General features: G+C 46.3%; 3 protein-coding genes and 1 long non-coding RNA gene across 5 annotated transcripts; 2 read left to right on the top strand and 2 right to left on the bottom strand.

Annotated features, from left to right (window-relative positions):
- Positions 1 to 12,503: 12,503 nt before the first annotated feature.
- Positions 12,504 to 38,966, top strand: LOC104336111 (ovostatin). The gene is made up of 35 exons (XM_009941925.2): positions 12,504 to 12,625; positions 13,150 to 13,333; positions 13,677 to 13,833; positions 15,283 to 15,335; positions 16,231 to 16,251; positions 17,303 to 17,471; positions 17,848 to 17,932; positions 18,677 to 18,788; positions 19,179 to 19,293; positions 19,506 to 19,615; positions 21,310 to 21,468; positions 21,805 to 22,032; positions 22,553 to 22,610; positions 23,114 to 23,259; positions 24,327 to 24,476; positions 25,324 to 25,494; positions 25,799 to 25,931; positions 26,541 to 26,640; positions 27,130 to 27,358; positions 28,695 to 28,818; positions 29,163 to 29,281; positions 29,734 to 29,785; positions 30,575 to 30,658; positions 31,581 to 31,757; positions 32,274 to 32,355; positions 32,833 to 32,989; positions 33,403 to 33,477; positions 34,548 to 34,713; positions 34,977 to 35,197; positions 35,816 to 36,031; positions 36,429 to 36,553; positions 36,912 to 37,002; positions 37,585 to 37,653; positions 38,477 to 38,582; positions 38,905 to 38,966. Exons 1-35 carry the CDS (start codon positions 12,504 to 12,506, stop codon positions 38,964 to 38,966), a joined length of 4,428 nt encoding a protein of 1,475 aa, XP_009940227.2.
- A 7,154-nt stretch (positions 38,967 to 46,120) lies between these two features.
- LOC142363937 (uncharacterized) lies at positions 46,121 to 52,480 on the bottom strand. Its single transcript, XR_012766044.1, has 3 exons — positions 52,289 to 52,480; positions 48,931 to 48,963; positions 46,121 to 48,819 (listed from the first exon to the last, which is right to left on the bottom strand). It is a non-coding gene; the product is annotated as an uncharacterized LOC142363937 (long non-coding RNA).
- Positions 51,710 to 93,676, top strand: LOC104336122 (alpha-2-macroglobulin). Of its 2 annotated transcripts, none has more exons than XM_075441342.1 (36): positions 51,710 to 51,929; positions 56,916 to 57,099; positions 57,960 to 58,116; positions 58,677 to 58,729; positions 59,451 to 59,471; positions 61,625 to 61,793; positions 63,724 to 63,808; positions 64,518 to 64,641; positions 65,560 to 65,674; positions 65,811 to 65,920; positions 66,784 to 66,945; positions 67,216 to 67,443; positions 69,085 to 69,148; positions 70,383 to 70,525; positions 70,884 to 71,033; positions 71,241 to 71,411; positions 72,134 to 72,224; positions 73,672 to 73,798; positions 74,083 to 74,311; positions 75,455 to 75,581; positions 76,183 to 76,304; positions 78,884 to 78,935; positions 79,577 to 79,660; positions 79,791 to 79,967; positions 80,863 to 80,947; positions 81,485 to 81,641; positions 81,927 to 82,001; positions 84,212 to 84,377; positions 85,384 to 85,607; positions 86,182 to 86,400; positions 86,705 to 86,832; positions 87,011 to 87,101; positions 87,690 to 87,764; positions 90,011 to 90,113; positions 90,208 to 90,249; positions 92,514 to 93,676. In XM_075441342.1, exons 1-36 carry the CDS (start codon positions 51,841 to 51,843, stop codon positions 92,537 to 92,539), a joined length of 4,425 nt encoding a protein of 1,474 aa, XP_075297457.1. In that variant the 5' UTR covers positions 51,710 to 51,840; the 3' UTR covers positions 92,540 to 93,676. The 2 variants fall into 2 exon arrangements, with proteins under 2 accessions (XP_075297457.1, XP_075297448.1); XM_075441333.1 differs by having other exon boundaries at positions 51,711 to 51,929; positions 72,134 to 72,233.
- A 2,071-nt stretch (positions 93,677 to 95,747) lies between these two features.
- On the bottom strand, positions 95,748 to 125,349 carry A2M (alpha-2-macroglobulin). The gene is made up of 36 exons (XM_075441318.1): positions 125,177 to 125,349; positions 123,338 to 123,521; positions 122,106 to 122,265; positions 121,180 to 121,232; positions 120,628 to 120,648; positions 120,095 to 120,263; positions 118,759 to 118,843; positions 117,809 to 117,932; positions 116,410 to 116,524; positions 116,061 to 116,170; positions 115,385 to 115,543; positions 113,772 to 113,999; positions 113,369 to 113,432; positions 112,727 to 112,869; positions 110,795 to 110,944; positions 109,955 to 110,125; positions 109,179 to 109,317; positions 107,465 to 107,573; positions 106,918 to 107,146; positions 106,521 to 106,647; positions 105,737 to 105,858; positions 104,368 to 104,419; positions 103,760 to 103,843; positions 103,210 to 103,386; positions 102,617 to 102,701; positions 101,311 to 101,467; positions 100,893 to 100,967; positions 100,440 to 100,605; positions 99,209 to 99,432; positions 98,416 to 98,634; positions 97,983 to 98,110; positions 97,522 to 97,612; positions 96,739 to 96,807; positions 96,361 to 96,463; positions 96,223 to 96,264; positions 95,748 to 95,926 (listed from the first exon to the last, which is right to left on the bottom strand). The coding sequence occupies exons 1-36, from the start codon at positions 125,263 to 125,265 to the stop codon at positions 95,901 to 95,903; spliced, it is 4,449 nt and encodes a 1,482-aa protein (XP_075297433.1). The 5' UTR covers positions 125,266 to 125,349; the 3' UTR covers positions 95,748 to 95,900.
- Positions 125,350 to 128,415: the final 3,066 nt, after the last annotated feature.

Genomic DNA, 128,415 nt, shown 5'->3' with positions numbered 1-128,415 from the left:
GTTAAGCCAGCCTAACACATAGGTGTTGCTGAACAGTGTATTCTTGGTCCCGGTCGCCTTTTCTGCCTTTGCTCCCATCCATGATTTCCTGGCCCTTAAGGTGGTGCTCAGCTTGACCTCACAGAGACCAGGTCAGAGATAGAGACCTAACTCAAGCCTGACAAGATTTAGAGGGAAAAAGTGTGTTTCTTCCTTCCACCTGTTTGAATAAGCTTAACATGGGGTCAGAGAAGAAGTAGGACACAGGCAGGAAAAAACGCACCGTCCCTTTCAGCAGGGCAAGGACACAGCTCAGCTACATCAGAGACCGGTTCTGCAAATCTTGGGAGCTTTTGCAGAAAGCTGAGCAGGCAACGTGTCAGTACTCCACCTCCTACCTCTACTTACCTTCTTACAGCACAGCCCTGCCTCTGTGTGTGCTCAGTGGCTCCTGCTTAGGGTCACAGCTGTGGTCTCCAGCTTGACTTCTCTCCCTTTCTCCATCCAAACTCCTAGAAAGAGGGTAAGTCTTCCTTTCCATTGCTGTAATTTGCCTGCTTGTGTTTATGGACCTAAAGACAACATCCTGACACAACTTAACAAAGCCAGAGTGCTCTGGTCTCTGCTCAGATCACAAAAGTGGTAATAGGAGTGTGTCTTATCTAACCTGTGATAGCCTTGGTTCCCAAACACTAGGTACTATCTAGAATGAGAAATAGTTTGAACTGAGGCATTACTAGTCACATGGAAGTCCATCCTTTTCTTCTCCCTGGAAATCCATTTCTGTTTCCTCACGTGTCCTATGAAGATGTAGTTGTATGCAATTTGAGCTATGCTCTGAAGACTTGAAGCACATAAAAATAAACCAGTGTAACAAACAATTAAACATCTCTCCCCACAAGGTCCCAGTATCTGCTCAGTCTCAGATTTCAGCTATTTGCACAATCTTTGTGAAGATGGTTTCATACACTGAGGTCAAATAATAGCTCTGGGCATGTCTTAGCTGTGTCTACTTGGTCATACATCAACAGATGCAGACAAATCCAAATCCTTCTCCCCAAATCTGGGTGGGAAAGAAATGAACAAGCTGAAATCTGGAGGTTAACTGGCCCTGTTTAGACATGTCCGTGGTCTGCTTCAGCACCCACTACTCTGACTCTCATGTCAAGTCACCCACAAACTTGGGTCTTCTGTCCAAAATGGCAGGGGACTTCACAAATAATTTCCATCAATCACAGACAAACACCCTTACCACTGGATAGCTAGCCTGGTGGAGGAACAAGCACATATAACAACCTCCAGAAGTCTCTTCCTGGGTGCCTTTCATGTGCATTTGGAGAAGGCCTGAGATAGGCAAAGAGTTTCTGCAGATCAGCTAGCAGGAGGATGTTCAACTTCAGAGTAGCACTGGGGTCCAGGCAAAAAAGCAGACTTCAGCAATTCAGCAACACCAGGACCTAGGAAACCTTAGGAAGCAGCTGGACAGTTGCTCTAAACAGCTGAGGAACTGGCCACAGGACTGTAAGGCTTTGTGAATTTAGATCCTGGCTGTTGTGGGCTAAGTACCTTAACACACTCAAGAACCTGCCCCTACACTCTGACATCTCTCTCAGCTTTCTAAATACACCAGCTGGCATTTGAAAGCGTCCAGCACATAGCAGCTTTTCATGTGGCAGCACTGTGCATGCAGGCGAGCCTGAAGGGGCACTTTGATGCATAGAAACAGCACTTCTGAGCACACATCATGCCATCAGTATTTTTGGGTACTCTCCTTAGGAGGGACAGAAATACAGGAATGGGAGACTCTTCTTTTCGTTGGGATGAATTTAAGGTTTGTTTTATTGAGGGACAGGAGTAGTTGCTTCCCCGAGAATTCTGGTGGAATTCCATGCAGTGCAACTGATGAGAGTTTCTACCTTTTGAAGAACGAGTGACATTTTGAGAAAAGGACGTAATGAGGTGGGTGGTTTTCACCTCTTCCAGTTCTGCTGAAACTGTTTTATCCCCAGCATTTCTGCTCCCATCAGAAGCACCCCCTGAGCACAATGCTTGACCCAAAACGTCACACTGAAAGCATTGTTATCGTGTTTGCATGAGACCTGTGAGTGACTTCTGCTACAAAGAGACACGTGCTGAGGAATCAGCTATGATTCTGAAGATGTTAAGGTGCCAAGCTGCTTTTCAATGACCCCAAACTTCCTCTTACTGTCCCATCCCTGTCAGCAGAAAAGATTGTGCGAGCTTGAAGAGAGGTCAGTGAGGCTAGTTCAATCCACCTTCTTCAGCTGTGTACACTCAGCCTGCTGCTAAACAAAAGCTTTTGTTTAATGCCATTCCAGTGAATGGCCAACTGCAAGCCTGGTCAGATGGAAACTGATATGAAAGGCAGATTCTTTCAAAAGCACAGCATTTAAATTTTGCTACAAATTTCTAAAACTCTAGGCTGAGAGGGAGTGGCTGGGACAATGCCAGTGCTATTTAGCAAAATCTGCATTTTATAGCCTTCTTTTATCTCTATAACTCTTTTACCTCCAGCACAACTAGTGACACAAATTTTTTCTCACGGAGCTTGCATCACGCGAAGTTGCTGATGCAGGAACTCGGGAGTTTGCTTAACCTCAATGCAAGTGAGACGAGTTGAACTATGTCCTACACTCACTGCATTGAGATTTTAATTTTGCTTTTTTGCCAGGGGTAAAAATAGAGCTTTGAGGCTGTTCGGCCTGTGTTCACTGTGATATACCTATATCTATGTCTATGTCTATATCTGTCTACTTCCATATTATGCTGTTTTAACGTTCTTTCTTCTTACATGTCACTACCTAAGAAATTTTACTTAGAATTGACGTATGAGCACTAAAAGGGAATCTTGATTTTGAAATGCCGCAAAAAATGAGATGTTGCACAACAAACTACAGCAGAAACCTACCATGCGCAGTAACAAGGACGATACCTTGCTATTGCCCAGTCAGTTGTGCACTACAATTTCTTTCCTTATGTGTTTCACCTCTTCTCCACACTGCTGAGCCACCCAACCCTTAGTATTGCCTTACCAAAGGGGAACTCCTTCCTATGGCAAGAAGTCACGAAAGTCTTAACTGAAGTGGTGAAGTAACAACTAGACAAAAGATGCAGAGTAGGTACAGAAGAAATCTCTAGAAATCCCACATAAGCGCGAGAGATGAATTTGGGAGTGTGGGAGGGTTCTCACTCTTGATGTTTCAGACAAGTGAGTAGAAGCCATGTTAATGTCATCCTTTTCCACAAGCAGAGGATGCAACTTTTGGGTCCTATCTCAGTCAGTTGATAAAAAGGCTCATTTCTTTGCAGTTGGTGCCCTGCAATGATGCCTGTGAAGACCTTTTTACCACCTAAAGCACTGTGAAGGTGCACTGATCCTCACTGCTCTTTGAGACTGCAATAAGTACATGAAAACCTGAGCCAAAGGATTTTCTTGTTAAAATTCCAGATGAAAAGATATAAAAATTGACAAGGAACTTCAGATACTGGGTTTTTAGGATCATGTGAATCAAATAGATAAAATGGTAAGGGTTGCCTCCCATCTCCAAAAATGCCAAATATTTTCTTATTAGGTGCCAAATACAACATGTTTGCACTCAACTCTTTGGTTTGAACACAGGCACTAGTCTTCTGTGTATGTGTATTTTGCTATAAAAGCCAGTCCTTGCAATTGTCTGCCTGTTTAGAAGCCTAAATGACAGTCTGATCCTTTCAGCAGCAACATCTGGTTGCCAGGTAAGACTTTAAGAAATGCCTCCAACTCAGTGACCAGCAGCCTGAAACCTTCAGCATCTTGTGGAAGCCCTTGATCAGTGCCGGAGGTTCTGCTGAACTCATGGCCAGTAGATTTGCCCTGCTCAATAGCCTGTCCCAGAGCAAACATATGCAGAATTTCTTGCTCTGATTCACTCTTCTTGCTTTCTGGAACTTGTCTCAAACAATTCAGTTGCAGTTTTTCTTTCCTTTAACCTTTATTGCGCTTGCTGTATTCATCCATCATGACTTTTTTCATTGTTGTCTCATGATCTTTTTCATTTTTGTTGACACTTCGTTTGGTTGAATGTGAATGCTGGGAGGGGATTCAGTGACTTAGCATTGTTTGAGTTACGCTCCTACTGTTTTTACCTCAAACAAACAGGGATGACACGGACTAGCATGATCTGAGAGGAGATCCTGTAAACACTGGGACTAGTGAAACCATACATGCCCCTAGCTTTCATATTCATGGAGCCCAGGAAGACTAGGTGAAACTTAGGGAGAAGACATAAAGCACTGAAACTAGATAAAAAGATCTGGGGTAGATTCTTGCTTATTTCTTGGATGTAGATGACTCTTACCTTCGATTATCAGAAGAGGCCAGCCCCTACATAAAGCAATGGAATGAATTGCCAAAGGTATTCAGAAAAACCTCAATTTTTTCAACCATTTCAGTAACAAGCTGGTCACTCTGTTCTGACCTTCGGTGCATTTCTGAAAGCATGCTTCATGATGTCAGTCTTGGACTCAAGTTATGAACAGTGGGCTTGCGAAATAATTTTTTTCAAAATAATTACAGACTTTTTCTGGTGTGATGGTGTTAGCCAGACCTTTTCTGTTCATTCCAGAACTATAAAGTCCTGCCAGTGTCAGTGGAGAGCTCACAAAATAGCTTAAAGAACTATAAGCCTGTTGGTATATACTGCAAGAAAATAGAATGACTGAAAGCTAGCGCAAAGAGGAGCCAGAAGAATCAAGAAGCCAGCAAAGCATCCAGGAAGCCGGCAAAGTGTTCTGTTGAGGCTAAGGCCTATATAAAGTGAGCACAAATAGGGAATCCTACCGTGCCTAGCTGTTCCTGCATTTAATTCTTGTCAGATAAAGCAAGATTTACCATGAGTTTACTTTTTTATCCTCATTGTATCTTTAACGAAGCAATGTTAGAGCACTCCGAACTGAGAGCAGCTCCTGGGGTACAGCTGCCGATGCAGCCAGAGTGCAAATCACACAGACTCTGTTTGTTCAGCACAGCTCCAGGGAGCTGCCCCTCATGGGCTTCAGTGTCGCTGTGCCCATTCATTGGTAGAGTCTGGATCCTACCAAAGCCAGTGTGAATCTTCCTTTCCACCTCCCTGGGGTCTGGCAGGATTCAGAGTCTGCTGAGCCCCAACACAGGACTTGTAGGACCTGTGGCTCTGCTGTCATGGCCAAACATGCCATCACATTTTGTTCCCAACTGACATGCTCTGTCTTAAAAAGAAGTCAGCTGAGTCTTGTTTTCTTAGTCTGATTGCTATAGTCAGAAGGATGTTTGAGAACCTTAAAACTACCATGAATCAATCTTCCCTTTAACTTTCAGGGTGAGAAAAGGTCACCCAACTGCTTCCACTTCTCCCAGCGGTTCCTATGGGATCCATCTGCTGCAGTCCATGGGAACATAACAGGAGAGACTTCGGAGACTTTCCTCAGAGGTGGGAACAGCCAGGATTCTGCCACTGCTTTGCATAATAGCAAAGCGTTTGTTCTCCCCTCAGGCTAGCAACTAGGGGTGACATTAGACATGGACTCCAGTCACTCCCTCATCTCCACTCAGTGCTCTCCAGGAGACAGTTTTGCCTAGCACTGGTCATTTATGAAGCAGTAGCCTTAAAAAACACCTAGTTCTTTAAAAAGAAAACCTATGCAATGAGGACATTCTCTGACTCCCTGTTTGCCTGAGGCTGGCTTGTTTGACCTGAGCTGACTCGGAAGCCTCAACTGTTTAGAAAGATAATAGAAGATAATAAAGAATGACAAGCGCTTCATCAATGACACATCCTCCACCTTGTTCTGTACAGTGCTCAGCAGTTCAATATACAGCTGCAGAATACATTATCACTGGAGACATAGCAGAAATAGCCTTTCTGTGTGGAGAATGAATCCACAAAACTTTTCAGGCATAAGGTCAGGGGTTGAAGGCATAAACAGGCTCTCCCTGGGAGGCATCCTTAAAGTAGAGCAATTAATATACTGGGTAACACAAGAGTATTGTTGTGCTGCCAAGTAGATAATAATAACAGATAAAGGGAGAAAAAGCTGCAGGCTCTGAATAGCATTTGCATGCCTACGATAATGTGTCTGGAACAAGTTCAAATTCTGGTATGTCATGGTGGAAAGAGAAAGCCTTTGCAACAACAAAAAAATGTATTTAGAAGCTAGATGTTGGTCAATGGCAAAATGCTCAAAGTGATGGCCTCATACTCACAAAGGGACTGTAGCCTCCAACATCTGGTGTTATCGACCAGTTGTGAGAGACTCTTAAGTCCATGCTCCTTTTCACATTTGAGCCCTAGCAATATCATGCCTACACAGTAGACAGACTCAAAAGAAATGAGAATAGATAGCACCTGCTCTTAAAGATGTGAGACTCATTTCTTGGTTTCATCTTCTTTGAGCTCTTGGTTCTGAAAACATCATTTTAATACCTTGAAGTGACTGCCCCAATATCCACACTTCCCTTCTCCAAGCCACTGGAACAGCCATACAACAATTCTCCCCAAAATATGTCTGGGAAATGAAGTGGAAAGCCTGGCAAAGTGATATTTCATTTGACTCAGGTCCATACCACAAAGCTGCATTCATGTAGCCACATCCGAAGAAGCATAGGAGGACACTACTTCTCCACAATTCCCTTCTCACAGACAGCCCAGCCCGCTGTTCAGAGAGACGGTCCAGATCTCTTCTGTCAATAGTGCCTGCAACTCCACGAAAGGAATTGAAGCATACAATTATTTCAGTAAAGCTCTTGTAGGCTCAGCAGTTTAATGGCTGAGATCTCCAGGGCAAGCAATACTCCTGGATGGCCCCTCTCAAATCACTGCAGAGAAGAAGGGCAATCTGCCAGGGAAGGCTACTCCACTGGAAACTAGTAGAGGGAAGGAGAGGAAAACAAGAGGGACTAAGGGAGTCTTGAACACTTATAAATCTGTTGTTACAACATGTCTGTGAGGCATTTCTGCAGAATGGAATTGAAAAGCAGGCTTTCCATCAAGCAGAGAAAAAGCCATTGCAATATGAAAGCCTCAGATAGCTACTTCTTTCTACATATGACTGGCACAAGATGTCACCCGAGGCAAATGCTTCTACCTAGAGAGTGCAGAAGTTACAGCTCAGAACAGAGGAGAGTTGTGCATAGCTGTGAAATCGAAATAAAAGATTAGGATTTTCCTCAGAGGTTGAAAGGTCAGAGAATGCGTTTGGCAGTCTTCAGCATGCTAGAGATGGCTGTTTTAGCCTCAAGGACCTTTCTGGTAGACAGGAGAGCAAATACATGGAGACATTATGTGCAGCTTGTGTCAGCTTTTGGTAGACAAGATGATTTCTCAATACCAGCCACAAGCTGATTGCTAGCATGGGAGGTTTAGGAAGGGAGCATGCAGACAGCCTAGTTGTCTCACCAGAGGAGAGGGCTTAGCTAACTGTATTTTTGGAATTACATGTCAAATGTTCCCCTCTTGATACCTCTTGTTAAGTACTTTCTTTTCCCCCTCCAATAAAAACTTGATTTACATTTGTAAGTATGAAGAATGAACTTACTAAGCACCAGCGACTTTTCTGTGGGGCTTGTTCAGGTGTTTCATCAGTGGCCTCTTTGCATTTGAAGTCAATCCTTGCTGCTGCCTACAAAGACCAAGCAGGAAGGAGGGCTGAATAACCCTTGGTCCTGTCCATAAAAGGGCAGTGAAACAGCAAAGCACGCCCAAAAGTGCAGACTAACTCCATAGCCTAACTGTACTGCTGCATTTATAGTTTAGCTCGACCTCTGCCAGGTAAACTGTGTACAGCTAGGAAAGACAGTTTCACTAGTATGCCCGTATCCACTCCCAGGCTTAAGCAGGCACAGTGGCAGTAGTCAGACTCCAGCTCCACTCACCTTTGACTGGCACATTTGCCACCAAAACTGCATAGCAAGGACAGTCTTAATACTTCAGCTCAAACAGAGCTATTCCCGCTCAGATCCCAAACTATTGGCATAGCAGGATAAAGGTCTCAGTTTTGAAAAGAGGTTCTGGATCACCCTTCCACACTCACATGAGTCACTGGCGTAACAGAATCCTTGCAACTGGCTGACCTTTGCATACCATCTTTTACACTACTGAATTCTCCAGGAGTGAAAATCTCATAAACCACTGAAATAAATTGCAGTCATTGCCTCCCCCCACCCCCTCCCACCCCCCATTTTGTTGAAAGACATTCCATCACTCATCAAAATCACTGCAAGCTGTGTCTATTCCTCTAGAGAGACACTTCTCTTCTTTAATGAGCTCACCATCCTCTTAGCTTGCAGGGTTGCTAGAGAGCTTTGCCAGGGCCCGCATGTCCTAGAACAATGAAAGAAATCTTTCATGCTTGACTGGAGACCCTATTGACCAAGCAGGACTTTACCTGCAGATGCCATGTTTCAGCATTGTTCCCAAACCACCTGGGCCAAACCAAGCATTTCGACCTTTACTATGCCTAAACAAATTGTTACAATCTAATCTTCTTACAGAAGGTTTTATAGGAATTAGACATAGTCAAAGTCACAGATCGCTTCAGTGCTTTCCAATTAATTTTTGTAATGACCAAGTTTCTTTGCGTTGATCCTTCTTTGAATGCAGCAATTAACCCATTTACAAGCAAGGTGTCAGTGTCTACACCAGAAAGTGCTACAGCTCTTGCAGACATGTCTAAGTTGGCTTCAGACTGCCACCCAGGGTGCTGCTAGCAAGGCAGTCATGGAACTCCTCAAATGGGCTTTGCCAGAGGTCATGCCACTACCTGCTGCAGTGCTCAGCTAGCTCGTTCAAAGTTGCTCTGCTAGGCTGTGTAAACTCCCACAGACTTACCATTCTCCTCTCCTCCACCGCTCCAGTCAAGCACAAAGAATGGCTGGATGATGACAATAAACTGCAAGAGTTAGGAGTACCATAATGAAATGAAATGTGAGCAGCTACAAATACCGCAAAAAGAGGAGAAATCATGGAGCTCCGGAGACTACTGAAATTTTCCTAGAGCCATTTTATTACTTGCTTAGGAAAGAAATAGGACTTTTAGCAATAATAGTGAGTGAAATCTGAGGTCAGGTTATTTCTTGACACAGAAATCACTGGGACCAGTTCTCTATGAACAAAATTTTGCAGTTGAGTAGTATTACTATAGTCTGTCATAATAAGACATCTTTTATTCGTAAAGATCAGCTTTTACTGATAGAACATATCCAATGCCTCAAATAAACCAAACCACAACCATAAAGGCACGATTTTTACAGTCTAACTACACCTGCAGCAGGCCTGTTTAAGTGGCAGAAAGCTATCTATACCCAGCTGGTGGGTGGTTTCTTCACAAAGTAACTAAATCAATCAGCTTATTCTACCATTGCCAAGGGTTCCTCTCATTGCTCTCCATCTACAAACACACAGATCTAGCTGAGTGTGGTGCTACTGCTAAACAGGACTAGCTGAAGTCTGAAGTTATGGCTTAGGTAGCATTCAAAATTAGGCTGGGAAACAACACATTTTGAGTTAAGCAGACAAGATAATACATCTCTACACAGATATTTCTCCAACATTACTTCACAGTTCCTCATATATGCCTAGAAAGATCACCGAGTTCCTCCAAAATCTCCTGGGAAGGAATCATCATGTTGTTACAATGCACAGCAGCCTTGAGACCTATCTCCAAGAAATCTCAATCACAGCAGACTAAGACGACCATCGTTTACACCTTCTATATGAGCATGTGTGGGGAGCAGTTTTAGGTTAACTTCGGTGCCAGTCATCTGAATTAATTCTTCTATGAGGAAAGAACAGAATCCCAAACACTCTCTTGACCTGGTGATGAAGTAGCAGCTCTAATTTTCCTATAGAGCAATATCTACAAGCTTCTTGCACATATACAGATGAGTTAAATGCCATGGGTAGGATATGAAGAGCAAGGAGAAGCAGTCAGCAAAAAAAAAATCACAAAAAACAAGTGTTGAACATTTTGTAAATATCTGTCCTGAAAAACAACCCTTCTGTGGTATCAAGTGGAATGTTGATGGGCTGTCCTCTATTTCCTTTATTGTGATAAGGTGTAGTGACTTTTTATCATCCAGGATATTTGTTTGAGTGCAAACAGTCCAATAACTTCTCTATCCCAGATAATTGCATTTCTTGTTTGCTTATTTCATTACTAGATGTACCTTCTCCATTCTGGTTAGTAGGAAGTTCAAACCAGTGCAGTGATATAGGATGCATTTTTGCTCTGCATTTTGTTACGATATAGAAGGCATATATGCACAGAAGAGATCGTGACTATTGATGGTTCTTGGAGATATGAGTGTGGACTTTCTAACCAAAGCCAAAATCCAAACTGTATTTGGGCCAAAAAAACCCACTCATTATAGCAACAAGCTATACACAGTTACCCTCCTCTATCTATACAAGCTTTGATGTCACCCAACCTCTTGACCTTTTGATTAAGCTTTCAAAGGTGGCCTCAGAAACCTTCTCACTGCATAAGAATGGGGACTGTGATAATTATCAAATTGGCTTGTTTGCGATGAATACTTTATTATGTTGCACTGAATTCATAACTACCTGAGAAACCCAGGAAGAGTAAGAACATGCAATACTGATAATTTACTTTTTTTACAATGTCAACTCAAGTTCAAGCTGATAGAGATCCTTTTTAGTAGAAATGACAGGGAGCTGAGCTTTCATAGCAGAACATCAGCCTGTTGTCTGTGACCTAAGCAATAACAGCATGCCACAGAGTGACCTCTGGGGGACCACCTGTTTGCGCTACTCTGCTCCAGTTTTGTATGGTTCAATACTTCTGTGAAAATCTGAAAACATAAGCAAAGAAATTTTCAAAGCTGCCCTGTGTGGCAGGTGCTACCATTCCCTGCATTACACACTATCAAGAAACAAGAGGAGACAGTCATATAACCTACCAATCAAGAGAGTAGAGAAAAGCATGCTCTGGCTTCAGGTGTACAAAATTTGTTGATAACTCACAATGGTGGGTTGACCCCAGTCAGCAGCCAAGCACCTACCCTACCTTTCACTCACTGCCCTTTTCCAGGAGATGGGGAGAGAGGAGGAAGGCAAAAACACTCATGGGTTGAGATAAAAACAGTTTGATAAGGAAAGCAAAAGGTGCATGTGAAAGAGAAGCAAAAGGAGGAATTTATTCACTACTTTCCATTGGCAAGCAGATGTCCAGCCACTTACTGAGAAGCAGGGCCTCAGTAGGTGTAGTGATTACTTCAGAAAACAAAGGCCACAGCCTTGAATGTCCCCCCTCCTCCTCTTTTCCCCCACCTTTTATGGCTGAGCATGATGTCATATGGTGTGGAACATCCCTTTGGTCCGTTTGGGTCAGCTGTCCCAGCTGTGTCCCCTCCCAATCTCTTGCCCACCCCAAGCCTTCTGGCTTTTAAAAGGGAAGCTGAAGAGGGAGAAAGATTTGACATCATACAAGCACTGTTCAGCAACAGCCACAACACTGGTGTGTTATGAACACTGTTCTAGCCACACATGCAAAGCACAGCACATACAGGCTATTCTGAAGAAAGTCAACTTCATAACTTCACCTCAGCCAGACCCAGTATCAAAATGAATGGAAAAAAATTAATTACAGTTATCAAACAACTGCTTTCCAGCTTTGCTTTTCGTCGGAGGAGAAGAACAAGAGTGCTTTATTCTCTCCTGAGAGCACAAGAGAACAAAAGAAAAAGGTAATACTTTTTTATGCAAAAATAATATTTTTGACTGAAACCAGATCCCCCCCCCCCCCTAAAAAAAAAACATTTAGCTTCCACGCATGTGTAAAAAACTATAAACCTAGGGCAATAACAAATATATATGGACCCACTGACGGGTTAATTTCAAGCTGAAACGAATCAAACTTCAACACCACTATGAAGTGCTCAATGGCCAAGGTAGAAATAACTAGGACTTTTTATATCTCTTTCTGTGTCTGGCTTCTTTATTATTCCATCTCACCAACACTCAGAACATCTATGCAGCAAGAGAGAAGGGAGGCCAATACATTATTTCAGTCAGAATCGGATGTCAAACTATAAAAAGTTAGTCTATGTCATCCAGACTGTGAATTCAGATGGTAAATTCCAAGAATCATGGGAAAAACCCTCAAATTTTAATCTGATTCAACACACTTTTTCTGGTTTAGGTCATTTTGTGCTTTCCTGTGCTGTGCCAACCATCAGTGTAAAAAGCAAAGCCCCTTACCTTGAAAACAAGACCACTAAAGACATTTTGCACAGACATTCAGACAACTGCAGCAAAGCACTACAGTCTGAAGACAGTGGGTTGGTTTAGGTTGCAGTAGGGTCAGGGGAGGTTCTTGCAAGCAGTAGGATAGACTGGGATCTCCACCCCTTGCTGCAATTATAAAGGCACTAACACTTGAGGAAGGAGCCAGGGAGGAGCTGGAGGGCCAAATCCTTTCTTCTGGAGTGCTTGGTGAGGAATGTTGCAGAGTTGTTAAAAGAGTAGGCAATGAATTGTTTCTTGGGAAGGGGGCTTATCTATTTCTTCTGTCTCACAGTGAGAACAATGTGGCTGAAGTTTATTTTGACTATTCTTCTCCTGCATGTAACAGCTGCAAAGCAACCTGAGCCGTAAGAACTACCATATTATTGCTAATAGTATTCATGATAAGGCTTTAAAGACAGTGCTAATTAGTGCCACTACATTTACTTTAAATATTAAATACTGCCATGTCTCATCTTTTCTATCTGGAGAGCTAAGTTAAACTGGAATGTGGATAGCAAGTGAATGGTTCTCATTTAATACAAAGCAGACCTTCTGCCTGTTGCAGAACTTCCATAGAAGTTGACATGTGTGTTCAGAAAAGACAATAGCAGCAGTAACAGCAGTGTGCTTTGCTAAAAGCAGGTGGGTCCAGGACTCAGATAATGGGCAAAAGGGCAAGGGTGAGGGGTGCTAGCAGAGCTATGTGGGGAACCCAGGGCTGGGCTAGTTGGGAGCTGCAGGGCAGGAGTAAGGGGCGCTGGCAGAGTGTCTGATGTTTAAACTAATCAGTAGGTACTGAATAATAACAATACTTTGTATTTGTTTTGTCCTGTTGAGGTTGTTTTTCCTTTCTCTATGATGTGATCACTTTGATGTTTGGATCTCACAGGCAATATGTCCTGATGGTGCCTGCTGTCCTCCAAACTGACTCTCCAGGTCAGGTTTGCCTGCAGTTCCTTAACCTCAACGAGACCATATCTGTCAGAGTCATCCTAGAATATGGTGCTGTTAACACTACTATTTTTGAGAAAACCATGACAGCAAGCAATGGTCTACAGTGCTTCAACTTCACGGTAAATTAATTTTAATTTATGCCCCAGTGGAAAAGAAATGTAAGGAGGGACAAGAAAATTAGAGCAGAGAGCACAGGAGAGGAATAAGCAATGGAAGAAATAAGACTTGTTAAAGGAAAAAGGAAGCAGAGGAGTGATATATAGTAATAGACAAGAAGGCATTTTTAATAGACGTAAGAAATCAGAAAGGTCCAAGAAAGGTGATGGAAGATCATGAAGGTGATGGAAGTGAGATGGGTGTCTCTTTGAAGGAGCCCAGGCCACAGGTATATCTGTTCGACAGATTCTGGATCAAACAACTTCTAGACTAGCAATCTCCCTTTGTTTTTCTGTTTCCTCACAGATTCCTCCTGTCGGTTCTGCCCCATTGGCTTTCATTTCCTTCTCTGCCAAGGGCACTAAAGTCAGCCTAGAAGAGCGGCGGTCAGTAATGATATGGAACACCGAGAGCATTGTTTTTGTGCAGACAGACAAACCCATCTACAAACCAGCACAGAATGGTGAATATCTATTTTATGACATGTCCCTTAGAAAGCAGTTTCTTCAGACAGAATTCCTCTGCTTAGTGTTTTTCAGATTGTGCTACAGCCTAGGCAGTTTCTTCAGAGTTTCTGTTTAAACCATTAGAAGTATTTGCTGTGGAGCTCAGAGAGAGTCATCTTCATGATGGCAGGAGACCATCATCCCATGGTCTGTATTATTTTCTCCCCTCCTCCCAGCTGAAAAAAAGGGGAGCGTTTATTGTTGCTGTTTCATTACTGGTGACTGGCCAAGATAGTGGAAAGAGGTGATTAGATCACTACTTACATGCTCCCACAGTCTTCTGTCTGTGATGCTGGTCACCGTCAAAGACAGTCTAAAGACCAAGACTCAAATCCATTCTTTTAAAATGACTTGTAAATTCAAAAGACAAAATCCTACTATTTACATTCTGGGTTCTGAGGTTTTGGACTTTATATTTTCATGTTGTAGTTATACCTGCACTTATGCTACTCCCCTATCCATACTTCTCATCTGGCCATTGAACAGAGCTTCATGTATGCAAAGAATCATTTACCCAGACCTATTCCTTAATTCACTTCTAGGCTTTAAGACTTCTAGCACACAGCTAGAACCCTGCAGAAAACACTGTGAGAATACTTCTTTCCAGACGTCAGCCAAATAACAGAGCAATTAGACTGGATCAGCTATACTTTAATTAGGGATGAGTTCTATCTACATATGTACATAGCATGAAGGAAAGCTTACCAAACAGAATTTGGTACCACCAAAGCGTCCCACAAACATGGCTTGATTATTTGTCACATTGCTTGGTTTTGAGGTGGGGAAGCAGTAGACAAAATCAAATGATGTAAAGGTAATGCTTTGAAAGGACATTTTTGAAATTTGTTTTTATGCTTTTCCTTGTGCAGTAATTCATTGTTCTCCTTTCAGTTTTTCTCTTGCAAAGAAAAAAGAAAGTAAGGCAAAAACATGTACAAGATGGGAACAAACTGAAAAACAAGAATTACGCTGCATTAAGAAAAACTAGCACTTCACCTAGTTCTGTTAATATCTGTAACATTCATATGTTCAAAGCACCAAACCCTGCTTTAGAGATGGGGAAATGAAGAGGAACAAATTTGCCTACATCATGCAGACAGCCACTGAAAGAGTTATGGCTGTCACTTCAGAATGCCTGACCCACACAGCAGTTCTTATTCATCCGGTCATCCCCTTTCTCTAAGGTTAAGCAAACTTTCATGAAAGAGTGTGAGAACTTGATGCTGGGGAAAAGTCCCCTCGGCAAAGTCTGTGTAGGATTCTTTTACCTTCAGATGCATTTTATTACGGGCATCCTCTGCAAGTGGGACTGTTAGAAGATGCAATGAAACTGGATGAATGCAAAACATCATGCTCAGCCAAATAAACTGCAGTTAATGCTAACACCCTGTTCCTTGTCTTTCCAGTGATGTTTCGTGTTGTTGCCCTGGATTTCAATTTTAAACCTGTTCAAGAGATGGTGAGTGACCAGTAATATTCCCCTGTATTTAAAATTGCTGGGAGGCAAACTCTTCTCAAATTTTAAATGAACAGTTTCTGCAGATAAAATGAGATATTGCAGAGATCAAACGCCAAAGAATTAATGTGATTTCCTAACCACGTGCTCTAATCCACCCTCACTTTAGAGTCACAGGGAAGAGTGCGAGTGTGCAGCAGGTTGGATTCCCGACACAACCACTCGTGCCGTTGCTGGGAGAGAGGGTCAGAAAACCCTCCACTGGGTTGCTGCAGGCATCACTTTAGCTCTGACTAGAGACCCTGCTGTTCAGTCTCCCGCTATTACTGTTTAGCAATTGTTGCTACAAAAACTGGGAAGTCATCCACCTAGTACTTTACTTTGCTCATTTTAGAAATGGGGAAATGAAAATGAAAATTTTTAACCACAATTGTTCATCTCACCAGAGGCACTCTGTTCATTATCAGCAAGCTGTCTTCGTGTTCATAGTACATAAGCCAAGAGACAGAAGGGTCTTTACTGTCCTCCTTTCGCGGGGTTGTAATGCAGAAGACAGCACAGTGTTACTGAAAGAGCCGGTGCTAATAAGCAGAGTGAGGACGTAAGAACCCCAAATCATGGCTTACATGCACCTCTACAATTTACTCAGCTGCTCTGGGGCTGCACTAAATCCAGTATGATCAGAAACTGCCTCAACATTCTTATTTCATCTCCTCCCTTTATATACTCTTCTTGAAGTAAAATTGCTATTAGACTGATTAAAATAAGGGATGAGGATCTCTGATTACTGGTATTATATTGATTATTGGTTAAACATTTCTCACAGTCCTGGGAGAAATTAATTTGTGTTTGTTCAGCCACATAATTTCTTGTCCCACTTTGTTTTTTCCTCTTTCAGTACCCCTTGATTGCAGTTCAGGTAAGAGATTTTTTTCTCTTTGTGCTGTTTTATGCATATAAAAATAAAATGTAAGGCACATGTGCTTACATCTGTTTGCATGTGTCCACACACTGCCAAATCCTGCTCCTGAGTACACTGGCAACAATTAACAGAAACTTCATATAATCCCAGGACGCTGTTCAAGCTTTACTAACACAGAAAGCATACCTATATTCACCTCAGCAGTCAAAAGTTGTACTGTTCTTATGCCTGCCTTTGACTGCCCTCCACCTCTTCCAGTTTGCTAAACTTATTTTGGGGTGTGTCTTTTCCTAACTCAAGCGCTGCTGAAAACTATGAGCAAGCATAGGCTGTGGGTATAATTACTAGCAATGTTAGTGCTTCCATGGCATTTTGTGGCGGTTTTCAAAATAGCAATTGCAGTTCATGTCTAGACAGCATTCTTGCAAGTTTTCGTGCTACACTGTGAAGCTGGGTGACTTGACTTTGTTTGCAGTGAAGCATACATATTTGGAGATCTACATGCATTTTTCTGCAGTTAGTGCTTTAAACAGTTCAATGAAATGTTGTGAATGAGTTTTCTTCTAGCATAAAATATACCCAGAGGCAAATCACACCTCAACGAATGCAGAAGAAATGCTTCCTTCCTCCTGCCAGAAGCTGAGAAACGCTGGGTTTGCTAAAGACCAAGATTTGTGTGGGATAAGCTCAGCTGAAGGGGAAGCACACAGAAGGAGGGATTTTTCCTTCTCTCCCTCCTTGACACAAAACTAGAGCAACATATACTAAAGAGCAGGGAAGAGTAGTATCGTGCAACTTCCCCTGACGACTGAGACTAACCCATAGTCTGGCTGAGGATGCCTAAATCTGAGATCAACAGATGAGGACCTAGCAACATTAATAATCATCGTACTATGGCATAATTTATCTCAATGCACAAACATTAAGCGACTTCCCCAAAGAGCTAAAGCAACTGGCCCTATTTTCTTCTTTGTTTCTAGTTTTGTGTGCTAGTAGCAGAAGATTTCCAAGGTAAACAAACTGTGAGTCCATATTCTTTTTTCTTCAGGATCCACGGGGTAACAGGATCTTTCAGTGGCAAAATGTGACATCGGAGACGAACATTATCCAGATTGAATTCCCACTAACTGAAGAGCCAATCCTGGGGAATTACAAAATTATCGTAACAAAGAAGTCAGGAGATAAAACCAATCACTCATTCCTGCTGGAGGAATACGGTAAATGCTACCTATTGTATTTATTTGGAGTAGAAAACTTTATTAGAGATGAACACCTATCGATCAACCCTTTTGATTGCTAAAACTTCAAACAGCTTCAATTAGGTGTCATTAAGAACTGGGCCAAGGCTCTGCAAGGCATCTAGATGTCACAGGACTCACCTTAGAAGTCCTTACTTCTCTTCAAAGCTTCGCAGAAATACTTTAGCGAGCCTTCAAAGGTCAGACCACTTCTTGACCATTTTGGCACCCCATCTCTACAATCCAGTTCCATCTGTGACTAACACTGATAATATCCTCATTTTCTCTTTCATCTTAGGAGGGCCTGCCATTTGATAATGTGCCAGTATTGTTTTCTTTCTATTCTTTGTGCTAGTGTTGCCAAAATTTGATGTCACAGTCACTGCACCGGAAAGCCTTACAGTCCTGGATTCGGAGTTCACAGTGAAAGTCTGTGCAGTGTAAGTATCAGGTGCAGAGTGGTTAGGAAATACGCTGAAGAGCAAGAACTTCCCAAGCACTGGGGAAAGAGACAGGGCTGAGCTTTCATTTACTTGTGTGTTCATCTCATTTTATTGTATGACTGTTCTCTTCTAACTGGTGTTTAGTGGGTTGAATAAATCTTTAGAGAGGTCCCTTGCTGAGGTAGGATGTGTCCACTCCCCATAACCCACTTCAGAGAGAGATCTTCATACAGCAGAGCACCATTAAATTCTAGAAGGGGTCTTAGGGTTCCAGCTGTCTTTAACTCCACCTCCAAGCTTAGCCCCTAAGAAGGACCTTTCTTACTCTATTACCAAGATTTCATAATTTAGAATCCAGGGTTGAAATTGTGATCCCCTTGCAGGTATGAGGAGTTTTGATTTGATTTCAGTGAGTCTAGAACTCCAGTCTAAGCTGAAGAGCGAAGACAACAGTCATAATTTGTTTGGTAGCCATATCTGTCCATCATGATTAGAGGTATTTATTTTTACATTCAAGGTGTGGTTTTGCTTCATGGGTTTAGGGGTGAAATAGAACTCATTAATATTTCAGCTTCTGAGTTGTATTATCTTTTTTAACAGCAGGAGAATCAGGAAAAAGCCTGTGAAACTATTCCATTCTCTGGCTTCCCAGGTCACTGTTCATCCTGGGTCTCTTCCTGCATATGTTAGCATGTCAATTTTTCAAGCATCAGCTCATGGACCTATTTCATCTTCCCCCAGGTACACTTATGGCCAGCCTGTTGAAGCAAAAGTCCAGCTCAGCGTGTGCAGGGATTTTGATTCTTATGGGAAGTGCAAGAGAAGCCCAGTTTGTCAATCATTTACCAAAGATGTATGATACATAATTATTATTCCTCTTTGTGCTTGCCCTCTCTCCTGTGTTCTTGCTTCTCTCCCTTTGCTCGTCACACTTTGCTTTCTCTCCTTGATGCTTCACTTCACTCTACTCATCTATTTGCTTAGATAACTAGCTAGGAAATCATGGGACCTCATTTCTCTTCTTGGTTTCCTACAGGCCTGAAGAAGGACTGACATGTTGATTCTTCATGACTGAGTTTCCCATATGAAAAGTACAGAAAGTGATGTCTCCACCAGTCCTTTATAAATCATGTTAAAAATAGTGGGAAAAGACTTCACTCACTAAAGGAGGGTCCTGTGTATTGCCAGCATCCTTTGAAAGCTGTGATCCTCCGTAACAGGATTTGTTTTCTTCCTTTTCCAGCTGGAGACAGAGGGTTGTCTCTCCCAGATTTTCAGCTCCAACATCTTCGAGCTAAATCGCACTGGTTACGTGAGAAATCTTGATGTGAAAGCCATAGTCACAGAGAAAGGAACAGGTAATCCCTTCTAGACAGTCAGAAACAGCAGCAGTGGTGTGGTCAAAAAAGAGTAGGAGATATTCAGCCTCTGCCTGCTGAGTACAAGGTTGTCTTCCTGAAGAAGATCCATTTTTATAAGTACAGCGACCATCTCTAGGCAAACACTAACTCTGGTGAAGCTATATCCAAGACAAAGTATATCCTCCTTTGACCCTGGACATGTCTTACAGGCCTGCAACTTACAGCTACTCAGTCTATTTTCATAACTCGAGTGATGAGCAGTATACTGTTTGAGAACATGGATCGCCACTACAGAAGAGGAATTCCTTACTTTGGACAGGTAAGCAAGGGCATAGAGAGCTTGTATTGAAGACGATTGACAGGCAATCACATGATAACAGTGATGAGAACATTTAGGGCACGGTTTGGGGTGAGGGGTGATCTCCCTAATCTTCTTTTTTTACATAGAGAGTTCTACTGGTAATTCTGAATACCGAAGAGTATTCGTTTATTCTGCATTTGATTCTGCCAGAAATACTTTGAATCAACAGTCCATTAACTAGCATTTTTCTAACTTGCATTTTAAGCTTGATGTGAATCACTGTCTCTCCCATCAGAATTTACCATCATATGCCAGCCAGAGATGAATAAAAACACAGGATGATGAAGGAAGAAAGAGTGAAAGGAATTTAAGAAAAAAATCAAGGAAATAACAACAGTTTCTGTCTCAAAAAGATTTCTTATGACTTTGTTTCATGACAAATCTCATATAACTCTGTCAGTGGTTTAAAGGGTAGGGTTAAATCTCTCTCTTTCCGTCAGCTTTTTTCAGTGAGGAAAGGATGAGGGGAAGTCTTAGCAGTAGCACTGAAAGGAGAGAATAGATTGCCTTACAAGGATTTCTTTTCCCCTCTGGAAGATGTCTATACAACTTTCTTACTTGCTTCCTGCTCCTGCTCTGTTCTTCAGATTGCTGTGCACCTTACCACCTCTTACTAGAGGATGGGGGTCAACAGGCTCCCTGGGGTTATGTGCCACAGTCAGTTCCTCAAACATACACATTCTCTCACACATTAGAGTTAAACATGCTGAAAGACACGTGGTAGGAGGCTGCGATGTCACATCTCAGAGACAAAGCTGCTGGTGATGGCTTCAGGCAGCTTCTTTGCTTCTGTGCGAAGAAAAAAAAAAACATTGAAGATCATATCAGGGGAACTATTATCTGGAAGCCACTGATATTCACCGTTTCTCAAAATGCAGCAGATCCCAGTCCCTGTCCGGGTGCCATCACACGCCATTCACGGTCCTTCCCTGCACTGTGAAACATCTGTTGCTGGCCATATGTTGTACACCTTTACTTCTGTTGCATTTAGTCCTGCTGAAGTCAACATTTCCCTGAATACTTTAAGTTCTGTATCATTATTTTTGTTTCAGAAGCCTTATGTCTCCATGCTGTTTCTGGACAGTGAGGACAGTCAGTCTCTTAAGCTCATATTTAATACATTATTATTTCTACCATCCTTTTCTGAAAAAAACTCAAAATGAATGCTCAGCTCTAGCAACCTAGAATTCACCTAATGATTCATTATTTTTTATGCATTTGTTTAACATATAAACAGCAGAGACAGTGTCAACAGAATCAGAAAAGTGTTCAAAACAAAGATCTGGAGAAAAGGCCTTCCGACACTGAAAGTATCGGCAGCAACTCTCAAGACTAAGAAAGTTAAACTATATCTTTAAACTGGAAATGTGTAGTCAGTCAGAAGGGACTGCCCAGGAAATAGATGAGACATAAGAAATTCTTGCTCCACAGAAGGACGTTATCAATGATATAGCAGATGCTGAGGAAGCTCCTGTTCCAGACCTCATAAGATAGCTGAGATAGCTGCAGAGATGAAGAGAGACGTTTCATATCTTAAGTATTGCTTTGAAGGGAGAAGAATTCTGCTGTGTGGAGAGCAAAGAAGTGCAAAACATTAGTATCTACATACAGAAGGATAACTTGCTGAGCATGTCTTGCATTCTCTTCTACAGATCAAGCTGGTAGACAAAGACAACTCTCCTATTTCCAATGAGGTTATTCAGCTATTTGTCAATAACAAGAACACAGACAACTTCACCACTGATGAAAATGGCATTGCAGAGTTTAGTATTGACACATCTGAAATGTTTGATCCTGAGATCAGTCTGAAAGTGAGTACGAAACCAAGCTAAACAGAGACAGAGAGGTGGCTGCTCTGAAACTGAAGCCGAAAAGGATGGGGTTTGAATTTTGGTAATAAAAATGTGCTTGCTCTGCTCTAGAGCTCTCAAAAATTACTAAAAAAGAAGTGAGGAAAACATTTCAGTTGTTACAGTGCAATGGTTTGCTGCAAGGCTGCTGCTTTTTCCTTACCAGTTTGGCTTTAGATGCAGTTCTTCAATGTATGCATTGTGTGAACCAGTCATTCTGATGTCAGTATGTGATAATGATTTCCATAGTGACATATGTTTATTTTCCTTTTCTTCCCTACTACCTCTCCTGATCAGGCAACTTATAAAACCAGTCACCAGTGCCACACTGAAGGTTGGATAGAGCCTTCCTACCCCGATGCAACTCTCTCCATCCAGCGTTTCTACTCCTGGACTAACAGTTTTGTGAGGATTGAGCCTTTGTGGAAAGATCTAAGCTGTGGGCAGAAGAGGGTGATCACTGTGCACTATGTTTTGAACACAGAAGGATACAAGAGCATCAACACCCTGAATTTCTACTATGTGGTGAGTGTGCGGTTCTTGCATGGTTTGCTGAAAGGATTTGACCGGGGAGCTATCTGGCAGTCCATCCACTGCAATTACAGCAGCGAGTGCTCTTCTAGCTTTTGGACTATCAGTCAGCACTATGGTAAACAACCCATGAACAGAAACAGCACTGAGGTGGTTTGGCAAAGCTACCCACTCAAGGAAAAACGACACCCATTTCTGGCCACGTTACCCTATTTCGTAGCAAGGAACCACCTTCATAACGTCTCAGGCCAGGGTTGTTGTCTGTTCCCTTCAAGAAACTCTTTATGGTATTCTCTGCCTCCCCTTCCTCTTCCTTCTGGTTCCTGACCAGTGAAAAGGGCCCCAGCAGGAGGAGCAGCAATGGCAGAATCCAGCATGCCCTAAGGCTGATGTTTAAGCATTTGAAGCCATCTCAATTTACATGCCTTGTCCTGTTGATGTGCATTGAACTTGATTGCTGCTTTCTCCCTCCAACCTCTGCCAACCCATAAATGTGTTGGTCTTTTCCGCACAGGGCATGGCAAAAGGCAAGATTGTCCTTACAGGGGAAATTGAAGTCAATATCCAAGCTGGTGAGTTAAGTTGCCAATCCTTGTTTCTGCATTAAAAAACAAAAAACAAAAAACAAAAAGGGGGGGGGGCAAAAAAACCCCCACAAGACGGATGATTGAACTGAGGACCAAGGCAAGACCTCCCGGATGTACACAGCAGCTGTTGGGAGGGCTGTATCTCTCTCCATCCATGCATGTGTGCATGATACTAGCACTACCACTGAGATCATTTGATATGAGTCATGAAGTAGTGTCCTGCAAAGATCTTCCCAAAGGGAATGCAGAGTGTCTGGCTTAGCAGCCTATCTGAATCTGGCCACATGTTCAAACCCACAATAAATCTGAGAGCATCTGGATGTAAACCCAGGCATGCCACCTCCTGGAAAAGCCAGGATTTTTCGGTTTATCCTCAAAGTACAGGTTGCTCCACTGCCTGATACAGCTACATGCCAGCTGAGGAAGGCTACTACTACAGCAGACCTATGTGCTTCTCTCCTTATTGGTCCCTTCCTCTCTTCTAACAGACCAAAATGGCACTTTCACCATCCCGCTTGTGGTCAATGAGAAAATGGCTCCAGCCCTTCGGTTGCTGGTATATACCTTACACCCCGCCAAGGAGCTGGTGGCAGACAGTGTCCGATTTCCAGTTGAGAAGTGTTTCAAAAACAAGGTGAGAGGCACTAAGATATGGCAAGTCTTACCTGCTCTCAGATAAATACAAATTCTTTGCGCATACATTCACAAAATATTTCCAGGTTGTTTGGTTTTTTTGGTTTTTTTTTTTTCCTTTTTTCCTTGTAACTCTCCTCTAACCAATGCCTCCTGGCATTACCGTCAAAAGGTAAATCCTCTTTCAACACTGAAAACTACTTTTCAGGAAGCCCACACTACCCCCTGATGCTTCCTGCCTCTCTTGAACTGTATTAGTGTCTTATTTAGATTAGACTGTCTGTTTTTTAGCATAGCAAACACACATTAGTCTTCTCCCACTTCATTATTTAATCTAATTTTTTACACTTTTTTGTTGAAAAACACAATTTGTGTTCACCAGAATGAAGTATATATAGGAAAGCAAGCAAAAATTACAGTCTGGGGTTTAAGTTTTCCCTCCATTCTTTTTGCACTGAAACATTTTGATTCATGATTTTAAAATCAGATTTCACCTTTAAGGTCTTTTTAATCTTCAGTTCTTCTGATTTTTCGAATTTTCAGCTGAAAATCATGAAACATTAGGAGAGGGCACAACAAATGATGTTAAGTAAACTGATGTGGTCTTCCCCTCCTACTTTCTCCCTCTTACCTAACACAAGTGTAAAACAGATTTTGCTCTGAATAGATTCAAAACAGAATCTGCTCTATATTTCTAAAGGTGAGCCATGGACTGAGCAAAAACATGATTTGCATGATTTGCAGTCTGTGTCACAATAAGATTTGATTTGATAACGGCAGCGACAAAATCACACTTTATTTTAAATCACTTGAGGTAGGCTTCATTTAAGCTATCACAGCACTAAATGTGCTTATTGCCTAAGCGGAGGCTTACAGTGCCTCGCACTACAGCAGAGGCCTGGTCATCAGAGGCAGCGAAGACCAGGCATCCTTCTCCAGGCAGACTATCTGTGCTTTAACAGAAAAGCCTTCTGCTTGCCTGCTTGCCCTCCATTCACACACACAAACCCAGGCGCGACCCCGAGAAGAAGGGATTAGCCATACCAACATCTGTTTGATAAATTTCAGGTCCAGTTGCAATTCTCTGAAAAGCAGATGCGCTCAGCTTCCAATGTCAGTTTAGTCATTGAAGCTGCTGCCAACTCCTTCTGTGCTGTGAGGGCAGTGGATCAGAGCGTGCTGCTCCTCAAGTCTGAGACAGAGCTGTCTGCAGAAACGGTAAGCTTCCTGAATCATAGAATCATCTCAGCTGGAAAAGACCTCTAAGATCATTAAGTCCAACCGTCAACCCATCACCACCATGCCTACTAAACTGTGTCCTGAAGAGCCATATCTACATGTTTTTTTTAACACCTCCAGGGATGGTGACTCCACCACTTCCCTGGGAAGCCTGTTTCAATGCTTTACAACTCTTTCAGTAAAGAATGTTTTCCTAATATCCAATCTAAACCTCCCCTGATGCAACTTGAGGCTGTAAATGTATAGACATGGCACTTCAGGACATAAATGCATTGCCTCCTTCCACTGCAGCACTGGTCCCTCCTCCTACGTTACAGTGTCTCTCCACCTGAGACTGTTAGACTGTGTTAAACTTCTACCGCTCTCTGCATGTGAGGGTCATAAACCACCTACAAGAGGCAATAGACAGCTCTTGTTTCGCAGTAGTTGGAAGCACTCTTTTGTGGGGGATTTATTTTAACTGGTGACTGGTCACTGGCAGCATGATTCTCTGGTGTGTCAGCCACTGTTCCCAGTTTTGTGTGATCAGCAAATGTACTGAGGGTACACTCTGCCTCATCACCCAGATCATAAATGAAGATATGTGAGAGCATTGGACCCAGTATTGATCCCTGGGATACACCACTAGTTGTTGGCCTCCAACTAGACTTTGTGTCACTGATCACAACCCTCTGGGTCCAGACATTCAGCCAGTTTTCAATCCAGGAAACAGAGCATTGTTTCAAACAGGCCAACATCTCAAGTCTGGCAATTTGCAGCACGGGACAGTGTAATCAGAATTGATCTCTACACACACACAGGTTTTGTATTTTCTTCCCCCTCACAGATATACAGCATGCATCCCCTGCAAGACTTTCAAGGCTACATCTTCAATGGACTCAATTTAGAAGATGACCCCCAAGACCCTTGTGTCTCATCTGACAACATCTTTCACAAAGGCTTGTATTACACACCTGTAACGTCCGGATTAGGCCCAGATGTATATCAATTCCTCAGGGTAAGTGTCTTGTACATTACTTCGATCTGTAGAAGTGAGTTTCCACTTAAGTAGCTTGAGATATTTCTACAAATGACACTGTTAGTAAAACTCATACACGACAAACTCTCCCCGTGGACATCTATTCTCAATTGACTCTGATGACTACTGTGATTTTCCAGTATGCACAAAGCTCCCAGAAGTCTCTGTGTAGATGTGTCTGGGCATCTGTATGGTGGAAAGACAGTAAGAGGAAAAAGGGAGGAATGAAATAAGCTTCAGCTGCAGTATAGTTGTGGCTAATACCAAAATGTGTTTTTTACAGGATATGGGCATGAAATTTTTTACCAACTCGAAGATTCGGCAACCAGTTGTCTGTACTAGTGAGATTGTAAGACCTCTGCCATATTTCTTCAATGCAGGATTCATGGCTTCTACACACCATGTCAAATCATCAGGTAATATAGGAGACAGGAAAGAGATTTTATTTTTCTCCTTAAATGAAGTGGTATTCATGTGACATGGACATGGACAGTACTCATGAATCACATTGGTATTGATATTGAATATCAGTTGGGCACAGAATGAGATGGCTTAGGATAACAGTCAATGCCCAGAAAAGTCTTTTAGGTCTACACTTCTGATTCATGTCCAGTTTCATCCTGGGAAGTGTTGGCAATCGATAGAGTGTCACACAAAGCTAACACTGTTGACACCAATTCCCTTCTGACCAGAGCTTGTTTGAAAAGACAGTGTGATAGGGTGGACAAGCAAACAGATCAAAGAGCCAAGTGACCGGAGTTCTAGTCCTAGGTCTTTGGCTCATATCTGCAGATGGAAACACTTCAAGTCATATTTTCTTTCTCTGTGATACCAGGTTATACATAACTCAGAGATACATTAGTAACACTAATTAATATTTGTGTGGCATTACCGATAGTCTCTGTTAGAAAGAAATGGGCGAACAGTAGTCATCCTTCATACTGGCCCATGCGTATTAAAACCTGTACTTTCTAGGAGTCTTCGTTATACTAACCAGGTCTGACTAAATTCCCATTATCTCTTAGCAACTGAAATTGCTAGAGAGGAACGTGGGAAAAGACTTATCCTTGAGACTATTCGGGAATTCTTCCCTGAAACTTGGATTTGGGATATAGTCCTAATTAAGTGAGTACTGCCTCTTCTCTCTCTTTGCCTTGCTTTGAAGAGTTACTGCATATGTCCCCTGATGTCCTGCAAGGTGGCAATTCCTTGCACCTTTCCTTTTGGCATAGCAGGCCTAGCTTTTTCAGTCATTACCTACCCTTCTCTTTTCCATAATAACATTACCCTGTCTCCAAAGACAACTATTCCCACAATGTGTGTAACATGAGTTATATTCCATCCCAAGAAGAGGGAAACCTCTGTTTAAAATTTGGTTCTGCAAAACAAGAATTCTGAATTTTCTTTCCAAACTCAGTGAAATGATGGGCAGAGGAACTTTCAAATGGGCTTTTCTCAAAAGGTTTGGGTGATAAGTTCTGGAGGGACTTGGATGTGGGATTTCTGCAGATAGAATATGGGTAGTGCTGATTTTCAAAAGCCATTGCTTCTACTGAGAAGGAAGGTATATGAAACTTCACCTTTCTAAACTCATCCTTTATCTATTCCCATCAGCTCTACTGGAAAAGCCAGCATCTCATACACCATCCCTGACACCATCACCGAATGGAAGGCCAGTGCCTTCTGTGTGGAAGAGTTGGCTGGATTTGGTATGTCTGTGCCTGCCACCCTGACAGCCTTCCAGCCTTTCTTTGTGGATTTGACCCTGCCTTATTCTGTCATCCGAGGAGAAGATTTCCTGCTTAGAGCCAATGTCTTCAACTACCTTGGCCACTGCATTAAGGTATGTGCTTTTGCCCACATCTACCCCACCTCCATAGAAGCTGCAGCCTTTGTAGTCTGAAAGAAAAAAAAAAAAAAGAAAAAAAAGATTGGTGTAGATGACTGGATCTGTCCCAGCTCTGCACTGATGTACTGCTCATTCTCTCTGAAGACAGCTTATCCAGGCTGGATTTGTCTTCCTAAGCCACTACAAAGCAGAGAGAGGTCTGTGTAAACCGTGACTAGTATGGGTGTATAAGCAACTGTCTAATCTAGAGGTCCATAAAGGAAGGAAACAAGTACTTTGCAGAGTATTATTTACCATCCACAGTCATGCAAGCCATCAATGGTTTTAGTGAGGTCTTTTCTTTAGGGATTTAGGGATATATGTGAAAATGTGAAGAAGTGAAGGGCTTGTGCTGGCCAAACAGAAGAAAGTGGGAAGACCAAGAAGTGGAAAGCAGACAACCCCTTCTTCTCTGAGGCAAAAGTTCCCAGAAGGACCAAGACAGGGAGCATATCAGTCCAGTACTTGTGCTGCAGAGTCTCTGTTCAGCCAGATGCTCTATTACTCCCAGACACTGGGGGACTATACTCCCAATATTCAGTACTTTCCAGGAAAAAATGCCTCAAAGACCACAGGTGCACTGCACCTCTGCATGGAATGAGCTTACATGGTGGCTAAATGATGCCTGAAGCAAGAAAACCACAGATCTTCTGTTTGGCTTCTTGTTTGTTACATTGTATCTAGGAAACCTGAAAAAAGAGGAAGGTGTAGAGTCTAGATTTCTTCTGATTGATTTGAATGCTGAAAATCACCTCTCCAGTCTCACAAGGAGATCACCACCAAAGGAAGAAAAACCAAGACAAAGATTAGAAATGTTTTTCTCCAAGCTCTGCTGATGGTTTGACCTAACAAAAAAAAAAAGGCCCAGGGTTTCAAACATCCTAGAAAAAATTATCTCCCTTATTGAGGCATTCATCTCTTCATTTTATTTTTCAAGTATTCCTACAACAACAGAAGAAGAAACACTGATCAGTGGTTTCCTCTGCAAGTCAGTTTAAAGCCATTAGCACCAGGTCAAATGAACATAACTCCATATCTTAATCAGGAATCAGATGTATGCATAGGATATTTAACATCGCAATGGATAGTGTCATGAGACACAAAAGGGAATACTGTTCAGCTTACATCTGATGGATGATTCATCTAACACCATCATCCCAGGCCTTAAATCTGTTCTACACTGTTAACACTGGGCATAAACAAAGACTACCTCATCCTCCTCTAACAATAAAGTATCATTTGCCTATGGTACAAAACCTTCATCCCACCACACTCTTCTTTCTGTTCTCAGATTAATGTTTTACTGTCAGATTCCACTGATTATCAGTCCAAACTCATCTCCCCAGAGGACGATGGATGTGTATGTGCCAAGCAAAGAAAGACCTATGTCTGGAATATTTTCCCCAAAGAAATCAGTAAGTGCCTTTGAATCTACCTGGTTTTCTGTCCTGAGACTGATACTAATAAATTTATACCTCATCTGAAAAAAATGTTCATCTTCCAACCTGAAGAACTTGGTCTACCACTGATCTCTCCAGCTGTCTGGGCTAAAGAGCTCCTCTACAGCTACAGTGTGTTTATCATTCCCATTTTCAGAGATCAGCTCTCTTCCCATATCTCACCTAGAGTGACTAACCATTCACTATGTTGCACTACTTAATAACTGTAGATATTCACTCTTAGGTGAAATTTCTTACTTTGACCATCACTCTGCATGATAGATGTCCATTTTTTTTCTCCTTTTCTCCTACTATTTCAGGTAATGTAGTATTCAGCATTACTGCAGAGACCGAGGATGATGGACCTTGTGGAGACAAAGCGCCTAGGAACGTCAGTATTGACTACAGGGACACTCAGATCAGAACACTGTTGGTTGAGGTACTGCTGATAGCTCTTACTGTTTACCCTGTGCTCCCTTCCATGAGAAAAGAAAAATGCAGCAAAAATACCAAAAGCAAGTAAAAGTTTTTCAGTATTCCTAAAGAACTCCTGATTTGGCTCCATCTTCATCTGGCTGGGACAGGGGCTGGCTGTTCAATTTAAGACCAAGTCCACTCCCATCTGATGTCCTCTTCCATGAGGATCAGTGGGTGTTGGTAAGTGCACATCTCCCTCATGCATAGGAGAAACTGGAAATGAGGGACTTCATCTGATGGGAACTCCCTTTTAGTAGCAGCCACATGAAGTATGAACTGGTACACTGTTGCTTCAATCCATCTGACTTATGATGCAGGAGGATGGGGCAGGGGCTGGCTCTTCTGTCATTGCATTTCTTCTGCATGCTTTGTTCTCATCCACTACGCTTGTCTTTTCTTTCCATCGCCATGCAGCCTGAAGGTGTCAGAAGGGAAAAGACCCAAAACTCCCTCATCTGTACAAAAGGTAAGGGTCTTACGTACTGCTATCCTGAGAGGAACTGAAAGGAAGGTTGGAGTTTACACCCTTTCCTGCAATGCTGGCTAATGCTGTCTCTCCCCCTTTCCTCAGAGGTGCCCAAAAGGCAGCTAGCGTGAGTGCTTACAGCTCAATTCCTTGTGCGATCTGGTACATGTCATTTTGGCAGTGTCTGTGCTGCAGTCCAAAGTGCTCCAAATGCTGAAGGACAGCTGCTATGGAGCTACCAAACAGAGATGGCCTTTTTGTGCAAAATTTATTCTGCATTTCATGCACTCGTGTTTGACTGCTGTCCTCTGTTCCAAAGATAACTGCAGCTTGCATCTTTCCACTCTTAGTGAGAATGGGAAAGAGAATGCAACGTTCCCTTCCACACCATCTCGGTGCTGATGGCAAACAGTTTCCAATGTTTCCTGGAAGCTCCCCCTAAAACAGGCACAAGCAGACCTGACCGTCACCAACCAGCTCTTCCCAGTGTCTCACCAAAGAAATCCCCAGGGTTCACAGACGCTACAGCCTGGAAGCACCAGCCTTACCCTGTGCAACTGATTTCTGTTGAGCAATGATATTTACTGCACACTTTGGTCTGTTTTTCACAATTTTGGTTTTGCTGTGCTCCTCCTCTCTTGATGATCTTAGAGACAGCTCTAAGTTTCTGTCTGTTGTTGTCTCTTGTGTGCAATTTTGCACTGTGCAGTTTCTACCAGGAGCATTTCACTGCTATAACCATTGTTCCTATACAAATGACCTCAACACACTTAATATTTTTCTCCACAGATGATGTTGTTACTCAAGATGTTGCTCTAGATCTACCTACAAATGTGGTGGAAGCATCAGCCAGAGCTTCCTTTTCTGTTGTTGGTAAATACAAAATTAATAAAATATAAAAAGAAAGAAAAAGTAAAAAAATATAATATGAAAGCTTTGTCAGGATTCAAGATATGAGTTTCCAGTCTTTGTGTGGCAAACTTCTAAGCAAAGAGACCGATTCTAATTTTCTCCAGCAATGCCCTTCGCTGCACCAGAGAAAGGAATTTTCTAAATATTGGTTCCATCCTTCTTCAGTTTTCTGATTAAATTTATTGCATTTGAAAGTTTTGCTCTGAAGTAGCACAGTTCTGAGTTATGCCCTCAGCCAGGCTCGTGTCAGTAAGACTTTTTTCCACTCGCCTGCAAATCAGAGATGCTATTGGAATCTTGCCAGTCTTTTTCTGGAAAGGACCTGGATTTGGTTACATGACTCCTGGTCATAGAATCTTTGCTTTGTAATGTTGGTGGTTGCAGGTCGTTCCAGAAATCCCTTTCTGGGTCTGTGCTATCTTTCCTAAAATAACAATTTAAAAGTGGTCCATGATACATCTGCATAAACAATGTTCCTTTTCAGCATTAGTTGTTAATTGTGCAATACATGGTTCACTGCAGCATATCTGGGCTGTTCCCCTTCCCTCCTCTAGAAACAGGAGTTTCCTAGAAGTTCTTCTTTTCATTTCTAATAAGAACTATCTGCTTGAAGGGGCACTAAAATAGGTAGTGTTTCCTGTGCTGGCAATTTAAACTATGTAGGGAGAGGCAGGGAAGGGATTTCTTTGTTGACTGCGAAGCAGAACAGAACAAATCAATCACTCAGCACTGAGAACTTCATGCTTGTTGGAAATCTCAGTGGTATCAGATAGGTTTGCAACCCCAGCTAGGCTCTCCCTGACTCTGCCTACTGAATGGAAATTATTGTTTATTTCGGTGGCTGTGAGTTGTACTAATCCCACCAGCATCTCCTCTCCCCCAGGTGACATCATGGGCACTGCCATGCAGAATGTGCACCAGCTCCTCCAGATGCCCTTCGGCTGCGGGGAGCAGAACATGGTCCTGTTTGCACCCAACATCTACGTCCTGGACTATCTGAACAAGACAGGGCAGCTGAGTGAGGAGGTCAAATCCAAGGCCGTCGGATATTTAGTGAGCGGTGAGAGTTTTGTACTTCCTTTACGATGCATGCTGAAATTCCCCTTGAGACCCAGAGAGCAGAAGCAGCAGCACGGCTATCCTAGCAGTGTGACACTGCTGCTGTAGTGCTACTCAGCGACCCAAGGGACTACCCTGATCAAGACATTTGCCGTCTTTGCTTTATCTTTTTCTTTCCTTATCCTATTTTGCTGAGACTCAACTGTCATGTTTCCTTTCAGGTTCTGTCTTTCAGTCCCTTTCTCCTCCTCCACCCAGACACAGCATGTATCCTAATCCTGTTAGCTTAGTTACAGCACAGAGCTGATACTGCTCTGCCTATTCTGTAACTCTGTTTCTGCAGAAAAAGATGTTCCATGCTTCCATCAAAGCTCCCTCGGGGCTCTCCCACTACCTGGTAGATATATCTTGCCTTTCCGTGCTTTCCCACTGTAGTTTCAGATAAATCAGATAATAAACAGAATAGGGTTTGTTTTTTTTTAAATTAGGGAACGTTTGCTCCTCCGTATTGTTGCAGGCTACCAGAAGCAGCTGTCATACAAACATCCCGACGGGTCCTACAGCATTTTTGGCACCAGAGATAAAGAAGGAAACACCTGGTGAGTGACTGGGAGCAGGAATGACTCAGAGATTAATCTGCATTTAGTTCATTCAGTGCAGGTAAAAGGCATCTTCACTAGCTGAATCAGATGTGTAGAGCTGGCTAGGACTGGGACTCTGTAGGTGCTATGAAAAATGGCTCTCCACTCCCTGCCAGGTGGAGTGCGCAGACAGAAGGTGATCCCTAAAGACCCAGGTGACTTTTTGATTTGAAGTCCTGCTGTGTCCCACTAAACCCCACCCACTGCAGTGGTCTGTAGCCAGGATCAGCCCCAGAGTGTGTTGGACACCTTTCCGGTGTCCCATCTAGCTACTGTTCCTTTAACTCCCATCTCCTGGAGTAGCACACAAAGAACAAGGAAGCCACCAATATGTTGGCTGTAACTCTTCATCATCATGCCTAGCACGAATGGAAAGGGTGACTTCTTCTGTTCCTGTTTCCAAGGCTCATCTCACAGCTTCATCTTTCCTTGCAGGCTCACTGCCTTTGTGTACAAATCATTTGCACAAGCTAGTCACTTCATTTATATTGATGACAATGTCCAGGCTCAAACTCTGATGTGGCTGGCAAGCAAACAGAAGCCGGATGGCTGCTTCCGAAGTGTTGGGAAACTCTTCAACAACGCCTTGAAGGTGGTAGAGAATTACTTCTTGGTCAAATTTACACTCTTATCAAGAACACGCTATCCCACTACTGTCAAAAACTATACTTCATTCCAAACGTCTGTCTTTTGCCAAGGGCTAACTCTCCACACCTTACAATGACTATTTTGAGCTCAGTCAGCTTCCCCACACTCTATTTTACATCTTATGAGCACCTGAGACAGGGTTAAAGGACTGTAATCTTGAGGGAGTGATGTTTTTTGAAGTGATAGCAGCAGGCTTTTCTTGATTTAAGAGCCATCCTTGCTATGTGCATGCTCTGCTTCTTTGTGGACTGCCTCCAGAGCTGGCTATGCTCTCACAGCTGCGATATGGCAGTTCATATTTAAACGCTTCTCACTCATGCCATTCACTGAAAATTCCTCTCTGCATGTTCTTTTCAGGGAGGAGTAGATGACGAGCTGTCACTTTCTGCCTACATCACCATTGCCATGCTAGAAGCTGGGCACTCTGGCTCGGTAAGGAGACCTTCCATTGCTGGTATTCAGCTGGTATTGGTCCTAAGTTGTTGACTTGGCTCCAGCATCTGCTACAAATTGTGTAGGTAGTAAGGACAGAGAAAGAGAGGGAGACCAAGCTCCCAGGGAATGTGACCCTTCTCTGTATATGCACTAGTTGCTGTGATAGAGAAGTTCACGATCTCTATACCTCTTAAACCACCAGTGTTCAAGCAGAAATTGTACAGACCTCAGTGGGATTAGATCTGCTATCTGAGAGACCCAAGACATTTAGTGACACATTTTATTTTCTGATGATAAAACTTAATAGGTAGTAACCCATACACTACAGCTTAGCCTTAAACATGGCTCAGTCAAGAAAGTAAATTATTGCAGGTAAATCCATGAAGTCTACAAATGGAACTAAAAGCTATGTTGGAAAAGCAAAGATCCGTCAGAGTGAAAAGCCGATGTGTGCTTTTTAAAAAGTGGCTAGTACAAAGGAGACTACAGAGGAGATGTTGGACTTCAGTGTAGGAGTTTCACTGCTTCTAATTCATCATATCCTTTCTGAGGACCTTCCTGATTACTGCATTAGTGAGCACACAGAGTCAAACTAGGAAACATTTTTTACTTGGTGTAAACCTACTCCAACTCCACAGAATTGAATTAAAATTACGCCAGAGTCACTGAGGATAGAGAATACTGGGTTGGTTTTGTTCAAGACAACAGACTCTTGACCATAGCAGTACAGAGTGAATTATTATCACACAGGTAAGCAGAAGAAATTAGCTGTGAAAGAAACAGAACAGTCTTCTGTTTATACACTGACGTCTTCAGGAATACACTGAAAATCTACTTGATTTGTCTGATGGCTCCTCTGAAATCCCTCCTTAAAGAATTCTGTATTCTCTCTCCTGAAGTTGCTATACAAACTGAAGTCCCATTCTCACTGCTGTGACAGCGACAGGATGAAGAAGGGGCTTAAAGAAAATAAATGTTCAGACAGGTGAAGAGTACTGTTCTGAATTAGACCCATATGGTTTTCTGATTTGTTTGTGGGGTTTTTTTTTTTGTTTTTTTTTTTTAAGTACCCTGTAGTCCGAAATGCCTTTTTTTGTCTGGAGACTGCATCTGAGAAGAATATCAGTGATGTTTACACTCAGGCACTCATGGCCTATGCTTTCTGCTTAGCTGGCAAGGCAGAAAAATGTGAATCATTCCTTGGAGAGCTACAAAAATCAGCAAAGGAAGCTGGTGAGTTTCAGCCATTTTGGGAACTGGGAAGAGGGAACGGCTCTTCCTGAAGGTGCACGGTCTAACCTTGACAATACTGAGAGTATGGGCACATGAACCAACCTCCACAAATAGTCTGTGGAGTTAATTTACAGCATATCTGTCACTCTGTAGAGAACACTTGTGAGAAAGAGGCCAGGACCCAGTATGTCTCTGAGGCAGCATAGGGCAGTGACACCCCTAATCCATCCTGGTTGCTACTCACCCTCTCTTTGTTCATTCAGATGGTTCACTGCACTGGGAGCAGGAGGAGAGGTCTCCATCAGAAAAATCTCCCTCCTTCCTTGACCATGCCCCATCAGCTGAAGTTGAGGTCACCAGTTACGTGCTGTGTGCATTGCTCTGCAAACCCAACCAGAATCAAAAGGATCTCACAAAGGCCTCGGGGATTGTGCAGTGGATCATCCGGCAACAGAATCCCTATGGAGGTTTCTCTTCCACCCAGGTGCCAAAACTCCCTTCCACTCCCCAGTCAGTCCTAGGAACTGGGACACTGGTTCAGGATGCCAGTGGGGCTTTGACTACCTAGTCCTATTTCTCTCTTGTATCTGCTGTCTCAAACACACAGAGACCAAGCCTTTCTCTTAGAGAAGCCAAAATACTTCTTTTTTTTTTCCCCCTCTTCTTGACTACGGAAAGGTTAAAGCCACATAAGAGTAATTTGACTAGCAACAAATTCAGATATTTGTGTCAGGGATGAGCCCGGAAAACACTAAGTCCCAGCTGTTATATGACCAAGAAGTGCTCTGTAGTTCCCTAGAAAACACGTGCGTCACCACCATGAAAAACTCTAGAAGTGTGCCCTAGTGCTCAGATTTTCTGTTCTGAGAGCTTCGTACGAGTAGAGAGATTTTTTCTACCATAAAACATACATGCCAGAAAGAAAACTGTGATTCTGTGAAATGGCTCCTTATATAGGAGAACCCTGAAATTATGCACAAATTCAGGGTTTCTTTAGCCAGGATGAAGTGACTGTGCTTCATATTGGAACTGTGACTTTGACCTCCTCTGCACCGGTCATGCTGTATAGCTAATGGTCTTTTATTATTTTCTTTTCCTTCAGGACACAGTCATTGCTCTTCAAGCCCTCGCTGCTTACGGTGAGGCCACCTACATTTCTGTTACACAAAATTTAGTCAAGATCACTTCCAAAAAGCCCTTCGAGAAGGTATTTATTGTCAACAATGAGAACAGGCTTCTGCTGCAACAGACTCCCCTTCCTGAGGTCCCTGGGAAATACAGCCTAACAGTGAACGGCAGCGGATGCGTACTTATGCAAGTAAGCGTCTGCTCTCCTCTTCACTGTGTCTTACATTCTTCATACAATACAGTAATGTTTTTGATGATTCTCCATCTGATTTCTCTTTATTTTTCCTCATTATTTGATTTCCCTAAACTATTTAAATATTCTTTTCCCCAGCCCACATTCTGGCTCCTGTGGAGTCACAGCATGGTAAAAAAGAGTCCTTTCTGATCAGCAACTTGTTTTTCTCTGGGAGGTGACTCTGGGTACAAGCACCTTCATTGTTACAGACCAAAAATCTGATGTGTTCGTCACTGACATAAAACCAAGAGCAACATTGCCAGGAAACTTCATGAAGTCTGACATTTGTTTTTTTACAATGCAAAGAAAAACCCTTGGCATGCTCAAACAAAAGGGTTTTTTCCTCTTCCAGACAGCACTGAGATACAACATTCACCTTCCAGAGGGGGCCTTTGGATTTTCGCTCTCAGTACGGATATCAAATGCTTCCTGTCCACTGGATCAACCAGCAAAATTTGATATTGTCCTTGTAAGCAGGTAACGTGCCATCAACAAACCAGCTGCACAGGGGACAAAACACACAGAGAAGAGTGCTGTGTGTTTTCAGTTCTGCTTACAAAGTCAAGAACCATGAGCTAATCAATGTGTTGATGATATTGGTAGGACACAATAGCCCGGAAGACCTTGTGATACAGGCAATAACTGACAGCGTTAGCACTTAGCACATATTTGGCCTCTCCATACTAGGGGCCTCCCCAGTGTCTCCCACCTGAGCCAGTCAGCAGGTGCATGTGATTCCCTCCAGGCTCCCAGCGCTGTACGAGGCCAGGAGCTGAGAGCTGAGGTTTGTTTCCCCAGGTACGGTCCAGGCTGATGGGGGCCCCTCTTGTTTCAGTTACATGGGGAAGCGCAGCAGCTCCAACATGGTCATCATCGATGTGAAGATGCTCTCTGGCTTTGTTCCTGTTAAGTCTTCCCTGGATAAGGTAAGCTATAAGAGCAAGATTAAATGAGTCACCCCAGGGACAGAGAACTGATCATGATGAAAAACAGAGGCCTGGTTAAGAAGCCTTCACCCACAAACCCTGCGAGGCATTTGCATGGCTGCACTGCCTGCATTACTGGGTGGAAGGAATGCCCTGCAGGGAGCTACAAGCACACAGACCTCCCCACATTAAAAACTAGGAGGGGTTCCCGTCAGAGCCTGACCAGCTGGCAGCTGCAACTGGGAGCTGGAACTGCCCAGGTAGGGGAAGGGTGGGAAATCTGCCAGACTGGTTCTGAAACCTGTACGCCATCGGAGGCAGGCAGTATCCCCAAAATGAACTGCAGAGCCTCTCACGCACTTGGGAAGTGCTCATACCCCCCACTAAGTCAAGTGGTAATTTTTGCCCACTCCCCTTCATCTATTCAGCAACATTTGGGCTCTAAAAATCAGCTGCCAGCCCTTGATACCTGGCTAGAAACAGAATTGATCCCATAGCCAGGCAGTGCTGGTGTCTAAGGTAGCACTTGCTTTTTAATTGTAAACATATATATCAGTTTATCTCCATTTCCTTGTTTTAAAGCTCATTGACGGCCATACAGTGATGCAAGTAGAAAACAAGAAAAACCATGTTCTTCTTTATCTGGAAAATGTAAGTTCTGATCACTGTCTATTCGATTTAGACAAAGGGCAAAACCAGGATGTAATAGATGCACCTACAGAGTGGTTACAGCTTCAAACTGATGCCTGCCCTACTAGGAACTAGAAATAAGTTAACCAAAAAAGCAGATAGAAATTAATCAAAATTCTGTCTTCTTTCAGTCAACAGCAGATAAACACCAGAAAAGCGATTCCCATGTTTGTGTCCCCCCTTGGCAGGCTTCTTGTAAACCTCAGTCCTTCCAACAGGACATGAAACATGCTCTGATCTCCTCCAGAAAGATATTCTTTCTCTTACACTAGTTCATTCCCAAGTGTAATCTAATCCCTGGATCAGGCTTTACATAGTAAAAGTACACTTGCTTAGGGCCCTGCAGAACTATCTACCAGCAGAAGCCAATATCCCAATGATGTACATTGATTCCCAGATTCTTGGTGGCATGTAATGTTCATGTCTGAAATGGGAGAGGTTGGAATGCCAGACTTTATCATCCTGATCATTGAGAGGTCCTGGAGAATTAAGCTCAGTCCTTTGCGACAGGTTTTCCCTCTCTGGCAATGGTATGCATAGTAACTACAGAATCCAGTCATACAAGTAGGATAGGAAACCTACAGTTCTTCACTGCATTTCACTTTGGACTCTCCAAGCATATTTCTGATCCCAGTTTGGCAGGCAGAAAATGGATATCTGACACCTGTATGCATGGCGTCAGTGACATGTGGAATATACAATTGACCACCTTCCCCCCTGGTCTGCTCCAGATGGTGTTATACAAATAAAAAGACTTATGTGATTCCCATTCTTCCATTCTCAGATCTCGCAGAAGAAAAGGAAAGAAATCACTTTCTCAGTTGAACAGGACTTTGTAGTGACTCATACCAAGCCAGCTCCTGTGCAGATCTATGATTACTATGAAACAGGTAGGTCTTTGATTTTAACCAGTATGAAGTTTGAGGGAGGGACAGGAACAGAAGAAACACTGCTTGCATTAAGGGAAACCCAGAACCAGCACTCCTGAAACAAACACTCCTCCGGACTCTATCAGGATCTGGATCTAGTGCCAGGGGAGAGACTCATTTCACTTTAGTGAGGTTGGTCTCATGCCCAAGGTGACAAGTGGGCATGACTGGAAAGTTACAAAAAATGCATGTGCCAGAAGAAAGGAGATTTCAAGGTCCTCCAGGGAAAGGCACGGGAAGTGGTCTCCAGGCTAACAGGAACATTTCTGTCCTTCTTTTCCAGAGGAGTATGCTGTTGCTCAGTATACGTCACCTTGCAAAGAGGCTGTTGCAGAAACAGACTAATGATTAGAAAACGTAAGTGAAAGCCGGAATAAAACGCAGGCAGGTGAGAAAGGGAAGTATAAAGCAGCACAAGCAGAGGGATTGGCAGGGTGAGTAGGGCAATAACCTTGCAGAAATGGAGTCTTCGGTCTCCACCAGGCTTCTCAGGGAGCAACCAGAGACAGTGGCCAGATCCTGCCTGTCCCATGACACATGCTCAGTGGAGACCACTTTGCTGTTCATGGGAAGAGCTCAGCCTCTAGGGTGATAACCAAAGTAATTACCCAGTAATAATGCACCTAGAGCTGTCCTTGAAAGCCTCCCCTCTGAAGCCTGTGCTTCATGGGCACAGGCAGGGTGCTTCCCATGGCCTTACAGAAACCCCTTCCTGCCCAGCTAGGACATTATCTAAGGAGAACATCTGAGGTGACACAAATCATGGAGGTGGTGTGTTGGCTAGTCAGAGGTATGATGCTGTTTTTCTGCAGGGACGTTCAGGTCTGTGTCCTGCCCAGCATAGCTGTCCTGCTGGCTGTTACCTGCTGAGCAGTTCCCGAGGGGTACAGGCACAGCTTGCTGCCAGCCCTTGCTCCAGCTCTTGTCTGTTTTGCACAGAAGGGGCTGACTGCCCAGTATCCTGAAACCGTATTTTGTATCCTGCAGCTGTTGGTTTTGTTCTCATTGAGGTTATTTTCTCTTGGATTTTTCCCTGCAGGACCATCATAAATGTTCAACAAGTGGTCAATCACCCTGTTTTCTTCTGTCATTAAGTCCTGGAAAAGCCCATTTCACCTTATTAATCACAGTGGGAATCCGTGACATCGTTTGAGCTAGTGTCTGATTCTGTATTTCCTTTCACAGCACATCTCTCCAGATCTGTATCATAATCATGTATCCCCTTCCATCAATAAACATCTCTTTTACATTGGACATTTGGTTTTTTCAGTCTCACAGAACAGACATTATAATGACAGTCTGGATATTATGGTTGCTGGCTGGGGGATGATGAAGAAAGGGATGTATCTGTCCTGCCTGCGGCACTCAGCCTCCTCTCCCAGCCGCAGCTGATCATAGAATCCTAAAATCATAGAATCATTAAGGTTGGAATCACAGAATCACAGAATGTTTGGGGTTGGAAGGGACCTCTGTGGGTCATCTAGTCCAACCCTCCCGCCGAAGCAGGGTCACCTACAGCAGGCTGCACAGGACCTTGTCCAGGCGGGTCTGGAATATCTCCAGAGAAGGAGACTCCACAACCTCCCTGGGCAGCCTGTGCCAGTGCTCCGTCACCCTCAGAGGGAAGAAGTTCTTCCTCATGTTCAGACGGAACTTCCTGTGCTGCAGTTTGTGCCCTTGTGTCCTGTCACTGGGCACAACTGAAAAGAGTCTGGCCCCATCCTCCTGACACCCACCCTGCAGATATTTATAAGCATTTATTAGGTCCCCTCTCAGCCTTCTCTTCTTCAGGCTGAACAAGCCCAGCTTCCTCAGCCTCTCCTCGTAGAAGAGATTCTCCAGTCCCCTCACCGTCCTCATAGCCCTCCACTGGACACTCTCCAGCAGCTCTTCATCTTTCTTGAACTGGGGAGCCCAGAACTGGACACAGTACTCCAGATGGGGCCTCACTAGGGTAGAGTAGAGGGGAAGGAGAACCTCCCTCGACCTGCTGGCCTCACTCCTCTTGATGCACCCCAGGATGCCATTGGCCTTCTTGGCAGCCAGGGCACACTGCTGGCTCATGGTTAACCTGTCGTCCACCAGGACACCCAGGTCCCTCTCCGCAGAGCTGCTCTCCAGCAGGTTCACCCCAAGCCTGTACTGGTGCATGGGGTTGTTCCTCCCCAGGTGCAGGACCCTGCATTTGGCTTTGTTGAACCTCACCAGGTTCCCCTCTGCCCAGCTTTCCAGCCTGTCCAGGTCACGCTGAATGGCAGCACAGCCTTCTGGTGTATCCACCACTCCTCCCAGATTATGTGTGGACATCACGGAGTGACTCTGCATCGCGCTTAGCAGAGGAGAGGGTGAAGCAAGGGGCAGGTTTCAGCCCAGACCCGGCGACTGCCCCGTCCCACACCCCTTATCTCCCCCCCCCAGGCCCACCAGAGTTTGTGCAGCAGAGGTGGCGAGCGTGGACCGCGTTGGCCTGCCCCAGCCACGGGCCACGAGCCTCCCCATTTCCCTCCTCCTCTCGGCACCCCCCGCTTCGCTGCGCTCGGGGCCCCGCCGCTCCCTGCGAACACGAACGCTCCCGGCCTCAGCGCGCCCGGGCCGGAGGGGGGGAAGGGCGTGACCCAGGCACCGCCCTGGCAGAGGGGCAAAGGCACCGGGAGGCGCGGCGGGAGACGGGGGAGCGCACGGCGGCACCGGGAGGGCTCGGGGAAGAGATACGGATGAGGCTGCTCCGGCTCAGCAGCAGCAACCGCGCCGGCAGCCCTCGCCCCCCCCGCACCCCCAGCGCCAGGCTTCCACGGTCGTCGGGGGGAGCGGGGCCGGGAACCGGCGGTTCCGCCCTCGCCCGCCGGGCGGCGCCCTTGCTCCGCGCCGGGCCGGGCGCTGGGGTCGGGCCGCAGCCCGCAGCCGGCGGGATCCAGCCGCTTGTTCCCGGTGAGTGTCGGGGCAGGGGGCTGAGCACCGGCCACGGGGGAGCGGGGAGGGACGGGCGGATCCGTCATGGAGGAGCGAGGCGGGGCGGGGGGGGGAAGGATCCGCCACGCAAGGGCGGGAACAAGAGTTCAAGCGAAGACGCGAACTGCGCCGAGGGCCAGGACGTGCTTGGGGGGGATCCGCCTCACCCGGCAATTCGCTGAAGTCCTGCGTGGACTTGAACTTTCTTTTTTCAGTGAAGATTAATGGTCATGGCAACACAAAATACACCTCTTCCCAAATCCTTAGGTTTTTTATTGTTGGTGTTTTTTTTGCAAAAGGTACTAAATAATTTGAGTCAGTGGGAAGTTCTGTCTGAACATGAGGAAGAACTTCTCCCCTCTGAGGGTGACGGAGCCCTGGCACAGGCTGCCCAGGGAGGCTGTGGAGTCTCCTTCTCTGGAGATATTCCAGACCCGCCTGGACAAGGTGCTGTGCAGCCTGCTGTAGGTGACCCTGCTTCGGCAGGGGGGTTGGGCTGGGTGACCCACAGAGGTCCCTTCCAACCCCCAACATTCTGTGATTCTGTGATTTGTGCCTCTGAGCTGCTTGGGCCCGGACCCTCAGCGAACCAGGTGCCTGCATCTCTGCGGGCACCCAGATGCTCACAGGGTCCACCGGCCGTAGAACTGCACAGGGCTGCCCATCCGGGGTACGCACGATATCGGTGTTATAAAAAGCCATTCCATCAAGTTTCACAGACGAGGAATTTGTGGGGCATGAAATTGCTTTGGGTAGAGCGCAGATTTCCATGCTAAGTTCCAAAATTAAAACTTCACTGGCAGTAGGAGGGGGAAGCAAGAAATGTGTTTAATTTTGCTTTCCTGACACACCCCGGACTGTGGCAACTGACTCGATCTACATGAGCATCAGCCTGGAATAAAGCAAGAGAAATCAATAGTTACAGTGACAAGGATGAAAAGGAGAGCGGGCTGAGTGGATGTGGACACAGGGTGTGCATCTTTCGGGGGGGATTTGAGGCCAGTTAAGCCAAGGCTTCAGCATCCCACGTGGAACTCATAAAAATACCCCTCAGGTCTGGCCAAATGTTACTCTGTTCAGTCAAACATCGTTTTCTGGGAAGAAACAAGGTCCTGAGGGGGGGGGGGGGGAAGCTGCATTTTTATCATTGTTTTGGAACCTTCTTTTCCTCTTAGGCTAAACCTGAACTATTAAAACATCAAGAGCATATTTCCCACTGCAGACTCTTCCTCAGCATGTCAAAAATGCAATGTTTATTACCTGTTTTTATCCTGTGAGTCAAACTGCCAGTTGCAGTCAGATCTAAGCACTATCCCATACTCATACTCTTCCTCCAGATATTTACATGTAGACCACGTTCTCCCTGGCTCCCGCTCCCACAGGGAACAGTGATATTCCTTAAAACGCATTCCAACGCCTCCCACATTTCTGGAACCTGGGTGTCTTGTTTCAGCTGTATGTTTTGTGGCACGCATCTGAAACTGAAGCAAGTTTATTGATTGTTGACTAAGCAAGACAGGGACACCCACTAGACTGAACATAATTTCTTCCTCTGTACTCTGATAATCCTGTCAGCATCATATCTTTCAATCCCAGAGACTCGAGGAGTGTTCTGCGTCTCAGAAGGTCAGAACTACTTTAATTTTGGCAAGACAGACAGGCTAAGCAAACTCTGTTTCCCCAAGCATGAGAAAATCAGGCTCACTGACCCAAGAGGTGCTCTGAACTACCATACTGCTGCCTCCTCAAAGGCACAGATGCTGGTTTGCTGAGCTTAGTATTGCACATCTCAGTTTAAAAAAGCTACCAGCGAACAGATACAGATACAAGTATCCACTGAAACTGTTGCGCAGGTCCTCGGACTGAGTCGGCAATGCTATGAGAAATGGGAAATTCAGAATTTAGCTACAGTGGTCTGCCAGTGCCCTCATGCCTGGTCTGCAGCTTCTGGATCTCCTGTGGTTCTGTGCATGCCTCTGTTAGAAGTACATTAAAAGCTATTATGAAATGCAGGTTTTTACGAGTAAAAAAGGGATAACAAAGAATATAATCACATGAGAATGCCTTTGACTAAAATGCCTTGTCAAGCTTCCTCCCCTTTGTGTTAAAGCCTTCTTTGTAGAGTTTATTTGTGTCATGGGAATTGCTTTGCCTCTCATGTGGAGTTCACACTGAAGGATCTGCTAAAGGCTGATGTCATGGCCTAGTTAAGAAGAAGAGGACTTGTAGCTACCACACTTGTTCTGGAAACTGAACATAAGCTTTTTTCCTGTAGGTGATGAGTCTCATCCACAATGTGGGCAGCAGGTTGCAAAATCAAGAGAAAAAAACAAATGGATCTCCCTGGAAAGATGAGGTCCAGCGTAGCAGCATTCTCTTGCTTAGGCCCCTCAGTTGCTTACCCAGCACTCTCATTAGACAAAGGAGCCCTTTGTCTAGGGAATTCAGTTGCTCCATCTTTTGGCTCAAATCCTTTGTCGTCCCTGCAGTGTCACAGGTAACAGTGCCAAGCTGTTAAACGATGGCACAGCAAGACCTCAGCTGTTATGACTTCTTTTATTTTCCAGATCTTGTTACCTACTTGTTGATGTTCAGGTCTTCTCCTCACCACCCTCTCTCTGTCAAATATGAAGTGCGACTGATGACCAACCAATTCAGTGATCAGAGAAGACCAGAAATGAGCCAGAGGAACCTTCAATCAAGAAATGATAGTGTGTCAGACTACTCTGAGGAAACAACTCAGCCTTGATCTCTGATCATTTCTTTGTTGAGTTCATTTGCCACCTACCTGGTGGGCAACTAGGGAGTCAGGGCCGTGTCTTCAGTCAAATGACCCTCAGCACCTGGTTCATCAAACAGGTGACATAGAAACATGGTCACATCTCTGGCATTACCGGCTGTGAAATGCGTAGCATCAGGGAAGGACTTCCTGAGTAACATCAGTCATGCATATTTTAATTTTTTGCTCAGAGTTACAATGAAAAGTTTTCTAAAAAAGTTTTCAAATAGAGAAGCAATATTGTGTCAGCTAGTCCCACAGTTTGACAGCAAGAGACAGCTTCCTTCTCCTTGACCTCCAAAGGAGTCGCCTTATGAGGGTCAATAAAATCCTAAAGGCAAGGCATTACACTGAATACAGGACATACAAGCCTCCTTCAAGGAGGCTTCCCACTCTTCCCCTTTCTGATCCTCTTGCAAGCTCAACACACTAATCTGATGCCTGTTGATCCTGCCCTGGAGTCCTCTGCTCCCCCCTCCTGCCACACCAGTGGTCCTGCTGGGCAAACCAGGACCTGCCTTAAGAATGTGATTTCAGCAGGGCTCCTGGACCCCACGTTGTCACACTGGGTATATAATCTGACAGCTGGGAGATTTAAAAGATCTTATTTGAGAATGAAGGGAGGGTAAATATGAACAAGGCAGGCAGAGGTGGAGGGAGCTAAAATCGCCGTGCTGCACATGGACAGGGCTCTGTGTGCACACTACTGGAGTGCTAATGTTGCATATTTTTTTTCAGCCTCCCACTCTTTGGCTTGGTACCCACCAGGAGGTGAAGGTTAGGTTATTACCCGAGGCAATTGCATAACCATGCCACATGTTTTCTGCTTCACTTTACTGGAAGTGACCAGCTCTAGGCTGTACCGGTTCTGCTTGCTGTCCCTCCTGACAAGTCAAGGTGTGTCCACACTACTCAGTGACCTGAGGTCTGTGCCATGGCAAAGCTCATCTCAGAAGTCCTGTGCCCTAAGTGTGGGATGCCCAGCTGGCTCTCTCCTCACAGCCTCCGGCTGCTTAGGTGAGGTCTTGTCCTGTTCCCTTCCAACCACTTGTGTCCAGTGCAGGGTATCCCGGAACAGGAGGGAGGTGCAGAGGTGTAATGCAGCCAGGGCAGGCCCTGTAGCAGGACACTGTGTTCCAAATGGCACGTTCAGCTGCCTTACAGCATCATGGCTCATCCCCCTTTTCCTGATCTGAATGGCCAAGCATGACCAGCTCTGCTCTGTCTAACAAGTTGCAACAGAACCAAGCAGAGGTGCAGGGGAAGAGTTAAACATGAGAATAACTGACTTCCTTGCCTCATACTCCATTAGGACTTCTTGTCCTGCTTCCCTGTAGCATCCTCCATCTCAAAAATCTGGACCAACACTTGTCAGCTGAATCCCAGCTCCTCTCTGCACTGGGGAAGGACCTGTGTCTTGAGCACCAAGTGACACCTGGCTGAGCTGTGGCACAGAGACAGGCCTGAACTTGCCCACTGTCACCCAGCAAGCCAGTGCCAGTAACTGGGCTGAGCATGAAGCCCTTCTCTCCTGCGCCAGCTGAGCTGGCAAGCTCTGGGCTGAGGCCCCCGTGGTGCAAGGCCAGGTCCCCCCTGGCGTGGCCAGAGCCCCCTTGCACAGACACCACAGCCGGTGCACGTTGCACCGGGCAGGCACGGCATGGTCCGTCTGGCAGGTGGCATTGGCACAGCCCTCTGCTGCCTTCTGCTAGCAAAGCCATTCAGAGAAGGGCAATGATTCGGGCTGCACTTTCTTGTAGCTGAAGGAACATCAAATCCATGATGCCTATGCCTATGCCATGTAAGTACGGTCCTGCTCATGGCCTTGTGCTGTGAATTTGGATGGTCTCTGGGATGGCTACCCTATGGCACCTCTGGGCACCCGTTCTGTTGTTGCATTGCCCTCAGGGGAAGCATTTTTTCCTCACGTCTGCTCAGCGTTTCTCTGTACGCAGCTTGGCCCATTGTCTCTGCTCCTGCCACTGTGCACCTCTGAGAATAGCCTGGTCCCAGCTTCATTCCACCTGCCTTGAACGTCAGCCTCGGGACCAGCTGAAGGACCTTCATGAGATGCCTCATCTGAGGAGAGAGGGAGCCCAGGTAATAGCATCACAGCTAAAGATAAACACAAAGTCTATATGGATTTTGTATCTGTTTTTATATGGTAAAGTTTTATCTGAAAAGAGGAGTCAAAGAGACTCAAAAAGAGTATAGTTAATTGTCCCAAGTGCTTTTTGCAGACACATTTGTAAATGTTTTGGCTTTTTCTCTCCTCTTCCTAGGCAATAGTCAGAGTAATACAAATGCATACATGAAAATAACTTTCCATTCTTCACTACATCAGGGATTATCTTCATTTCTCTATAATATCCAAAACATATCTGTGGACATGCAGACAGCTAGTTTCTTCCTTACATATTTTAAAATTATTAGATATCATTCACTAATTACCTTCAATGGATTTAATAGTGGGATTTCAACAAATGATCCTACTCTGTGTGTACTGTGCACTAGAAGTATCAGACAGACGCACTGCAGATTTCTCATGCCGGAGGGTTAACAACCTTGCCTGCAGGCTTTTTTGCAACATACAGTATAGGTCTCTTTTAAGGCAAGACAAAGTTTGTACACAGAGGTGACGTTTGTTACAGTATAGGTGGGAAAGCTGGATAAACCCTGCTTTGTATAGGGCTTATCCTACAAATGGGCTAGCCTTGCATAACACAAAATATCATCACAGGACTGTTTATAAAACCCAGCTACTGATACGGTTTGCAATTTAATCTACAAAGTGCATTCAAATGAAAGTAATTCATTGATGTCTTTGCCATGCCTGAATTTACTCATCTGTTCATATGACACCACAGAAATATGAGTTATATTTGGCAACGCAGCTGTCCGTGCCTGGGAAAGGCAATTAATCTGCCAACAGACCCTGCTCTCAGGTTAAGGTGTTCAACAGGCCACGAAAGTGGACAATCTTTATTCGCTCTGATATTTTCAGTTTAATTTGAAGTTTAGCTGATGAAACCTTTTTATGGTGTTTCATTTCATTGCGTGTCTTCCTTTATCTGCATGTTGCAACTTGTAGAATGTTCATGCTGTCTGAGGTTTTCTGATAGAGGACCTTCTCTTCACTGTGGCCTGTGAAGTATTTTGTCTCTCACACAATGGTAAACCCTTTTTTCTCTTTGGGTATTGCTGTTACTCCTGTTCATTTAAACTAGTACTTTCTCTTGTAATTCTTTTTTGTCGTTTGAACTAAATTGCTTTGGGTTTCTTTGCTTTACATACACTGGGGGAACCAATATCATTATTTGGAATTCCTTTAAAATAGAAATACTCTTTTCTTTTTTTTTTTTTCTGAACAATTTTTTTCAACCTTTAGCTGAACAGTCAACACAATCTTGTTAACCGGAGCTGTTAATATAAGTCTCAGGTTTTACAGTGGCTGTTTTCTCACCTTTCCCCATGCAAAGCTGATGTAGGTACAGAAGACAGACATTTCTTTGTCAAAGCTGCTGGTTTCACCAGCAGTTCTTATGTACGTGAAAGTGCATGGACCACTTTAGGCATGATACCAGTGTTGCCAAGAACTGTTTCCTCAGCTTTTTCTTTTAACATATGCCTCTTCTTGAAAGCCAAATTTCAGTTTACTGCTATGGTTTGGCTTTGAGGGCTGAGCATTGTGCTACAGTCCTTGAGGAGGCAGAACATGAACATAGTAAAGAAGCAGGTGTCTTCCTTGGGATTATTTACCTTTGGTGACAGTGGTTCCAAAATTGCTTAAGACCACAGACACCTTCCTGCAATTGCAGTGACCAGTGAGCACTCTGTTATTCATAGAATCCTAGAATCATAGAAAGTTTTGGGTCGGAAGGGACCCCTAGAGGTCATCTAGTCCAACCCCCCCGCAGCGAGCAGGGACACCGCTAACTAGATCAGGTTGCTCAGAGCCCTGTCCAACCTGGTCTTGAATGTTTCCAGGGATGGGGCCTCCACTACCTCTCTGGGCAACCCGTTCCAGTGTTTCACCACCCTCATTGTAAAGAATTTCTTCTTTATATCTAGCCTAAACCTACCCTGTTTTAGTTTAAAACCGTTACCCCTCATCCTGTTATTGGACTATCGGTAGTCGTCTACAAAGCTCAACAGAAACTGAAAAGAAGTCAGAGTAAAATAGACCAGAATTGGGTTAAGGTGATTAAAACAGCACAGTTCAGCACCTTGCTGTCTTGTCATGGGGAAATATGTTTTCTATAATGGTTATAAACTTGGAGGAGTAGGACACCACATTTTTCTGTCATCTTTGCCAGGCAATGTAGTGAAGACTTTATAGGAAACTTTGCAGAATAAGCTTTGCTGTGATTGGAATTTATCAATATTTATGATAGCCCATATTAATTTCATCTTTTGTGTCAGTCAGTTCAACTCAGAAGGATATATTTTAAACTGCTGGTGGAAAGGAACCTGCAAAGGAAATACAGTGGAGAATTAAATCTTCAAGAAAATAAAGAAATAGGCATAATGACACTTTCAGGCAAAGTAGAAGTACTCCCATGGCATCCATTTCTGACTGACCTGGTGTCTTGCTCCATTTCAATACGATAATACCTGGAAAGGAAATCCAGTGCATCAGCATGTGTAACTTTCATCACTGTGACTTGAAGTTCATCACCTCTTTAGAGGTTACAGTTAATCTAGAATTAAGCTAATTTTCCCAAGTGTTCTTCGGAACAAAATAAAATTTTAGAATAATGTTACAGTTTTAATTTTGCATTAGAAATAAATAAGTTTCAAACACCTTCTATGGAACAGCCAAAAGATGTGCTGCCTTTCAAAGTCAGAGTAAACATATGTAATTATTCATTTTCAAGCAGGATGAACCAAAATTAATTGCTATCGTTTAGGGTAGAAATCCACTCTGCTTGGAGGATTATAAGAAATGAGATGTAGGCACTTCAGCAATATCAACCATTTACTGCGATGTGGCTTAATTTAAATTCTTTGTGATCAACAGTTAGGTACAATCATTCACTTAGGTTTTATACCAGCTTAATGTGGGGACTAGTCACTGAAGGTATCAGATTGTACAGTTTGTCTCTTCATCTGCCAGGTGTGCAGTGACCTCAGACATGTATGAAGCATTATCATAAGAAGAAATATCTTTCCTGTGGTTAAAATCATGGCTGCCATTTCACTGAAGCCATCACCTTGTAAGGCAAAGATGTTGCATGCCTTTTTCAGCAATTATATTTTTATTAGACCAGCTAGCCTTGTTGGAAGATGTAGCCAGTCTTTCAGACACACAATCTCTCTTTCAGGTCTGAAAAAGCACCTAAAAGCCTTCAAGCTGAGTACAAGTTCAGACCACTTGTTCTGGGCTTTGTGAGAGAGGAAGAAGCTGAAGCACCAACAGCCTGAGCTGAAGGGCCGTTAGCCCTTAGGGAGCAAAGTGGGCATTAGGGTGTCAGAGAGCTGGTAAGCGGTTCCTGGGGGACTGAGAAGCAGGTGTTCTATAGCTTGTGGACAGTAAATTGGTTAGTAGAAGGAAGAAGACAATAGTGAATAGAATCTCCGTTGAATCGCTGAGTTTGATGGCCCCGTAGATCTATGAATTTTAGTTTTACATGCTCATCTTCAAAGCACACTTTGCATGTGTTTGTTAAGACTTCTTTCTGGTTTTAGTTTGCAGCAGCCTGGATGACAACAGGCAGCTTGGGATGAGTCATGTTTTCCAGCAAATGCCCAGGACACTATTGCTTTGAACACTGGTATTTTGCATGAGTTATTTACTGAAGAAGATGGGAGTGAGAGGACAGATGATAGGGGGCATTTCTGGAGAATGATCTGTATGGTTTTTATTACTTGGTAGTTACACAACCACTTTTTTATCAGTATTTCCATCTCTGACTGATAATCTGCTAAATCTCTTGGTTTGTGTGAGTATGTGTTCATTCCTTCTCCATATGACATTTATATAACACTTCCCCCCAGCAGATACTGGCTGCCTCCTGACTGTTTTCCTAACTTCCTAACTAAAAACTGTGGTTTTTAAAAGCTGTTAAATTTTATTCCATGGGAGACTGTGCCTGATTTTTGAACACCATTCTTAGACTTCCTTTCATCCCCAGACATTTCTCCTGGTCCTTTGCACCACTCTTCCCTGCGGTTTTCTGGCTACTACATCAGAGTCAAGACACACTGTATAGCTAACATTCAGTCTTAACAGTCATTCTTTTTCAAAGCTCAGTCTTCAGGCAAAGAGCAAATAGGGCTGCCTGTGCTGTTGTGGTTTAATAAGCTCTCTTGCACAGAACAGAGAACCTCTGCCATTGATGTGCCTCCACACAGACGCATTCAAGGTGGCTTGCGCTGAAGCAATTTTCTCTGCTGGGTTATTCATACACAACAGAAATCTTCACAGGGATCTTGAATCTCTATAAAGCGCGTTACCGAATCCTCTCACTGCACAGGCACTGGCGGGCATACTGACAGCCCTCCAGCTGCAAATTTGCAGTTTTCTGTGGACTGGTGCAAACACCCCACCTAGACAGGCGTCTCAGGGAGTGCTTGTAGTTTGCGCTGAACAGTTCTGTTCAATGATCTGCTGGCATTTAGCAAACTGTTTTTCTTACTAGGTTCAACTTCTGGATAAGCTGCTAGAACCAGAGGTTTGCAGAAGACCAAGTCAAGTGAGCAGCACTATTTATGACTGACTTTTGTTGCAAATGTGACTCACAGCAGCACAGATGTGAATCTGGCAAAGGGAAAGAGGAGCCACCTGGAACACCTGGAACATCTGTGCTCCAGGTGACACTGAATGACAGAAGATGATCACCATGCTGGGGAGGCAAGGATGTCTCCCAATGGCATTGTGTAATATTTGTGCATATTCACAGTGCGAACAGAACTTATTTCCATATCTAGACCAGTACCCCACACAGTAGCTCTGTCAGCAACTGTGTCAGCACACTACTGAAGTATTCTGTTGACATAATATGAGCAATGTTTCTGTCTGTGGGTTTCCTTTTGTTCTTAAAATACCTATAAACCTGGTTTGTGGCTTCAAAAGATCACAGTACCCCACATCAGAGTGCTGTGATTGCGTGCTGCCCACAGGAAATATTACCCTGTGTTGAACATAGTTCATTTCCCCAACACTGTGGATTTATGATGGGTTAAGGAAAGCAGGGTATGAATCATTCAAACATTTCTAATATAAGCACTATCCAATAACCCTTCCCCCACTTGGAAAGTCTCTGGCCAAATGCTGTCCCTCTGTTCCAGCTCCTCCTGACCGCCTCTCCCCATTTCCGGATGGGCCCTGGCCCCCAGCCCTTATCTCCTCCAGCCCCTGGGCTGTTTGCAGAGAGCAGTTATAAAGAGGCTGACCCAGCAGAGAGTGGAGGAGAATTATAAGGTGCGGGAAAACAGCAGCACCAGACCAGACCAGGCATCTGCTTGACTCACCACGACCTGCTCTGCACCATGGGGAAGGACGGGCTGCCCAGCAAACCAAACATCTTCCTCCTTCTCCTCTTCTTCCTTCCTGGAAACACCTCTCCCACCACAGAACCGTAAGCTACACATGTGGAGGGGGGAGGGAGGTCTTACTGCTCCTTTTTTGCCTTCAGTTTTCTTCCTTTATATCTAAGGGCTGTACCAGCTTCTTCCACTCCTGCCCTGCATCCCACAAGTAGCCAAGCCCTGAGCTTCCTCCACAGCTCTGCCAGTGCTCCCCACTCCCACTCTGCAACGCCCTGGTTGTCCAGCCCTGGACACCCCCCCAGCTCTGCCAATGCCCACACTCCTGCCCTTCAGCTGCCTCCTAGTCCAGCCCTGGATCCTCACAACATCTTTCCCTAAGTACATACCTGCCTAGAAAGCTCAGGTGCCTGGGGTTTTGCAGGCACGATGGCAGAATCTGCGTACTTACCTTTCTGGTAGTATCCTTGTTTGAATTGCTGAATTATTTCTCCCCATTCTCCTGTTGCTTTCAAGCCCGTTTTCTCCCCTTTCTCTTATTTCTTTCAAGCCAGTTTGTTTCCCTTGGCAGCATCAGATGTGCTTGTTCCCAAAGAGGATCTGTGACCTAGATTCTCTTCCTCTGGTGTGGAGCCTGGCGCTGGCACCCTCCCCTGGGGCACGCACCCCAGGGCTCCGCAGACCAGCAGCATGGCTGCAGCACCCACTCTGCCAAGGGCTCCAAGGAAAGGGGCAGCCCAGGATGGCACGGGCAGACTGGAGGCTGGCTTCCCCGCCCCAGCGTTGCCTACCAGAGAGGATTGCTCCAGAGCCTCTAGTCTGGATGGGAGCAGCCTCCCTCCTCAGACCCCAGCTGCTGTCGCACACTGTGCCTCTTGCTGTGCTGGCAGAAGCGCGGTGTTCACCACTGCGGGTCTCATCATGCTTGCTACAGAGATTTCATGCACATGAGCACTGCAGTAGTGGTAGTAGCTGCAGCAGAAGGTGCAGTGCTGCTGCTGCCGCTTACTGCGTGGTCTGAGGTGAACTGGTGACTGGCTCAGACTGAAGGACCCTTGACTCACACTGCACCGTCAACCTCCCATGAATCTGTCCTGTCTGGGTTCTTCTGGGGCAGATGAGCCAGCCAAGTCTGCTCTGGGGTCAGGCTGAGCTCTCTAGTCTCCCTACAGTAAGCTGATGTAACTAAATAATTGAGATCAAGTAATCTTAATTCATCCCTGCCCAAGATCAGGGGGAAAGGGAGCAAATCCATACTGCTCCTGTGAGCAACATGCTGTGCTTCATCGCTGACTTGAGCACCATTTGAGGAGTGGAGAAGAAGGAAGGGCTGAGAGAGTTGGGGAGAGAGGGGTGTAGCTGGGATCCACAGAATGAAGACAGGAGCCCAGTAAACAGCTGGGGAGCAGGGAGGCAGTGGAGTCTGAGCAGTGAATTGCTAGGCAGGTGCAAGGGTAGTGGTGTTGTTTTAAGTGTTGCAGGGTAGATCAGGTGCTGTGTATAACACAGAAGGGAAGCCGCCTTTGAGCTGAGGGGAAAATGAAGCTTCCAACCAAAGCTTGCTTCCTGTGGCTGGCCGGGGTAGGGCAATAGCTTCTTTGAGCGGCAGCAGTTGCTGCCGTTTCTGTTTCAGATGCAGCTGGCTGCACAGGAGACACAATTAAGGTTCAGACTATATATTAGAATAAAACTTGTTCACCAAGTTAGTGCAGCACTGGAACAGGTGATCCAGAGAGCTGATGGAATCTCCATCTATGGATTCCTTTGCAACAGTCCAGTTCCAGGAGAGAAGGTGGGCTTGAGACATCCAGGGATTCCTTGCAACCAAAAATGTTATGATTCTGTAACATACAGACAGCAAGATTTTTTTTCCTTGCTCTGGATCTTTTCTGGAAGAATTCAACAGGAGGTATCATTCTCCTATTCTGGTAGGTGGTTGTGTACACCAACTACTTTATAATGCGGTGTACATGCTTGGGGATACACTGCATAGAGCCAGAATGCAGGGTCGTGATGGCACATGAATTGGCAGGTGTGGGTTTGGACTGATGGAGCTGATGAAATTCACTGACTTCTTTGGTTGAGTGTTTGTTCCAGGAAGTAGCCAAGAGTCAATACACAGATGGTAGTCCATCTTAAGCTAGAGTATTACCTTCTATATAGAGACAAACTCACTGTTTTTGCCTCAGCCACTTTCTGCTATCCCTCCTTTGTGGCCTGCTTCTGCTGGAGTCACTGCATCTGTTTTCAGAACAGTTCGTTGCATGCAGGGAAGCTGCTGAGGTCTCTTTTGGCAGCCCAGATGCTTTTTGTCCTGGAAAGTCTATACATGGATGTTGTGACCCAAGTTATTTAAAGCCTCTTAGTACTTTAATTCATCTAGCTCTTTTCGCCAGCACATCCCAAAACAGCTAAATGGAGGTCTATAAACAGTGTATTTCTTATCCTTGTTTCAAAGGCAGGGAAGCCGGTGTAGGGGGAAGTTCTGCACATTGGCCAAAACTTCAGCAGAACAGTGAACAGGAAGAGAAATGATGCCAAATTCCCCGCGAACTAGGTCACGCTGTCCCTTCAGCAGGCTGGAGGTTACAGCCAGTGCCACTGATGGGGACAGGGGAAATAGCGTGAGGGGAAGCAGACACGGGGCGACGCCGTGGTGAGAAGGCTGTGGAGGAAGGGGAGCGCTGGAGCAAGCAGTCACAAGCTGCGAGTCACTCCCTGGGTGGCTGGAGCTCACTTCTTTCACTGCTTCTGCAGCAGCACGCGCTGGCCGGAGTTACCGGCTGGCTCCTCGTCATGCTTTATCCCGTTGCCTGGTGTTGAGGGAAATGGAGGTACTGCCTGGGTCCCACCACCTCCACAGTGGCTTTAGGTTTCCTCCTATGCACACAGTGGTTAATACACCCTGCAGATTGAATTGCCACCAGAACCTCCTGCTGCTGCATCGGGATAGCTTGAATATGCACAGGGATAAAGGAATACCAGGTCTGTAAAAATGGTCCAGCCTCAGACCATTAGCTCTGCATTCTGCCTGTGTTGGTGGCCAGTTGTAGGTGCTGAGGGACAGAGTAGAGGAGCAAGGCAAGTACTGTGGAAATGAGTTTCCCATCGGCTATAGCCTCATGGAGCTTCTGTCAGAGGTTCAAGGTCTTATTGCAGCAGGGATTACACATGTGCTACTACGTTTTCTAGCCATTTCTGGGCAACTGATTTACCCAGGACATTTTTTATAACCTTCATATCGGGAGCAGCTGATCTTCATGCCCTTATGAGCCTCATAGAAAATTTTATGTGGCTGGTGCCATGAGGCAGATACCATATGCCTTGGGGAGTTACTGGCAGGTGGGGAGTGACAGCTTCTTTTAAGGGCCTGCATGTGGCTGGACACGCAGGTAAGGCCCTGATTATCCAACTCAGTGGCTGCTGCTGGCTTATTTTGTTCCTCATCCAGGGAAGGACAGTTGACTGCTGTCTGTCACCTGATGCAGCCTGGGTGGTTGTGCCCTTCTTGGTCTGCTTGAGAGCACCAGAAGGCTCAAGAGCCACAAGCTGACCATACCAGAATTGAACATTTGGACTTTACAGCATCTGGTAGTATGAAGTTCCTCATTTTAATTTTGTACATTAGTGACAAAGTTTCTGCTTCCTTCTATTTTTTCTAAGCCATCTGCTTAATATTTTCACCTGGTGTGGTTTAGTACATGCGTCATCACAGGTGATGAACAAACCATACTGTCTGTCGTGCACATCGTGACTTTATAGCTTTCTGTCAAGCCTTTTTCCAGGCTGAAGAGTCCTAATCTATGTAGTGTCTTCTCCTATGGAAATCATTCCAGATTTCAGATCACCTCTGCCATCTTTCACTGAACCTTTCCTGCTAAATCCACTTTTTCAGTGGGAGCAAACCAACACATCATATGTGAGATATGGAAGTACTTTGCAATTATACAATAGCAAAACGATGCGTTCTGATTTGTCCTCTGTTCCTTTCAGAACACTTCCCTATAGTCCATTTGTTACTTATCACTGAATGAGAATTTTCCAAGAGTGATCAACAGTGCTCGTGTCCAAGTGGTAGTAGCCCACTTAGTGATACAGCATATACACAATAGTATATATACTGTTGGTGTAATTTTTTCTTCCTCTATTTATTGTTTTCCCTTTATGAACAGTTCATTTGCCATTTCTGCTATGCAGTCCCACCATATGACAAAAGTTTTCCACAAATATGTAAGTCAATTTTAAGAATTTTCTTACCCTGGGCAATTATCAGAAAATTGTGTTTCCCAGATCATTTAGAAGTGTAATGAACCACAGGGGTCCCAACACAGACTCTGGAGATTTTCATCGGTTCCTGCACTTTGTGTCCTATCTTTTAACCAATTAATCCAGGATTAATAAGTTGATTTATTAATAAAAAATCAGTAAAATTATCACTTTTATTGTATGGCAGCTTAGTTTAGGGGTCCTTTGTGAGGGACCTTTGTAAAAAGCTTTTTGAAGATGCAAGTACACTTGTGTTGCAACAAACCACTACTCTCTGAAATCCTTTGTGTTCTCATCTTAATAAGGTCCCAAACTGCAAGCACTCACATTTTTGCTCAGCATGAGAAGGATTTGGAAACCTGGATAGGCAAAGACAGGAGCAGCCAGACAAGTGGGTGGTTTTTTCAACCCTAAAACTACTGAATTTTCAACCTTTTTTTAGCTAATGCCTCTGAGTCTCAATAGGAGATTGTGGGATATACAAAAATCAATTAACAGCCTGGAACTTTTCACACCATCCTTACTCCCTACTGTGAAGCAGAACAAAACACCCTTTGTAAAGGACTCTCCATTAGCATAGAAATTGTTTCTTCCACTGCAAGCATTTTCCTGCTTTTAGGCTAATTAGTTAGGCAGTTTGGTATGTATAAACTCAAAATAAAATGAATGCTCATGTGTATGTACACTGCAATTCACAGGGGTAGTAATGGATTAGGCATGCTGATTTGTTAATTTCCTTTCACTCAGTACTGTTGCCTTAAAACTGTTTCACATTTCTGATCCTTCTGATTCTTGCTTCCCTCTCTTCCTAGGCAGTACATGGTGCTGCTGCCCTTTCTGATACACACGGATTCTCCTGAGAAAGTCTGCGTTCAGCTGACCCACCTGAATGAGTCTGTGACGCTGAGTGCCACACTCGAGTATCAAGGGGAAAACAGGAGCTTGATTGATGATGTGGTGTCAGAGAAGGACGTGTTCACCTGCATCCCTTTCTCTGTGAGTATCTCATCTGCGTGGGCTGGTCCCTTGTGTTTACTGACGTCACGCAGTAGATCTAAAGAGTTCAGAAATGAGAAAAAAGACACATTGCAATCAGAGAATTCTAAGCTAAGCCAAACAAAAAAAAGAATTTAATGTGGAAAATTGACTGTGGCAGCCTTATGAGGAATAATTTTCCACCATTATAAAATTCTGTGTCCCACATGATATTTGTGTGCATGCAGGGCTTAGACAACTCTTTTGGGATCCTTCATCCTAGAACTTTGACTGACAGAACACACCCCATGTTTGTTTGATTGGTGTAAGCCTCAGAGGAAAAATAGGGAAGTAGAATAAGAACTGTAGAAGCTGGGGAATGGTTAAAGACAGTGAGGTCCATGAGGTCATTTGTCTGCTTCTGGAGCTTATTCACGACTGTTTACTGCAGAAGGCTCGTTGATCAGTAATGTAAGCAACCAGTCCCACCCCCTAAATAATGAATCTGGATTGATTTCCATTTTGATAAATCATAGGATAGAACAAAATCAGATTCAATGTTTCTGTAAGGAAAGTATATAAATGAAGGAAGGGAAGAGACTTCCAGTATTGTAAGGAGAGGAAGAAGCAGCATGGAGAAAACTCAGGGAAATGGAGGTCTATCATTGCAACAATTCCTGAAGGAAAAAGAAAATTTTCTTGAGACAGAGGAGACAAGCCCTCCAAGTTCGCGTCAGAAAATCATGTTTTTCTCTTGCTTCCAGCACTGAGTCTTTGATGTCACTTTAGGAAACTTTCAGACCTAGCTAATACTCTGTCCTTCGAAGGCTCGGTGCAATGTGCTGAATCAGTAAAGCAGTTATCCTCTTCATTTTCCTTAGCTTCCAAAATCCAATAGCACATCAGTGGCATTTCTCACTGTGATGTTGAAGGGGGCAACACTGCAGTTCACGAGCCGCAAGTCGGTGCTGGTCAAGAATCCTGAGAGCTTGGTCTTCGTCCAGACAGACAAACCCATCTACAAGCCCGGACAGACAGGTACAGGGAATTGGGCTGGTGTTGACTCTGACAACAGAAAACCTTACGGGCTTCATTCCCCAGAGACCCATACTTTTATTAAAGTTTTCAGACTTCTTCATGGAGAGGAGTTAAAGCATTCAGTGAATCTTATTTCTGTCAGCTGAGATCTAAGGCATGTGGTACCTTGCCCATTCCTATTCTCCATCCTCCAGGCACAGCATCTCAGCCAGATGTAGGCACAGGCTCAGATTCATTCTCCTCAACTAGAGGCACGAATCTGGGGTGACTTCAAAGCATAGTCTCCCTTGGCTGCACCTGAATCAACAAAGCAGGACAGGCACTCCCAAGGGACAATTCAGTTCAGGCAAGACCTGATTATCCTTCTAAATTTATCGGCCTCTCACCATCTGCCAGAGAAAGAGCCTGAAGTAATTGCTTCCGTAACTTAGAGATCTCAGTTCAGAGCCTGTTGATCCGTGGAATGAATCTGAGTTATAAATTATTGAAACACTGACGTTTCCCGGTAATGGCTACAATTTTAACAGTGGAATTTCCTTCTTTTCCGTTACACCCTTCAGTTCTGTTTCGGATCGTCTCTCTGGACAAAGACTTCTACCCGCTGAATGAGAAGGTAGAGCCATACTTCTTTGTTGTTAACCGGAAGGCTTAATTCCCAATTAACACCATTACTGGCATCATCCAGAACCACTGAAGACAGCCTTTAAAGTATATGATCCTTTCTTACTCACACCATCCTTGACCTATTCTATATCCTGTCCGAGGACACACTCCACCTGTCTCTTAAGAAAAAGAAAAACAGATCCCCTTTTTCAAAGGGATGTAGGTGTTTAAAGCCAGACTTACAAAGGAATGTATGTGGCTAAGCATGCAGGCAGAGTTCTTACTATTTAAAAAAATGGATGGGACAGGTTTCCATGGAAAGTGACAGACGTGCAGATGTTTCTGACAGTGCTTAGAGGCACTAACCACATGCTCAGAGGCAGAGAGAGCAGCATGATGAGGACATGGTTTTAAGGAACTGGTCAGGAGTGTAAGTCTACCATTTAGCTTATTTGGCAGTCAGTTCCTCATGGAGACATGCTCTTTGAAAACTCTTACTTCATCACATTTTCATACTGTGGTAAGACAAAAAGTTGAGGCTCTAAAATACTATAGAAGAGATTCCCTTAAGCATCAAGAACTAAGGAAACAGAGCAAGCACAGAAAAGGAAGAACCCAAAGGACTTCTTAGAAGGTTGTTCTTCTACCCTTCAGTCCAAATTTGGAAAGTACTTCCATCCATATGTAACTAATATTTCTAACTCTGATTTTCCTTTGTTCTTTCCCCACAGTTTCCGTTTGTCTATGTTCAGGTGAGTGGATAACTAAATGTCTATTATTTCAGCAGAATGTGCAGGCATAGGGGTAGTAGTCTCCAGCAGTGGTGTTTTCAGGCTGAGGTGCAAGGGAAGAAACATGGACGTGCGACCTTCTTCCTTTGTGTAAAGGAAGGCTGGGTAGCTGGCCATCAAAATAAGTTCCAAGAATGGGTCTTTGATTGAGGAAAGTGATGTAGGACGAAATAGTTAACTAGTGCAAGCCATGCTGTGAACAGAATTCTACTTGCCTGACGGTCATATCAGAATGGCTTATTCCTCTTCCCAAGCAGAACTAAGATTTTCTGTCTGCCAACTGTGGTTGAAACCACAAACAGCATTAAACAAACTAGCAAAGCTAAAGAAGCAAAATTATGTAAGTAGAAGTCCCCTGTCTCCTCAAGCATGCCCTTTTTTGTCTCTTTTTTTAAAATGGTTGAACTTTAGTGACAGACAAAAGTTAATAGGAAGGATGCTTCTGTCAAAGGTTCAGTACTAACTTTTTCAGCTGAGAAACCAGAATTTACAATTATTATCTGGGACATCTTCTAGTGGAAAACTGATGGGAAGGACCCAGCTACAGACCCTGAAGCCATGATAGCAGCACAAACAGTGATGAAATTAGTGTGCACAGAAGTTCAGTTGGTTAGTGTGATTATGGTCCTACGTAGTCAGTCCTGTCATTGCTCCTTGCTGCTTGGGGTTGCTGTCTCCATTCTGCACTCTCTCTCTCTAGAGCTGGGGGCATTGTCATAACAGAGGAGGCAGAAGGTGGGCCAGAAACAGGCTATGCTCCTCTTTTCTACCCTCCCATCAGAGTACTGTCACTCTCTCTTGTCCTTAGCAAACAGAGCTGCAGAGCTGGTGGGCCACTGGCAGGCTGTGAATATTTTGAGAAAGAAGAGTGAGAGAGTGTGTGGTGTGGGATAGTAGGTGGAGGAGAGCATCTCAGAACTACCTTCTGCTGATGCTTTCCCATGGGGTTGTAGAGTAGGTCACTTCCCTTGCAATGAGATGATACTCTTGATATTCTTGAATTCCTCTTCCAAGGAAGTGGGGTGGTGTCCCTCACAGTAAGTGGTGAGCTTTTCAGCAGAGTTGAAACATGACCACGAAGAGGATTTCGCCAGAGCCATGGAATATGTTTTACTGACTGTGCCTTCCGCCCGGGGTGCTGCTTGGGATGAAGGCCCCCTGTTCTGCCCCCTGACTGGTGACCTCCAACTGGGAGTTGTCATTCACATCCCCTTTTCCCTAAGCCCTGAGATAAAATCTCAGTGAAGTAAATGCACACAGTCACATACCTATCTAGAGTAAATAGACTTTTGGTGACAGCCAAGGTACAATGCAAAGAGCAGGCAGAAGATGAAAGACTGTAAACATTAACCATCCTGCTGAGGAGCCCGGAACGGGTGCATCAAACTACGCAGCACCACTGTGTTGGTTCGGTGACTTCTACAAGACATTTGGGGCTGAGCGGATGAATTTGGAGCACAGCCGATTGACAGGCCGTTCATAATGAGCAATGCTCAGCTGTAGCAGTGCTGAGATTTCAGGTCCACCATTAGGAGCAGGAGGAGACAAGAAGAGAGAGCTCTCAGCTGGATGCAAATATATGTGATATCCTTTCCTCTGTTCCTGTCCCCACTCCCCCACCCCACCACAAGCTTTGGAATCTTACACAGGTACATTTCTCAGTCCTATAGATAGATCAGGTGTCACATTCCAGGTTATGCACTGGTACTCAGTCTCTGTTCCAGGCATGGAAAAAGAGACTTTTAGCAGGCTGTATAGCAAGTGAAGGAGACTGAAACTTCCCTCCTTTCTCCCTGTGCTCCTCTCACTCCTGCTGTCCATCTCTTCATCTTGTTGCCTTGCCAGTCTGTCCTCCCCAGCTTCCTGGCCCCATCCTTCATAAGCATGCAGGTAGAGCTGAGGGGGAGATCACACAGGACCTCCAGGGTTAAAAAGATTTCTTGCATGCTTGTTTTGCAGAATTGACATGTAAATGCTCACAGATCGTCACAGATTACTGAATAATGACAGCCAGGCATTTCCCACCCAGGATGTGTACATACTGGGCGCTCCACTGCTCTGTCCCTGGGAGCCTTCTGTACTGCCTTGTGACTCTGAGTTGTCCTCACCTGCAGGATCCCCAGAGAAACCGTGTGTACCAATGGCAAGGGGTGGAACTAGAGACCGGCCTTACGCAGCTCTCCTTCCCTCTCACCTCAGAGCCCATCCAAGGCACCTACAAAATAGTCGTGCAGAAGAGCTTCTCGTCCTATGTGAAGCACTCCTTCACAGTGAAGGAATATGGTAAGGTATGGGCTGCAAGTGGGACTGACAGCAGTGCCTTTTACTGTGACTTTGGGGTTTCCTAGGAATGGCATGGAGAAGGGAGGGACTGAAGAGATAGGCAATGGGGTTCAGAGGGGCTGACCCAGAAAGTGCTATCAGAGATGGTTGCTCACTTTAAGGTGTCTCTGCAACCTGCCTGAGATTGTATTTGCTCATAGTGCTCTCGGGAGTACAGGGTCTGACAGGCTTCCTGTGCATGGCTTGTGACACCAATTTCAGCTGACTTTGTTTTAGTTGCTTTCCAGTCCAGCAGCTTGTTGCAAGTAGCACTACATACAGAATAAAAGATGACAATATTTTGGTGACCCTGTTTTGCCTCTCTCATCATCTGCATCAGTTCCATTTCTCCACTTGTAGTCCTCTCTCTTTTCCATCTTCTTCCTTGTTTCTACAAAAGCTTAGAAAATATGTTTGGTAGAAAACTTCAGTTTGAAGAAGAACACCCCACAAATGTTACAAGCAGATGAAAACAATCTGGTAGCAGAGACTGAGTAAGGAGGAATGTGCTGCCCCAGGGAGCAGTCTAACCCCTAGTTCTGTAACGAACCTTCCCAGTTTGTAGACATGTACTCTGGCTAGGCTGTGTGTGCCTGAGGAGGCTGCTAGGCTGTGCTCCGTGCTCCTGGGCTCCCACCCGCTGTACATGGAGACAGAATGACCACAGCCCGTTGCTCAGAACCTGCTGTTTCTGGAAAACACAGGGTGCAGACCCAAAGAAGACTGTCACTGCAGTCCATGGGAGCTGGCCTATTTCACTCAGAGTAGGCACGGTGGCTAGTATGAACATGGTGAATAATTTCAACAGAAACCAGGTTATACACTTTGGCCTGCCATAATGACAGATGGGCTATGCCTCCTCCCACAAAGATCATCCTGAATGCCCCCCAAAATCAAAGATGTACGTCCCTTTCTTAGCCTCACACTAAACTCGGTTTTCTTTTATTTGTTCTTTAGTCTTATTCCCATGAATCTTCCTTGTTGCTAATTTTCTTACAGCCTTTTGAGGAAATGTGCCCTGGAGTTGAAACATTGAGCTCTACCTCCCATCCTAGCAGCAAATTTATGTCTAAACTGTATAACCTAGGGTTGCTTTCCAGTTCTCGGGTCTGGGTGTGCACCCTCCCCACTCTTCTTTCCTTGCACTGTGAAAAAGCCCTCAGGTGTACAGCCTGCAAGCAGGCCATGACAGGCTGCCGTCCAGTCCTGGGCTTGAGTAGTTGCGGGCTTAGGGTTGCAAGAGGCAATATGGGAAGAGGGATATAACTTAACACTCAGGAGCAAAATATACCATTTCCTTGCCACCCTTTATATCAGACGTTGTTGCTGCCTCGTCCACTTGAAAATACAGACCTGAGAGTCTGTGGCTAGATTCCCTAGAACTGTCTGGACATGCAGGACAGTTTCATATGTTACATGTTAGTGACCCTAACAGCAGCTTGGGATCTCCAGAGCAGTAAGAAACAGACCGAGAGTATCAATAATTCAAACCATTTCAATGTGGTAAATGACACATGTGGTGAATGTGCTACTCCAAGTCTTAGTTGCAAATTATGTATTGTGAAACATGGAACACAACACATAGGACCAGTGTGTCCTTCTGAATGGGCATATGTAAGGGATCTATACAGCTGTCTTGTGCCAATGGGATCCCATGAGCATGTGCTGCAAATGAGGGAAGGTAAGGGCTACAACCCTCCTCAAATTCCCTTTAAATCCAAAAAGGTGGTGAAGGCTGAGAAAACCTAGGGAAGGGGTTGCAAAGCTGTACTGCAGACCACAGAGAGCTAATGGTTCCTATTAAGATGATCCCAGCTCTGTGTTTGGGTTGCTGTGTAGTACACAGCTCTCCATCACTCTTCTCATATCAGGCTTTCTCTCTCCCATCTAGTGCTGCCCAAGTACGAGGTCCTGGTGAAGCTGCCCAAGGCGATCACTATCAAGGACACGGAGCTTCCAGTGTCCGTCTGCGGTCTGTGAGTCACAGAGCTGGAGTCAAATCTCTCTTGCTCATCCTTCACCCCTCCTTTCTGCTGAGGATGAAAAGAGCTGAGGAAGGCTTTTCATGCTTTTCTCAGACATCTAGTGCAGTCTTGTTCCACCCTATCAAACCCGAACCTGAACAAAGTAAAGGGTCTTCTCTGTGTTCTGTAGAAGATGATGCCAAACCAATCTGCAGCTCTCTCCTCCCAATTTACTGCACATTTTCCTTTTCTGTCTTTACATTTCTTCAGTTAGAGCTTCTCTGCCAATCCTGAATCCTCACATACTCAGAGATGTCAGATCAGACACTACTTAAACAGCTGGTGCAAACCCAGTGTTCTCATTTTAAACTCATAAATTGCTCCTCCTGAGCCCCTCGTTGCCTTTCTACTTCTTTATTGAACCCTCAGGAGTTTGTGATACAAGGATAGGCCTGGCTGAAACAATTTTCTGCAGACAGTCTTTTACTGCGTTCCTGCATAGGCCTCCCACCTAGAACAGATTCTAATGGATGATGGAAGAATCACACCATGGAAATGATGGAAACACAATCACTAGAATCATTAAAATATCATACGAGTCAGCCTTTAAGAAGAAGTACTAGGAAGTCATCCACAAAGGTCTTTAAGGAGATGTGTCTGAGTGTGACTCTGACTAATTGTCTCATCATCTAATATATTGTTTAACATTTTGTGATTGTAGGTACACCTACGGGAAACCTGTTCCTGGTTTGGTGAATGTCCAAGTGTGCCGGAATTTTTCCCATTCTGCTTCAAATTGTTATGGAAAAGAAGCAGAAGCTGTGTGTGAAGAATTCACTAGGCAGGTGAGTCCCAAGATTAAAATGTAGGGGTTTGTCTTATGGGTAATGGGCAATGTTGTCCAAAGGAGGCCAGACCTGTGACTGTTGTGAGAGAGTAGGACATCAGAGATAGCACTTTATCCAGGGAAAAGCAGATGTTCTCAGAGGAATGCATTCTTAAGAGGTGGGTCATTAAACTGGAAACCAAACTGATGAAGAAGACCCCACAGCTGAAATCCTGACCCCATTGAAACTAGTGACAAATTTCCAGTTAGCAGCTGCAATGTCCGTGATATTGATCCCCAAACTGAGAAAAGAATCTGTGAAGGAGTTTTGTAACTGTGGAACAGACTGGCAGGGAGCAGAGAGCAAAGAAGATGAGGAGATAACAAGAAGGAGGTATTGTATATGGGTCAAACACAGGAGAAAGGAGAAAGGGCAACAAGGAAAAGAGTGAAGACAACGGAAGAAACAGGAAGAAAACCAAAACTAAGGTAGGAGGGAGTTAACAAGGAAGCCAGTGCATGCCTTGGAGAAATGAGTGTCAGGTACCTCACAGAACACAGAAAATGTGTGGATGAAGCACTGGGAAACAGCCTATGAACAATTTCTGGTCTTGGAGACAACCCTAGAACATAAGGCTGTGATTTTGAGGGTGACAGAGCACTGGAACAGGCTGCCCGGAGGGGCTGTGGTGTCTCCTTCTCTGGAAATATTCAAATCCTGCCTGGACGAGGTCCTGTGCAGCCTGCTGCAGGTGACCCTGCTCCGGCAGGGGGGTTGGACTAGATGACCCACAGAGGTCCCTTCCAACCCCTACCGTTCTGTGATTCTATGACTTTGTGACAGACATGCATGTTGGGTTTGGGGTATCTATTCCTGTCCCACAAGGCACCAAATTTGTTCACAGAATTCCAATTTTCTCTCCAATTCCCTGCTTAGGCAGATGCCCGTGGGTGTGTTTCTGGTGTAGTAAGTACCAAGATATTTCAGCTCCAGCGCAGGGGATATGAGATGGGCATTGAAGTGCACGGCAAGATCACAGAAGATGGCACAGGTATGTATCACATGGAGACAGCAAAGTGAATGGCAGACCATAACAGGAGGGCCTGGAAAAGTTGAGGAAAGTGGAGTGACATGTCTAGAAATGCTGCTGTTCATTAATAATCCCTCTTTACTGTGCTCTCTCTCAGGAACAGAGATGACTGGAACAGGCTCCTGTGGAATCACATCTACCATGAGCAAAATCAGCTTTGACCTGCTGGACTCTCAGTACAGACCAGGGATCCCACTCTTTGGGAGGGTAGGGAACTTCTGAGACCCTGGACAATAAATGGCACAGCAACCTCACAAGTGCACAGTCCCATCAGTGTATGGATGACGTGGTCCACCTTCCTCTGCCTTTGCACAGGCAGATGAATTATTGTCAGTCAGGCCATTCTAACGGACACATGGCCCTGAACTCCTGGCAGTCAGCTCGGTAGAGAATAGGCTGCCTGTCGTTCAGACACCTGAGAATAACGTCAGGGAGCAGCAAGTGTGGGCTATTCCACAAGGGAACGCTATCCAGGTGCGAAGGGTGACCACAACACAGTTAGGCGTAGTAACCTCATCAACAAGGGCACAGTCCTACAGTACCCAACCAGAATGAGCAGAGCAGGGGTAGTGACATCAATAGGTTCTACCAACAGTCCAGCGATCGCCAGACAATGTGAGGTGATGATCAGGGCTGAGCTCAACCAAGGAAGTTCAGTTAACCAGATGGGAACAGCAGGAGAAAGAGCTGGGTGTAGGTCTACCTCCAACATAGCTTTAGTCAAGGACTGGGGCAAGGCACAAGCCTGAACTTAGAGCTTGAACCAAGAGGCAGATGATATGTGGCGGAGGTACCAGATGAAGGTGGCCAGGGGAATTAAAATCTGTTGAGGAACTTAGGGCTCTGACAGATAATTTCCCTGGGCCAGGCAGATTGTTTTGCTGAGAATTTTCTCAGTTGCAGCCTCAGACAACTCGGGACTCACCCCACACATTTCTACGTTCATGTCTTTTGTTCTTCTCTGTAAAAACATCCTGCCTGGCAAGGAGGAAAAGGAGGAAGGGTTTTAAGACTTGAGAATTGTTTTCTGTTTCTAGTCTAAAACCTGAAGTTTGTTTTTGCTCTGTTAGGTGAAGCTGGTAAATGGCACCAATGCTCCTATTGCCAATGAAACCATCATGATTTCTGTGGATGGAGACAGATACAAAGGGAATTACACTACAGATGAGCAGGGACAATCCTGGTTTTCCATAGACACTACCACCTTCACACAAGCTTCCCTGGAAATCCGAGTAAGTGGCAGAGACAGGGCAGGGGGACTGGGGTAAGCCTCTGTCTTGCTGATCATCGGGGAAAATACCTATCCATGGGTTATCAGTCCTTCTGCCAATCAGAACATAAAGCAAGTTTCTTGGCAGGTCTTCTCTGTATCTCCTGTGTGTGTTCTCTACCTTCTTCTAAGAGTGGGAAATGCAGAACATACCCAGAGCTTTTCTGTGAATTTTCATGTGACTTGTTACCTGGTTTTGGTCAGCTGTGAACTTTTTATTCTTCTTTATCAGGCTGATCATAAACCTGAACTGAACTGCTATGACAGCAGCTGGATCACACCTTCATATGAGCATGCCGTGCGTAGAATAAGTCGGTTTTACTCCGCCAGTAAGAGTTTCCTCAAAATTGAGCCAAAGCCTGAGACATTAAGTTGTGGCTTCCCCACGGAGATCCAGGTGCACTATATCTTCACACCAGAGGCCATAGGGGAGCAGAAGAAAATTGTCATTTACTATTTGGTAAGAATTATTTGTGGTTACTTTGATCTATGGCCACAGAGAGCACTGTGGCACATGTAGTTACCTTCCATGATGAGCAACCATAACACTGCTATATGGTCAGTCCTTAGCCAGTAATGGCAGCAAGAATTTGAAACTGAAAGAGTGGCCTATGGCAGCGGGATTTAAACGTATTTCCATAATGTTTCTTATGTTATCTTCTGTGTGCAGACATGGGTAAAGGGTACATGTTTATTAAGAAAAGAAGAGAGACAAAATGTTGATGGAGAGAGCATTGTCTTGAGTGCCGCATCCAAGACTCATTTCATAATACTCCACTCCCACTTTGCCCGATTCCAAATTGTCGTTCATATGTGGTCACAGCTCAGGACCCACCATCCTACAAGACGAAAGACAAGGAGGAAAGCAGTCTCCTACTGTTTTGTCCTTTAGTAGTCATCTGACCTCTGAAACTAAAGCAACACCTCTAACTACAGCACCAGAAAAGCCCAATAAGCTTAGAGCTTAGGTCGTATATCAGGCAATGATGAAAAGTTTGGGTTGCCACCAGTAACTGGAACAGACTATAACGCGCTGGCACTGAGAACCATGAATTGATTCATTTGGGAGGCAGAGAAGAGAGACTCCTTCAACTGTGACTGAACTGATCTGTCAGTTTTGCTTGGGAGAACAAGAAGAATCAGATGAATATTCAAATAGAACTTCTTTCCCCCTAAATTTGTTTTTCTGCTTTTCCCATTTAGTGACACTAGCAGAAGAGATGAGAGTAGCCTTGGATAACTAGAAGAAATCAGTGCAACAGACACTCCTGTTCTGATGAATTGTACAGAACATCAGGGACACTTAGACTGAGACTACAGAAAAGAGAACAGGAACCTGTGGTAGAGATGTCCATGTGCTTATTTTCAGGACTGCTAATAATAAATTGAAGCACAAGATTCCTGTTTATCACGATAGCCTGGAAAAGCTGGTCTTAAGTGTATACATACAGCATGTAACCAAACAGTGATGTTTTTCTAGGTCTGGATCCCAGATATTGAAATTAAAATATGGTGCTATGGAATAGATGTCCTACATGGCAAGTAATTATATAAAAAGTGGTTTTGATTATGAAAAAGGAAACTTTTTACAGAAATGAGGAAATTACAGTTAGCATTCAGGCTGTTGCTTAGGGCCTGACTTCAGGTACCTTATTCAAGCTCTTCTTATTTACAGCCTGTGCTCTTCTATTCTAACTCTGTGTGCGTTATGAAGCTAATCCTGATTAAATTTTTCTCCAAACTGTTTCACAATGCAACTGGGAGTGGAGTGAGGAGAACTTTTGATCATCAGTCTGATCCAAATTACTAGAAATGTGCATATGACCCCCAAACTTATGTGTGCTCAGAGGCAAAGCACATTTGAACAAAAGGGAAGCCAGGTCTGACCAACGAGGAAACACTGGTCTTCCTAGGATTGAATATTTCTGTCTCAAAAGACACAGTAAACTCCAGTCTGGCACTTGCCTAGTATCTTCTTGGTTTTGCTCACAGCTGGCAGTGCTATTCATACTCACACTCTACAGTTAACCCAGTGAACGTTCATTCTCCTTCCCTTCAACACCAGTAACAACAATTACAGAAAGGTCTCTCTGTCACACAGGTGATGGCCAAGGGAGGCATTATGTTAGCAGATACCCATGATCTGACTGTGAATCCTGGAGAGGGTAAGCAGAACTATGCACTTTCAGCATCTCTGATGATAATTTGGGGGCAGGAGGAATGTAGAGAAATTATTTCAATTTAAGCATTTAATGTTTGAATTGAAATGCATTCTGAAAATTAAATCTTTTTAAATGAAGTGGCTTGAGCTAGTTTTGTTTTCTCTGAGTTCTGTCAGGTGCTAATTTTTTGACCAGAAAATTTTATAAAATTCAGCAAAAAATCTGTCCTTTTTTCCTCAAACCAACACTTTCTGCTGACCACTCCATCCTATTCAGATTGTGGATGTTTACCAGTGTTGTGAGACTCACAGGTACAGTGAGCAAGAAGAAGAACTTGTCTTTTCTTTCTCTCTCTGATTTTCCTTCTTTTTTTTTAGTGTTGATTCTCCCTTATAAGCATGCAAACACATACATACTTATATTCTAACCAATACATTTAATTTTATTCATATAAATGTCCAAGGATTACACATTTTGGTAACTGAGGCTGGCTATGATACATCTTTAAAAGTCTTTCAACAATGAGACTAGGGAGACATTTTGGAAGTCTGTGAGAAGAAGTTGTGCTGCAGTGGATATAAACAGTATATGGAAGTAAAAGATCATGTGTGCTACATGTTCATAGAAAGTCCTGTATGCTCACTAGTAGTAGTGACTAAACTAACACCCTGGCTCATAACAAGAGATGTTCTATCACCTTTGTCCAGACTGTGACATGAAGCTTAGGCCCAGCTAGAAAGATTCTTTAAACAGAGGGGCATTTTCCACTGTGGTTGGAGCAACACTTTGGTGTTCCAGCTAAATGCTTGCTTAGCAATAACTTCTGAAAGTTGTTCTTTCAACCACTCTGCAATCTTGACTGCTGCCACCCATTACAACAGTCCCTTATTTCTTCATTTTTGTCCCTCATCTCTTTTTTGTAGACTGCAGAATATCTTGGAGCTTGAGGAAGAATGGGGTTGGGAACAGTAGGAAATTATGCCAGATGTTAACTGGAGAGAATCTAGAAGGCATGTTGAGGCCAACCGAACTCCTCCCATTTGGCTCTTATATGATCACTGTTTGAATGCAGGTGTCTTCAGCAGCAACAGCCATAGACTTTAGTCATGTATCAGTATTCCTGGCCCTGCTAACAAAAAGCATTCAGTATGAGTGAACTTGAGTTTTTTATCTGGGGAAAGCAAATGCATGTACTGGAACTTCTTGTATGTTGCTTAGCCTCTTTTCTCTCTGTTAGCTTATGGGACGTTTCAGTTGACCTTCCCTGTTGAGGCAGCAATTGCTCCCCTGGCACGGATGCTTGTGTACACCACTTCACCCAGTGGGGAAGTCATCGCCAGTTCAGCAGATTTCCAGGTTGAAAGTTGCCTCCCCAATAAAGTGAGTATATATTTATGCAAACCATGTTTGTCTCGTGGCCAGTAGTTCACTTATCAGTTCCAGAAGGGAAGCAGAATTCACAACAGGTTCATTAAATGGTCTGACCAGATGCTGACTGAGGATTGGTCACTGAAACTCCAGAAGAAGTTACAAAGCCATAACTGTAAGAAAGTGGAGCGGGACAGAGTAAGAAAGAGAACCACTGGTCATTATTAATGACACTGGTCAAAGCTGAATATATATTAGAAGAGCTGCAAGGCACAAGCAGAGCTCAGTTGACAAGGCTAGATGCTTCAGTATAATAGCATGTAACAGCACCTGGAAAAGGGGCTGCTTTAACTTCCTTTTGGGGTTGCAGGTCAGACTGAGTTTTGCACCCAAGGAAGGTCTTCCTGCCTCCAACACACGCCTGCAACTCCATACCACACCAAGGTCCCTGTGCGCCCTCCGTGCTGTGGACAAGAGCGTGCTCCTCATGAAGCCTGAAGATGAGCTCTCTCCCAGCTCTGTAAGTCTGCATTATTTCTGGTAATGAGAACTAGCTCTTCAACTACAATTAACACCACTGTGGACATGGGGCCATGTGTTTTTATAGCTGCATTCACTACACTTGTGTTTTAGAAGCTGGCTTTTAACAAAGGAGTGTTAAGTAGTGTCTGTGTCCCTGTAAGTGCTGACCTGCCACACTTTTGCCTGTTTGTTTGCATTTCCCCAGGTGTATGATCTTCTCCCACTGAAGGAAATCCGGGGCTATAGCTTCAAGGACTACTACCTGGAAGAAGACAATGTAAACCCTTGTGTGTCACTTGACAACAGGTTATTAAATGGATTCATCTACGTACCCATTTCTCCTGATGGCGAAGGTGATGCCTATGACATTCTCAAAGTAAGCTCCAGTCTTTTATTTTAATTTGTTATTCCTTTTCAGCATACAGTCTCCTCTCCTCTTCTCCCCTCTCCTGAAGGGCTTTTTAGTGAACTTTGCTTTGAGCTTGCTGACTTTGTGTGCAAGATAGTAAACAGTCTCAGGCCCTGCATCTGTGTAGCCCATCATTGGTACCCGAGTGCTTCTCTGAGCCATTAAAACTTTGAAGGGTCTCCTCATTGCTAGTAGAGATAGCTGTGAATGGGCTTAAGTAAAGAAACAGTGCTCAGAAGTGACTCCTGGTACAGTAATATTAGAAACTCTTCCCCAGTAGCGCATGTTCTCTCTCTATCGGGTGTAGATAGGTATTTAATAAAGTGTCAGTTACTTTGATAACCCACAAACTCACCTATACCCATCTAGAGAGTCCTCCACAAGACTTTTTGGGTACGCTCAGTCTAACACTTACCACACATGTCATTTTCACTCAGGCGGATGTCCTCAAGGTAGACCTGTGGCCTTAGCATTCCATCTGATCATGCCACGATTTAGCCTTAGGATGAGTATAACATGATAAAACCTCAACATGTGGGTTGAACCAATCTATCTGGCACTTATATACAGGCCTTTATTATTATGATTGATACCAGACATAAGTACATCTATTCTTGACATACTAAAAATAGTTTCTTTTCAAAACTGTATTTCCATATTTTTTGCTCTTCTTTTTCTTTGTTTACTAGGAATTGGGCTTAAAAGTCTTCACTAGCACCAAGATCCATAAGCCTGAAGTCTGCCAGCATTACCCAGGACACACGATGGAAAGGAGTTACGGTAGTTCTAGTATGAATATGTGCTTCATTTTACCTCCCACACAACTACCTAAAATTTACCGCCCTGCTTCTTTCCTTCCCTCTACTTCTTTGAATATTAATTACACCAGGCAGACCAGAGTTTCTTGTCAGATAATACTGACCTAATTCAGGATCACTCCCTTCCAGCCTCAGTCCTGAAATATGAAACTGATTCACCTCTGTCTGCTTATCCCCAGCTGGACAGATGTGCCTGGCTGGAACTGTGTGTGCTCTCTGACTCCAGTGACAGCCCCTACAGCAGGGATCCTGTAGGCACTGAGACGGTCTGCCTGCATTGGATGCACTGGGCCAGTACAAAGTAGTGGCTGTTTTCCATCAGATCCGAGCTATGGAAACCTAAAAAAGAAGTCTTTACTTCTACGTAGTCACATTCTAGCAATAACTAGAGGAACAGCTAGGGCAAAACTGGGCCAAGATAAACGAGAAGGTGGTACAGTTCTGTGGGTAGATATTTTACCACTGGGGGCTGAGAAATGTGGTTCTGTTCCCAGCTCTCCCACTCCCATGACTGTAAGAGGCTGGGTAGGTCACGTCACTTCTCTGCAACTTCAGTGATTATGAACATCGCATAGTGATATTAATTTTTTTTTTCTGAATAGTTCTGAGATTAGAAAGACTATATAAAACACTCTCACCTGTATCACTTCCAGTCATTGACTTTTCTGGTGCAGTATCCCAGCTTCTACTGAAAAATGACAGGTTTTGATCTGGTGATAGCTTCTAGCCCTCTATTCATAACAGATCAGGTCTTTGGTTTTGAAATGCAGGATTTGTCTTCGAAGCATAGCCTGAGACAACTGGCGGCTTTGGGAAGATATAACATCTTCTCAGGCTGATGGAAAACCTTTCATAAAGCAAGACACTATGCAACACTGTGAGAAAGCATCTCCCTGTTCTGGAACCATTTGCTTGCTAACGGCCAGAGATGTCAAGACCTATATTCATCTCAAAAGAATCTTAGAGGAGGGGAGGGCCAGGTGTAGCTTGTGTTTCTGGTCATGTATAAATACAATCAATTCTTCAAGTGAATTTAATAAACTGCGTGCAACAGTAATATCTGGAGGCAGTAAATTCCACATTTGACTCTGTGTTGCAATATAAATGTAGCCTCAATAACATCATCATCATTGGCTCTTTTGGCACTGCTGGCTTTGCTGGCAGTCGAGGACGAGTGCTCAACCACATCATATCTCTGTAAGAAGAGCAGCAACATCAGGAAAGATTAAATACTGAGATGGCAACAGAGAAACACATTTGTTTCCACTAGCCAAGGTTTCAAAGCTGTTCTTCCAATTTTAAAATTTTAGCTAAGAATAACCACTACCTGGAAGGAGAGTATCCTCCTGATTTAGAACAGAGTTTGACAGGTCTTTTCCTATCTTTCTGTCCTTGAACAAATTTTCTAGTCACTGCACTGAGTCTGCTTGAAAATTTGGACTATGAAATAACGGATCATATGGATGCTGGCAATCCTGTGGCGACCATCCGGAAGTACTTCCCTGAGACATGGATCTGGGACATAGTTTCAGTGAAGTAAGTGTTCATGGGAATGTAGAGTGTGGTCACTGGTTCAAAAACTTGGAAGATATTTAAGCCTCGATGGAATAATAGTATTTCAGTGACAGGGGTATTTCTAGTACACAGAGGGATTTTTCAGGGTCACTAAGTCTAGGATACTTTGGGAGAACATGCAAAAGCCAGTGCCCATATCCCAACTGGTCAGGAGTTTTCTGTCAGCTGGTGTTGTTCAGTAGGCTGAGAAAAACACAGATGATCACCAGAATATAACTGAAGTCTTGTTCTCCATGCCTCACCAGCTCTGAGGGAAATGCTGATCTAGATGTGACCATCCCTGACACCATCACCGAGTGGAAAGCCAACGCCTTCTGCACTTCGGCAGACACGGGCTTTGGCCTGTCCCCGACAGTGTCCCTCAGAGCCTTCCAGCCCTTCTTTGTAGAGCTCACATTGCCCTACTCTGTGGTGCGTGGGGAGGCCTTCACGCTGAAAGCCACCGTTTTCAACTACCTGACCGCCTGCATCAGGGTAAGAGACATTCATGACTTTGCTCAGTCTGACAGCTTAGGGAAAACTACAAATGGCCACTTACGGTTTCCTAAGCCAGATGACTGATATCTGACTATAATTTCGTATAGGTGTACGTAAGCAGGAGTTCTTGGTGTATTTAAGGAAGGGGGAATATGTTTTTCCGACAAAGTTTTGAAAGCTGCGTTTGATTCAGGACCTAAAGCTCTGCTGCTGAGGCGCCCAGCCTTGTCATTACAGATGTATATCATTGTCCTATAGAAATTTGAAACTTGAGTTATTCACAGACCACAGCATCATTGCATACCCACATGGAAACTCCAGGTTCACCAGGGTGGATATCTGTGTTCAGCCTTTAATCTCATCTCGTATAAACATCTCATAAAGTATCACACCAGATTTGCTGGAATATGCAGACTTCGTGTGATTTATTACATCTGCCCCGAAGACACAAGCAGAGCTATATAGCTTCACTATTCTTATCCAGATTCTTTCACCAACAAAAAGACAAGAGAGAATCTGGGAGGTGATTCGAACAAAATGTCACAAAAAGACAAGAGAGAATCTGGGAGGTGATTCGAACAAAATGTCAATCACCTGTGCTCAGTTTTTTTATAAATACCTATTTTTGTTCTAAAAGGAATGAAGCTGAAACAAGGAGGAGTGTTGATCCAGCCATTCCAATGCACTCTCATTCATTTCCCTGTCTTTCCTGTTTTGTTTGCTATTTTCAGGTTCCTTATTCCACTCTCTCTTGTTCCCTTACTAGCTCTCCCACTGCTAGTGTTTTACCTCTTCTCCTAACTAATGGTGAGAGGGGTCTTTAATTCATGGCTAAGTTTGTAGCCACTGCTTTGCCTTTACACACACAACTGGGTCATGCTCTCCATTTTCCCAGAATCGGTTTCCTTCCCAAAGACACACATCTTGTTCTCTACATTTACCTCCCTAATCTCTTACAGTTGTACACATCTCAGTCTTTTCCCACTTTATCACCCAGTCATTGCTCTGCAATACCCGTAAGTTTCTCAGTCCCACAGTATAGCCAGCTCCACTACCCATTTCCACGTAGTGTGCTGACTCCAGTAACCCCAGCTTCTCTGCAATTCCAAACTTCATGACGCCTCTTTGTACAACCGGCAGGTCAGCGTGTCTCTGGCTGAATCTACTCATTTCCTGGCTACACCAGTAGAGAAGCAGGAAGAATCCTACTGCGTCTGCACAAATGAAAGGAAAACTGTGGCTTGGGCAGTAACGCCAAGATCTCTAGGTAAGAGACTGGGCAAAACCAAAATGCTGGGATCAGATATCTGTGGGTGACATCAGACCTTTGGTGTGAGGAGCTGGGTGACTCCAAACCTGTCTGGAAGAACCTTGTCTATGCCAGAAGTGAGAAATCCAACACTGAGGTTGAGACGCTACGCTGGGATGCAGTTTCCAGGTCCTAAACAATTTCAGTGTTATGGGCCATTGTTTTCTTAACATCTGAAATCACAGATTCCTTTAAGGCATGCAAAGCACTCAGGCATTTTGGTTGCGGAGCTGAGAATGTCGTATCTTAATGTGGCTAAGTTTGAAATATTTTAATCAAAGCTTGCTTTCTCTGAAGCCTCTCAGAACAAGCCTGTTTGATTTACAAGACCTGCCCCTCCTCTACTCTTCTTGCTGATGGACCAACACCTGCTCAGGTGGCCATCATGAAGGAGGTGGCCTGGAAGGCTGCAGATGGATCAAGAGAAAACACTGTCTCGAGTTTAGTTCTCTTCTTGGAAAACCTTCTCTGTAATGCACCAGAGAGTGCCCAGCACAAACACAAACCCATGTTTCCCTGGCTCTGCCCAGCAGGGCTGGCTGACCCCTGTTTCCTCCAGGGCAGGTGGAGTTCTCAGTGAGCACTGAGGCCCTGCAGGACCAGCAGCCCTGCGGGAACACCATCGTGGAGACCCCTGAGAAAGGGCGGAAGGACACGGTCATCAGGCAGCTGCTGGTGGAGGTATGTGGGCTGCTGAGTTTGCTGGCACAGAAAAGTAATAATAATAATTTCATGCTCCACAGCAACAGTTGCTGTATGATAAAGGTTTTCCATTTTAGCCATGATAGTAGCAATAATGGCTTGTGTGACTGTAATTCTGCATGCTTTTATAGAAGAAGCATTGATAAATCTCACACAGGCCAAGAGAGCCCATAACTCATAAGGTTTCTGTCTCTTAGTAAAAACAGGGTATTACATTACACAGTGGGACAGAAATAATAAGGCAGGCAATAATGACAGGTTTGTCCCAGACACATCATTGGGGAGATAAATGAGAACTCCTTGGTTTTACCTGTAATAAATCACAGGGAAAGGTCGTAAATGGAAGACTTGCCAGAAACCTTCTGCGTCTCCTCCAGCACATGTCCAGTACTCTGGAATATGGAACAGTCACCACAATCTACAAATATTTCCAAACAAAACTAACATCATTGTTTTGAATTGTTCTTATTACACTTTTAAGAGTGTTTGAAACAGTATGAACTTTTTATTTTTGCATTCTTTTATACATTTTTTTTCTTAAGCAGTGTTTCACAATGATAAAACCACAGCTTTTCCCATGATAAATAGCCACTCATAAAATTAATCCACAGTATAAGACTCCCTGTGATATTAATAGCACAGATTACGAGCTTGTTGTATAGTGAAATTTATATAATATCACATGTCATAATATTGTCAATCTTACGCATGACAGGTAGGTATAATGATATTTAACAAAATTAAGTCAGGAGGAATATATATCATTGCAACTCCTCCTTACTTTGCAGACATTCCAATTTTCAGTAAGGCAGAGCTAGGATTCGTGTAATATGTAACTTCAGAAAATGTTTTGCTAACCTGAATGTAATGATGGAACAACAATCCATCATGTTAGGCTGCTCTTATTTTCCTATTTATTTCTCTTACTTATAAATTAAACTGATGTCATAGTGCATTTCATGTATCAGGGCACAAATAACTGTTTAATATTTCAGAAAAACTTCCTAATTTCATATATTCCTTCAAAAAAAGGGTGTTTATTTTGTTCTTTGAAGATACTGGAAGCTCAGAACTGTAAAGTCTTTTCTCCCTGGTGGCGGGGGAGTGAAAATAACTGAATGAGCATTAAAATTGCTTCTGTCAGGGTGTCTGGGAGATTACTGGTCTTATGCTGTTATTGTAATGAGGTAATTAATCTACAGCAAGCCCTGACTGGATAGAATCAGAGATTAGCGTCCAGGGCTGAACAATTAATTAGCGGGGGTGGATACCGTGTAACTTGCTTGGGGTGGAGCTGCCTTGTCCCAAACGCATGGAAGTCCGGATCCCGGGCACAGGCAGTGTGTCCCGGGGAGAGAGGAGGGGTGTGCCAGAGCCCCTGCGCGTCCTCTTGCCCCTCCGGAAACCCAGCCTTGCTCAGGGCTTGTTGGGAAACAGGATGTGTTTTTTCACCCAGGAATTTCTCAGCTGGAAGGGAAAATCTTTCAAATAGTTACAGTTCTAATTTCCTGTTGCAATGTTCAAAATCAAACAAACGAAACAATGGATTTCTCATGTAATTGCATTTCGGAATGACATACTGAAGCAAACAAGAAGGTGCCTTTTCAAACAGAAGCGTTTAGCTCTGTCGTAGCTTATCCTAAAAGCTTTTCCTTATTTCTTTTTTTTTTCCCCTACTCTTTTATTCTTTCTCTGTCTTTTCATACCGAAGAATGAGAGACAATGTATTTTAACTGTGTGAGAAAGTGAAGGTAATACCATTGTTTACATGCTGGAAAAAATTTTCAGCTGGCAGAAGTTGGGAACCAGTAATGAAGCAATGGGAGCTCTCCTATTAGGAGGTTAAAAAAAAATTGATGCAGGGATCTCACTGATATAATCTCTAGCAAAATATGTTTTCTATTTGATTCCCGCGTTTTATGCAGAATGTTTTCGACCAGCTCAACAGAAAACAGGACTGCTCTGCTTACTTCAAAAATTAGGCTAGAAATTTTTGAAACAGAGGGATACAATCACCCGTTCATGTATTTAAATTTTGGGTGTTCTAGTGTGTCACTTGTGGGTGCCTTGGAGTGCTCTAGTTGCCACCCGCCAAAGCTCTCGCACTCATACCCTACCGGTGTCCCAGACACTCAGCCGTCACCGCAGCCTGATGAGTTCTGCTCGACTGGGCCAAGGTGGGAAGCGCCTTGGAAGACAGAGCCTCAGGGCTTTATTAGCACTCTCGGTAACATCATCTCGCATGTTATCTGCATTGCAACCTGCGAGGCTGCAGGGCCTCTCTCAGGAATAAGAAGGGAAAGAACATGTATTACGTTTCGTGTTTGTAATTAGCCAGTATGTAATAGTCCTCAATTATTCTCAATTTAGCACACGGAGGAAAAAACTTTGTAAGCAATTTCTAAAGACTTTTCAGTATAATTAAGTTATTACCACAGGAGAATTTATAAGTGTTTAATTTTCTTAGACTCCCTTTCAGTTTCCCTCTTGATATTTATTGCTTTTCTTTTTTGTCGTTGTTTCTCATTTTTTGATTTTTTCTCGTTTTTTTCCCCAAGCCGGAAGGGACTGAGGTGGAAACCACCTACAACTCTGTGCTCTGTGCATCTGGTAAGAGTCTTTTGCTTTGTAAGACTTTCTTTGCTGAGGTAGAAACTAGAAACAAAGGGAGAAGACAAGATGTGCAAATGCTCTACTCGGAGAAGAGAGGCGTAGGGATCTGACAAAATTGAACAAACTAGATGTATCTCCAACTGGCAGCGAATCTAATACCCACTAAATGAGAAGAGCTGAGGCTGTAATAGTGCCTGCAATTGCAGAGGCAGAAGCGTATCTCTTAGGAACTGAGGCTGGCCAAGTCCCTGCAGGGAGAGCATATCTGGGATTTAATAGGGTTATCCCTAACATCTTTCATGCAATGGCTGTAAAATCACAAACCAGCCTCTGCAGTAAGCCATGTCTGATCACCGAAACAGAAGAGGCCAGCAGAATAGGCTGGAAAGTGCATTTGTCAGTCAAGGGCAGCTGATAAAGCCATGCAGAAGCCCATGACAGTCTGTGTGTGAGGGTATTGTAGGCCCCACACAAAATTTGCTGGATGGGAAGCTTCCACAACAAAATTACAGAGGAATGGGTTTGTTGAAGGCAGGAAACCCCTGTGCAGGGGATGGTGTCTCACCCTCTTAGCTGATACCCATGCACATAGTTATATTTGGAATTGTAACCAAACTGATCTGGTTTTTTTATCCCAGAAGAGTCAATGTCAGAGCCAGTTTCCCTGGTTCTCCCAGAGACTGTGGTGGATGGCTCAGCCAGGGCATATTTCTCAGTGCTAGGTAAGTGAAGCATTCTTAAAGTGTCACATGCTGTTTTGAGACACTACCAGGTTTCCTCAGGCTGTGCTCAGTCTACTGGAAAGCCGCCTGAACTGTGCTAATTTACACTGGAGATTGTCCTGTTCCCCAGGAGACATCATGGGCACTGCCATGCAGAACCTGCACCAGCTCCTCCAGATGCCCTTCGGCTGTGGGGAGCAGAACATGGTCCTGTTTGCACCCAACATCTACGTTCTGGACTATCTGAACAAGACAGGGCAGCTGAGTGAGGAGGTCAAATCCAAGGCCATCGGATACTTAGTGACCGGTGAGCTGGGACATGGCTTTTGCTTCTCTGTTCATTCCTTCTCTTGGCAACTGGATAAGGACACTACTGGCCACTGGCATGTATGATCTAGGGGAGGTTGCCCTGGTGCATTAAGGGACCATGTGGTAGGTCAGGTGCATATAATACAATACCTGTAAGAGGGAGAATCCTGCACTCACGTGGAGGTGGAGGATGAGAAAGGTTGGCACCCAAACAGGAACACAGGAAAAGTCCAGGACTGGCAATAACTCAGAGATCTTTCTGTAAGAAAAGGGATATATGAAATACATACATCGGGCTCCAACCATTAAACATGGCAGCTGCTTATGTAGATCTCAGTTCTTCCTTGGGATTAGGATTTAGAAAATGTCACTCACCTTTGTCTGGGCCAGAATTTTCACACACTAGCTAGGACATGTTGGCAGACATAACACCAGTACACACGGAAAGGGTGGGTATCTGCTGGCTATCAAGGGACTGTTTTTATTCAGTTGTTTCACCGAAAAATTGCACTTCCTCCAGTGAAAATTATCCTGTTTTCTGCATCCCTATCCTGAATGGGGCTCACCTTTGTATTCAATTCTCCTCTGGGAACGGTTTTTCCGTTTGTCTCAAGTCTGGGATACATTTACTTCTCCTCATCAAGTCCAGGGCAGAGAGCGGCAATGACCGCAGATATCCAGCCTGCAGGCGTTTTAGGAGAGAGGAAGAGCACAAGGATGGAGGTACTCGGAGCTGTGGGTTTGCCTGAACTTCCATCGTAACACTGAGCAGCGTAGCTCACACTCTTGCTCTTAGAAGGGGGACACTGTGTCCCATGTCTGCTACAGTTCCTTTGCATGGCTCCTTGAAAAGTACTATGACAAATAAAATATTCTTCCACTCTCTGTTTCAGGGTACCAAAGGCAACTGAACTACAAACACTGGGATGGTTCTTATAGCACCTTTGGGCCCCATTCTGGGCAAGTTGGGAATACCTGGTAAGACTTCAGTACCACTGGCTTTTTGTTTCTGCATTTCACGCCCTCCCTTTCCTTAGTGTTCTCTTGTGGTTGGTCATTGTGGAGGTTGAAATGGAGGTGGAGATGAAATGACAATCATGGCATCTCAGGATATTCAAGCAGGATAACGGAGCAGGGAAGGATGCTAAGGGAGCTGCCTTTTAGGTCTGCAATGCTGCACTGATAGCTGCTTACCTCCCCTGGCACCATTCTTCAGCTCAAGTGAGGGTGATCTGCAGCATGTCCTAGCTAGTTGCTGTTAGCAGAAGATGCTGATGATTCCCCATTTCCCACCTACCCACAGTCCCCAGGGCTATGAATGACAGGCTCTGTTCACCATCAGTCCCTGTCTCACCGGGTCACTAAGCCAGCTAACAGCTTCCAACCAGCCCTCTGAGAACAAGTCCTGTAGCCTCTACTGCTTTCTTCCAGAACAGTGATGCCCACATGGGCCCTGTGACCTACGATAGATACAGGGCCTGCTCAGGATATCTCAGTTTCCTCTGTCACTTTCAGGCTCACAGCCTTTGTCCTCAAGTCCTTTGCCCAGGCCCGGCCTCACATCTTCATAGACGAGAAGCACATTCAGGATGCTTTGATCTGGCTCACTCAAAAGCAGAAGGAGAATGGCTGTTTCCGCAGTTCTGGGACGCTCCTGAACAATGCCATGAAGGTAACGTCTGCCTGGTTGGCTCCACATGGGCTTTGTCAGGCTGGAACTTGACCTTAAGTCACTCTGGGACCAACAGAACTCTTTCAGCACTTGGGGTCTGGGGAGGAGGGGGAGTTAAATATTTAAGCTACCACAGAAGCAGGAAGAAGCCAGCAGCAGCTTCTGAAGGACTTAGCAGGGGAAGGAGGCTGGGAAGAGTTTGTCACTGCAGGACGTAGCTATGTCCACAGGCATAAGCCAGTGGTGCTGGGTGGGATCAACACCTACTTTTGTGGTTCCCTGCAGGGTGGAGTGAATGACGAGATCACGCTGACAGCCTACATCGTTATTACATTCCTGGAGATTCCTCTGCCTGTAACCGTATGTGTCTGCACCCCAGCCTGAGCCACAGATGGCACTAACCTGCCCTATTAGTGTCCCCTAGCTTATCAGGTCCCTTTACCTTTTGAAAGAAGAAATCCTGTCTGAACATCCTTTCCATTCAAGCCTAGACTGAAATAACGTTTTTCCTCCATTTTCCTCCCCTGTCCAATCCTGTCTCCCTTGTATACATTTCATTTAATATTTTTCTGAGTTCTTTTGTGGAGAATCAAGCTTTTGCTCCTTTAAAAGAGTACAGCTTGGATTAACGGTGAGTTAAATAACATTTAAATCTTTGAAATGAGCCAGATAGGTTTTCTACACCCACAAAATCTCCTTTTGTTTGTTGGAATAGTACATTCTGGTTGAACCACTTGTATGGGCCTATTGTGTCGGCACAACAGCACAGGTCTGTAGAAAAAGGTGGCACGCTCAGGGATCCATTCTCATTTTCTCTGCCTCTTCTAGACTGTTTTACTGGAAATCCCCATCCTCCATGCTTGGGGAATAAGGTATTCCTATAGGGGATACCATAAACAGTAGTCTTTGAAAAGCCTAAGGCCTATTTAAAAGCAATGTGGGTTTGGGCATTCTGATCCCTGAGCCTGTGATCCCCTCACTGTGAGACAAGCCTCTGGCACAGGTAAAACTGGGGTGTGAGTTGCAGCAGGAGGACTGCTGACCTAGAATGGTTGCCAGGCTGCCGTAATCTCTTTATAGTAGGGGCTATTTTGTGTTGAAAGTTTTTTCCTGTACAAGTCAGAACCAGCAGGAAGAATTATTTTGTCAGTAGGGTGGCACAGATGACATTAACTTCACCAGAATAATATACTTTCTTCAGTATGTGTTGTGTTCAGACAGCAAGTTCTCAGGCAGAACTGTATTGGATAACAAGGACATTTTTCATCTCCCTCTCTGAGCCTAAAAGTGCCACTGAACGTCAAGGGATTTGTCAGAATCTGATTGCGATATGGATGCATTTCAGGTTAAGCTGCATGAACTCCTGAGCACAGCATAGCACAGCCCTTAGGTATTTGATGCTATTGGCAAGCACGCAGATTATTTCTGGAAGTAAAATAAGCCATATTAGCCCCCTCATAAAAAATTTATTAGTACTGTCCTGAGCATGTGTGTTGACTGCCATGTCCTGTCATTAGACTGAACTCCCCCCCCCAAGACGGACCTTACAAACAGTAGTAAGCGTAGGAAACCTTAGGTGAGGTACAGACACTACCAATTTTGGGTTTGTTCTTTGCTTTCTCAAAAGCAGCTGAACTGCTTCTCCAGAAGCAACCACAAAAGATTTCGTCTTCCAGCAGACACCCACTGAAGGCAAAGTACAAAGCCACTGAAAAATAAGTCTTTTCCTTCTAGACCGTTGATCAAGCTGTAAGTGCGCTGTCAGGCCTCAGATTATGGCATGCCCCCCCTGCAGTGTTACTGCTTCAGTTTTATAGCAGTTTTTTCCATCACAAATGAGGAACAGTCATGTGTCTTGCTGAAAGGTCGTGGTGTCACATTGTCTGTTACTTAACGCTCTGTAAAGGAGCTGCATTTTGCATTGCTGTAGTGATTGCACCCTTGAAACATACTTGAGATTCTGGCTTCAAAAACACATGCATTGCTGATGTTACCACGTCACAAAACATGTTCCAGAAAATAGAATAAAAGATAGTCTTTCTTGTGCAAGAAATAAATTTTACCTCCAAACTAGAAGCTATGTTATCAGGTGTATAAATAGCACAATAAAATTTTGTTCAGAAGACCCTGGAAAAGGGGAGGTAAATAACAAAAAGGAAAAGATAGAGCAGAGAGTGAAAGCACAGACCAGTCTCAGGGTGATAGCTAGAGGAGGAAAGAAAGTATCCTCCCCTTGCCCCGAGACACAATCAGGCCAGTAATTCTTCCCAAGGCAGAAGGACTGGATCCCTGCTTCATAGTCTTTAAATCCAACTGGGATACAACACTACAATGAAATGTATCAAGGAAAAGCAGGTACAAGATAACGAACAGCGTTTGGCTGCCATGCTCTCCAGGGAGCACTGGACCTGGAAGAGAAGGGATACACAATGGTACAAACCTCATCAGACAGGGGAGTGAGGGTATCAAGGCTCCGTAGGTACCATCTCATTCCTGTTGTTGAAGCAACATCGAAGATGGACCTCAGTGGGAGCTCTGGCTGCTCCAGTTGAGTTTCTGTCTCTCCCCAGCACACAGTGGTGCGTAACGCTCTGTTCTGCCTGGAAATGTCAGCAGATGAGAAAGAAAACCACGTGTACACCAAGGCCCTGATGGCCTACGCCTTCGCCCTGGCAGGGAAGGAGGAGAAGCGGAAGGCATTGCTCAGCTCACTTGAAAAGGAAGCCGTGAAAAAGGGTGAGTGCCCCTGGTGGGACATCTCTTTCTTCCAACCCACTGGCCTCACATCTTCCCGTGATAAAACGGCTGCTGCGGGTGGAGCAATGTTGCAGGAGATGGCTTCTGTGGGTGGGGAGCGGTGGAGGGAGAGGAAAGACTTGCGCAAAGGGGTTGTGCTTTTGCAAACTCCCTCTCAGTGCCCGGTCTTACATCCCTGCTCCGAGGGAGTTTGTCGGGAAGCACCAGGCACCATCCGCATCCGGGCTGAACTCACAGGTAGCTCTGCTGGCATCGCTCCTCAGGCCGCTCCCCTTCCACAGCAGGCACTGCGGAGCAAAGCTTTAGCAACACGTACGGCCACTCCTTCCTTCCAGCGCGTGTGCCCAGCCTAGAACAAACCTGACCTGGCACAGCACAAGGGATGATAAGTTAGAGAAGAGCTGCGTGTGCTGAGAGAGAAAATGAACATACAGGTCATTCCAGGGGCTGTGGCACAAGCTCCGAGTAAGGAAGCTTTCTGGTGAGGTCAGGCCGGCAGTGAAAGGTTTGCCCAGGAGCTGGGCAGCAGGGCTGTGAAGGAAGTATCCCCAGCACCTTCTGCCTTGTCCATCTGCAGGTGACTACCGAGCCCTGCTCACAGTCCTTGGGCTATTTTGCCTCAGAGGGCTTGTCACAGCCCGACCCTGGCATCTCGGCTTAAAACGGGAGGGTGGGCCAGCCTGCTGCCCTGGTGACCTGCTTAGGTCCCATGTTCCTCGAGGTGCCCAAGCCCATGAATGCTGCGTGAATCTGAAGCCCAGGCCAAAGTGGTATCCAGGCCTGAGTACCGAGCCCCAGCAGTCTCCGACTGGTTGTAAACCTGCAGCAAGTGGAAACCTAGCCCTTCCCATTTCATCCCGCATGACAGACGCATCCCGGAGGCTCCGTCCTCCCAGCAGGATGGGGAGCAGCTCGAGAACACCCTTGCAATAGCTGCTACTAATTGCTCGTTGTCTTGTCTCCACGCTCGCTGCCTCCTGCGAAGACGGGTCTGTTCATTGGCAGCGGCCTGGGAAAGAGCCAGAGGTTGATCTCCCGTACTATCGCTACCGAGCTCCCTCTGCTGAAGTGGAGATGACAGCCTACGTGCTCCTCGCTCACCTCACCGCGCAGCCGGCACCTTCCCAGGAGGAGCTCTCCTTCGCGTCTCTGATTGCCAAGTGGATCAGCGGCCAGCAGAATCCCAGCGGAGGCTTCTCCTCCACCCAGGTGAGCTGCTTCCCCCCTGCCACCTCACACACCCACCTCACGAGACGGGAAGTGTCAGAGACCCGGCTGGGAGCACAGTGAGGTTGGCCAGGCCAGGGACCGTACCCCTGCAGTGTGTCCCTGCAGCAGCTACCAGGGCTGCCAAGGTCCCCAGAGGCTGGCGGCTCCCGTGTCAGGCAGTGCCTCTGGGAACGGCGGACCTTTGGGTTATTGACCCGGTTTCCTCGGCACAGTGGGGCAGACCGGCAGGGGCACAAGGGACGCGTGTCTGCGCCGTCGGAGAGGTCTCCCCCCGCAATCTGCTCGTGCACGTGAAGCTGCTGCTTCACCCCGTGGCGAGCGAGCGGAGGCTGCGCAGAGCCCCACGCCAGCGAGCTCAGGGAAGGCGCAGCTGCGGTGCCAGGGATGCAGGAGGGAACGGGCACGTGCAGAAGCTGCTCTTTGCCTCTGTCCTTCGTCCTCAAAAGCGGAGAAAGTGAGGGAGGGTGCCTGCCGACAGCAAGGGCAGCTGTGGGAGGACAGGCTGTGCAAAGGCTAACCGCATCCCCGGGGTGCCGGGACCCGTCTGCTGCAGGACACAGTGGTGGCTCTGCAAGCCCTGTCCCTCTACGGAGCTGCCACCTACGCCAAGAGCGGAGCAGCTTCCCAAGTGGCCCTGCGATCCGGAGGGGACTTCCAGCAAAACTTCCGAGTGGATGCCACCAACCGGCTGCTGCTCCAGCGCGTGGCCCTGCCCCAGGTGCCGGGGGAGTACAGCACAGAGGTGTCTGGAGAAGGATGTGTCTACCTGCAGGTGAGGGCCGTGGGGGCCGGCGGCATCCCGGGAGGGGAGCCCCTTGCCAGGCAGGGGCCAGGGAGAGGGCAGAAGGGACAGGGGAGCGGGGAGGAGTGGAAAGGAGGGCTCTGGGGCAGGGAAGAGAGGAAGAAGGGAAGAGGTGTGCGGAGGAGAAAGAGTGGGAGGAAGGAGGGAAGGATCCGCGGTGTGGAGGAGCTGTGAGTGGGAGAAGCGGGGAGGCTGGCCGGGCAGAGGACGGTCTCTCTCGCGTGCTGAGCACGCACACACACCCGCTCACCCAGAGCTGCTGGCTCTCCCCTAGACAAGCCTGAGGTACAACGTGCAGCCCACGCAGGAGGACGCACCCTTCATGCTCCGCGTCTACACGATCCCAGAGACGTGTGCGGATTCCAGGGCTCACAAGGTCTTTGACATAGGCATAAATGTCAGGTGAGTCTGTCTCTGGCTCTGAGCCTTCCTGAGAAGCCATGGGAGATGGAGGAGGTCTGGTGGTCCAGGGTGAGCCCGTCTGGAAGGACGTGGAGGGGTGCCAACTGTGACGGAAAGGGTGGCCATGCCCCCAGCTTTGACTTGAGGTGCACTGAATTTTTGTTGCTTGGTTCATTAGTTACACCGGGGAGCGCAACAGCTCCAACATGGTGATTGTTGATGTGAAGATGCTGTCGGGATTCATCCCCGTGAAGTCCTCCGTGAGGCAGGTAGAGTGCTGTGTGAAGCATTTCTTTGAGTTCATCTGTCTTTAATCAGGAGCATCAATTTCCTTATTTAAAGGAGCACCTAGTTCTTCTCCCCGTATCTTCTCCACTGTTATAGCTGTCCCTCTTTCCCTCCAGTTCTTCCACCCCTCAGCTGTGGAGGAGGGGTGGATGAGGGTTGCTAGCAGCAGCACTCCCTTTCCACCCCTCAAGCACTTGTGGTAACTTGCCGTAGCTCAAATGTATGTGCAGTTTGGCCCTCAGACTGAGAGCTGGGAGGAGACCATCAGGTCTAATTTCAGGGACTCAGGTGGGATATGTATGACAGCTGTGACAATGCCAGTCCGTCATTCCTTTTCTGTGTCAAGGAGGTGCAAGAGCATGAGATGGTGGAAACTGGGGGAGGAGTTGCTGTGCAGTGCTTCACACGAGTGTTTCTCCCAAGTCCCCTGGGAAGTACTGTCCCTGTGCTTCACATCTCAGCATCCATATGCTGAGGTTCTAGGGGTGGGAATAAACTTAGATGAGTTGAAGAAGGGTTGCCCAACTTCACTTCAGAACAGCAATCTCTTCCATGTCTGCTCTTTCCAGCTCTCAGACACCTGGTTTCACCAGATCCAACGGGTAGAAGTGAACACAAACCACGTTCTGCTGTACATCGAGCAGGTGAGGACTGACCCAGGGCTGACTGTGGGGCACACAGTGAGCTCTGCAGTGCACTGGCAATAGCATGCACAGAGATGAAGAGCAATGCTGAGTATCTCTGGGCTTGTAAACATGAGACATAGAATCATAGAATAGAATCATAGAGTCATTAAGGTTGGAAAAGACCTCTAAGATCATCAAGTCCAATCATCAACCCAACCCCATCATGCCTGCTAAACCATGTCCTGAAGTGCCATATCTACACATTTTTTGTACACCTCTAGGGATGGTGACTCCACCACTTCCCTGGACAGCCTGTTCCAACACCTGACCACTCTTTCAGTACAGAAATTTTTCCTGATATCCAATCTAAACCTCCCCCGATGCAACTTGAGGCCATTGCCTCTCGTCCTATCACTAGTTACTTGGGAGAAGAGACCAACACCTGCCTCACTACAACCTCCTTTCAGGTATCTGTAGAGAGCAATAAGGACCCCCCTCAGCCTCCTCTTCTCCAGACTAAACAACCCCATTTTCTCAGCTGCTCCTCATGAGACTTTTTGTCTAGACCCTTCACCAGCCTCGCTGCCCTTCTCTGGACACGCTCCAGCACCTCAATGTCCTTCTTGTAGTGAGGGGCCCAACACTGAACACAGTACTCGAGGCGTGGCCTTACCAGTGCTGAGTACAGAGGAACGACCACCTCTCTACTCCTGCTGGCCACACCATTCCTGATACAAGCCAGGATGACGTTGGCCTTCTTGGCCAACTGGGCACACTGCTGGCTCATGTTCAGCTGGCTGTTGACCAGCACCCCAAGATCCTCATGAGGGATCAACAAGGCCAAGTGCAAGGTCCTACACCTGGGTCGGGCTAATCCCCACTGTCAGTACAGGCTGGGGGATGAAAGGATCAAGAGCAGCCCTGCTGAGAGGGACTTGGGGGTACTGATAGACAAAAGGCTGGACATGAGCGGCAATGTGCGCTGGCAGCCCAGAGGGCCAACCGGTGTGCTGGGCTGCATCAAGAGAAGCGTGGCCAGCAGGTCGAGAGAGGTGATTCTGCCCCTCTACTCTGCTCTGGTGAGACCTCACCTGGAGTACTGCATTCAGCTCTGGAGCCCTCAGCACAAGAAGGACATGGAACTGTTGGAGCGGGTCCAAAGGAGGGCTACAAAAATGATCCGAGGGCTGGAGCACCTCTCCTATGAGGACAGGCTGAGAGAGTTGGGCTTGTTCAGCCTGGAGAAGAGAAGGTTGTGGGGAGACCTGATTGCAGCCTTTCAGTACTTAAAGGGAGCCTATAGGAAAGATGGGGACAATCTTTTTAGTAGAGACAACAGTGACAGGACGAGGGGTAATGGTTTTTAAACTAAAACAGGGTAGGTTTAGGCTGGATATAAGGAAGAAATTCTTTACAATGAGAGTTCTGAAACACTGGAACGGGTTGCCCAGAGAGGTAGTGGAGGCCCCATCCCTGGAAATATTCAAGACCACGCTGGACAGGGCTCTGAGCAACCTGATCTAGTTAGCGGTGTCCCTGCTCACTGCGGGGGGGTTGGACTAGATGACCTCTAGGAGTCCCTTCCAACCCAAAACTTTCTATGATTCTATGATTCTATCCTTTTCTGCCGGGCAGCTTTCCAGCCACTCTTCCCCAAGCCTGTAGCATCACATGGGGTTGTTGTGACCCAAGTGCAGGACCCGGCACTTGGCCTTGTTGAACCTCATACAGTTGGCCTCGGCCCATCGATCCCATCTGTCCAGATCCCTCTGCAGACCCTGCCTAGACTCAAGCAGATATCCAGGACTGCTGGCAGATGATGGAGAGTGGCTTGGCCAGCTCCTCCACCAGCTCCCTCAGCACTCTCGGGTAGATCCCGTCGGCCCCATGGACTTGTGAGTGTCCAGGTGGGGCAGAAGGTTGTTAACGGCTTCCTCCTGGATTATGAGAGGTTTGTTCTGCTCTCCATCCCTGTCTTCCAGCTCGGGGGGCTGAGCACCCTGGGAATAGGGCACACACCTCTCTGCCACTGGCGTTGTCTCCATCTGGCAGGAGACTCCCCTGTCCCAGCCTTTCCCTGAGCCCCGCGGGGCCCAGCCTGGGCCCTGACCTCCCCACCGGGGTGGGGAGAGGCCCTGCGGTCCCCCTCAGCCGGGCCGGCAGTCCCTGCACCCTGCGGGGCCCAGGCGCGGGTGTCAGGGGACGGCGAGGGAGCCCGCGGCAGCGCGGAGCCGGCCCTCAGCCCCCGCCGCCTCTCCCCACAGCTGAGCAGCGAGACCCTCAGCTTCTCCTTCACGGTGGAGCGGGACGTCTCCGTGCGGGGCCTGAAGCCGGCCCCAGTCAGGGTCTACGACTACTACGAGACCGGTGAGTGCAGGGCTGGGGCCAGGTGGGCAGCGGGCGCGGGGACCCCCTTCCTCTGACGCCCTGCACTCTGCCTTCCCCCGCTCCTCTTTTCCAGGAGAGTTCGCTGCGCGGGAGTACAGCGCGCCCTGCGCCGCAGGTAGGGAGCCGGGAGCCCCAGCGTGACCGGGCACGGGTGTCTTTGCCTGCGTGGGTGTCCCACGTGTGAGGTTGGAATCTCCTCCGGGACGGAGCACCGCGCTCAGCCTTCGCGTCTCTGCCCTGTGTGGGGCTGAGCTCGCCGTGCTGCAGACGTGGAAGGGTACCGAGGAGTTGTCTCCCGAACATCGTGGTGACATTTTGGCGTTCGCAGCAGTGTGGGCTCGTCCAAAATCCACCGTTCCTGAACCGTCAGAGCGGTTCCCGTCGTCAGGTTCTCCTGGCTTGACTGACGGTCGTGTCCCTGTTCTGTTACCACCCCTTGGACTTCTTGGAGTTCAAGCTTCTTGCACCATTCTTGTCTCAGATATGAGGCGTCCTCTGGTCGTGCCTGAGAGTTCCCACTGCTGTAGCTGTGGGATCATGCTGAGGGGACTTGGCCTTTTCAAACCCCCTGGCGCACTCCTCCCCAAAAGCCCTCTTGTCTAGAGCAATAGGGCAAATCAAGGCCACCAAAAGGTATCCCATAAAGCAGCATGTCATGGTCTGACCTACCTACGATTCCATGCGACGCTCGGGAAGCTCCTGCCCAAGGCTGGCATACTGTTTCACTAAAGCTGCAATGCGGTGCTGCTCTTAGCCCCTCACTTTCTACTCTGAGCATGGAGCCGTACCTGCGGTAGGAAGCCCTCATGACAGAGGAATCCCTCCCAGCCCTTCCTATTGAAGAGGTAAGTCTTTGGCTCTTACAGGAACTTGGACTCGCCCCTCTTGTATGGCGACAGAAAGCTGCCCTGGTGGCAGACCCCCACCCGTACACACAGCCACGTCACTCCTCGGTGTGGGGGGTCGTCGTTCTCCACCACGGCACCCTAGCCTGCTTAGCAGCTGTCTGCGGCAAAGCCCACAGTGGTGCCGGCACACTGCGGCGTGCCTGTAAGCAACGCCGCTCTCCTTGGATCCCAGGGGATGGCAAGTTTGCCTTAAACAGCTGCTATCTGGAGCACCAGCTGCTTCCTGCTCAGCTACTCTGCTGCCCAAGCAGGAGGGGGGGTCTCTGAGGAGACGGGTGTTCCTCGTGACCCTAGGCAGCCAGCCCTCCATCCTGGTTTGGAGTCTGAGCTAGGAGGATGGAGAGGCTGTGATCTTTGAGGGATTCTCCGCAGTGCAAGGCCACGTGTTTGGCTTAGGAGCACGGGTGATATAGGAGCTTCTGTGGAAGGCCCTGATCAGTGGTTCTCCTCCTATCTTCTATGAAGTCTTCCTGGCTTCCCATCAGTTTCCCAGCCTCAAGTGTTTGGAATATGGAGGCTTCTGGAAAGCACTGAGACCCTGGGAAGTGGCTTTTCACAGGGCCTAAATGTGGCATCTGAGAGTGGGGAAAAAGTGATCTGGACTTGGGGAAGGCAAAATCTCTGTCTCGTGCTGATGTTAAATGGTGAAATTTATCTCCTTTTGTGTTCTTATCTGGTGTCTTGCAAAAGAGCTGGAGCTCCCACGCTTTTACTCCGTACTGCTTGCTAACCTGGGCTGTGTCTGTAGGTACAGCTGCGTTCTGCCGATTCTGGGCCAGCAGCCTCCCTTCATGGAAAAAACGTGCCCAAGTCGTTAAGATAGACACTGAGTGGACAGTAAAGCATTTCCAAAGCGTGTATTGGGGTCGTCTGGTTATTCAGTCTGGGACTAGTGGGGAGGCTTTAGATTTTAGGCTACTCTTCCCCATGTCTGTTAAAAGGCAGAGATTTTATCTTCCTTGGAAAGGATGACGGGAACTTGCTAGTTATGAGGTTCATCCACTGGTCTAGGTGCCCAAGATGGTCTGCACTGAGTAAAAGGCAGATCTCAGAAAGCTTCCTACCCTGCCCTGAGCAGTACTGGTGCAGCAGATTCCTTCCACTCTCCGCAGAGAAATAAATACACTGTAAGAGCATGTCTCATTGCTGCACTGAACTTCCTTGCTGCCTGTTTGCACTGTGCTTCTCTGTCCATCCGAGATGTGACAAACTCCGTTCTGCTTATCTCTCCCAGTGGGTCAGGAAGAGTCTCGGCCCTCTCTCAACCTCGCATGGCTTTGAAGCTGACAGGAGTGTTGAGTACTAAGGATGACCCTCAACCCTGGTCAAACAGCATCGCACTCTCCTGCGCTGTGCTTCATGCACAGTCTGGCCTCCCAAACCCACATCTTGCTCTATCTCTTGGCCTGCGGGAGGGAGCTGGCGTACCTCTCTAACTCCTGTACCCTCCCGTTTTCTTTCACCCTTGCAGAAGAAGTAGACCAGGGCAATGCATGAAGAATACTGCCAGTTGCTGGAACCTGCCTGCCTCACTTACCACCACCACCATCTGTGGAGAGGATGGAGTGACAGATGAGTAGTGCCTGCAAGGAATGAAAAATGAACTTTACAAATAAATTAACTGTACTCACCAATGATTTTTGGACAGTTTATTCCCAATTCTGTTTTTTTTCTGCTCAGCCTCCAGTCATGGCTTTAATCTCCCTGGCTTCTTAGGCGGAAGAGCATCCCATCCAGCCATCCCTCCTGCGTGCAGCGCAGTAAGGCTGACAAGTATGGAATAAAACGAGGACCCAATGATTTAAACTGGGGTCAGCCTTTCTGATGTAGCCCTCTCAGTGTTATGTACTCTGAACTCACCATCTGAGATCCTGTCTAATCACCAGAGAAGGACAGGTACTTCTTGAGAACAATTTCTCTCCCCTGGCTTAGAAACCATAACCTTGACTGAAGTGGTCTCTGCAGGTGCCTAGCCACGTCTCCCACCGGTCAGCAGCCTAGGTGATCAGCTAATGTTACATGAAATTCAACCTCTGTGATGCGCCCTGTAGACACCCCTTCCAGGATTGCTTCTTGTTTGTAGAAGAGTGGGAGGAGATAACAACGGCCTGCCCTCTTGTAAGATCAGAGTGTGCGTGGTGGGGCAGGAGGGATGTGTGCATGCGTTATGCCTTCAGCTGCTAACTTATAAAGGCCCGTTCTCCAGCTGAGGCTTGGGCCTTCCTGTGGAAACTTCCATATTCTGTGCCTGCTGCTTCTGGGACGTCCCGGAGGAGTTGTGGGTAAACACTCTTTTGGCAAGCAGCTTGGCCTAGGAGCTAGTGGCATTTGCCAGTAACCTACCTACCTAAGTCTAGTTTAAATGGCACGTTTATTTAAATCATAAGATTGCTTTGGTGAAACTGTCTGTAGTCCTCTTACAGTTAGATATCTCCAGGAACGCTCACCTTTTCTTGGTTTTGTCCTGTTAATTTCTGGTTTTAACTCTTGAATGGCAGAAGGTTCTGATGTGACTGTCTATTCTCAGGAAATGCTTGTTGCTAGGTGTCATGGCTTACTGTGCATCCAAAGTACTCACAGCTACTTGTTCCATCCCATTTTTTTTAGCATACCTATCCAAGCAGTGTTACTGAGAACAAATAAAGTTTTTCATCTGTTTTACTAGATAATAATATTATGTCGCTTTGTCTCCTGTGGTGTTTCGTATTCACTCACTCAAGACCTTTTTGACACTTCATATTCAGACAAGTCTATGGAATGGACTGGCATCAGTGAAAGCTGAGCAAAATTCCTAATCAAGCATGAATACTAATTGCATTTTGTTTTGATTTAGAAACAGTAAAACCACCTAATTTCCCACCATGAGGCAATTCCTTTTCCAAAGGAACCTAGTTTTTGGTTGCTGAATGAAACTGTTTTGATTTCAGACCATTGTGATTTGCCTTTGAAGCATGCAATCCTTGCTCCATGGGGACAGAAATTCAATGTTCGACATTCCTGTACTTCCTTCAGGTAGCCTTGCTGAAGTTTCCTACACGGTATGCCACAGAGGACCTGCAGGTGTGTGACTTTGATGATTCACAGCCTGGTCGAGCAGGGAGATTTTAAAACTGCTTTACAGATACGGGCTAGCCAGGGTGCCCCAAATGGCACTGACGTGGCTGCGCGTGGGCAACAGTTAGGTGTTCTCTGGTTTAAAACCAAGTGGCAGCAAAACACAGTGTTAACTCTTTCCGTGACAGAAAACCATTATCCAGATTCTGTGACTGGAACACACTCCAGTGATGTTACAGACTTTTCAACTGAATTATCATGATGATCACTTTGTTTTGAGGCAGCAAAGATTCCACACCGTAACCGTGGTAGAGTACTCGCCAAAATGCAAATAGAAATCGAGGAGCAGCTGCCATCCATCTACAGCCAGCTGTTACGGAGGGCCTGTGTTTGCAGACCTGTGTCTGTGCGCACAAGTTGCAGACCTGGCACTTTTGAACCTGCCTGCCCTTAACTGATGGTCTCGGCTGGGACCGTGCCTCTGCAATGCGTTCCGTCCCTCGTGACGCCAGAGCTGGGGGACGGCTATAACAGGGGCCGGAGCAAACTGCTTTCCTCGCACAGTGAGGAATTCCAGCTCATGTAGAAGAAAGAGGGTCCTGAGACACCCGCGTGGGCAATGACAACGCAAAGAGCTTCAGCATCAAACAAACTGAAGCAAGTACCAGTTCTCTGCCGCATCGCTGACTTACATTTTCGACAACCTGTGTCTGTGTACATGAAAGAAGCTGCCTGAGGGGCTCCTGCGGGCGTGTTTGCGTAAGTTTAGGTTGGCAGGGTCAAAGACACCTCTGCACACAGAACCACGTAAATAAAATACACCGAGCGCCATATGACCTACTGAACTAAGGCTGGTTGCCTCCGCATCCCTGGGAGAGATCTAGACTAGAGAGAACATGGTTATTTGGAAAATGGACATGCAAGAAGTTTAACCCAAACCACTGGATGGGAATCCAGGGCCTCCCTTCTGAATTCTGTTGAAGCACTGTAAGTCTGGTTGTGAGGAAGAAAGAAACGCCTGTATCAGAATTACTCAAAAAACCCAAAATAGATATACAGGCCTCCACTGAGGGGAAGAGCATAAAGTTCTCATTAAAAACGCCAAGTAGTTTGGCTCATGAGGTGGTTCTTGGTTTAAATTCTGACTAATTACACTGTTAAGTTCACAGTCCCTCTCTGAATTAATTTCAACTCTTTAGGAACAAGCAGGCAACGTCTTCCCTGCCAGAACGGGAAAGTCCATGGATCTGCACTTCTATCTGGCCTGCTGTGAAAGATCAGACTGGATGGCTTCACACTGTCCTTCCACCTCATAGCAGTGATTTCACAGTGGGATCAAGGGCAATATGTGATCACAGGTTTATGTCCAAGGATTATCCTGCAGAAAACATCCGCTTTTAGAGGCAGGGAGCCAAGCTTCCTGTGCATAATGGATCAGGTAGGATTTCCTTTCCTCCTGGAGAACTGGCAAGTACGGAGGCGAACCTCCCCACTGCCAGAAGCTGTCTGCCTCCTGGTAGTGCTGGGGAGCTGCCAGACACCACCTTGCCGTAGATGGCTCTGGATTTAAATCTCGGGCCATTACAGTCTGAGCTATGGATGGGAGGAGAGACAAAAGGCAGTAGCAAAAAATAAGGCCAGAGGCATCTGGTGAGAATCAAAACTTAATTTATTTACAGCATTACGTCCTTTTCGGTGTTCAGATGTCCTCCTCTAACATTTCTATAGGCGCCCTTAGCAAGAAGATCTTCTAGGGGCAGGGACACATCGGTTGATCCAGCAAGGCTCAGACAAGATGTGCTCTTCAGGCATTTCGCTGTTGAGTGTCGGCTGGAGGTGAAAAGGATACCGTGAGAAGGAAGGGAAAAAAACAACCCAGGGCAGAGTCCGACAGGTCCCCACCAAAGACACCGTGAACAATGCCAAAATGTCACCACGACGTTCAGGAGACAACTCCTCAGTACCCTTCTGCATCTGCAGCACGGCGAGCTCGGCCCCACACAGGGCAGAGACACGAAGGCTGAGCGCAGTGCTCCGTCCCGGAGGAGATTCCAACCTCACACGTGGGACACCCACGCAGGCAAAGACACCCGCGCCCGGTCACGCTGGGGCTCCCGGCTCCCTACCTGCGGCGCAGGGCGCGCTGTACTCCCGCGCAGCGAACTCTCCTGGAAAAGAGGAGCAGGGGAAGGCAGAGTGCAGGGCGTCAGAGGAAGGGGGTCCCCACCAGCCCGCTGCCCGCCCGGCCCCGGCCCCGCACTCACCGGTCTCGTAGTAGTCGTAGACCCTGACTGGGGCCGGCTTCAGGCCCCGCACGGGGACATCCCGCTCCACGGTGAAGGAGAAGCTGAGGGTCTCGCTGCTCAGCTGCGGGGAGAAGTGGCAGAGGCTGAGGGCCGGCTCCGCGCTGCCGCGGGCTCCCTCGCCGTCCCCTGACACCCACGCCCGGGCCCCGCGGGGCTCAGGGAAAGGCTGCCGGGGCTGGGGGCTCAGTGCTGGTAAGCCCGGCAAAGGTCAGTATGGGACTCGTCCCGCTGTTGTCAGAGCCACAGTGGTTCTGAGTCCCAGATCTTCCGCCCTGCGCGGCCAGATGTCCCCAGCCCCGTGCCCCTGACCCATCCTCACCCCAGACGGACACTCACCTTCTCCAGGTACAGCAGGACGTGGTTGGCACTCAGCTCCGTGCGCTCAATAACGGGACGGCCTTCCAGCTGGAGGAAGAAGACCAAGAAGTGACTGCTCTGAGGGGGGTCTCCCTGTGCCCCTTACCCAGCCTGAGGGATGGAGGCACTGCGGGTGAAAGCCCAGGGTACTCGGGGAGCTGCCCCCTCGACGTGCCGCGGGGCATGGCGGTCCCCAGGCTGTCCCCTCCCAGCCTGGATGATGAAGTACGGCCCGGCTCCAGCCGGGACTGAGCCCTGGTTCAAGCACAGTGATGAAACCATTCGATGAAAATACACTCCTTCTGGCTTCCTAGGTCTGTGGTATCCTAAGACTGCCTTTCTCTTCCAAACCAGGCACCTGCTCAGCGTCTCAGTGACCCAACACCTAGACAGTTACAAGGCTTTAAGGCAGTGTCAAATCAGCAGAGGGAAAAAGGAAACAGCACAACTTTCGAATGCCCTATGCACAGAAAAAGCTTTTAGGGACCTATTGGGACACAGTGATAATACAGGTGCCCATCACCAGTCTAAAGAAAAAATTTATAATACACTCTATTTTTCCTAGCTTCATCACATTGTCTCCCCTTGGGCTGGCCTTGAGCCAGGTACGAAAAGAGAACACTGTACACGGGAAACATGCAGGGGAAAATGGTTAGATCGAGCTGATTCCAACCCTGAAGCCTGCTAGTTTGCTGCACACGCTTGGAAGGTGTCTTGAAGCTAAGAAGCTGGATGTTTCTTGTTTGACAAACAGCATCCTACCTTCCTCACAGAGGACTTCACGGGGATGAATCCCGACAGCATCTTCACATCAACAATCACCATGTTGGAGCTGTTGCGCTCCCCAGTGTAACTAAGGAACCAAGCAACAAAAATTCAGTGCACCTCAAGTCGAAGCTGGGGGCATGGCCACCCTTTCCGTCACAGTTGGTGCCCCACCACATCCTGACAGTCCAGCACCTTCTTATCCAGCTGTGCCAGGGCCTCCTGGTCACCTGCGCAGTATCTCACTCGCCCAGCCCTGCGCTGCCCACACAGCTCCACCACTGCAGGACATGTCCTTCCTCCACAGCCTCTCCTCCCAGCCCAGCTCCTTTCAGCTGCCCCCTTTCCCAGGGATGCGCTGCCCCTCCCGGGCTTCCAGACGGGCTCACCCTGGACCACCAGACCTCCTCCATCTCCCATGGCTTCTCAGGAAGGCTCAGAGCCAGAGACAGACTCACCTGACATTTATGCCTATGTCAAAGACCTTGTGAGCCCTGGAGTCCGCACACGTCTCTGGGATCGTGTAGACGTGGAGCATGAAGGGTGCGTCCTCCTGCGTGGGCTGCACGTTGTACCTCAGGCTTGTCTAGGGGAGAGCCAGCAGCTCTGGGTGAGCGGGTGTGTGTGCGTGCTCAGCACGCGAGAGAGACCGTCCTCTGCCCGGCCAGCCTCCCCGCTTCTCCCACTCACAGCTCCTCCACACTGCGGGATCCTTCCCTCCTTCCTCCCACTCTTTCTCCTCCGCACACCTCTTCCCTTCTTCCTCTCTTCCCTGCCCCAGAGCCCTCCCTTCCGCTCCTCCCCGCTCCCCTGTCCCTTCTGCCCTCTCCCTGGCCCCTGCCTGGCGAGGGGCTCCCCTCCCGGGACGCCGCCGGCCCCCACGGCCCTCACCTGCAGGTAGACGCATCCTTCTCCAGACACCTCCGTGCTGTACTCCCCCGGCACCTGGGGCAGGGCCACGCGCTGGAGCAGCAGCCGGTTGGTGGCATCCACTCGGAAGTTTTGCTGGAAGTCCCCTCCGGATCGCAGGGCCACTTGGGAAGCTGCTCCGCTCTTGGCGTAGGTGGCAGCTCCGTAGAGGGACAGGGCTTGCAGAGCCACCACTGTGTCCTGCAGCAGACGGGTCCCGGCACCCCGGGGATGCGGTTAGGCTTTGCACAGCCTGTCCTCCCACAGCTGCCCTTGCCGTCGGCAGGCACCCTCCCTCACTTTCTCCGCTTTTGAGGACGAAGGACAGAGGCAAAGAGCAGCTTCTGCACGTGCCCGTTCCCTCCTGAGTCCCTGGCACCGCAGCTGCGCCTTCCCTGAGCTCGCTGGCGTGGGGCTCTGCGCAGCCTCCGCTCGCTCGCCACGGGGTGAAGCAGCAGCTTCACGTGCACGAGCAGATTGTGGGGGGAGACCTCTCCGATGGCGCAGACACGCGTCCCTTGTGCCCCTGCCGGTCTGCCCCACTGTGCCGAGGAAACCGGGTCAATAACCCAAAGGTCCGCCATTCCCAGAGGCACTGCCTGACACGGGAGCCGCCAGCCTCTGGGGACCTTGGCAGCCCTGGTAGCTGCTGCAGGGACACACTGCAGGGGTACGGTCCCTGGCCTGGCCAACCTCACTGTGCTCCCAGCCGGGTCTCTGACACTTCCCGTCTCGTGAGGTGGGTGTGTGAGGTGGCAGGGGGGAAGCAGCTCACCTGGGTGGAGGAGAAGCCTCCGCTGGGATTCTGCTGGCCGCTGATCCACTTGGCAATCAGAGACGCGAAGGAGAGCTCCTCCTGCGAAGGTGCCGGCTGCGCGGTGAGGTGAGCGAGGAGCACGTAGGCTGTCATCTCCACTTCAGCAGAGGGAGCTCGGTAGCGATAGTACGGGAGATCAACCTCTGGCTCTTTCCCAGGCCGCTGCCAATGAACAGACCCGTCTTCGCAGGAGGCGGCGAGCGTGGAGACAAGACAACGAGCAATTAGTAGCAGCTATTGCAAGGGTGTTCTCGAGCTGCTCCCCATCCTGCTGGGAGGACGGAGCCTCTGGGATGCGTCTGTCATGCGGGATGAAATGGGAAGGGCTAGGTTTCCACTTGCTGCAGGTTTGCAACCAGTCGGAGACTGCTGGGGCTCGGTACTCAGGCCTGGATACCACTTTGGCCTGGGCTTCAGATTCACGCAGCATTCATGGGCTTGGGCACCTCGAGGAACATGGGACCTAAGCAGGTCACCAGGGCAGCAGGCTGGCCCACCCTCCCGTTTTAAGCAGAGATGCCAGGGTCGGGCTGTGACAAGCCCTCTGAGGCAAAATGGCCCAAGGACTGTGAGCAGGGCTCGGTAGTCACCTGCAGATGGACAAGGCAGAAGGTGCTGGGGATACTTCCTTCACAGCCCTGCTGCCCAACTCCTGGGCAAACCTTTCACTGACGGCCTGACCTCACCAGAAAGCTTCCTTACTCGGAGCTTGTGCCACAGCCCCTGGAATGACCTGTATGTTCATTTTCTCTCTCAGCACACGCAGCTCTTCTCTAATTTATCATCCCTTGTGCTGTGCCAGGTCAGGTTTGTTCTAGGCTGGGCACACGCGCTGGAAGGAAGGAGTGGCCGTACGTGTTGCTAAAGCTTTGCTCCGCAGTGCCTGCTGTGGAAGGGGAGCGGCCTGAGGAGCGACGCCAGCAGAGCTACCTGTGAGTTCAGCCCGGATGCGGATGGTGCCTGGTGCTTCCCGACGAACTCCCTCGGAGCAGGGATGTAAGACCGGGCACTGAGAGGGAGTTTGCAAAAGAACAACCCCTTTGCGCAAGTCTTTCCTCTCCCTCCACCGCTCCCCACCCACAGAAGCCATCTCCTGCAGCCATTGCCCCACCCGCAGCAGCCGTTTTATCACGGGAAGATGTGAGGCCAGTGGGTTGGAAGAAAGAGATGTCCCACCAGGGGCACTCACCCTTTTTCACGGCTTCCTTTTCAAGTGAGCTGAGCAATGCCTTCCGCTTCTCTTCTTTCCCTGCCAGGGCGAAGGCGTACGCCATCAGGGCCTTGGTGTACACGTGGTTTTCTTTCTCATCTGCTGACATTTCCAGGCAGAACAGAGCGTTACGCACCACTGCGTGCTGGGGAGAGATAACTGGTGATTAGAAGGATGGGGAGAAATGAGGTTTTTGCCTTACTAATGACATATCATTCCTCTGAACTTTGAGGAGGGGTCTGCCAGAATGAAGTCTAGGAACAAGCAGGGTACAATGTGTTCCAGAAACACCACAACTGACAACACATAATTCTTATACCACTGGGCTCAACAACCAAATATTTCTTCAAATATGGAGCAAATTCTGGGCAGTACAGTGTCATCATAGACTGACACTACATAACCGACTCAAGTTAGGGTGCAGCCACATACAGTTACAGGCAGAGGAATCTCCAGCAATGCGATAGTGATGTAGGCTGTCAGCGAGACCTCGTTGTCCACTCCACCCTGCAGGGAAACACAAAGGTAGATGCTGACCCCACCTAGTTTCTTATCTTCAGTTTTTTCTCCCACTCAAGTGGGAATACTTTATTCTGTATTGTAGACCCTTAGCTTGCCTCTTCCCCCTTGCATCTGATGTGGAGTTATCAATATCATTTATAAAATGCAGGTTAGCCTTCATTCTCCTTCCTGTTGTGGTGATCATACAGAATGGGCTCTGGCTCCCTCGTTCCTGCCATTGACATGGGAATTTGCCATCTGCCCGTATGCTCAAGAAGCTCAACTGGACCTATCTGACTTATGGTCAAGTTCTAGCCTCACAAAGAAAACAACCAGGCAGACACATTACCTTCATGGCATTGTTCAGAAGTGTCCCAGAACTGCGGAAACAGCCATTCTCCTTCTGTTTGTAGGACAGCCAGACCAAAGCATCCTGGATATGCTTCTCATCTATGAAGATGTGAGGCCGGGCCTGGGCAAAGGACTTCAGGACAAAGGCTGTGAGCCTGAAAGGGAGAAAGAGGAGTGAAAGGGCCTAAGCAGGCCTGTTCTCCATCTCAGGTGACAGGGCCCATGTGCACATCATCTGTCTGGAGAAAGTCAAGAAGGCCTGGAAAACCGTAGGCCAATTAATCAGAACACATGTATTCTATATCTTCACCTCAAAAAATCTGTCAAAAAACTGCTTGCCACCTTGATTTCTTGTCCCTCTCATGCTCATAAACCCCTGTGATCTTTTTGTGGCGAGGCTACAGTTTGAAGGACAGTGATTATTAATCTGTATCTAAAAAAAATCTCTTTGGAAAAAGTAGGGAATTGCATGCCGATTAGCTCGACATCTGCGTAACAGTAACACTCAAAATCACAGGGAAGAATAACTAAGTCCCTGCTAACTCATGGTCTGCTGGCAGGACTCTTGCGCTTGAAATCCAAGCCTCATGGGTTTCCCAGGACTCCCCAGAGTCTTAAAGTAAAGAAGAACATGTTAAAAGAGTTTTTGCTAGAGTCCTTATGAGCAGTTATGGAGAAGAAGCAGCTATGCAGTGAGCAGCCAACACGCTGTGAAGAGCCAAGTAGTGTTTCAGAAACTACAAGCAAACCAAAAGTGATGAAATCACCCATTCGTACCCTTATCTAAAGTTGAAAATGCACGGCACTGATAGGCTGGATGAACTCAAAACTTTGCAGTAAGTCACACTGGCAACACACACGCTCCTCCAGGCTGCCTTTGCTCAGTAACAGACAAACGCTCTTGAAAAAAAAACCATACAGCACTGCTCTTGGATTATCATCCTTTCCACTTATATGGAAAGCTGCTCAGCAGATGCTAGTCTAGAAAAGCTGCCACTGCAACTCTTCAGCCTTTCTCAGTCAGGATATGAAATCCCTGCTCCCTTCTTCTCCCATTTATCTTCATTTCCTTCTTGTCTGTCATGGTCTTCAGAACTGCTCGTGGGAGGATGTGCTTCAGCTACATAACTGGCTGATGCAGCCTATTTCATGAAGTAGGAGGCAGCACAGGGACCACACCAGCTCTGGAAAGCCTGCTGGTCTGCAACAGCATTTCCTATTTACTGTCATGTAGCATTTATTATAAATGTGTAGGTGAGAAACAGGAGCGTATAGGGGAGGCATAGGTGACACTGAAATCTCACCAGGTGTTCCCCTGTTGACCATAACGTGGTCCGAAGGTACTGTAAGAGCCATCTGGGTGCTTGTAATTCAGCTGTCTCTGATAACCTGCAAGCAAGAGTTAAAGCAAGATTCAGGTGCCAGAGAAAGTCTACTGAGGAACAGGGGAACAGAAAAACAGCTGTATTAGCAAAGGCAGGGGAGAGAGGCATAGGTCAGTCCTATCTTAGTCAATAAGAAGTACTGGTACGTCCCCACCTCCGTGCACTCTTGTACTGCATCAGGAGAAGCAACGCCTGCCTTTCTTCAGAAGGAAGGCAGGACGTATTAATGACAATGGACAAGTCACTGTAGCAGGTCACCTGACAACTCTGCACTGCATCACAACCCAATTAGGGAGCAAAGAAAAGTGGGTGCAATCATCAGGTACCCTAATGCTTAAGCAACAGAAGATAATAAAGGACAAAGCAGCCAAGGACCTTCTCAGCCATACAGCAGAGACCATCGGTGCATGAGAGAAACTCTCTTTCCACATCTGGCCAACATTTGACAGAATCACCCCAGGAAGGATCTGGAAAAAAGCCAAAGCAGAAGTAAAAGCCGTATCCCAGCTCACCGCTCACTAAGTATCCGATGGCCTTGGATTTGACCTCCTCACTCAGCTGCCCTGTCTTGTTCAGATAGTCCAGGACGTAGATGTTGGGTGCAAACAGGACCATGTTCTGCTCCCCACAGCCGAAGGGCATCTGGAGGAGCTGGTGCAGGTTCTGCATGGCAGTGCCCATGATGTCACCTGTGGAGCAGGAGATACCAGAGGGATATTAACAACACTCGGGGCTGGCTGTCAGAATCAGAGGGAGCTACTGAACAAGAGAAGTAGGACATGACAGAGTAGAACAAAAGAAAATCTGGATTGAAAAATATCCTGGAATGAAACACCAAATGAAACGAGAGAAAGGTTAGGACACTGGCAGAGAACCCTGAACAAAAGGATATGCAGAAAGGGGGAAAGGAAGAGCACAGCTGGAAGGGAAAGTGCTCGAGACAGAAGGGATGAAAGACAGAAGTAAGGTGTGCTGGAAACCAGGAGAAAAAGCTGTGAGGTAGGAGGCCAACACAGAGGGGCGGAAACAGCACATGGTTCTTCTACCAGACTGTTCACTCACCCAGCACTGAGAAATATGCTCTGCCTGAGTCTGGTACCACATTTGAGGGTAGCACCAGGGAAAACTTCTCTTTCGCAGGCACTCCTGAGAGAGAAACAAGATCCAAACAACTTCAGTGCAATCCCAAGAAATGGCTAATGGAAGAGGAGGGGGCCTCAGTGAAGCAAAAGGAACATTTCCTATTAGAAATTCCCTGACTTCAGTCACTTCATTTTTCCCTGGCCACAAGGCAATCTCTGCATGAAGCCACCCCCAGCCACTGTTAGCCACTGTAGATCACATCTCTACAGCTTTTTCCTGGGCGTGCTAGGAAACAGGAGACAGTGCTCGTAACTCCAGTGTCAGCACGCAAGAGAACAGGGATACAGTCATGCTAAATCTGTCCTGGCTCATACTCTGATGCTTGGGCAGGATGGTCCATTCTTCTAGGGCTTTCTTCTGTCTTACATCTCAGGCTCCCAGCTGGTGGGGCATGTTTTGATTACCTAAAAATATCAGCCTATCTATCTGGAATATTATAGAGGTAGCACTATCTTCCTCCTCCAGGCACGTCCCATCCATTAAACCATGCAGGAACAAATGGAAAGGGTGGAAAGAGAGGGCTTTACCTTCTACACACAGCACAGAGTTCTGGGCTGTCTCCTTCTCAACTCCTTCAGGCTTTGGTGGGATGAAGGAAAACAAGAGAGGTGAGATGTTAGTGAGACAGGACCTAGTGGCAGACAGAGGAATCCTCAACAAGGGCAGAGGGATATGTGAAAAGGAAAGGGAGTGAACTGGAGGAGAGGCCAGTCACAAACACTCCCTGAAATACAGAGCTCTGAAATAATAATTTGAGCAAGTAAAGAAACATGATCCTTAGTGATTGGTGTTGTACCTGGAGGAAGGACAGGAAAAGGAAAGGGAGACACTACAGGACTACCACAGGGATGACCTGCAGCTAGAGTACACGGTGAGAGACACTTAACATCCTTGTAACAAGAGGACTGCAGCATTACAGCAAGTGCTTTTGTTAACAAAAGCTTGCAGTTGCTCTAGGGGGCTGTCCTGAAGAGAGGTCTGCAGTGCTATTTATCATAATGCTGCAGAGCTTTAGGAAAAAAAATTGTGTCTGTTCGTAATAGAAAGGGAAGATGTACGCTGTAAGATCTGGTGACATTACTGATAGCATACGACACAGTCGACAAACATTAGGGTTTTTTACAATACAGAGAAAAGCTAAGAACATAGAATCTACCTGCCAGATTACCACACCCAATATAATAAGCTAGCATTTTCCCACATAATATTTCCTCCTGTACCACATCGCATCAGTGACTTTTCTTGCCACAGGAAATAGATAAGCTGTAAAATTTTAACATGTTTTTATGGACTTTCGTAACATCTGCAGTTTTAAGGGGACTTCTCTATATGCATCGAATTCCCGTAGGTGCTTGTGAATCCCCCACCTTCATCCTGGTGCCAGACTATGGTAGCAAACCAGAACTGCATAACACTCAGCTTAAAAGGCAGTTTGCTCAGCCACTCAACTAGCAGAGAAGCAAACTTACTGGCTGGGGGTGTCTCAAAAGGAGAAGAAAGGCTGTAAAGAGGGTGTATTGAAATAGGGGGTGACAGGTAGGAGATAAAGGGAAGGATGGATTGGAGTAGGAGTCCTGCTACAAGTAGGGGGTACGGAAAGTTTAGAGTACTGGGAGACACATTGCACAGCATTATTAAGATGCAGTCTTTATGCAGCCCTGGAAAAATATAAAGATAATATAAGACCATCATATTGCCATGGTGCATAGTGATCTCATAGAATCATAGAATCATAGACCAGCCCAGGTTAGAAGGGACCTCGAAAGATCACCTGGTCCAACCTTTCATGGGAAAGGGAACCTAGATGAGATTATCTAGCATCCTGCCCAACTGCATGACAGCTTACACTCTAGCCTGTGGGAAAGCTCAGTCCCCTCCTTCCCACAGCCCACATACCTCCACCAGCAGCTGCCTGATGACCGTGTCCTTCCGCCCTTTCTCAGGGGTCTCCACGATGGCGTTCCCGCAGGGCTGCTGGTTCTGCAGGGCCTCAGTGCTCACCGAGAACTCCACCTGCCCTGGAGGAAACAGGGGTCAGCCAGCCCTGCCGGGCAGAGTCAGGTGATGGGAGGCACAGCCACTTTCAGGAGTCTCAATCTGTGGGCCCAGGGGTGGGGATTTCCCATCACACCTGGACTCTGTTTCTGTCCCACAAGAACATAGCTAGCTATATCAGAATTCATCCTGCAGCAGATGAGCTGCGCTGGCATCAAAAGGTGACTCTGTTTTGGTGACTCTTTTCCAGAACCTAGGACACCACAGTGGTGGGACTTACCCGCCCCACTGCTGTTCAGCACACTGCTACCCCACACACACACCACAGCTGCTACCACAGCACGGAACAGCAGCAGTGAAAACAAAGTATGAAGGTCCCATGGGGCAATCGTCTAATCTCTGGGAGGGATGGAGCTGACACTGCATCCCCGGTGGCCAGCAGCGTCTCTGGCTTCAGAAGATGTTGTCCAAGGGCTGTAAGGCTCGATGGTACTGCATGTGGTGCCAGACAGAGACTTGGACACTATGAATCCGCTAGACTTTGCCTCCCAGATCACAGCAGATGAGACAGACACTCAGCTGCAGTGTTTCCCAGGAAACTGTGTTGCTCTAGGACCTGATACTGAACAGGGAGAACAGCACAGAGAAACCCTCCCTGCAGTTTTCAGCACGCTGAGACCTTTACCTAGAGATTTGGGAGTCACCAGCCAAGCCACAGTTTTCCTCCCATTCTCGCAGAGACAATGAGATTCTTCCTCTTTTTCCACCGGAGCAGCCAGAAAATGAGCAGACTGAGCCAGAGTCACACTGACCTGCCAGTTGCAGAGAAAGGTGCAGTCAAGGAAGGGTGGTCATGAGAGACATGGAGCTAGGAAGCCACATCAATAGCTTTTTCTTCAGTAACAAAGGAGCAGGGAACAGGAGTTGTGGGTTCTGCGTTTGGAGTATACAGGAAGAATAACATAAGAATTTCAAGGGTGAAGGGTCTAGGGCTACTCAGAGGTAAGATAAGAAGGCTAGGTGAAGGTAAGGGGTGTGCAAGAAGGTACGTAAGTACAGAGAAGGATTTAGTCCTTCCTTACCCTGATGCAGGCAGTCAGGTAGTTGAAAACGGTGGCTTTCAGCGTGAAGGCCTCCCCACGCACCACAGAGTAGGGCAATGTGAGCTCTACAAAGAAGGGCTGGAAGGCTCTGAGGGACACTGTCGGGGACAGGCCAAAGCCCGTGTCTGCCGAAGTGCAGAAGGCGTTGGCTTTCCACTCGGTGATGGTGTCAGGGATGGTCACATCTAGATCAGCATTTCCCTCGGAGCTGGCGAGGGACGGAGAACAAGGACAGAGAGATGATTTTTTAATTGTGTTTTGGTGACTATTTGTACCCTTTTCAGCCTACTGAGCACTACTTCTGTGTGAATGAATTCCTGTAGGGCCACCCCACATCATCCTCCAGACCCATGACCACTCCTTGGACAAACCTAACCATAGCTGAAGGTAATTCCATCTCAGAGGATTTCCAGGTGATCTCTGCAAACAATGAAGGACTTTTTGGCACTGCAAAGGCTTGGCAAACATGTGGGGATTTGTGTTTCCACCTTATAAAACCAGTTTTATTAAAAAGGAAGGTTCTCACCTTATAGTTACTAAACTCCAAATCCAAGTTTCTGGGAAATACTTTCGGACTGTCTCTGTCAGCTCTTCAGGAGTGCTTAATGTGGCATAAAGTCTACCTGCCTCAAGGCCTGAATGTAATGAGATGAAAAAGATATCAGCTACTGATAATTCCAAACAAGCAAGATCTACATCACCATCATGCTTTGGTCTGAGAAAGCAGCAATCTACGTGACAATCAGAAGCCTTGCTGGTAGCAGATGTTTGCTGTGGCTGTAGTGGGCACTGGTACCAACAGCAGTGAAGTTTCAGGGTAATGGCTTATTAGCAAGACCTAGCCTTCCAGTATTTCCCGCTCGTCTCCAGCAAACCTCGAAGTATGTGGGGCAACACTTTGCGAGGCTAAAACAAGGTTGTTAGAGCAAAGAGCTATTTATGACCTCCTGTGCAAGCAGCCTGTTCCCTTTCAGGCACAGTCTCAACATCACATCCTTCTCTATCCTATCAGGCCTGCTAGCACAAGAAAATATTCTGGGTTTGGTATGAACTTTGGTAAAAAAACAAGTCTTTGTTTGACTGTGGTTTTGAACAGCTGGGAAACAAAGAAGGGCTGGGGACAGGATGGGATAATTGGTTTACTCAGCTTAGACAAAAGGAAAGAGAAAATCCACCCAAAAGAGAAAATCCACCCAAACAGATAAAGAAGAAAAGTTCTTAACTAAATTCTAGTTTGGGTCATCTTTACTTTGTCTAAATTTCTACGTTTAGATAAAAACTGTGTAGCTAGCAAGTATCCATACTACCTGTGCAACAGGCACCCCCAAAAGTCTGAGAAGGGCTCAGGGCAGGAATGAAAGATGCTGTCAGAGCTGTATCACGTAGCTCCTAGCAAGAGTGACAGTGGCTTGCTTGTATTGTCTATCACAGTATTTCAGTCTTCTTACTACTGCCTATTTCAATTTAAAATAATTAAAAAGCATCTGTCCTGCATCTTAGCAACCTGTCTCAGAAGTTGACATTGTGTTAAAACGGGATATGTACAAAAGCACAGGTTCTTGTGCTGAGGGAAAACTCTCTGAATCAGTTATCCAGCTAGAATAACCTAGATTTTCCAGGATATTTTCCTTCATACAAGACTCTGGATGATGATGTGGCCAAACTGCTAGAGGTATGTCCCACATAGCTACAGTGTAAGACTGAGTATTACAGTGTAGCAGCCCTTAGAAATAGGGTGGGTCCATTTCAGACTGGACTTCTACAACTCACATCTTACCTTTCTAAGCCTCCCAAAGTCTACCAACATGTCACTGAAAACTTTCTCATCCATGTCATCTAGTTTTGACCATACATAAAACTTGGTGAGTCAATAAGGGCAGACTGAAGATGGTATTGGAGACCTATTAAGTGACATCTAGGTAAAGAAGTTTAGTGCAAAAGCCTAGTGAACAGAGAATTCAGCAGCAGAATAATACCCTCTCCTCTGCCAGGAGGAGAAAACTACTTGCTTCTACTGACTTCTATGGTGGAGTCATCAAAGCCTGCCTGTAGACCTTCACAACCCAGCAAAAGAGATACGCCCCACACTCATGCAGAAGCTGACACCTGTGAACTCACTACATCAGTACTACTTCCAAGGGTTCAATCCATAACCCCAGATCTTGTTTGAGTATTGACCCCAAAATACAGACAGGATCTCTGCTCGGAACAGAGGTGGTAACAAGACCCAGTTCCTTTACCGCTTGTCCTCATTGCATGCATAGGTGCTCCAGACATGACTGAAGATGACAGGCGGACTCCTGCAGGAATGTAATTCTCAGTGCTGCAATACCAAGGTTTCCTCACTTTGGTATTTGTGAAAACCTTTAAACCCATTTCCTATGGGAGAGAAATGCAACATGTTTTTTTGTTACTGAGTCCTGTTGAGGTTTACACAGCAGACCTGACATTGGTATTTTACTGCCTCAAAAGGAGAAGCTGTTACTGTCTGTGGATTGGACCTTGAGATGAACCCCCCAACCCTGGGTCTGGGTGGCTGGGTGGCTCAGAGAGACCAAAGTATAGATCCCCTCAGTCTCTAGGGCACTGGTTCCAGTCCACTTCCGGCCTAGGGGTCAGGATGAGCCACAGACTATAGCGTTTTCTTTCTGGAAGGAAATGTCTGTAACTACAATGCAGCTCAAGGACTTTATCTGGGGTAACTGTAATGGTACAGGATTATTTACATCCTGTTAGTATCTCATTTCAAATTGACCTCAAAGCTTTTTCTGTAAGAAGAAAACTTTGAGACTGATCCCTTTTCCATGAAATCTGGAGCAAAGCTGGCAAGACAGGTGAAGCTTATGACTCTCACTAAACTTGCCTCTGGATAAAAATTAATGTCAGATCATTCAGATTCACAAACCTTACTCTTGTAATGTTGCATCGTGCCACAGAAGGCTTAAGCATTCTCCAGAAGGCTTAAGCATTGTCAGTCCTTCTCCCACTCCACCCTAACCATGCAAGAGGGCTATACCTTTAGGATGCTGTAAGTGTCCTCTTCGTTCACCTCCACTACTGGAGAATAGGTAATCCCATTCAGAACTATATTCTTCAAGGGGACACAATCCTCCAGGGGCTCCTCCGAGAGCATGTCTGGACCGTAGTGATAGTCATGCAGTTCCTTCACTGGCAGCAAGTCATACACCTAGGCGGAAAGAGCCAGGGCATTTGGCATTTTCAGTGTCCACTGTCACAAAACACAACTGAGGGAGTTGGATGCAAGCAACATAATAGTCACATCACCTGCACATACATCCACATTGCCATGGTCCTCCCTGTGGTAAAGGCAACGGGAATTCAGCAGTCAAAAAAGAGATCCAGATTTGGCGATTCTGCCTCTTTTGTTATGGACAGCGTATTACTCTGGTTATTATGGCTCAAATATATAAAATATGACACTGGCCAGCCTGTCTGCAGTCCTTTTTCCCTAGTCAAGGATTGTCGTTTGCTGCTTGGCATGAGGGGAATAAACTCTCTGACACTTCCAGACACTACTCGAAGAAAAATAATCCATAGACGGAGAGAATAACTGAAAAATCATCATCCAACTCACAACAGTGTTTGGCTCTGGCCAACAGAATCAGTCTCCTTAAAAGAGCTTCCTAATTGCCGTCCCTACAGTCACATAAAACCCCTAAGAAACAGCTGCTGCCCAGTTCTCTTCTTTCCGCCCACTGAATGAAGAAGAGAAACGGAACAGGGCAGCTTTCCTGTGTCAGCACTGACAAGAGCGACTCTTCACTGTTTCCACCCCAGCACTGGCCTGTGCTTGCTCTGACCAGGCTTCAAGTTGCTCCACAGACTAAGCACTTACAGAGCTGGGTGACAGGTCAGCTTCTGGCTTCATGAGGAGAACGCTCTTGTCCACGGCACGGACAGCGCAGAGGGAGTGTGGAGAGGCTCTGAACAGCAAGTGAGCATCAGAAGCAGGCAGGCCTTCAGAAGGAGAGAAGCTCAAGTCCACCTGTAGCCACAGGAAAAGCTACGTCACAGATGCCCTACCCTTGCAGAACTTTTCCCTTCAGTTGAGTGCATCATTTCCAACCTTACAAAGCCCACATAGGCATGCATGCACACACACCCCCCCCAGCTCCCTCTGTGCTACTGGAGAGCAGGCTTTCCTTCCTGCAGTGCCAGAGGAATCAGCACTAACAGTTTTTGGCAACTTTCAGCATCACAATTGCTCATAAAACTTTTAAGGCAGTTTTGGGTTTTATGTCCACTGTGAATGTGATGAGATAATCCCACATAGTGGCTGGATCTCTTCAGGCAGCTGGGCACGGTCTTGAACCAGGTCCATCTCTGTACTGTACCCAGATATTGCATGCAGAGAAAAAACAGGCTTGCAAAGACCTTGCTTAGAGATTCTTTAGTAACAGGAGAAGCAGTGATGCTCTGGACCAATACTGCAATATCTACTGGCTGGTAATGATTCTGAAGAACTGGCCTGTTGGTTGAGGCTTGCCAGACTTGTGTGCCTTCCCCAAAACCTGACTCACAACTCTAACAACCCTCTACCAGCCTCTGCTCTGGAAGTTCTTGCTAGCAGAAGTTGTTGTCATCACCATCTCACATGATTTTGTAACAAGATGGCTGACCTGTATAAGTCTTCCCTCTCCTCAGCAGTACAGACCCTCCCCTGACACACAACGATCAAAGCATCCTCAGAGTAAACACATTGCCTGACAAAGCAGCATCAGCTGCCAGTCTCCTTCATGTCCCAACCAGACCACAGCATGCCTTCTGCTGACAGCCCCCACCTCTCCCAGGGTGAACTCATAAACCTGAGGCTGCAAAACCAATATTCTTCAGGAAATGGCAGAACAAGGGCAGTAGCAAGCTTGCTACTAGAAAAACTGTCTAGCATAGAGATAGTCCAAACTCTGTCCTATCTGGTCTGACAGCAGCTTTGAATTCAGGACGCTTTCAGAGACGAAAGCAGTATCTAAGCATTGTAAACGACTTGGCACTTGGCTTGCACCCAGACCTTAACGCAGTGCATAGTATGACCTTTAATATATGAACGAAATTCAGGTAGGCATGCTCCTACAGTGACACCAGTTTCAAGAACTCATTTAGTTTGAGTTTTAGCACGACAAGGGACTGCCTTTAGCAATGTCGTACCTACTATTCTGAAGTCCCAATGCAAATTTTTGCGGTTGTTCTTTTCTTAGGGCTGCTCATACATCAATCTACTCTTCTGCATAAGGAATGTTTGGGGCTATAAGAGAACAATGGTCCACATGCTCACAGAAAGAAGGTTTTATTTTGCTACACTCAGTCTCACCATTGCTATGGAAGCACCACTGTGCGTTGCTCAGCAGGTTCAGGCAAGGTTTATCTCCACTTACATACAAGAGAAATTAAAATGACAGGATAAGATGTATGGGAGCTGACAGATCTGACAAGTGTTAGCTTTGCCCACTGGATTGGGGCTGCATGTGTTTTATTTTTGCTCTGTGACCACAGAAGCAGCCACCTCATTGCTGGGATGAGTTTGCAGGCTGCAAATAGTTGCTAAGAGGGGTTTTATCAGTGTAGTCCCTGCTAGCACCTTTTTTCCAACAGCTGATCTCCTCCAAGCTAGCACAAACCAGTAAGCAGTGAAGCTACTTAGAACAGTTGATAGGTGGCTTGTCCAGTGTTAGTAAATCTAAATAAATGAGGTTAGACAGACTAAATCTAAATGAACGAGCTTGGCCGTGCTGCAGTCTGATGGCTGCTCCCTCAAGAAGTGAACACTTACCTTATTGCTGAAACACTTTTCTACATTGAACTTGATTGAATCAGCAATCACCTCCCTGCTGGGGCCAGTGGTGTAGACAAGCACTTGGGCCACTGGAGCAGTATCAGCTTGTACAGGCAGCTGTAGCGAGAACACCCCATTGGCTAGCAAATAAAACAGGAGCAAAAAGTTAAGGTACAGGAAACCTGCTCTTGGAGAAGGCAAAATTCTAGGTTTGAATTAATGCTGAAATTTGTCCTAGCCATGATGAGACTCCAGGCTTCCAAGTGGGACGAACTGGTGCTCACAGAGATGCGTAAGTCTCACTGTCTACTGAAAAAGGCCTGTTTCAAGACCTGTTTTCCAGTGCATAAGCATGCCGAATTTTGGTTCAGCTTCTAAAAACGGACCACCAGTCTGTGTCTCCTAGGAGCACTGGAGCCCCAGAAGTGCAGTGGCAGAAGAAAGACAGCTGGCACAATGGATTAGAGCAAATCTATGCAAAGCCTAAATAAAGGCAGAGAAAGGAAAGTTTGAACTCCTCCCATATCTTAGAGGACGTGGAGATGTGCATCCCTGCATTTATATAGAAGCAGCCTGATGTCTGCCACAGCTGCCTAACCTCCCAGGCCAGTGACAATTTGTCATAGCAGAGGAACTCACCACTTTCCTGATCCAAATCCAGAATGTGGATGCCAGCTTGCTTAATGATTCCCTTGGCCATTACCTGAATGGAAAGAGAAACCCTTCTGTGATTGAGGCTATGCACAAGTCAAACCTTACAGATGGGGAACCTGACAGGAGAGCAACTGAGCTGTATGTCTGCTGCTCACACCCCGCTCAGCTGCTCTGTGCCTCCCTGTAGCAGAATCCCAGTGCTCACCCAGGGGTACTGGGACATCGTTACTCTTCTGCTCCTAAGCCAGACCCTCCTATTTGTGGGAAAAGAACATACAAAGGATGATGGGAAAGTGTTTAAAGCCTGCTGCCACAAACCACAATTTCCAGCTCTAGCCCCACTACAATTACCAGTGACAACCTCACTGTAGGGTAGGTGCAAGCTTACCAGGTAGTAAAAGACAATTTTCTTCTGCTCTCCTATGGCCTCTGGAGTCAGGATATAGTGCACCCGGATCTCTGTGGAGGAGCCACAGCTAAGTGTCTCAGACTTGGGCTCAATTTTGAGGAAGCTATTACTAGGAGAATAAAAGCGCTTTAGCTGGACATAGCCTTCTTCATAATGTGGAACAACCCAGGAACGGTCATAGCAGTAGGGCTGTACTTTATGAGTTGCCTAGAAAAGAAAAAAATACACACATAGGTCTTCAAACACAGGTGGCTGAACTGGAGCCAAAACTCATAGCCTACTTTTAAAAATTTGGTATTTTTTGTATTTAAGCAACAAGGCAATCTACAAAAAAAAAACCCTGAGTTTGGAAGGTGCAAGACAGGGTGGTGGTATCCTTAGCAAATCATTGGGAATGATCTCACTCCCAGAGAAGCTGCAGTTTGTCTCAAACAAGCTGAATCATATCAGTTGTTTGTTTACTGTCAGTATCACCTCAAGGGCTCTTTACCCTAATACTTTGCCCTCTCTGTTATCCCGTTAAAGAGAAGAGAAGCTGATTTCCATTTTTCTTCTCATTATTGGTGCTGAAGAAGGGATAGTGCTGTTCATTTCAGAGATTACTAGTGCCAAGATCAAGCTAAAGATGCTGTGGAAAAGGAAGAAAAGTCTCCACCTGAGATTTCAAAACCTAAATTGAACAGAAGCTTCGGAGCTGAGAGAGCCCAGGTCTTCTTAAAAATGAGAGCAAGGCAAAGATATTTCACTTTTAGAAGGGTGCTACTTCAGCATTTCATGTGCCTCACATGTCCTTATTTCCTTATCTTTCTCACTATACTCAGGAATTCTTGCCTTTTCTTTACTCTGCAAAATTCTGAAAATTTCAAGAACCTAGTGGTAGCTTCTGGATAATTTTTAATGATTTTAATCTGTGACAAGCAAATTGTAGGGAGAAGAGCAAATATAATTCTAGACAATCTGCCCTATTCCAGCGTGAGATATTACAAAATGTGCCTATTACACACATATTGCATTTTCCACTAACAAAAGGATGCTCAGCAGTACTTATTTTTCCCAGATAAACAAATTCCACACCAGGGAGAGAATTTCTGTGAATGATTCACACTCTTTTTCTCTTCATGGCATGAAAAAGAAAAAAAAAAGAAAAAATTAAGGAGGACAGCTTTGAAACTCAGAATACTACATTAAACCCTAAGAGCTGCAGATTGCCTTAACTGACCACAGAGGATATTTAGATGACATACCTGGAAATCATTTAATTGAAAAGACAGTGAAGCACTAGCAGCACTCCACCATGGGAGTTAGACCCACCCTTGAAACAGATTTGTCTAGGCAGGGCTGGTGATCCCTTGGAGCAGAATGGACTATTATGATCTCTAGCTGTTCCTATATTGCTATTGCAAGCTAAGTGCAGTTGTGACATGGCAACCTGGTGAGTTGTGGGGCTACTTCCACCACTTTGATGTCAAGGTTGGCACAACCGACCAGGAACAAGAAGCTAAGTGCTTTTGCACATATAGTAGAAACTTCAGAGGTATTCCCCTTCTAGCTCTGTGGGTCGTTCCATCACCTCCTCTGCCCGCAGGACTCACCCTAATTCCAACAGAACTGAAGTACAATGTGGAAGTGTTCAGGGCAAACCGTGCTCTGCCCTCTTCGTCCGTTGTGTAGTTGGTTGGTTGGCCTTCGTGTAAAGAAATCCTCACAATTTCATTGGCAATTGGAGCACCAGACCCATCCACTAATTTCACCTGGAGGAGCAAAAACAGTACAGCATAGAAGGAGAGGAATGCCTGTCACCTGTACAGACTGATAGACCCCCAAGCTAAGGATGTTGGGCTCATGTCAGACAAGGAAGCCTGCTGTGCACTTTACATGCGCATCACCTATCTCTTTCAGAGAGAGCCGCAAACTTTCTGAGTCTTATTTCTTTGGCTCTTTCTTATCTCCACCTCTGGGTCGGAGGAGTGGATGTGGAGATTGACATGCACTCATACCCATTAGGCTTCCTACTAAACAGGAGACTAGATAAACAGAATTTTACTTGACTGGATAAGCAGAAGCACGATGACAGAGGGGTAAGCTGAATCAGGGCTGTGCTCTCAGCTGCTGTTCCCTGGCTCGAGAGCCTGCAAAGGAGAGGAGGCCCCCAGGGATTAGCAGCACCGAGCGCCAGCACCTTTGCAGAGTGGGGCATCTATCTGTCCAGGAGGTTCAGTAGCACAATCATTTGGCACTCAGGGCATTCCATTCTGGTGGTTTCCCTACCTGCCCAAAGAAAGGGATTCCAGGTTTGTAGTGGGAGTCTGAATGCTCAAAGGTGATTTTGCTAATGGTGGTTGTGATCTCGGAGAAGCTTGTTCCAGTCAGCTCCACTCCTGCAGGAAGAAGCACGAAGAATTAATTTTCCTCCACCTGACCAGAATTACTTTTACTCCATGTCAACCCTCCTTTGCTGGACAAGCAATTTTGTTGATGCACCTGGCCTCTGGGTAGGAAAACTTTAGGATTCCAGAAAAGCAAGAATCTGCTTTTCTCCCTCATTCCTACTTGGCAGTCCCCTCTAATGGCCTCTCCTGGAGTTACTACACAGTTCTTTGATCCCGATGACTCATACCTGTCTCCTCCTCTTTAATTTTAGCCTCCACATGGAGCTTATTCTCATATCCGCCTCTCTTGAGCTGGAATAACTTGGTCTTTACCATTTGAGAAATGCAGCCATAGTTGTCTGTCTGTTGGAGGAAAACAAACAAGACCATTATAGTCTCATTTGTACAGTGTTTATCCAACTTAATGAATCCATCACTGTGCGTTGCTCTGGACTGCAAGAGAAGCCCATAACCTCACAGATCATTCCCTCTGTTGTTTTTATCAAAACTGGCAAAGCACATAAGTCTCTTGGCAAGGAGCATTTTGAAGTACTTGCAGCAACACCAGAGCAAAGAGTTTGCAACCTAGAAGATTTTTGTATATGTGTGTGTGAAGTTTGAAATTCCAAACACTTCATACAGAAGCATAGAGAATTATTCAAGTGTATGCCACACAGAAATTGTTTGCCAGGCGTCAGGCATATTAGAATATATCTGCTGACTTAAAATGCACAAGCTGTCCAAGTGATACATAAACCAACATCTCTGTGTGCGTTGAAAGAAGATGACAGCTAGCAGAGTATTTCCAAAGCTTGCCACCTCTCTCCAGCATCTTCATGTACAAGGCAGGTCTCCACAGAAAAGGGAAGAGATGCCTGGAACAGAGGGTAGCACTGCACTGCTCCTATTTTCTTTTAGCACAGGTAACAACAGCAGTGGCAGAGGTAATTATGGGGATCATACTGTAGCAGACCCTAAGGACAATAACCATGTCTTCTGCTTGCTTTCTTGCCCTGGCATAGTTCCACAATTGCTGTTACCCCAGGTTACGTCAATTAAGAAAGCACTGTTGAACCTGTCCATGCTTCAAACACCATTCAATTTTGCCCTTGTAGACTTGCCAGCCTGAAGAGTGAAAAAAGTGATATTTTTTTCTGTCTGTCTTAAATCACTGCTGCTAAATCTGTATTCCTTTCCTTCCTGCTCAAACTGCATCACCTTTCCCCTGGTTTCTGCTCCTTTTCTCCTTCTAACACCAATTTCTGATTCCACACACTGTCTCTAGTGTAAGCCAACTCCAACTCTGCTCTCATCACTCATATATTTTCTATCTCCCTTCTCTCTTATACTCCCTATACTCCATCTGACCTTCTTTTGTTTCTTTACTCTCTTCCTTCTCCATCAGCTTCTTGCCTTTACACACATCTTTCTTACTGTGCAGACCTTCCCCCTATTTTTACCTTTCACATTTCATCTTGCACCCGATCTTCTCTCCTTCTTCAGGCTTATTTAAAATACACGGAGTCTCTCCCCTTTTTGCACTCATGATTGGAGATACTCTATTAGTGCAAGCCTGTGCCTGCAAGGCATGCTCAGTAAATCACACTTTCTCCTATCACTCTACCCACAGGAGTAACCATGACTCACCTGTCCAGAGAACTCATCGCACACTGCCTTAGCCTCTTCACCATAGCAGGTGGTGGCTGCATGTTCAAACTTTCGGCAGACACGGAAGCTCACGAGGCCAGGAACAGGCTTCCCAAATGTGTATCTACCAGCAGGGAGGATTGAAAGAAAAGCAAAGCCATTAGGAATGTAAGAGGGATGGAGAAAAATGACTAGTTCACCCCAGCAGAGCCAGGTCTCCCCTAGAGCTGCCTCCAGGATACAGCAGGGTCATCACAGGAAATAAAAAGCAGAAAGAATTACATTTTAGGATCAAGCTTGGCAATCAGGGCAGGAGCACTGACTCTTATAGTCCTGATTGCATCCCTGGGAGTAACACACAAGTCTTCAGAAATCATTTACCCTAATGCTGATTTAGTTGAGAGTACCCCTCACCCTGGAAAATATGTTGCAAGTATCTACCCCACCAGCCAAATCTGATGGAACTGGTTTGTCTGTGCATGTGCTCTGGGTCTTTTGGCTTGCTCTTCAGCCCAAATCATGGCTCTCCCTGTGGGGTGTGTGGAACATGCCATGCAGAATCGAATGAGGTGGCCCAAAGGAAAGAGGGCGGCTGCATCACTTACGGTTTCCTCTCAGCAATGACAAGAAGGAGCCACAGTTAGAACATCATTCCCAGGTAAACTGAAGACCTCTTCCCTAGCACTGCAGCTGGTCTTAAATCCTCTATGACTCCAAAAATATGCAAAAAATAGTCCCAAAAAGCAGAAGAACAATATGTTTCTGCACGTTGCATACAAAGTGCCCCAAGCAATAATTGTTGCCTTTTGTCTAATGATAGACGTAGTCTGTTTGGTTCTGGGCCCCCAAAAGGATTGAGAAATATAATGAAGTATCATATCTCAGTCTCCCAACTGAGTTCAGCTGAAGAAAAATCTGAAACCAAGAAGGATTGAAAGAGTGACACTCACAGACCACAAACTGTCACCTTCAGCTTCTCATCGAGAATGGTGATCACCTTGGGCATTTTCACTGTTACTTCGAATTTTGGCAGCACTGCAGCAGAACCAAAGGAAAACAATCTATGTGGTGGGGAATAACATAAAAAATGAGACATGAAGGCCGCTCAAAGGCTATTCTTAGAAATGTCCTGAAAGCCTTTGCATCTAAATGATCAGGTTTTAGAGGTTTCTGTCACCTGCACATCCCACTGAAGTCCATGAAAACCACAGCCACTCAGTCAACCACTGTGCCAGGTAAGAAGACAGGATTATTACACCAGCTACTAAAATACAGCGGCTTCTTAGATAACACAAGGGTTATCAGTCCCACAGCAGCAGGACACAGTAAAATAGAGAGCTAAGTCAACAGAGGTCTTCTGCAAACATACAGAGCTGGGACTGCAGCCTGGTTTCTGCATTTCCAAACCATGTAGGTCTTCCCAGTTTGCAAAACAGGAAGACCCCATAGCTTAGCTTCCCTGATGACTTAGCACAGGGTGACATCACATCCAAAGCCAACTCCAGGAGGGGAAGAGGATGGTGATTGTCTTGGGAGAACCAGGAGGGATTCAGGGCACAGGAACATTCTTGCAACTGAAAGAAGTCAAAGAACTTCCAGACTCATCTTCCAGAACTCATCTCTGCTGCATTAGCCAGATCACATCAGACCATGTAACAAGGACTGCAGCTGGCTTGCTGGGGTGGGAAGCTGCGTTGATGGTGACCGTGCATGGGTGTGTATTGGGACACCATTTTCTGGCCAAGCAGATGGAACTGGCGCAGAGATGAGAGTGTTGGAGAGAGGTTAAGGCACTAAGCGTAATGTGAGCTATGGGCTTAGCTTGCGGGGAAGGACAGGCAAGATCTGACTTTACGGACAGCCTCAGCCTACACCAAAAGGTCAGGACTTTGGGCCTCAGGCAGGGGAGGCCCAGGCTCATAGCATGACACTTGACAGGTGTGTAGCCAGCTGGAGATAAGTCTGTGGCCTTAAATCACCTCTGAAAGGAGGTGAGACTCGCAGTTGCCAGCACAGACAGATCCAAGCACATTCGCTGCTCCTGATGGGAGCCCTGCTGAGGTGGGCAGTCAGAAGAGCTCCGCTGCACAGCCTGGGGCTTAGGGAGGAGTGGAGACAGGTCGCTCAAGTCCTTCAGTCTTCACGCCTCAGAAGGGGAGGGAGAGGACACAGGGACATTTTCCCAGCCATGTTGGACATCCTGGTCAGATCTACCACCCTGTTCAATTAAGTTTTCATGCCCCATAGGACTAGCTGTTAGGAACTTAAAACTGCAGTGACAGTTACCATACTCCTCCACAGAGAAATGGTGCAAAATCGTCTTCCCAGAGGCCTTCTGTACCACCACTGTGTAGGTCCCTTGCATAGGTTCAGAGGTGAGGTTGAAGGACAGCTGGATTAACCCTCCCTTCAACTCTGCCTTCGCCCACTGGTACAGGCGGTTTTTCTTTGGGTCCTACAGAGAATGAGACCGCAAGGAGATTGTGAGAACAGTGGGAGTCTGCCACGAGAACTAAAAAGCACTTGCAACAGCACTGAGGGGCAGCCCAGCCCCAGTGTTTCAGGAGGCTGCAGGGCAGGAGTGGGGGGCACTAGCAGAATTGTGTGGGGAGCCCAGGGTTGAGCAATAGAAGGAGATGCAAGCTGTGCCCAGAGTACATGGTTGCCACCATATGAGTTAAAGCTCTGTATACTCAAATTAAGGTTATAGACCTGCTTAATAAATAAAACAGACAAGCATCATCTTGAGGCACCTGGTAGTTATACTGCCCAGGCTGAGGTGTAATAGATGTGAACACGAATTGAATGTTTATACATACCTCAATATAGACCAGCGGAAACTAGAAAGAGAAGAAAGGAAACAGCATATTTAGAATGCACATTTAGACAGAGTGCAAGCAACAGAGTCAAATGACCAGGGCTACGACCACATTTCAGGGAACAAGCTGATCACCAGATGCGATAAAGAAGAAAGTCCCTGGTATGGAGCAAAGGAGCATTTCGAAGTACATCAAGAGGGAGGGCAATCCTTTGTCTCAGACAGAAAATTCAGCTGAAATTACTAACTCTGTATGATCTGCAATACTAATAAGAGCAGGTGTACAGTGTGATAATGCATATTTGCTCGCTGCTGAGGTGTTTACACCAACACCGTTCATTTGCAGTTTGTCAAACCTTTCCAAGAATGCAAAAAGCAGCCTTATGCTGAAATCTGAAGAACAGATTCTGTTAACAATATCTGAGGTAACCCAGGAACTGCACAACTATCTCAGTGTACTGAGCGCTCTCCCCAAAAGACACTTCTTTCCTCCCTTTCCCTACATAGATGACTTAAGGCCAAATAACTAGTGAAAAAGAAGTATCATACTTACCACCTCGTTCAAGGGATGGAAGTCTTTATCCAGAGAAACAATTCTGAACAGGACTGACGGAGAAAGGCAGACAGTGAGGTTCCACATTACAACCACCAATCAGTTGCAAAAACAAATGGTACAACAGAGAACTGAGTTGTTCTCTTCTAAAGAAATTCCATTCACTAGAAAGCTAAGTCATGCTAGAATATTACCCATGTAATAAACTACATGAATAAGAGGATGTTAAGAGTAAATCCATGGCAGCGTCAACATCTTACTGATGATGGGCATCAGAATCTCATTAATTGGGACCAAAGTTAAATTTAAGTTGCTTTTGCCTGCTTTGCAAGGACATATTTTTACATTGGAATTCATATGGGCCTTCAAACTTTGTTATAACTAGGCTGACTTCTTAGGAAGGATGAATGCAAGCAAATTACTTCAGCACTTGGCTGAAAGTTTGTTTTGGCTCTGGATGGATAGAGAATTCAGTGTCTCTTTTAGGACAAGAGTTCCTGTCCAGGTCGAATTTAGGAGGTCAATGGCCCAAAAGAAATAAATGGCTTATATAGTTCTCTCTGTCTTCATTGAGCAAAATCAGCTGCTGTTTTGAAAGCTATTTCATGACTTCATATGAATTTTGGCCCTGTTCTCTATAGGACAAATATCCAGTCTTCCTCTGATTTTAATGCAGACCCTAACTGCATGGACCCTAACAACAGAGCTCCCAGTGACAGGGGGATTGTGTGCAGGTGCCCCAGTTACACGCATGTATCTCAGGGTTCCCCAAGTTGTTGCCACATGGAGCATTACAAACATAAGCCTCAGCTATGAGATTGCTGTTCTGACCCCCACTGAAAGCCATCAACAACTGGCCAGCACAATCCCAAGTTGTAGTAATGCATTTTTGCTTCAAACACAAATCTCCACCCCTTCCCCAGTACCTGTCTGTTGAGGCTTGTAGATGGGTTTGTCTGTCTGGACAAAGACCAAGCTCTCAGAATTCTTGACCAGCACCGACTTGCGGCTCCTGAACTGCAGTGTCGCCCCCTTCACCGTCACAGTGATAAAGGTGACTGGAGCCTGGCTATTTGATTTTGGAAGCTGGAGAGTAAGAAGGCAACTATGTTATGGACCACCTTTAAAGGCTTCCTGAATGGAACTAGCCTTCATGAAATAAGAGAACTATATAATCCTGAGGGACCCAACTCAGAGGTGAGGGAAACTATAATCAGGAGCAAGACACTGATCTTTACTTGTCCCATATTCCTACTCATTCCTACTGCTGTGCAGTGATTGTGCAAGTATTGTGCAGCAAAGGAACTCACAGGCCTCCCACCCAATTTTAAGAAATTCTTACTGCCCTGACTAAAACCTTTCTGTCCTTTTCCTTTTGACATTCAGAGGGGCAATGGAATAATCTCCCTTCACTTTCAGATAATGTCCCTAGTCCTTGCAGAACATTTCCTTTTAGAAAACAGATATGCCTAATCTCTATACATCTCTCTCCAAGTGGCAAAATTCAGTCTTCAGCCTCTAGCTAACAAACCCAGACATGGATGCCAGCCTGTTCAGAGTCCTGAAGGACAGTTCTTCAGCCTTCAGGCCAAAGACATAACCTGTGCTCTGAGCCAGATGACCAACTTTCCTGGTTGTCTATGACTTGTTATACTCCCTGATGCTATCAAATACATTAAGCTACATATTTCCTGCTTCATTCTCTTTTTCAGACAGAGGCAATCACAAGTCTATGTTCTCACATAAACTCAGCGTACTATACCCACAAGGCAAAAAGTATCTGAGGTCAAAAAGCTCTACCCTAGTTTGACGGCACTCAAGTGACAATCTGTCTTTTGAAGGATGATGTGTAGAGCCATTTGAAGAAGCTGTTCAACAAAGAGCCATTGGGAGCATCAATACTAAAACCTTTCCTTCCTCCTGGCCTCTCCTCCTGCTGTTCTAGAGAGAGGCTGGCTTTCCAGGATTCAGCATTTCCCATTCAGGTAGTATGCTAAGGAGATCTCGGCAGTCAGAGGGTGTTGAGGATGGACATGAACATACCTTTGGCCAAGAAGGAAGTGAATACCTACACAGTGTTACTCTGTTCATTACTACTCAGTGCCCTTACAGTTTATCCCTGGCACAAGGGATCAGCGCACACGGATGAGATACTCACAGAGAAAGGGATGCAGGTGAACACGTCCTTCTCTGACACCACGTCATCAATCAAGCTCCTGTTTTCCCCTTGATACTCGAGTGTGGCACTCAGCGTCACAGACTCATTCAGGTGGGTCAGCTGAACGCAGACTTTCTCAGGAGAATCCGTGTGTATCAGAAAGGGCAGCAGCACCATGTACTGCCTAGGGGAGAAGGACAGGTCAGAGAAGCAGGAAAAGGCAACAGCAGCTGTACAGAAAGAGAAAATAAACCAATCTGATGACTACAGCCTTCACTGTACGGGGAGAGAGATGCATTTCCTAGGAGTGTAACAAGATTTTCAGCATTCCTGTAACAGCAGGAGAAAGCAGAGGGGCCAGTCTCAAAAGTAAAATACCACAAGAAATCCTCAATACAAACATCTGGAAGGGATTTGTTTTTCCAGGTTTTGGCGCAGCAGCAGCACTTCCTCCAGGGACCCTGAACAATGCCAGTGGGGAAAAATTGATTGTCACCTTCGCTAGACACTGGTTAGCAGGACTCAGGAGCCACACAAGTGCCGGTACCTATCGAATAAACGCCATTGACTACAGGCTGCAAACCCTCTGCAGCACTACTCTCATTCCTCGCAGAGGCCCCAGACTGCCACAGCGTGGTGCCACATCTGAAGCAAAAAAAAAAAACAATTTCAGTTTTTGAGGGAAGCAAGCCCCTGTGGCTCAGCCCACGCAGGGGGTCCCTGCCCGGCCCTATGCAACCTCCATCCCGGTGGTGTCCTGGTGCCCAGCTCTGCATCTGGGAATCAGACCTGGACCACCTAATGGCAACAGTGCTCCCTTTTGGGGGGGCAAGGACTGGCCTCCAACGGGTATCCCCAGAACAGCAAGCAGCTGGGAAAATAGCCCCTGAAACCTCCGAAGTAAGGCAGGGCATTGCCTTTAGTGGTGGGGGAGGCTCTGACACCCTTGCGTCCATCAGTTGGTCTGCGGGGAGAAAGCTCTGGCCCCTCAGATGCCAACCCTGCTGTCTGCTTACCCTGCATTTGATGAAAGCACCGCAGCACAGCATTGCGTTGCCGAGGAGGAAAAGACATTGCCAAAAAGCTGAAGAAGAAAGTCTCGGATGTCAGAACCCCCCCTGCGCTGCTCCTGCCGTACACACACACGCCTGCACACAACACACGCTCCCTTCGCATTCAACCAGGGCAGAAGGGGGTGAAGAAGGGATGCAGCATAATATACCCTCACAGACCTTAACGGTCACAGCCTTGCAGTGCCACATAACCCTGGGTGAGAAGGGAATTTTCATTCCATTGGCTGAGCTGAAAACTGTGAGTTAAAAAACAAAGCCATTTCTGGTCATGCCAGATCTGTTATTTGTTTGGTTTTTTCCTCATTATCAGTCAAAAAAAACACTTCCACCTCCATGCATTTCAATCTGCGAGTAGGGTAGTCAACCCAAAATGAAACCTTTCATAGTCTTTTCAAAAAAGCTTTTCTCTTAAGAAAAACTGAACGTGTAAACAGTTACAAAAAGTTGTCTTTTAAGTAAAGAATTCTGTGCAGAGAATTTTGTTGAAATGCTGTCAATTCTCTGAAGCAGCAAAAGGCATTTTCATAGACCTTTCCCTCTTTTTTCTTTTTTTTTCCCCTGAAGCTTTAGCGATATCTCAGTTTCACGGACTGTTTTATGTCCCCCTGAAGCACTAGAGTTGCTCTTCATAGAAGACACTTCACCCAGGCCTGGCACCCTTATTCCTGCATAAAACTAAGTAGGCAGAAGAGACGAGAGAAAGCAGCAGGCGCAGGAACAGAGACCAGGCCTCCTGCCTGCCCAGAGACCCCCCTGCCTTGCTTACGGCTCTGCGGCGGGCGAGGCATCTCCGGGAAGAAAGAAGAGGAGCAGGAGGAAGATGTTTGGTTTGACGCACAGCCCGTCCTTCCCCATGGTGCAGAGCGAGTCGTGGCGAGTCAAGCAGACGCCCGGTCTGGTCCAGTGTCCCCTCCGTTCTCCGAGTCAACCCCTTTATAGTCCCCTCTGCAAACAGCCCAGGGGCTGGAGGAGATAAGGGCTGGGGGCCAGGGCCCCTCCGGAAGCGGGAAGCGGCGGTCAGGAGGAGCTGGAAGCCGCAGCTCCCAGCCCGGGCAGGCGGCCAGGAGCTGGGGGGAGAGGGAGGGGAGGATCACAGAATCACAGAATCACAGCATGTTCGGGGTTGGAAGGGACCTCTGTGGGTCACCCAGTCCAACCCCCCTGCCGAAGCAGGGTCACCTACAGCAGGCTGCACAGGACCTTGTCCAGGCGGGTCTGGAATATCTCCAGAGAAGGAGACTCCACAACCTCCCTGGGCAGCCTGTTCCAGGGCTCCGTCACCCTCAGAGGGAAGAAGTTCTTCCTCGTGTTCAGACGGAACTTCCTGTGCTTCAGTTTGTGCCCATTGCCCCTTGTCCTGTCGCTGGGCACCACTGAAAAGAGTCTGGCCCTGTCCTCCTGACACCCACCCTGCAAATATTTATAAGCATTTATTAGGTCACCTCACAGCCTTCTCTTCTTCAGGCTGAACAAGCCCAGCTCCCTCAGCCTCTCTTCATAGGAGAGATGCTCCAGTCCCGTCACCATCCTCGTAGCCCTCCACTGGACTATCTCCAGTAGCCCCTCATCTTTCTTGAACTGGTCGTGGAGGCTGCTGGAGTAGCGGGAGCAGCTTGATTTCCTTCCAGCTGGGAGCGGGAGATTGAGCTAGGGTTTTGGGAAACAAGAGTGGATGTGCCAAACCCCCGCTTACAGGCAGGATCTGAAAAAAGGGAATGCAAACGCTGAACATCTTCCCCCTCCACCCACCCTGCTCCCTTGTGCTCTCCATTCCTGGTCCCACCAGGGCTAATGCCAGGAAAGGGGTCCAGACAGTGCCCAGACGATCAAGTCATCGAAGATAATCTGACCTTCACCCTGACAGAAACGGGGACAGTGACATGATGGGAAGCTGCCAAAAGTTCAACCCATTAACAGCGTGTAACACATTAACCAGCTCCCCAGAGCAGCAGCTGCCCGCACACAGCAGAACAGATGTGGCCAGGGTCTCGCTTTGCCTGTGCTGGTTCTTCTTCCAGGTCAAGTTATTGGCGCATCTAGATCAAATTACTGCTGCTTGATGGAGTCCTTCCTGGTTTCACTCTGTGAAATCCACGATGGGCAATGTCGTATCATAGAGGGGAATTTCATTTTGACCTTTCTCTCTACATAGTTACCTTGGTCTGCAGCAGGAGAATCAATAGCTCTGGTAATTATTACCCTTGCAAGTGGCAGTAGAGTATCTGTCTTACTTTCAGTCCTAACCCAAACTGCAAGAAATGGAGATATGTATTAGAGGATGTAAAGCATAATTTTCAGATTGAAAAGTGTGCAGGATAAAACAATTATCTGTCTGTCCTTCACCTCTCTTAGTATCATTGTCAGAAGTTTGGTGAGTTCAGGAACTGTGGAGTTACGAAATCCAAGTGCAATGAGGTAACAAAGCTACATTACAGACCTCATTCTGCCCTGCGGTGACCTACATGGGAAAGGAGAGGACAGTAGTGCACCTCCAACTTCCTGGGGGACTGCACAAAAGAAAAGTAGCCCAGGCTTGTGCCCTGCCTTCTCCGTCTGATGCCTAAAGGTTGCTCTGCCTGTCCAAAACACATGTAACCTAGGAAGATCTGCGTCACCCACAGAGAAGATGTACCTGGGGTGGTCAAAGCTATTTTGAAGACGACACGTTACATCGATTCGAACAGGTCAGGAGCTGGACTGGTTGAACACAAACCTTACAGGGAAGAGGTACAGAACTGCACACAGCGAAGGAAGCTAGGGCTACCCTTTTGGCAAATAGCCCAACAGCTCACACCACTCACAAGCCAGCTCCCGATCATTAGGATCTTGATAAAAAATTTGCTGTGTAGCCAAAAACTGAAGAGAAATGTTTTCAGCCAACTGAAGGGGGCAAGATTTTAAAAGCTTGAGAATCACAGTGCCAATGAGCATGCACAGATACCGAACTGACTTTTAAAATCTGCCCTCAAGCTGCTTGGTCTCCATCCCATTCCCAATAGACTCTTGGGCCCCAGCAGCCTAATTTCAAGGGTCTCTGCACAGCCCATGTGACTTGGCTTGTAGGCGGTGGCACAGACAAGGCTGTGGCAATGAGTTTTCCTTTTCTCTCCTGCCACTTCCACCTGCTGTGAGTACAACTGAGAAGGCCAGCAGGCTTTCTAGAGTTTTTTGACTAGATTTTAGGTGTTTACCTCTAAGCTCCTCAAGAAAACTCCTGCAAGGCGTTGGCCTGTCCATGAAGAGAGTGTGTTTTAGGGATATCTTTCCTGGATTTCTCTCAGTGAACCTCCAGTTCTGTCATTTGGCATAGCTCAAAGAGACAGGTGCCCCAACTGTGCAAAAACAGCATCAGGCATCCTCTGTCTGAAACAAGAATCCCACTGCATTCATTGATAGCATCACAGAAGTGCTGGTTGGAAGGGAGCTCTGGAAGTTATCTAGTCCATCCTTTCACTTAAAGCAGGACTGCTGGCAATGCTAGATCAGGTCAGCTGTGACTTTGTCAAGTCAAATCTTGGAAACTTCCAAGGATGGACAACCTATCATTTCTCCAGTGATCTGTTCCAGTGCTGCACTAATCTCTGATGAAGACGTCTTTCCTCATGTCCAATCTGAACTCCCGAAGCTGCAGTTGCAGCCATTGCCCCATGTTGTATCTTCTGCCCCTACCAAGAAAGGTTGTGTTCCAATATCCTTGTAACTGCCTTTCTAGCACTTGTAGGCACCTATTTAAGCACTCCAAACTCCTCTCGGTCAGATTAAACAAGCCCAGCTCCCCCTGTCACTCCCTGTGTGTCGTATGTTCCATATGCTGACCAGTTTGGTAGTCCTCCATTGGACCTCTCCAGTTTCTCCACATTCCTCTTGAACTGGGGTCAGCAGACCAGACACAGTCCAAATGCAGTCTCAGAAATGCCATGGATAATGAGGATTGTACCTTACCTCAATCTGCTAGCCGTGCTCCTCCAGTATTCATTCATCGCTGCTTACAGAGTTCATTCAGGA

Source organism: Opisthocomus hoazin, chromosome 1 (assembly GCF_030867145.1).
Source record: "Opisthocomus hoazin isolate bOpiHoa1 chromosome 1, bOpiHoa1.hap1, whole genome shotgun sequence".
In the NCBI taxonomy this organism is placed as follows: domain Eukaryota; kingdom Metazoa; phylum Chordata; class Aves; order Opisthocomiformes; family Opisthocomidae; genus Opisthocomus; species Opisthocomus hoazin.
This window is presented reverse-complemented; position numbering and strand designations above follow the sequence as displayed.

What these genes read in the sequence shown, in the direction of transcription:
- A2M (XM_075441318.1), bottom strand. Translation starts at nt 125,265, where the DNA reads ATGGGGAAGGACGGGCTGTGCGTCAAACCAAACATCTTCCTCCTGCTC. An exon ending in ACACTTACAGCATCCTAAAG is followed by an intron (nt 109,318 to 109,954) that starts GTATAGCCCTCT and finishes TCTCTCCCATAG; the next exon opens with GAAATGGGTTTAAAGGTTTT. An exon ending in GGTCAACAGGGGAACACCTG is followed by an intron (nt 101,468 to 102,616) that starts GTGAGATTTCAG and finishes TCTCCCTTTCAG; the next exon opens with GCTCACAGCCTTTGTCCTGA.
- LOC104336111 (XM_009941925.2), top strand. Translation starts at nt 12,504, where the DNA reads ATGAATTGTTTCTTGGGAAGGGGGCTTATCTATTTCTTCTGTCTCACA. An exon ending in GATATTGTCCTTGTAAGCAG is followed by an intron (nt 36,554 to 36,911) that starts GTAACGTGCCAT and finishes CTCTTGTTTCAG; the next exon opens with TTACATGGGGAAGCGCAGCA. An exon ending in CTATGATTACTATGAAACAG is followed by an intron (nt 38,583 to 38,904) that starts GTAGGTCTTTGA and finishes CTTCTTTTCCAG; the next exon opens with AGGAGTATGCTGTTGCTCAG.
- LOC104336122 (XM_075441333.1), top strand. Translation starts at nt 51,841, where the DNA reads ATGGGGAAGGACGGGCTGCCCAGCAAACCAAACATCTTCCTCCTTCTC. An exon ending in AAGGAGTTACGGTAGTTCTA is followed by an intron (nt 72,234 to 73,671) that starts GTATGAATATGT and finishes CAAATTTTCTAG; the next exon opens with TCACTGCACTGAGTCTGCTT. An exon ending in AAGGATGTGTCTACCTGCAG is followed by an intron (nt 86,401 to 86,704) that starts GTGAGGGCCGTG and finishes GCTCTCCCCTAG; the next exon opens with ACAAGCCTGAGGTACAACGT.